Below are 144,179 nucleotides of genomic sequence, written 5' to 3'. Positions count from 1 at the left end.
TATAGACAGAAAGGTATTTTTCTCTTGTGAGACTCTTGGGATTAACTCTCTTATTCACATTCGCATGAAGCGTACAGCTGTGTTAATTGTACTCTTCATGTACATTACATTCCTAGAAGACTTACTTATTCTGTGACTAAAACTTTGTACCTGTGGATCATCTTCATCCAAGTCCCCCTCAACTATTCCTCGCCTTCAGTCCTACAAATCTCATGTCTTTTTCTATGAGTTTGCTTTTTTGTTATTTGAAGGAAAATTGACCTGTAACAATACGTTAGTGCTGGGTGGACAATAGAGGGAGACCTTCTTGGAAATTTTACTCACAGGCATGATAAAGATTGAGAAGTGAAACATAAGATAAACTTTCCAGAGAGATAATGAAGGAGAAGTGAAGTGAAGTGAAGTCGCTCAGTCGTGTCCGACTCTTTGCGACCCCATGGACTCTAGCCCACCAGGCTCCTCCGTCCGTGGGATTCTCCAGGCAAGAGTACTGGAGTGGGTTGCCATTTCCTTCTCCAAGGGATGTGATAAAAAACAGCAATATTTGAAGAGATTTTACCAAAAATGTTCCAAATGGAACAAAGACTTAATTTCCAAACTGATAAAAATGCATTCTGAAAGGTAAATGCATCCATAAGGACTTGAAGAACTTCTAATAATTAAAGATAAAATAAATCTTTAGATCAAAAGTTTGAGATTAAGATTGGTTAAAAATAAATTCTCAATAGACATCAACTAACAAATGCTTGCCTATCATTTTCCTTTTTACAAAAAATAGTTGCCTAGGGCTGACTGTGGCTCAGATCATGAACTCCTTATTGCGAAGTTCAGACTTAAATTGAAGAAAGTAGGGAAAACCACTAGACCATTCAGATATGACCTCAATCAAATCCCTTATGATTATGCAGTGGAAGTGAGGAATAGATTTAAGGGACTAGATCTGATTGATAGAGTGCCTGATGAACTCTGGACGGAGGTTCGTGACATTGTACAGGAGACAGGGACCAAGACCATCCCCATGGAAAAGAAATGCAAAAGAGCGAAATGGCTGTCTGAGGAGGCCTTACAAATAGCTGTAAAAAGAAGAGACGCGAAAAGCAAAGGAGAAAAGGAAAGATATAAGCATCTGAATGCAGAGTTCCAAAGAATAGCAAGGAGAGATAAGAAAGCCTTCCTCAGTGATCAATGCAAAGAAATAGAGGAAAACAACAGAATAGGAAAAACAAGAGACCTCTTCAAGAAAATTAGAGATTCCAAGGGAACTTTTCATGCAAAGATGGGCTCGATAAAGGACAGAAATGGTATGGACCTAACAGAAGCAGAAGATATTAAGAAGAGGTGGCAGGAATACACAGAAGAACTGTACAAAAAAGATCTTCACGACCAAGATAGTCACGATAATGTGATCACTGACCTAGAGCCAGACATCTTGGAATGTGAAGTCAAGTGGGCCTTAGAAAGCATTACTACGAACAAAGCTAGTGGTGGTGATGGAATTCCAGTGGAGCTATTTCAAGTCTTGAAAGATGATGCTGTGAAAGTGCTGCACTCAATATGCCAGCAGATTTGGAAAACTCAGCAGTGGCCACAGGACTGGAAGAGGTCAGTCTTCATTCCAATCCCAAAGAAAGGCAATGCCAAAGAATGCTCAAACTACCGCACAATTGCACTCATCTCACACGCTAGTAAAGTCATGCTCAAAATTCTCCAAGCCAGGCTTCAGCAGTATGTAAACCGTGAACTCCCAGATGTTCAAGCAGGTTTTAGAAAAGGCAGAGGCACCAGAGATCAAATTGCCAACATCCGCTGGATCATGGAGAAAGCAAGAGAGTTTCAGAAAAACATCTATTTCTGCTTCATTGACTATGCCAAAGCCTTTGACTGTGTGGATCACAATAAACTGTGGAACATTCTGAAAGAGATGGGAATCCCAGACCACCTGACCTGCCTCTTGAGAAACCTGTATGCAGGTCAGGAAGCAACAGTTAGAACCGGTCATGGAACAACAGACTGGTTCCAAATAGGAAAAGGAGTGCGTCAAGGTTGTATATTGTCACCTTGCTTATTTAACTTATATGCAGAGTGCATCATGAGGAACGCTGGGCTGGAAGAAGCACAAGCTGGAATCAAGATTGCTGGGAGAAATATCAATAACCTCAGATATGCAGATGACACTACCCTTATGGCAGAAAGTGAAGAGGAACTCAAAAGCCTCTTGATGAAAGTGAAAGAGGAGAGTGAAAAGCTTGGCTTGAAGCTCAACATTCAGAAAACAAAGATCATGGCATCTGGTCCCATCACTTCATGGGAAATAGATGGAAAAACAGTGGAAACAGTGTCAGACTTTGTTTTTTTGGGCTCCAAAATCACTGCAGATGCTGATTGCAGCCATGAAATTAAAAGACGCTTGCTCCTTGGAAGGAAAGTTATGACCAACCTTGATAGTATATTAAAAAGCAGAGACATTACTTTGCCGACCAAGGTCCGTCTAGTCAAGGCAATGGTTTTTCCCGTGGTCATGTATGGATGTGAGAGTTGGACTGTGAAGAAAGCTGATCGCCGAAGAATCGATGCTTTTGAACTGTGGTGTTGGAGAAGACTCTTGAGAGTCCCTTATACTGCAAGGAGATCCAACCAGTCCATTCTAAAGGAGATCAATCCTGGATGTTCATTGGAGGGACTGATGCTAAAGCTGAAACTCCAATACTTTGGCCACCTCATGAGACGAGTTGACTCACTGGAAAAGACTGATGCTGGGAAAGGTTGGGGGCGGGAGGAGAAGGGGACGACGGAGAATGAGATGGCTGGATGGCATCACCGACTCTGTGGACATGAGTTTGAGTGTACTCCGGGAGTTGGTGATGGACAGGGAGGCCTGGCGTGCTGTGATTCATGGGGTCGCGGAGAGTCGGACACGACTGAGCGACTGAACTGAACTGAACTGAACTGAGGGCTGCCATAACAAATTAAAATCTTAGTTTTGTTTCATAAGTTTTGCAATTTTTAATAAAAGCAATAGTTTCATTTGTCTCTTAAAATATTTTGCTGCACGATTGTCCCAAGATCAAAAGGAAATGTTTAAAACATTAAAGATAAAAGTGTCTATATAGGATCAACAATTTGACTAACAGTAAATTTTTTATCAGCAAGATCTGAAGACAATAAGGTATTATCTTTAATGTCTCAAGAGGCAGAGAAGCTCTCAGTTAAGAATTTTATAACTGCAAGAACTCTCTTGAATGAATGAGAACAAAACGAAATTTTTTCACATGTAAATTATAAATGTTTAGAGCCTATAGCTATTTAGCATACCAATAAAGAAAATTCCCCATTATGGTAGAAATGAATTCAGAATGAAGCAATACATACAAATAATATCGAACAAAGTAATAAAATATAGTCTTGTATTTAATAACTTATGGGCTATGAAATAATTATTTTGATATTTAAAAAGCATAAAAGTAAAATTTGAAAAACATAAATGAAAGAAAAGAGACTATTTGAAAATAAAGAGTGCTAAATTCTTGAAGAGACTCAAAATACTGAATGATACTAAATTTATTATCGTATATCATGCATTTTTATGTTAGCACTTCAAGAAACCATCAATCAAAAAATGATAGAATCTATGATTTTAAAAATTATGCTGCCAAAGTATTAAAGCATTATCAATCAAAAAAGAAGGCAGAACACAAGAAAAAAACAGAAAAAGAGAAAAAAACGGTTGATATTCAGAAAAATAAAAATAAGTCTATCTGTTAGTGCATTAAATGTAAATGAATAAAATTTCCATCAAGATAGAGATGGTCATATCAGATTAAAAACAGAAAATTCACATACAGACCTTTACAACAGTCATATTTAAACATAAATGCACAGAGATGTACACATACATTCAAACTAAAAATGATGATTGATGGTAAAATGATGAGAAAACATATTTCATGCCGACAGTGACTAGTAATAGCGATACTGATATCAGACCAAAGGATAGAAGGATATAAATAAGATACTGTGCTGTGCTTAGTCACTCAGTCATGTCCAACTCTTCACAACCCCATGGACTGTAGCCCGCCAGGCTCCTCTATCCATGAGGATTCTCTAGCGAAGAATATGGGGGTGAGTTGCCATACCCTCCTCCAGGGGATCTTCCCAACCCAAGGACTGAACCCAGGTCTCCTGCAATGCAGGAGGATTCTTTACTGTCTGAGCCACCAGGGAGGCCCATATAAGATAATACAAAATTGTAATAAAATGAACAATTTGCCAAAAGAAGAAAATTCACTACAAATTCACTGTAAAATAATTTAGCAAATTTTATATAGAAGACAAATTTTTTCATCTATTCAAACAAAAACATTACTTTTTCATTATTAACAGTAAAACTTTAAAAATTTTCCTTTAGAGTTAGGATATGATTTTAACATGCTCCCCTAAAACCACTTCTTTTAACATTGACCTAAGAACTAGCTGTCAATAAGGCAACAGCAAGAAAAAGAAGGGCTAGATTTAAAATGGAAAATAAAATATAATTGTTGATAAAACTTGTGTATGTTAAAAGCAGAATCTCTATGGATAATCTATTATTAGAGGTGTATACACAAAAAAATCTGCATTCAAGAATGATGTACAAAGTGGGAGGACTTACATAACTTGTTTACAGAATGAGCATTTTGTAAAGATGGCAAAACTCTTCAAACTGTTCTTTTGGTTCAGTAAAGTCAAAGTCAGAATCCAAGAAGATTTTTCGTGTATAGAAACTGAGAATCTCATTATAAATTTGATGTGAAATTACAAAAGTTCAAAAAGAGACAAAGCAATCTTGAAGAAGAATGAAGTATCAATAAAATGACCCACTCTATGGAATATTGAGACCTACAAGGTTACAGTGAGTTCATGCAGTCATTCAATATTGTGTCAGAACAAGAATAAACAAACACAAGAAATAGCATGGTTAACTCAGAAATTCAGAAATGTGTATACACACATGCATGCACACATATATACTTGAACCAAGATAAAGGCACCAGTGTTTTTAATAAATAATCAGTCGGCTAGCTATGTGGATAAAAACGAACCATGTCTTCTACCAACGCACTAAAAAAATCAGATGGGTTTTAGAGCTAGGCATAAAATATTAAAAAAGCTTTGTAGAACACTAGTGACATAGTGAAAACCTCAGAGGGAGAAGAAATTTCTGAAACAGAATTAAAACAGTATTAAAGAATAGATTGATAAAATTAAGAACCTAACTTGTGTTTATCAAGAGCCATCATTGAGAGAGTAAAAATGAAATCCACAGAGTGGAAAGAAATATTTACAATGTGTATAACCAATATGGGCTTTCCAGGTTGCGCTAGTGGTAAAGAACCTACCTGCCAAGAGACACAGGTTCATTCCCTGGTGTTAGGAAGATCCCCTGGAGACAGGAATGGCAACCTCCTCCAATATTCTTGCCTCAAGAATTCCATGGACAGAGATGCCCAGCAGGCTACAGTTCAAGGGTTTGCAAAGAGTTGGACAAGCCTGAGCAACTAACACATAACCAATACAGGGCTCATATTCAGAATACTTAAAGAGTTTCTGCACATTTTTAATGAAAAGATAGATAACCCAATTTAAACTGAGCAAAATACTTGAGCAAACATCTCACATGAAAGTATATCCAAATAACCCCTGAGCACATTGAAAGATTAAGAGGTACGAACCTTCCTAGGTCTCCAAAGAGAAAGAAATTAAAATGCAAAACACACTGATGGACAAAATTCAAAAGTTTGAAATTACAGGGACTTGGCAAGGATATGAAACAGGGATACATTACTACTGAGAACATAATACAGTGCCCCTGTTTTGGAAAAGCCAAGAAGAACTGACTGTATTTGAACATACGCAGAACGATGGCTCATGGGTTCTATCTTCAGATATGCACCCATGGGTGCCTAAAGAAATATGCCATACAGATATTCAGATTTATATATAAAGTTTACATATGAATATTCTTAAAATAATTACAATAACCTTTTTTCATACCTTCCAAAGGAAACATGTATCACTACTTATAAGATTGAAGCAAGGACTTATCTCTGCTTGACAATGTGACATGTGACATGTGACTTTACAATCCATGTGACCACATGATAATCCATGTGACTTTAAAATCCATGTGACCACACAAATATTTATTTCAGAACTCCTATAATTAGTTTTAGAAATAAATGATTTAATTTAATTATTCCTAACAGAATATATGTGTTGGAAAACTACCCAGTGAGAATAATTGGTCTATTTCTATATGCAAAATTTTTCTCTAGAAATAAAAAAATTGAGTCAAAGGCACAGTCCCGAAATTATATACTCAATAAGGATTTCTATAAAAGGTGCTCTGATTTCAAAATTTATGACCATCAATTAACACTGTTTAGTCTGTCCTTTTAATATAAGTGAAATGGTATAAATGAGGAATTTGAACTTGTAGTGCACTATATTCTGACAACAAAGCATTTCGTTGCTAAATAACCAGTCTTCTATAAATATCTTTAATATTTGTAAACATAAAATTCACCATGCCAGTTTTCTATCCATGTTCAAAATTACCAGTGTTTGTAAATATCTTTTCCTACTATGAATTAAATAAATATAAATATTGGTCCAGTTAAGAGAAACAGTATTTCGAATCCTCCGAGGCCAACCCCTGAGACAGTTATTCAACTATAAGTAGTTCTTCGGAAGGAAGCCCAGGAAACACAGAAGATTAGCAAAGGGGGACAATTGAGAAAAGGTGGTCACTGAAGGTTGGATGACCAAGTAAATCAAAATTGTTGTAACTGAAGTTAGATCCCAATTGGGAAAATCTTGGAGCCAGGGTAGAATATGTTTCTCAGTGTTAACCTACCTTGAGTTGGAAGGGAGCTCGGGTGTTTATATACCTACTAGTATCTGTTACTGGATAAGTGCCTTGAGGTGGGTGGACCAAGTATTGATATTAGGGCTCCTTTTCCCTGTTTAAGAAGCTAGTAAAGTGTCTCTGGTTTTCAGGAACCTGTCCAGGCAAACAAGTAGAGGGGCTGGCATTGGGAAGTCAGGCCAGTGTGCACGAAGTGGGAGGGCACGGTGTGATGGACAGGGCACCCACAGCATCAGCTTTAAAGTCTCTGTTCATCACTCTGAAACCCAAAATTAGACTGAACATACTTAGGCAGATGAACAGATGTGATTTTCTGGTTCTAAATGAAGAGGGCAATTGCCAAACTTTTTGAAAAAATATTTTCTAATGATTTTTAAATGTTAGAACAACACGGATATTTATCCATAGCTAAGTAAAAAGAAAGTTTAAATTTTTAATTTCAAAAGTTGACTTTACTTACACCCAACCTACTAGCATACTTTATCTATCTTGCACCTGAAGGAATTTGATGAAACTTCTATATTTGGATAAAATATAATCTAGGGGATATTATCGAATATTAGCTCTGTTGTTCACCATAAATAAAAATAGAAAAATATTTAAGTGAATCACTATGTTTTGAGAACTGTGTGGTAAGTCTATGTAAATGAATGAAAGTTTCTGGCACATTTCCACATGAAAAGTGCTCAGCACATTTTCAACGACAGGAAGGCACATTTAGGATGAGTTGTAGGCTATATAATCTGTACAAAGTCATTTCAGGGACACTCACCAAGGAATACAGTCATCCTTCAAAGCCTGAAACTGCAGAAAAGTCTTATTTTTAATCATTGCTGTTAGAGTAAAACAAATAGATAACCAGACACTGCTTTTAAAAATGAACCCTAAGTTAAAAATCAAATGGGCACCCGTGGCTGATTCATGTTGATGGATGGCAGAATCCACCACAATATTGTAGTGTAATCATCCTTCAATTAACATAAATAAATTAATTAAAAAATGGGCAAATATAGCATATTTCAGGCATTGATTTACTAACTTCTTAGAGTGACAAGTCTCTGTATTGTGTACCAGGCAGAATTAACCAGAGATTTTTCTACTGAATCACTGTTTATGAGGCTCTCAAGCAGGTTGTCAGCCAGCTAGTAAAAATGACATCAGGGCCTACATCCATTTTCAGTGCGTGTCTCTAACACCCAAGTTTTGAGTCCTAATGTTACAACTAACCTTAGCATGAACATCAAATGTTATAAATGTCAGCAAAAGCATTAAAAGCTTCCATGGTGGCTGCTGGTTTAACTGCTAGTTCTGGTCTGTTCTCCTGTCCTGAGTTGTCCGCTGAGGGACTGAGTAACTGAGTTTATGAAGAATCTGCCTCCTAAACAAATTCATGGATTTGCAGATAAATCTAATCTCCATTAGCCATTGTAATTTTACAAGTAGTCTTACCCTGGTAACACTGCCTGATTCTTTGGCTTCCAGACTCGTGCTCTCGAGTGTCTGTCTTTTTTCATCATCTCTCTAAGAAGTTCACAGTTATCTGCTATTATCTTCTAAGTCCAGCTTCCAAGAGATTCAATATATCTAAATTTCATTCTACAGTCCAGGCATGTTGTTATTATAAGTTAGAAGAAAATATTTGTCGCATTCTCCATCATAAAGTAATATGCCATTAAGGAGAGTCAAGTTAATACATTTAAATTTCTATACAATTTTATATATGCTTAGAAAGGTTTATTTAGTAAGAAAATAATAAACAACATTAATAAACATATTGCAAAATGATTATCAGAGGGCTATATCCTTATCTTCATTAATCTTAGAACATTTTCCACCCTCCCTGGTGTATACAGAGGGAGATCACTGCTTGCTCTGACCTGCTGCAGAAGTGAAACCCTTTGCTCCAATACCTCACACCTCAGTGGACTCTGACCACTTACAAACTCAAGTCAGGGGTACCTAGAATGCCCTTCCAGTAACATCCTGTTAGCAAACCATCAGTTCTCCACTTTTACGTAGCAGAAGCCAGATTAGTATGAATATGAAGACTCTGTTAGCCTCAGTAATATTAACTTGAATCCTAAGATTAGAATGCTGAAATATGGATGAAAATAACCAAATTACTGCAGTTTAGAGAAAGTCTGTGGGAGTCCTAAGTTTTATTGCAACATTATAAACACCGATGGGATTATCCTGACTTTCTTTTTGCATTCAATACAATTTAAAACATATATTTTCATTGTGTTTTAAAAAATTGACTTAAATAAATGTGAAGAGAATAAAAGCAAAAACATTAGAAAATCTGCCAGATACAAACAGCTTTCAAACTAAGAAATTGGTTTTATAGTAGGGATATTTTGCCATATTTTCAACACCTAGAACTTTCCCGCCACATTTGATAAGTGACAATGGTAGTCATGTTAAACTCCTCCAGGAGATGCTGCAGGATTTTCCTCAGATGAGGACAAGCATCCCTGGAGAGAAATTCTGGAAAAGAAATCAGGGTGAGCTAAATGGGCTCCTGTACCCGCTTTCCTGCTGCAAAGGAAATAACGATGAGATCTTTATCAAGTAGCTATAGGATTCGTCCTGCCACTTACCGACATCTCCCTTGTGGGCAGAGGAAAGGGGTGCTAGCTTTCCTCACTTCCCTGGCAGGAGGACATTTCCAAGGTGTAGTGTGAGAAGCTGGTCAGCAGAGGAAGAAATGAAAAGTAGTAAATGGCACACCCCCAGCTTCAGCAGGCAACAGGGTCAGAGGTCTCTTACGTCCCTTTCAGCTTGATACCACGACTCAGGGACATTGAGTTTCACCAGCCTCCTCCCATATGTGTGACCAAGGAAGGGGTCCGATTAAGAAGAAAAAGAAACTTATTTTTACACAGTGTGGGTATCGGATGTGACTCTGAGACCTTAGCACTATTCAAGAAAAGGGTCTCCACAAAGGTGGCTTTTCCTTCTTCATAAACCTGATGATTTCTGCCAGCCTTCTGCCCTGCTCCTCTGTCAAGCATTAACCAGTATAAAAGTAATGATTTCTATATAAAGAGGAGTCGAGGTACTACTTCTGGTATTTTACCCAAACTGGGCTGGAAAACTCACAGGGATGGGGAGTGGCTGGAGTTAAGTCACCTGCTCCTGGAAGCAAGTGCAGTAGATGATGAGTCCCGGATCCCTTTTCTGCCCTGACAGAGGGGGCAGGACTCAGGGGTGCCCAGGATCTTCTGTATATGTGAGGGCTTTATAGTCTGATTAAATGAAAGCAACCCATTCCCCAGAGACGTACCTGTGGAGTCCGGGGAACAAATTACAAACCATTTTCTCACCATTCTGTGTCTTTCCTACTCATCCTCTCTTGGGTCTCTTGCATTGTTATCTGTGAGTGTGTGTGGGCACGTACATGTGTGTGCACACGTGTGAACCTGCTTTTGCAGAGAAGCAAGAACTGAGGAAGAATGGCAAAGATGTCTGTACTCAAGAGACTCTTGAAAGAAAAATCTAAGTGATAAATTTCATTGCATTGATTATGTCCCACAGTAGAATTCCCAAGGATATACATGTATTATGTCTTTGATCTTGAAATTGATCCTGTCTCTATATCCTACTTTTGGAAAGATTGATTCATGATGCAATAAATGTGACCTCCCATGGAGACTATTAAGGTAGCCCCTCTAAGGACTGGATCTTTCTTAGGGAGTGAATTATCTTTATCTGCTGAAAAGTGTTAATAAGCAATAATTATCAAAAATTTCCATTGCAAATATTACTATTTGGAAAATCACATAGACTGAATCTTATTGCCTAAATGCTTTCTTGCTCTACCTTATTCCTTCAGTATTTGTCCCATTTTGAAAACATTTCCCCCTAAATATGCATCTTACATTTAGAGAGGCCATTGTCCCCTCTCTGTTTTAAGCGCAGCGTTGTAAGCATTGAATTTAGATGATGCAAGACTTTGCCTGTACCCACAGATCCACAGAAAAACGCAGATACATGATGACTCAGATCCCTTAAATTCGTGAGAATTCACATCGATTTGGCCTTTGATGTTCCCAGAAATCCTACTGTATTTCCTAGTCTCATCTCTAAGGTGTTTCTCTTTTCTCTTTCATTAAATCTCCCATAAATCCTTCCATCCACAGTCTTAGCTACTGAGTGAGAGTAACTGAGAAAATGGATGCCTTCATGACAGTTCATTCAATCCTAACACGCACACGGACAAAATTACTGCATTTGTGCATTTATCTTAAGATATCTGCTCTTTCTATGGAGTTATTAGTTTTTTTCCAGGAAAGGCTAGTCTACAATTTAATACTATAAATGTCCCTCTTGCCAACTCAAGAACTTCTCTCCAGCAATTTTTGTCTCAAATATCTTACCCCAATGTTTTCTTGAACAAACCTGGTCAGAAAGTAAAACTCTTCAGGGAGAACAGGGCAGCCTACAGGGGCAGCAGATTCTGCTTCTCTGTAGCTCAGTAGCCAGGGGTGGAGAAGACAACACAGCAGAAGCCTTAAGTCAGCCCCTGCTTCCCTGTCCAATGTTTGATATCTTCCCACTTGACACTGAGAAGCCCCAGGCCTGTACTCATCAGGCTGGATGTTCAAGAGAACCAGTGTTGTAGTTCAGTCTGAATCCAAAAGTCTGGTTACCAGGATAGCTGATAGTGTAAGCTGTAGTCTGAGGGCAGCAGCAAAAGACCAGTGTCCTAGCTTAAAAAGTTGGAAAATTTTGTGGACTATAAAGGTCCATAAGCAACTATATGCCCAAAAAAACATACAACTTAGAAGAAATGGACAAATTCTTAGGAAGGTACAATCTCTCAAGACTGAACAGGTAGAATTGAAAAAAATATGAACAGATCAGCTATAAAACAAGCACTGTTATGGAATCTGTGCTTTAAAAATTCCCAATAAACAAAAGTCCAGCAGAAGTTGCCTTCACAGGTGAAGTCCATCCAAAATGTAGAAAAGAATTAACACCTAATCTTCCAAATTTGTTCCAAAAAATTTCAGAGGAAGAAATACTTCTAAACTGATTCTATGAGACCGCAATCATCCTGATACCTAAACTGGACAACGATACAATGAGAAAAGAAAAGTACAGCCCATATTACTGATGAACATAGAAAATCCTCAACAAAACACCAGCAAATGAATCTAACAGTACATTAGAAGGATCATACACCATTATCAAGAGGGATTTATCACAAGGATGCAAAGGTATTTTCAATATTTGCAAATTAACCTATGTGATATACCACATTCAGTTCAGTTCAGTTCAGTAGCTCAGTCGTGTCCGACTCTCTGCGACCCCATGAATCACAGCACGCCAGGCCTCCCTGTCCATCACCAGCTCCCAGAGTTCACTCAAACTCATGTCCACAGAGTCGGTGATGCCATCCAGCCATCTCATTCTGTCGTCCCCTTCTCCTTCTGCCCCCAATCCCTCCCAGCATCAGAGTCTTTTCCAGTGAGTCAACTCATCGCATGAGGTGGCCAAAGTATTGCAGTTTCAGCTTTAGCATCAGTCCTTCCAATGAACATCCAGGATTGATCTCCTTTAGAATGGACTGGTTGGATCTCCTTGCAGTCCAAGGGACTCTCAAGAGTCTTCTCCAGCAGCACAGTTCAAAAGCATCAATTCTTCGGCGATCAGCTTTCTTCACAGTCCAACTCTCACATCCATACATGACCCCGGGAAAAACCATTGCCTTGACTAGATGGACCTTGGTTGGCAAAGTAATGTCTCTGCTTTTTAATATACTATCTAGGTTGGTCATAACTTTCCTTCCAAGGAGTAAGCGTCTTTTAATTTCATGGCTGCAATCAGCATCTGCAGTGATTTTGGAGCCCCAAAAATAAAGTCTGACACTGTTTCCACTGTTTTTCCATCTATTTCCCATGAAGTGATGGGACCAGATGCCATGATCTTCGTTTTCTGAATGTTGAGCGTCAAGCCAAGCTTTTCACTCTCCTCTTTCACTTTCATCAGGAGGCTTTTGAGTTCCTCTTCACTTTCTGCCATAAGGGTCGTGTCATCTGCATATCTGAGGTTATTGATATTTCTCCCAGCAATCTTGATTCCAGCTTGTGCTTCTTCCAGCCCAGCGTTCCTCATGATGTACTCTGCATATAAGTTAAATAAGCAAGGTGACAATATACAGCCTTGACGTACTCCTTTTCCTATTTAATGAACTAAATAATCGAAACCATACAATTATCTCAATAGATGAAGAAAAAGTTTCTGATAAAAGTCAATATTCATTTATGATAAAAATATTTCCATAAAGTGGGCACAGAGGGAACACACTTTGACATAACATAGGTCTTATATGACAAACTCTAACATCATACTCTGGAGAAGGAAATGGCAACCCACTCCAGTATTCTTGCCTAGAGAATCCTGTGGACAGAGGAGCCTGGTGGGCTGCTGTCTATGGGGTCACACTGAGTCGGACACAACTGAAGCGACAGCAGCAGCCACAGCAGCAACATCATACTCAACAGTGAAAAGCTGAAAGCACTTTCTCTAAGATCAGGAACAAGACAAGGATTCCTCTCTTGCAACTTTTATTCAATATAGTTTTGGAAGTCCTAGACATGGAAACCAGTGAAGAAAAAGAAATAAAGTGAATTCAAGTTGAAAAAGAAGTAAAAAAATGCCACTGTTTGCAGATGACATTACAGTATACACAGACAATCCTAAAGATGCTGCCAGAAAACTATTAGAGCTCATCAATGAATTTGGTAAAGTTGCAGGATACAAAATTAATACACAGAAATCTGTTGCATTTGTATGTACTAACAATAAAAGGTCAAAAATAGAAATTCAGAAAATAATTCTATCGATCACTGCATTAAAAAGAATAAAATACTGAGAAATAAATCTAGTTAAGGAGACAGAAGACTTGTATGCAAAAAAACTATAAGACAACTAATGAAAGAAATAAAGACAACACAAACAGATGGAGAGATATATCATGTTTTTGGAAGAATTAATATTGTCAAAATGACTATACTACACAAAATAATCTAGATTCAATGAAATCCCTGTCAAATTACCAACAGCATTTTCCATAGAACTGGAACAAGAAATTTTACAATTTGTATGGAAACACTAAAGACTCTGAATAGCTGAAGCAATCTTGAGAAAGAAAAATGGAGCTGGAGGAATCAACCTTCCTGATTTTAAACTGTACTACAAGGCTACAGTAATCTAGACAGTATGGTACTGACACACAAAACAGAAATATAGACCAATGGAATAAGAAAGAGGGCCCAGAGATAAACCTACACACCTCTGGGCACCTTATCTTTGACTAAGGAGATAGGAATATACAATGGAGAAAAGACAGTCTCTTTAATAAGTGGTGTTGGGAAAACTGGACAGCTCATATAAAAGAATGAAATTAGAACACTCCTTAACGCCATACACAAAACTAAAGTCAGAATGGGTTAAAGACCTAAATGAAAGGCCAAACTATAAAACTCTTCGAGGAAAATGTAGGTAGAACACTCTTTGACATTAACTGCAGTAAGATATTCTTTGACCCACCTCCTGAAGTAACGGAAACAAAAGCAAAATAAACAAATGGAACACAATTAAAGGTAAAAGCTTCTGCATAGCAAAGGAAACTGTGAACAAGATTAAAAGATAACTCTCAGAATGGGAGAAAATAATTGCAAATGAAGCAACTGATGAAGGATTTATCTCCAAAATATACAAGCAGCTCATGCAGCTCAATATCAGAAAAACAAAAAACCCAATCAAAAAATGAGCAGAAGACCTACACAAGCATTTCTCCAAAGAAGACATACCAATGACCATTAAGCACATGAAAACATGCTCAACATCACTCATTATTAGAGAAATGCAAGTCAAAACTACAATGAGGTATCACCTCACCCTGGTCAGAAAGGCTATCATCAAAAATTGTACAAGCAAAAAATGCTGGAGAGAATGTGGCGAAAAGGGACCCCTCTTGCACTATTGGTGGAAATGTAAATTGATACAGCCACTAGGAAGAACAGTACTGAGATTCCTTAAAAAACTAGGAGTAAAACCACATGACCCAGCAATCCTACTACTGGTCATATACTCTAAGAACACCATAATTCAAAAATACACTGGTACCCCAATGTTGCAACACTATTACAAACTTGCAACACTATTTACACTATTGCAACACTATTTACAAACGCCAGGACATGGAAGAAATATAGATGTCCATTGACAGATAAATGGATAAAGAAGATAGACTGCTTATGTACAATGGAATACTACTCAGCCATGTAAAAGAATGAATCTGAGTCAGCCAAACTGAGGTGGATAAACCTAGAATCTGTTACACAAGTGAAGTAAGTCAGAAAGAGAAAAAAATATACTGTATATTAACATATATATACGGAATTTAGAAAAATGGTCCTGATGAACCTATTTGCAGGGCAGGAATAGAGAAGCAGACATAGAGAACAGGGCTGTGGGCACGGCGGGGAAAGGAGAGGGTGGGATGAAATGAGGAAGTGGCACTGAAGCTACGTATGACCACGCTCACACAGACAGGCAGTGGAAAGCTGTGTGTAACCCATGGACTCAGCCTGCCCTGCAACAACCTAGAGGGATGGGATGGGGCAGCGGCGGGGAACTGAGGTTCAGGAAGGAGGGCGTTTATGTATACTTAAGGCTGATTCATGTTGTATGGCAGCGTGTTTACAATGTTTATTCAACACCGTAAAGCAATTTTACTCCAACCCTAAAATTTAAAAAAATACAATTTTTATTTTAATTTAAAAATACATTTAGAAAATGAAAAATCAGTTACTGAAGAAAGAAACAAATAATACAGACAGATTGCAAACGAGCACATGAAAAGATGCTCCATATTTCTATCATGAGGGAAATAAGTGAAGACAGCAATGAATTATCACTATACACCTAGTTCAGTTCAGTTCAGTTCAGTCGCTCAGTCGTGTCCGACTCTCCGCGACCCCATGAATCACAGCACGCCAGGCCTCCCTGTAGAATGGCTAAAATCCAGAACACCGAAAACACCACTGATAATGATGTGGATCAATAAGAACCTTCACATACTTCTGAAGTGGAATTCATTTTCATTCATGTAAAATGATACAGTCACATTGAAAGGCAATTTCATAGTTTTTTAAAAAACTAAACCTACTCTTACTATGCAGTCTACCAACTGCACTACTTGGTATGTATCCAAAGGATTTGAAAACACGTGTCTACACAAAAACCTGCACAGAGATGTTTAAAGCAACTTTATTCATAATTGCCTAAACTTGGAAGCCATCAAAGTGTGCTTCAGTTGGTAAATGGATAAACTGTGGTGCAGCCAGACAGTGGAAGAGAGTCCAGAAATGAACTATCAAGCAAAGAAAAAAAAAAGGGGAAACTTGAAGGCATTCAACTGAGTGAAAAGAGCCAATGTGAAAAACTACTTTATATATACATACTCTATAATTCCTCCCCAAATATTTAGAAAAGCCAAAACTATGGAAGCAGTTAAGAGATCAGTGGTTTCAGGGATTATAACTGGGGAAGGAAGGAAGAGGTGATTTTTAAGGCACTGAAAATACTGTATATGATAATATAATGTTCAGTTGAGTGGCTCAGGCATGTCTGACTCTTTGAGACCCCATGAACTACAGCACGCCAGGCCTCCCTTTCCCACACCAACTCCCAAAGCCTACTCAAACTCATGTCCATTGAGTCAGTGATGTCATCCAACATCCTCTGTTGTCCCCTTCTCCTCCTGCCCTCAATCATTCCCAGCATCAGGGTCTTTTCAAATGAGTTAGTTCTTTGCATCAGGTGGCCAAAGTATTGGAGTTTCAGCTTCAGCATCAGTCCTTCCAGTGAACACCCAGGGCTGATCTCCTTTAGGATACAATGGTTGGATCTCCTTGCAGTCCAAGGGACTCTCAAGAGTCTTCTCCAACATCACAGTTCAAAAGCATCAATTCTTCGGCACTCAGCTTCTTTATAGTCCAACTCTCACATCCATACATGACTACTGGAAAAGATAATATAATGTGGATACACATAATTAAACACTTGTCCAAAACACAGGATATAAAACATCATGAGTGAATTCGAATGTACACTGTAGACTTTGAATGATGATGACTTGTTAAAATAGGTGCATGAAAAATAACAAACATGCCATTCTAAAGAGGGTCCTTGGTAATGGGGGAGCTTATACATGTGGGGAGGTAGGGGTTATACAGGGCATTTCTGTCCTTTCCACTGAATTTTGCTGTGATAAAAAATTTCTTTAAATATAAAATTAATTACATAAAAATGGGCAAAAGATGTAAAAAGTTGTTGTTGCTTAGTTCATTTGCTAAGTCACGTACAAATCTGCAACCCCATGGAATGAGAATGCCAGGTTCCTCTGACTTTCACTACGTCCAGGAATTTGCTCAAATTCATGTTCACTGAGTCAGTAAAGCTATCTAACCGCCATCACATCCTCTGCTGCCCTAAACAGACAGCTCATCAAAGAAGATATACAGATGGCCAGGAAGCAACTGCAAGGAAACTCAGTATCACACATTAACAAGGAATTTTATGTTAAGACAAGAATGAGATAGCAATGCAGATCTCTGAGAATTTTGACAATCCAAAGAATCTCTATATATTTAAAAAGTTTTATTCCTTGCAGGTTTTCCCAGGGGTCCTAACCAGGAGTCCAAACTGCACACTTCCATCAGTGCTTCAGAGGCAAGACAACTAACAAACTCTCAGGTCACTGAAAAGCTAAAAGTAGTCCAGATGATGCATTCTTCTTTTTCCTATTAAGGGAGAGCTGGGAGGTGGAGATTTTCTCCTATTCCTACACACTGCCACGGAAAGGAAGTAGATATGGAGGATACAATACCATACATTTGCCTGAACACTTATTGTATCTCTTCTTGGCGTTGTGCTTTTCTGGGGTGCAGCACTCTATCATCCAACTTCTGGTATTTTCACAAAGGAAATTAGGTCTGTATGTTCTTGTCTCCCTGGAGGAATGGAGGCTTACGGATTCCTATTTTTTCATCATGCTGATGTTACTCTGGAGTAATGTTCATCATTAAATCATGTCACTTTCTGGGGAATTTTAAGTTTTCTTGCAACAGCAATCACATCTCTGAAGGGAAAAGGATACACTGTACCAAAACTGGACACTCCTTCACGTTGTCCTGTTTTTCTGCAATACTCTGTGGAAGGCAGCCTTCACTTGAGCATTCCTTACACTGTAGACAAGAGGGTTCAGCAATGGGTTGAAAAGAGTATAAAACAGGAAAAGGATCTTCAGGGGTTCTTCTCGTCGACTATTGTCAGGGACCATGTAAACAATGATGGCTATGCCAAAGTAGAACCCGACCACGCAGAGGTGTGAGGAGCAGGTGGAGAAGGCTTTCTTGCGGCCGTCCTTTGACTGGATCTTCAGGATGGCCCAGAGGATACGCACGTAGGAGACCAGCATCAGGGCAAGGGGCCCAACTAAGATAAACACGCCATCAGCAAAGAGGAACATTTCATTGATCCAGATGTCAGCACAGGCCAGTTTGAGAACAGAGCGAATGTCACAGAGGAAGTGGTTCACCTTCTGGGGCCCACAGAAGGGTAATCTTAACAAGAGAATTACTTGGACCAGGGCCAGGGCAAATCCACACGCCCAGCAAGTGATGGCCAGGATGGAGCACACTCTCCAGTTCATGATGACTGTGTACTGGAGGGGATGGCAGATCGCCACATACCTGTCGTAGGACATCGCCAACAGAATGAGGCACTCTATAGATCCAAAAGTCAAATTGAAGAGCATCTGCACAGTGCAAGGGTCAAAGGAGATGTTTCTTGTGTGTTTCACTAGGTTTTCCAGCAAGGTGGGCAAATTGCTGGAAGGAAAGGATATGTCGATGATGGACAGGTGGGAAAGGAAAAAGTACATGGGGGAGTGCAGTCTGGGGTCAAGGCAAACAAGTCCCAAGATCATGCCATTTGCCAGCAGGTTGCAGATATATAACAGGGAGAAGATACCAAAGAGGAGCAATTCCATGTTTTTGCTGAGCTGGAATCCCACCAGGATGAATTCTGAGATCTGTGATTGGTTGCCCTCCATTGCCAATGACAGTCTGCGAAGGACTGAAGTGTGATAGGAAAGTCAGGATTGGATAGCAATGAAAAAAGGAGCTATTTATGTGAAGTGAATTCAGAGGAAGCTTGTGTTGTCCCTACCTCCCTGAGGTTTTTTTCTTCAAAATTTCTTTGCCTTTTTGTTTTCTTACTTTTTATTGTGAAAGTGAAAGTGAAGTTGCTCAGTCATGTCCGACTCTTTGGGACCCGATGGACTGTAGCCCCGCAGGCTCCTTGGTCCATGGGATTTTCCAGGCATGAATACTGGAGTGGGTTGCTATTACAGATAAGTATTGGGGATTATAAACCATACTAGTATATAGTATACAGGTTTCACTAATTTCTATTCATTTTTGGCTTATCACTTATTTTCTCTAAATGGACAGTGTATTAACTTTCTATAAAACATTTAAGACTAAAGTGAAGCCATATTCACATATTGACAATTTAGTCCTAAACTCTTGGAGGGGGTCCTTCTCCCTGCAACATTATTATATTACATATATTATATGTTTATATAATATATATAAACAAAGCTAGTGTGGTAGTGGAAATATAGCTGAGCTATTAAAAATCCTAAAAGATGATGCTGTTAAAGTGCTGCACTCCACATGCCAGCATATTTGCAAAACTCAGCAGTGGCCACAGGAGTAGAAACAATCAGTTTTCATTACAATCCCAAAGAAAGACAGCACGGAAGAATGTTCAAACTATTATACAGTTGCACACATTTCAAATGCTAACAAAGTAATGCTCAAACTCTTTCAAACTAAGCTTCAAAAGTACATGAGCCAAAATCTTCCAGATCTATAAGCTGGATTTCCAAAAGGCACAGTAGCCAGAGGTCAAATTAACAATATCCATTGGATCATTAAAAAGCAAGAGAATTCCAGAAAAAATCTACTCCTGCTTCATTGATTTTGCTAAAGTCTTTGGCTGTGTGGATCACAACAAACTGTGGAAAAGTCTTCATAAGATGGGAATACCAGACTATCTTACCTGCCTCCTGAGGAACCTGTTTTCAGGTCAAGAAGCAACAGTTAAAACTGGACATGGAACAACAGACTGGTTCAAAATTGGGAAAGGAGTTGGTCAAGGCTGTATATTGTCACCCAGCTTATTTAACTTATATGCAGAGTACATCTGTGAAATGCCAGGCTGGATGAATTGTAACCTGAAATCAAGATTGCCGGGAGAAATATCAATAACCTCGAATATGCAGATGATACTACCCTAATGACAGAAAGTGAAGAGGAATATAGAGCCTTTTGATGAAAGTGAAAGAGGAGAGTGAAAAAGCTTGCTTAAAATTCAGCATTCAAAAAACGAAGATCATGGCACCTGTCCCATGGTGATAGATAGGGAAAAAATGGAAACAGTGACAGATTTGATTTTCTTGGGCTCCAAAATCACTGTGCATAGGCTTCAAAAGTACATGAACCAAAATCTTCCAGATCTTGGTTGGACAGTGCCTGCAGCCATGAAATTAATAGTTTTCCTCCTTGGAAGGAAAACTATGACAAACCTAGACAGCATATTAAAAAGCAGAGACATCACTTTGCTGACAAATGTCCATATTGTAAAAATTATGGTTTTTACAGTAGTCATGTATGGATGTGAGAGTTGGATCATAAGGAAGGCTGAGCACTGAAAAACTGATGCTTTTGAACCATGGTGTTGGAGAAGACTCTTGAGAGTCCCTTGGATAGCAAGATCAAATTAGTCAATCCTAAAGGAAATCAACCCTGAATGTTCATTGGAAGGACTGATGATGAAGCTGAAACTCCAATATTTTGGCCACCTGATGTGAAGAGCTGACTCTTTGGAAAAGACCCTGCTGGGAAAGATTGAGGGCAGGAGGAGACAGGGGTGATAGAGGATGAAATGGTTGGATGGAATCATGAGTCAATGGATATGCGTTTGAACAACCCAGAGACAGGGAAGAAGGGGAGACTGCCATGCTGTAGTCCATGGGGTTGCAAATAGTTGGATAGGACTATGCGACTGAACAAGAACAACAGCAACACATTTACATGTATCATTGTGTGTGTGCGTATGTGTGTGTGTTAAGTCGCTTCAGTCGTGTCTGAGTCTTTGTGACCCTATGGACTGTAGCTCACCAGGCTCCTCTGTCCATCGGATTCTCCAGGCAAGAATACTAGGTTACCAGGACCTCCTCCGGGTGATCTGTCTTCCCAACTCAAGGATGAAACCTGCAATTTTTGCGTCTCCTGCATTGGCAGGTGGGTTCTTTACTACTAGTGCCCTCCTGGGAAGCCCCATATATATTATGTGTAATATATAAAATTACTATTAATATATTTTTACAGTAAAACATAGTCACTATATATACATTCAGAGATACACATACATATATGCAATTTTGATGAATGTATAAACTCATAAAATATGACCCTTACATATATTTTGGAAAAAAATCTTTTTTGTATATTGCAGATACATGCATGAATTATGATTAGAGAACTATCATGCAGCATTAAACTCATTTTAGTAGGGGAAAAATGGTCAAAATCGTGGTAAGGATAATGACTAAACACAATGTAAACAGTACAAATCTTGACCTTGTAAAATGAATATTACAAAAGCCAACAAAAATCAGCTGTTATGGGAGGTGATTTACGAGAAATTATAAGAAAACCATTTTTTCCCAATTGTGAAAAGGGAAGTTGAAAATCAAGTGTTCAAATTTGAAGGATACAGTTTACAAACATTGAGATTTAGACTTCAGTTTCTGGTGAGATGGGAGACTACATACCCTACACCACACTCTTCTTTAAAAACAGCTAAGAGTCAGAAACAACTGAAGTGACTTAGCATGCACACAAAACTAGTCTTGAGCTGAGATAGTCTGGATTCAACTATTCTTACTGAAGGAAATTCCAAGATTTCGTTTCAAGCAGGGAAGAAGTGATCCTAGAAAGAAAATTTACACTGTAAAAACACAGATCAAGGAAAGTAGCAATACATTTACAAAAATAAGCAGACACACTGTACAAAGAATTCTGGCAGTGTCCTCTGGGACCTAGATCAAGACTGAAACTAAATCTGTAACAGTGTATATATTGGGAAGAGGCTAATGGGAATTAAAAACTTCTAATTTCCATGCATTTTGACAGATAATATAGCTACTGACTTTCATTAGCCTTTTTCCACCCAACATTAATCACTCAGCTGAAAAACTGGAGCCATGAGCAGTACATATTCCTATATATAAATGTAAAGATTCAGCTTTAAGAAAAAAATAAGGGATTGACACCTGTCATAAACTGAAAAATTGAATATCTTTACAGACCACTTGCTAAAATGTCTGAGGAAGATCAGGAAATTATTAACTCCATGGAGAGACATGGGTTAAAAGATGGAATAGAAAAATCAAAAAAGTACTTCTCTCTAGAAAAGCAACATATAAAATGGAAAGCCCTGTCACAATGAGCCTCTTTGGACTTCTGGAGTCTAAGCAAAATGTATAGCAGCAGCACACATGTTTAATATGGAAAACAAACACCAACCTGAAAATCAATGGGAGAGATCTGTAGCATTTTAACTTGCCCTGACTCCATCCCCTACTCCCCAGGCTCAGGAGCAGTTCTAAACAAGATAGTCTGCACTTCTGATGTACACTCACTACCCAAGGAGCAGAATATACTTTACACTCACAGAATTCTGGATGTTGGATTTGACCTGTCTGGTGACTGGACAGGGAGGCCTGGCATGCTGCAGTCCATGGGGTTGCAAAGAGTCAGACACGACTGAGTGACTGAACTGAACTGAACTGAAAAAGCAGTATTAGAAGAGGTTTCACCAAAAATATTCCAGGTTGAAAAAAGACCTTACTTAATCTCCAAAATGATAAAAATGTATTCTGAAAGAGTACAGTAAAGGTAAATGTACCCATAAGGACACTGAAGAAATAAAGTTAGTCTTTATATCAAAAATTTGAGATTAAGATAGATTAAATATAAATTCTTAATAAATATAAACAAACAGAAATATTTGACTGCTATTTTCCTGTTTAAAAAAAGTAGTTTCCTAGGGCTACCTACAAGTTAGTCTTAGTTTTTAAAATAAGTTTTAATATTTAATAAAAGCTATAATTTTACTTGCCTCTTTAAAAATTTTCTTAACAGTATTTCAGTATTGTTCAAAGATCAAAAGGAAATGTTAAAAAAATTAAAGGTAAAAGAAAAGTACACAGGAACAACAATTTCACTGACAGCAGATTTCTTATCAACAGCACAAGATCTAAAGACAGAAGGTATTAAATATACACCCAGAGGCAGAGAAGCTCTCAGTCAAGAATGTGAGAACTGCAGGAACTCTCTTGAAGGAATGAAAACAAAAGGAGATTTATCATATGTAAATTATAAAAGTTTGGGCGTATATCTCTTTAGTATTCTAATAAAAATCATTCCTTAATAAGCACAGAAGTGAATTCAGAGTTAATCAAACACATACAAACAATATTGATCAAACATGATTACAAAATATGACCTTATATTTAATAACTTATGAGCTATGAAATGATTTTGATGCTTAAAATTATAAAAGTAAAATTAAAAAATAAATGAAAAGATGTATTTGAATATGAAGAATACTACCTTTTTGAAGAGGTTCATAATACTGAAAGATTTTAAATTCATTACAATAAATTATTAATGTTGATACTAGCATTTATAGATTACCATCAATAGAAAATGACATAGAATCTATGATTTTCAAATTACAGTGCCAACAAATGAAACATTAAAGCATTATCAATCAAAAGGAAGGTAGAAGGCAAGAAAATAGAAAAAGAGAAGCAAAAAAATTGCTGATATTCAGAAACACAAAATATGCTGATATAAATAAGCCTATGACAGGGAGGCCTGGCGTGCTGTGATTCATGGGGTTGTGGAGAGTCGGACACGACTGAGCGACTGAACTGAACTGAACTGAACTGATGTATATCCATTAATGTATCAAATGTAAATGAATTATATTCATCCAGCAAAAGACAGAGATGACCATATCAGATTAAAAACAGAAAATCTTATGAACGTCTTAGAACACTCACACCTAAACATAAATGCACACAAGCATACATGAACACCCAAAACCAAAAACGACTGATAATAAAATAATGAAAAAAAAAGGGTTTATGCCAACAGTGGCTGTAGTAGCAATACTGACATAAGACCTAAGCATGCTAAGTCACTTCAGTCGTGTCTGACTCTGTGTGACCCCACAGACGGAAGCCAACCCGGCTACCCCGTCCCTGGGATTCTCCAGGCAAGAACACTGGAGTGGATTGCCATTTAAGCATAGGTGGGCATATAAAGGAGATTACAAAATCATGATAAAATGAACAATCTGCTAAAAGATGAAAGCACAGGGTGTGCTTATTCCCTATGAAATAAGTAAACTTTATACAGCAGGAAGCTTGTTTATCCCAGAAAAACAAACAAAAACATTATTAATGATAGTAAAACTTTAAAAGCTTTCCCTTTGAGTTAGGAAATGATTTTAACATGCTTTATTAAAACCACTTCTTTTTAAGGTTGATTCAGGAACCATCTGACATTAAGACAGAAAGAAGAAATAGCAGGGCTAGGATTTAAAATGGAAAATAAAATATAATTATTGAAAACACACTTGCATATATTAAAAATAATAGATGTGCTACTATTACAAGCAAGTAAATATCCAGAAATTTGGGCTCAAGGATGATGTACAAATGGGGAGACTTACATACTTCGTTTATGGAATGATCATTTTTGTAAAGATTGCAAATCTCTCCAAATTGTTCTATTGGTTCAATAAAATCAAAATCAGAATCCAAGGTTAGTTCAGGTATAGAAATTGAGAATCTAACTATAAATTTCATATGAAATTATAAAAGATGAAAAAGAATAAGACAGTTTTAAAGAATGAAGTAAAAGTACTTACTCTGTGGAATACTGAGACCCACAAGGTTACAGAGCCTTTATACAGTCAGTCAATATTGTATTGGAGCAAGGATAAATAAAGAGACCCATCAAACAGCAAGGTTTACTCAGAAATTCAGAAATGTATGTACACAAACATGCTTACACATACATATTTGAACCAAGACAAAGGCACTGGTGTTTTTAATAAATAATTATGGAACAATTGACTATCAAAGTGGATAAAACCTAAAGCATGACTTCTACCAGTACACTACAAAAAATCAGGTAGGTTTTAGAATTAATCATAAAAGATGAAAACAAGCTTTGTAGAACATTAATTAATGCTTTATAGTGAAAGCCTCAGAGAGAAGAAAAGTTTCTGCAACAAAATAAAAAACAGTATTAAAGAAAAGATTGATAAAATTAAGAACCTAACTCCTGTCTACCTAGAGGCATCATTAAGAAAATAAAAATGAAATCTGCAGAGTGGAAGGAAGTATTTATGACATAAGCAATCAATAGTGTTCATATTCAGAATAGGTAAAGAATTTCTGTATATTGATACTGAAAAGATAGATAAACCAATTTAAATTGGGCAAAATATGTGAACATACATTATGCATACATGAAATCATACATACTCTCAAGCAGGTTGAGTCAGCTGGCTAATAAAAGTGACTCCAAAGCCTTCATCCTATATCAATGCATGCCTGTAACGTTCAAGTTTTAGGTACTATTGTTACAATAAATGAGCATGCCCATCACAGCATTTAAGTTCTCTCCACTGGCTGTTGGTTTAACTGCCAGTTCTGGACTATCTTCCTGTCTTGAGTTGTCTGCTTAGGGACTTAGCAACTTAGTTTACTGTAGAATTTGCCTTCTATACAAATTCATATATTTGCAGATAAATCTAACCTGCAGTAGCTTGAGTTATCTTACAAGTAGTAGCTCCCTGATAACACTGCCTGATTCTTTGGCTCCCACACTTGTGCTCTCAAACAACTGTCTTTCTTTGTAGTCTCTATTGGTATCTCCCAGTTATTTGACATAGTTTCTAAGTCCAGCTCCCGATACTAAATATCTCTAAAATTCGTTCTGTATTTCAGGTAGGTTGTCATTATAAGTTAAAAGAATGTACTTGTCACATAGTAATAATCTCCTTAGAGGAGATTCCATTAATATACTTAAATTACTACATTATATTATATATACCAAGAAAAGTTTATTTAGTAAGAAAATTATAAGCAGTATTAATAAACATTATAAATAATTTTACATTGCAAGATGACTATCAGAGGGTTGTATCTTTAGATATGCATTAGTCCTAGAACATCTCCTCAGCTCAGTTCAGTCCATTCGCTCAGTTTGGTCGAACTCTGCGACCCCATGGACTGCTGCACGCCAGGCTTCCCTGTCCATCACCAACTCCCGGAACTTGCTCAAACTCATGTCCATCGAGTTGGTGATGCTATCCAACCATCTCATCCTCTGTCATCCCCTTCTCCTCCTGCCTTCAATCTTGCCCAGCAACAGGGTCTTTTCCAATGATCTTACCTCACATCTACAGGAAATAATCACTGCTTTCCTTGACTTGCTGCAGAAGAGAAACCCTTTGGTCCAACACCTCAACTAGCTGAGGGGACTCTGATAGCTTATAAACTCAGGTCAGGTCTATGGAGAATGCCTTTTCAGTAACTTCATGTTAGCGGACCATCAACTCTTATCTTATATACAACAGAAGTCAGACAATATGAACATGAAACCTCTGTTAGCCTCCTAAATATTGACTAGAATTATATTATTAAAATGCTGAAATAGGGGTGAGAATAATGAAATTACTATAGTGTAAAGGAAGTTATTAGAAATACTATGCCTTACTGTAACATTACAAATGTAGGATTACTCTGATTTTCCTTAAGCAAATTTGGTAAAAATTTAAGAATGATTTAATTATTAAAAAATAGAGAAATATCTTTTGCAGTAGTGACATTTTACCATACTTTTTCCAGCTAGAATTTTCCCCTCAAATTGGTAAGTGACAATGGCAGTCACAGTTGTGTGAGGATGACAAAGAGTTATCCTTAGATGAGGACAACCATCCCTGGAGAGTAACACTGGACAACAAATCACAATAAGCTAAACTGGTACTGACACCAGCTTCCCTGCTGCAAAAGAAATACTAACGGGATCTTTATCAGACAGCTAGAGGATTTCTCCCTGTTACTTACTAACACCTCCCCCTGGGCAGCAAAGAAAGGAGCCCCAGTGTTCTCACTTCCTGGCAGGAGGACATTTCCAGGAGCAGATGGTCCTTAGCAGAGGAAGAAATGAAAGACAGTGGAAGACAAGTCACACAACACCTCTGGCTTCATCATTTGTTAGGAAAGGCATCAACTCTAGGTGGCTCTTCTGCCCCTTTTTGTTTGATACCAAGACTCAGGGACATTGAGTTTCACCAGCCCCTTCCTATAAGTAGGACCAGAGAGGGACTCTGATTAGGAAGAGTAAGGAACCTACATATAGACAGCATGAGTATCAGAGGTTATTCTGAGACCCCTGGCACAATGCAAGTAAAGGGTCTTCATGAAGGTGGCTTTTTCTTCTTCCTAAACCTGATAATTGTTTCCAGTCTTCTGTCCTGCTCTTCCGTAAACTGTTACCATTGTAAAAATAATAATTTGTACAAAGGGGTTGTGGTACTATTTTCAATATTTTAATCAGATTGGGATTGAATGTACAGGAAACTCACAGAGATGGAGATGGTGGGAGCTGAGTTGTGTGCTCCCTGAAGCGAGAACAGAGAATGAGTCCCAGACACTTCGTCTGTACTGACAGAAAGGACAGGACTCAGGAGCCTCTAGGTGTGAGTGCTTTAGAACCTGACTGCCTAAAACCACCCCATTCCCCAGAGACATTCCTCAGGGAACAAGTACTGTGTGTCTTTTCACCAGTCTCCATTTTTCCAACAAAGTAGTGCAAACTCTCTCCCGTCCCACTTGTGTCTCCTGATTTGTTAGTTATTAGAGTATGTGTCTTTGAGTGTGCACCTGCTTATGCAGGAAGAGAACTCTAGAAAAATGGCAAAGATCTCTGTATTCAAGAGAATCTTGTTATGAAATTTTTTAACAGATAAGTCATACTCTATTGATTATGTCCCATAGTACAGTCCCCAAGGATAAGAAGGCAGTATGTAATTGCTATTGACTCTGCTTCTAAATTCTACTTTTAGAAAGATTCATAATATAGTAAATATGACTCCCATGGAGTTGATTAAAGTAGCCCCTCAAAGAACTGTATCTCTCACAGGGAGTGAAAAATCTCTGTCTGCTGAAAAGTGCTAATGTGCAATAATTATAAAAATTTCCCATTGCAAATATGAATCATTGCTTGGGAAGCTTTGGGGATGGAATCCTATGGCCTCAGAGCTTTCATACTTAATCTACTTCTTTAAAATTGATTTATTTTTTATTGAAGAATAAATTGCTTTACAGATTTTTGCTGTTTTCTCTCAAACGTCAACATGAATCAGCCACAGATATACATATATCCCCTCCCTTTTGAAACTCTCTCCCATCTCCCTCCCCATCCCACCCCTCTAGGTCGATTCCCAGCCCCTGTTTGAGTTTCCTGAGCCATACAGCAAATTCCTGTTGGCTATTTATTTTACATATGGTAAAATGATGTAAGTTTCTAAGTTACTCTTTCCACACATCTCACCCTCTCCTCCCCTCTCCCCATTTCCATAGGTCTATTCTCTATGTCTGTTTCTCCATTGTTGTCCTGTAAATAAATTCTTCATATCATTTTTCTAGATCCTGTATATATGTATTAGAATATGGTGTTTATCTTTCTCTTTCTGATTCACTTGACACTGTATAATGGATTCTAGGTTCATCCACCTCATCAGAAATGACTCAATGTGTTCCATTTTATGGCTGAGTAATATTCCATTGTGTATATATACTACACACTGGTCATACCACACACTGGCCATAGCAAACACCCTATTCCAACAACACAAGACTCCACACATGGACGTCACCAGATGGTCAGTACTGAAATCAGATTTATTACATCCTTTGCAGCCAAAGATGGAGAAGTTCTATACAGTCAGCAAAAACAAGATCAGGAGCTGACTGTGGCTCAGATCATGAACTCCTTATTGCCAAATTCATACTTAAATTGAAGAAAGTAGGGAAAAACCAGTAGACCATTCAGGTATGACTTAAATAAAATCTCTTACGATTATACAGTGGAAGTGGCAAATAGATTCAAGGGATTAGATCTGAAAGACAGAGTGGCTGAAGAACTGTGGACAGAGGTTCGTGACATTTTACAGGAGACAGGGGTCAAGATCATCCCCAAGAAAAAGGAATGCAAAAAGTCAAAATGGTTGTCTGAGAAGGTCTTACAAATAGCTATGAATAGACAAGAAGTGAAAAGCAAAGGAGAAAAGGAAAGATATACCCACTTAAATGTAGAGTTCCAAAGAACCATAAGGAGAGATAATAAAACCTTCTTCAGCAATCAGTGCAAAGAAATACAGGAAAACAATAGAATGGGAAGTCTAGAGATCTCCTCAAGAAAATTAGAGATACCAAGGGAACATTTCATGCAAAAACAGGCACAATAAAGGGCAGAAATAGTATGGACCTAACATAAGCAGAAGATATTAAGAAGAGGTGGCAAGAATACACAGAAGAACTATACAAAAAATATCTTCAAAATCCAGATAATCACGATGGTGTGATCACCAACCTAGAGTCAGACATACTGGAATGTGAAATCAGTGGGGCCTTGGGAAGCATCATTGTGAACAAAGCTAGTGGAGATGATGGAATTTCAGTTGAGCTATTTCAAATCCTGAAAGATGATGCTGTGAAAGTGCTGCACTCAATATGCCAGCAAATTTGGAACACTCAGCAGTGGCCACAGGCCTGGAAAAGGTCAGTTTTAATTCCAATCCCAAAGAAAGGCAATGCCAAAGAATACTCAAACTACTGCACAATTGCACTCATCTCACATGCTAGCAAAGTAATGCTCAAAATTCTCCAAGCCAGGCTTCAACAGTACATAAACCGTGAAATTTCAGATGTTCAAGCTGGATTTAGAAAAAGCAGAGGAGCCAGAGATCAAATTGCCAACATGTGTTGGATCATTGAAAAAGCAACAGAGTTCCAGAAAAACATCTATTTTTGCCTTATTGACTATGCCAAAGCCTTTGACTGTATGAACCACAACAAACTGTGGAAAATTCATCAAGAGATGGGAATACCAGACCACCTGACTTGCCTCTTGAGAAATCTGTATGCATGTCAGGAAGCACAGTTAGAACTGGACATGGAACAACAGACTGGTTCAAAATAGGGAAAGCAATACGTCAAGACTGTATATTGTCACCCTGCTTATTTAACTTATATGCAGGGTACATCATGAGAAACACTGGACTGGATGAAGCACAAGCTGGAATCAAGATTGCCAGGAGAAATATGAATAACCTCAGATATGCAAACAATACCACCCTTATGGCAGAAAGCAAAGAAAAACTAAGGTGCCTCTTGATGAAAGTGAAAGAGGAGACTGAAAAATTTAGCTTACAGTTCAACATTCAGAAAACTAGAATCATGGCATCTGGTCCCATCACTTCATGGCAAATAGATGTGGAAACAATGGAAACAGTGGCTGACTTTATTTTGTGGGGCTCCAAAATCACTGTAAATGGTGATTGCAGCCATGAAATTAAAAGATGCTTACTCCTTGGGAGGAAAGTTATGACTAACCTAGACAGCATATTAAAAAGCAGAGACATTACTTTGTCAACAAAGGTCCGTCTAGTCAAGGCTATGGTTTTTCCAGTAGTCATGTTTGGATGTGAGAGTTGGACTATGAAGAAAGCTGATCGCTGAAGAATTGATGCTTTTGAACTGTGGTGTTGGAGAAGACTCTCGAGAGTCGCTTGGACTGCAAGGAGATCCAACCAGTTCATCCTAAAAGAGATCACTCCTGAGTGTTCATTGGAAGGACTGATGCTGAAGCTGAAACTCCAATACTTTGGCCACCTGATAGGAAGAGCTGACTCATTTGTAAAGACCCTGATGCTGGGAAAGATTGAAGGTGGGAGGAGAAGGGGACGACAGAGAATGAGATGGTTGGATGGCATCACCGACTCAACAGACACGAGTTTGGGTAAACTCCAGGAATTGGTGACAGACAGGGAGGCCTGGCACGCTGCGGTTCATGAGGTCAGAAAAAGTCCAACACGACTGAGCGACTGAACTGAACTGAACTGAATTCTGACCGGTGTGAGATGATATCTCATTGTAGTTTTGATTTGCATTTCTCCAATAATGAGTGATGTTGAGCATCTTTTCATGTGTTTGTTAGCCATCTGTATGTCTTCTTTGGAGAAATGTTTGTTTAGAGCTTTTTCCCACTTTTGATTGGGTTGTTTGTTTTTCTGGTATCCAGTTATATGAGCTGCTTGTACATTTTGAACATTAATCCTTTGTCAGTTATTTCATTTGTTATAATTTTCTCCCATTCTGAGGGTTTTCTTCTAACCTTGCTTACATAGTTTCCTTTGCTGTGCAAATGCTTTTAAGTTTAATCAGGTCCCACTTGTTTGCTCTTGTTTTTATTTTAGTTATACCCATTATCATAATGAAACATTTCTTTTGGATGGAAAAAATGTTTGTTTTGCTTAGTGTTTCTTACAAGGCAGTGAACAATTAATTTTCTTTGGTTTTACTTTTTTGCCCATTCTGGAGCCTTGAAATTTGGCCTATCTAGTAATTCTCACTTGAATTTATTTCCCAGTAAATATATGGCATCCCAATACAATAATGTAAAGTAATTAGCTCCAATTAAAATAAATAAATTTAAAAAATGATAAAAAAATATATGGCTTCCCAAGTGGAGCTAGTAGTAAAGGGACTGCTTGCCAATGCAGGAGGCTTAAGAGACCCAGGTTCAATCCCTAGGTCGGGAAGATCCCATGGAGGATGGCACAGCAACCCACTTCAGTATTCTTGTCAAGAGAATCCCATGGACAGAGGAGCCTGGTGGGCTATGGTCCATGGGGTTGCAGAGTTGGATGCGAATGAAGTGACTTAGCATGCACATATGCATAGGAAAATTTAGACTCAGAAATTTCCTTTCAGTAAACATCAATTCAACTTTTCTTTGTTTCCAGATATCGATTTAACTACTAAATATCGTGTAAGCATCCTTCAATCTACCATGATTCTGCACTTTACAGTAGAAGAGTTATTTGTGGGATGCTCTTGGGATTATTGTTTTAAATATTCACTGTTAAGCCTGCTTCAGGCTTCACTACAGAGACTCACAGCTATCCACTCCTCTTTTCTCCAAAACACAAAATGACCCCCCTAACTTGAAAGTCAAAACCTCTTCATCATAAAAAATTGATATGATGCATTTAATTAAATTTAAAACTATTGCAATGTGTAGAGATATGGAATGGAAGAAAATATTTGTAAGTGATATGACTATAAGGGTTTCATATCCAAAATATAAAAACAACTCATATGATTCGATATAAATTTTTAAAAGCACAATGAAGAAATGGGAAGAAGACCTAAATACACATTTCTCTAAAGAACACATGCAGATGGCCAACAGACACACATAAATAAGCTCAACACTGCTAATTACTGGAGAAATGCAAATCAAACCACAGTGAAGAACCACCTCACACCAGACGGAAGGGCTATCATTGAAAAGTCTACAAATAACAAATGATCGAGAGGGTATGGAGAAAAGAGAATGCTGCTGCAGTGTTGGTGAGAAGGTAAGTTGGTACGGCCAGTGTGGAAAACAGTATGGATGTTTCTCAGAAAACTAACAGTAGAAGTGTCATCTGATCCAGCAATTCCACTCCTGGGAATGTATCAGGACAAAACAATAATTTAAAAAATCCATGCACCCCTGTTTTCACAATAGCACTACTCAAAATAGCCAGGACATGGAAACAACATAAATCCAACAGATAAATGGATAAAGAAGATGTGGCTCATATATACAATGGTATAGTATGTAGCAATAAATAGAATGAAATAATGCCATTTGCAGCAACACGGACAGACTTGGAGATTATTATACTAGGTGAAGTAAGTCAGAAAGAGAAAAACAAATACAACACAGTCTGCTTTTATGTGGAATCTAGAATAGGGCACAAATGAAACAAACCACAAAGCAGAAACAGACTCTCAGATACAGAGGAAAGGTTCACGGTTGCCAAGGGGAAGAAGGAGGGGGCAGGGTGAAGTGGGACTGCGGGGTTAGCAGTTGAAAACTGTTATATATAGAATGGATGAACAAGGTTCTACTGTATAGCGCAGGGAACTATATTCAATACTGCATGATAAACCATAACGGAAAAGAATAGAAAAAAGAATGTACATATGTATGTACAATGTACATACATACGTGTAACGGAATCACTTTGCTGTATAGCAGAAACACATCATAAATAAATTATACATCAATTAAAAATTGATAGAAAAATAATGATCAAAAGACAAAAAATTCTTGCTCTGTGAAAGACACTGGTAAGAATATAAAAACTCAAGCTGTAGAATGGAGGAAAATCTTTGCATATAAAGAACAATAATTTGATTCTGAAATATACAAAGAACTCTTAAAAGAGTAAGAAACAAGCCACTCTATTTAAAAATGGGCCAAAAACCCTAACAGGCATCTATTCAAAGACAGACAGATAGATGGTAAATAACAGATGAAATCTGTGTCACGCGAGTGTATGTTTCTCGGTTTTCATCTCATCACAATGATTTGGGGCGACGGACATTAAAGCCCTCCGCGCGTCACAGCTCTCGAGTCTTGAACAAACCGTGTCATCACTCTTAGACAAATCAGTGTTACAACTCTATTTTATTTAGAAGATAGTAGGAGAATCCATCCTCGAAGAAGAGAAGAGAGTGGAGGAGCGCGCCAGCACGCGGTGGGGGTGTGTAGAGAGAGAGAAGGAGCGTAGGCAGGCAGGAGAGAAAGCCAAAGAGCGCTTGGCTCCTCCTTTTACATGTTTTCTCCGCCCTGGGCCTGCCCTGTGCAAATTGGGCTCAGCCAGGAGTGCTGTTCTACCTGAAGTCCTCACTCTGGTCCTCAGAACTTTCTTTGACCTTCCTTTGTTCTATTTTCACGGGCTGTTCCCTTCCTTGTCTTTTAGCCACTGCCATTTTGGACTCCTTTTCCCTATTCTAACTACCTAACATCTGTCATCAGGAAAATGCAAACTGAAACAACAATGAAGTATCATTATACACTTAGTAGAATGGCTGAAATCCAGAAAACTGACAGCACCAAAGAACAATTAGTGCGTGAACCAACAGGAACTTTCACATATTGTTGAAGAAAATCTATTTTAATTCAAGAAAATGATATAGTCACTCTGAGAGTTTCACAGTTTCTCAAAAAACTAAGCATCCTCTTAATAGCAAGATCTACCAATTGCACTGCCTGGTATTTATCCAAAGGATTTGAAAAGTTATGCCCACGCAAAAACCTGAACAGAAATGTTTAAAGTAACTTTATTCAAAATTGCTTAAATATGGAAGCAATCAAGATGTCATTTGGTAGGTAAATGGATAAATAAATTATGGTGCATTCAGACAATGGAAATACATTCTGCATGAAAAGCAAATGAACTATCAAGCAAAAAGAAAAAGAGGAAACACATGTATACAGCTAAGTGAAGGGAACCAATTTTTAAAAAGCTACATATTTTTTCTACCACGTGACATTTGGAAAAGTCAAAACTATGGAGGGAACTGGGCTTCTCTGGTGTCTCAGACGGTAAAGAATCTGCCTGAGATGAAAGAGATCCAGGTTCGATACTAGGGTTGGGAAGATCCCCCGGAGAAGGGAAAGGCTACCAACTTCAGTATTCTTGCCTGGAGATTCCATGGACAGAGGAGCCTGGTGGGCTACAGTTCATGAGGTTACTAGGCATAGGACATGACTGAGTGACGTTTTTTTAATGGAGGGAATTAAGAGATGAGCAGTTGCAGAGATTTGCAATGAGGGAGGAAGGAAGAGGTAATTGTTTAGGGCAGTGAAAATACTGCATGTGATAATATAATGGTGGATGTACATACTTATACACCCATGCAAACTCACAGAATACACAACACCAAGAGTGAGTCCAAATGTACGTTATGGGCTTTGAGTGATGATGATGTGTTAATATCAGTTCAGTTCAGTTCAGTCATTCAGTACAGTCATTCAGCCATGTCTGACCCTTTGCAACCCCATGGACTGCAGCATGCCAGGCTTCCCTGTCCTTCATCAGCTCCCAGAGCTTGCTCAAACTCATGTCCATTAAGTCAGAGATGCCATCCAACCATCTCATCCTCTATCGTCCCCTTCTTCTCTTGCTTTCAATCTTTCCCAGAATCAGGGTCTTTTCCAATGAGTCAGTTCTTCACATCAGGTGGCCAAAGTATCATAATTTCAGCTTGAGAATCAGTCCTCCCTATGAATAACCAGAGCTGATTTCCTTTAGGATTGACTGTTTGATCTCCTTGCAGTCCAAGGGACCCTCAAGAGTCTTCCTCAACACCACAGTTCAAAAACATCAATTCTCCGGTCTGTGAATAATAACAAATGTGTCACTGTGAAGGGAGATATTGATAATGGGGGAGGTTATACACGTGTGGAGGAAGAGCATTATATGGGCTATCTGCAACTTCCACTTAGTTTTGCAGTGACTCTGAAACTGCTCTAAAAAATAAGCATAACAGGGGGGAAAAGATGTAAAGAGACATCTCACCAAGGAAGATATACAGATGGCAAGGAAGCAACTGGTAAAAAACTCAACATCACATGTCATCAGGGAATTTCATTTGAAAACAAGAATGAGATGCCAGTGCAGATTTATGAGAACTGTGAAAATCCAAAATATCTCTATACAGCTGTTGAAAGTTGGGTGCTTGTCATCTTTCTCAGTGATCCCAACCAGGAGTCCAAATTGGCATTCCCATAAGTGCTCTGAGTCAGGCAAGACAACTAACAAATCCTCAAGCCATTCACTGAAAACCCAAAAGTAGTGTGCATGAATCATTCTTATTTTCCCCCTTGAGGGAGTGTTCAGAGATGGAGATGTTCTCCTGATATTGACAAACTTCCAGGAAAGGGAAGTAGGTATAGAGGATAAAATAGCATAAACTTGCCCAAATGCTTACTGTATTTCTTCTTGGCGTTGTGCTTCTCTGGAATGCTGCCACTATTATTTGACTTCCAGTGTTTTCACAAAGGAAACTATGTCTATATGTTCTTGTCTCTATGGAGAAATGAGGGCTTAGGGATTCTTATTTTTCCATCATGCAGATGTTACTCTTGAGTAATGCTCTTCATTAAATCATGTCTCTTCCTTGCACTAGCAATCACATCTCTGAAGGGGAAAAAACGCACTGAACCAAAACTGTGAAACAACAGTCACATTGTTCTCTTCTTCTGCAATACTCTGTGGAAGGCAGCCTTCACTTGAGCATTCCGTACACTGTAGACAAGAGGGTTTAGCAACGGGTTGAAAAGAGTATAAAACAGGAAAAGGATCTTCAGGTGTTCTTCTCGTTGACTGTTGTCAGGGACCATGTAAATGATCATGGCTATGCCAAAGTAGAACCCGACCACACAGAGGTGCGAGGAGCAGGTGGAGAAGGCTTTCTTGCGGCCGTCCTTTGACCGGATCTTCAGGATGGCCCAGAGGATACGCACGTAGGAGACCAGCATCAGGGCAAGGGGCCCAACTAAGATAAACACACTTTCGGCAAAGAGGAAGATTTCATTGATCCAGATGTCACCACAGGCCAATGTGAGGACAGAGCGGATGTCACAGTAGAAGTGGTTCACCTTCTGGGAGCCACAGAAATGTAATCTTAGCAAGAGAATTACATGGACGAGGGCCATGGAAAATACACCCGCCCAGCAAGCAGTGGCCAGGATGGAGCACACTCTCCAGTTCATGATGACCGTGTACTGGAGGGGATGGCAGATTGCAACATATCTGTCATAGGACATCACCAACAAAATCAGACACTCTATACATCCAAAAATCAAATTAAAAAGCGTCTGTATAATGCAACGGACAAAAGAGATGTTTTTTTTGTGCTTCACTAAGTTTTCCAGCAAGGTGGGCAAATTGCTGGAAGGAAAGGATATGTCGATGATGGCCAGGTGGGAAAGGAAGAAATACATGGGGGAGTGCAGTCTGGGGTCAAGGCAAATGAGTCTCAAGATCATGCCATTTGCCAGCAGGTTGCAGATATATAACAGGGAGAAGATACCGAAGAGGAGCAATTCCATGTTTTTGCTGAGCTGGAATCCCACCAGGATGAATTCTGAGATCTGTGATTGGTTGCCCTCCATTGAAAATTACAGTCTGCAAAGGACGGAAGTGTGATGGGAAAGTCAGAGCTGGATAGCAATGAAAGTAGGAGTTAATGTGAAGTGAATTAAGAGGAAATTTGGTTTGTCCCTACCTCACTGAGGCTTATTATTCAAAGTGTTTCTTGCCTTTTTATTTTTTATTGTGAACTAATTTAAATTTTCAGATAAGTATCAGGGATTATAAACTATACTAGTATACAGAATATAGGTTTCACTAATTTTATTTTTCATTTTTGGCTTATCATTTATTTTCTCTGAATATACATAATATTAATTTATTATAGGCTACTTAAGACTAAAGTGAAACCATATTCACACATTGAAAATTTATTCCTAAATTCTTGAAGGGGTCCTTCTTTCTACATTATTATATTACATATATTACATGTTTATATAAAACATACAAACAAAGCTAATGGTGGTGATGGAAATATAAGTGACCTATTAAAAATCAAAAATAAAATGATGCTGTGAAAGGGATGCACTCAATATGCCAGCAAATTTGGAAAACTCCGCAGTGGCCATAGACCTCGAAAAAGTCAGTTTTCATTCCATTCCCAAGAAAGATAATGTGGAAGAATGTTCAAACCACCATAACTACATTCATTTCACATGCTAGCAAGGTAATGCTGAAAATTTTTCAAACTAGGCTTCAACAGTATGTGAACCAAAAACTTCCAGATGTACAAGCTGGTTATATTAGGGCAGAGTATCCAGAGATCAAATTGACAACATCCTTTGTATCATAGAAAAAGCAAGAGAGTTCTACTTCTGCTTCATTGACTATGCTAAACCTTTGTGTGGATCACAACAAACTGTGGAAAATTCTTAAAGAGACCACCTTACCTGCCTTCTGAGGAACCTGTACTCAGGTCAAGAAGCAACAGTTAAAACTGGGCATGGAACAACGGACTGGTTCAAGATTGGGAAAGAAGTATTTTGAGACTGTATATTGTCACGCAGCTTATTTAACTTATATGCAGAGAACATTGTGTGAAATGCCAGGCTGGAGGAATCACAAGCTGGAACGAAGATTTCCAGGAGAGATATCAATAACTTTGAATATGTAGATGATACTTCTCTAATGGTAGAAAGTGAAGAGGAATAAAGAGCCTTTTGAAGAAAGTGAAAGGGGAGCATGAGAAAGCTTGCTTAAAACAACATTCAAAAAATTAAGGCATGGCATTTGGTCGCAACACTTCATGGCAAATAGATGGGGAGAAAATGGAAACAGTGACAGACTTCATTTTCTTGGGCTCCAAAATCACTGTGGACAGTACCTGCAGCCATGAAATTAAAAGACAACTGCTCCTTGGAAGAAAAACTATGACAAACCTAGATAGCATATTCAAAAGCAGAGACATCACTTTGCTGACAAATGTCCGTATAACTAAAGCTATTGTTTTTCCAGTAGTTATGTGTGGATGTGAGAGTGGCACCATAAAGAAGGCTGAGCACTGAAAAAGTGATCCTTTGGAACTCTGGTGTTGAAGAAGACTCTCGGGAGTCCCTTGGACTGCAAGGACATCAAATCAGTCAGTCCTAAAGGAAATCAACCCTGAATATTCATTGGAAGAACTGATGCTGAAGCTGAAGCTCCAATACTTTGGCTACCTGATGTGAAGAGATGACTCACTGGTAAATACCCTGCTGGGAAAGACTGAGGGAAGGAGGAGAAGGGGGCAACAGAGGATGAGATAGTTGGATGGAATCATCACTCAATAGATATGAGATTGAACAAACTCCAAGAGACAGTGAAGGAGGGGAGACTGGCATGCTAGGGTCACAAATAGTTGGACAGGACTATGCAACTGAACAGGAACAATAAAAACACATTTACATGTATCATTGTGTGTGTGTGCATTAAGTCACTTCAGTTGTGTCTGACTCTTTGTGACCCTATGGACTATAGCCCACGAGGCTCCTCTGTCCATGGGATTCTCCAGACAAGAATACTAGGTTACAAGGCCCTCCTGCAGGCAATCTGTCTTCCCAACTCAGGGACCAAACCTGCATCTTTTACGTTTCCTGCCTTGGCAAGTAGGTTCTTATCACTAACACCACCTGGGAAGCTCCATATATATCATTATATATAATATATATAATTACTATCAGTATATTATTACAGTAAAATATAGTCACTATACATATATTCATAAATATACATACATATATGCAATTTTGATGACTGTATAAACTCATAAAATATGGCCCTAAGATACAGTTTGAAAAAAAATATTTTTCAGTCAATTGTATATTGAAGACATATGCATGAATTGTGATAAGAGAACTAACATGCAACATTAAATTCATTTTAATAGAGGAAGAATGGTCAAAATTGTGATAATAATAATGACTAAACAATGTAAACAGCACAAATCTTAACAATGTAAAAAGAATATTAAAAACATCAACAAAAATCAGCTGTTATGGGAGGTGAATTATGAGAAACCATAAGAAAACCATTTTCCCCAAGTGTGAAATGGGAAGTTAAAAATCAAGTGTCCAATAAAACCACCATATGACCCAGCAGTCCCACTCCTAGGCATATACCCTGAGAAAACCAAAATTGAAAAAGACACATGTATTGCATTGTTCATTGCAGCAGTATTTACAATAGCTAGAACATGGAAGCCACCTAGATGTCCATTGAGAGATGAATGGATAAAGAAGTTGTAGTACATACACATAATGGAATATTACTCAGCCATAAGAAGGAACACATTTGAGTCAGTTCTGTTCAGGTGGATGAACCTAGAACCTATTATACAGAGTGAAGTGAGTTAGAAAGAGAAAGATAAATATCGTATTCTAACACATAATCTAGAAGAATGGTACTGAAGAATTTATGTACAGGGCAGCAATGGAGAAACACATAAAAGAATAGACTTATGGACACGGGGAGAGGGGAGGAGGTGAGATGTATGGAAAGAATAACATGGAAACTTACACTACCATATGTAAAACAGATAGCCAATGGGAATTTGCTGTATGACTAAGGAAACTCAAATAGGGACTCTGACTCAATCTAGAGGGGTGGGATGGGGTGGGAGATGGGAAGGAGGTTCAAAAAGGAGGTGATATATGTATACCTATGGCTGATTCATGTTGAGGTTTGACAGAAAACAACAAAATTCTGTAAAGCAATTATCCTTCAATTAAAAAAAAATAAAGGAAAGAAAACCTTTTTAAAAAAATCAAGTGTCCAAATTTGAAGGATGTAGTTTACAAACATTGAAATTTAGACTTCAGATTCTGGTGAGCTGAGAGACTACATACCTTATACCACACTCTTTTATAAAAACAGCTATGAGTCAGAAACAACTGAAGTGACTTAGCATGCACACAAAACTAGTCTTGAGCTGAGATAGTCTGGATGCAACTATTATTCCTGGAGGAAATTTCAAGATTTCATTTCAAGCAGGAAAGAAGTGATCCTAGAAAGAAAATTCACACTGTAAAAATACAGATCAAGGAAAGTAGCAATACATTTACAGAAATAAACAGACACTCACGGTACAAAGAATACTGGCAGTGTCCTCTGGGACTTAGAACAAGACTGAACTAAATACATAACAGTGTGTGTATATATTGGGAAGAGGCTGCTGCGATTCATGGGCTAGCAAAGAGTCAGACATGACTGAGTGACTGAACTGAACTACTGAATGGGAATTAAAAGTTCTAATTTCCAAGCATTTTGATAGATAATATGGCTACTGACTTTCATTAGCCATTTTCCACCCAACAGTAATCACTCAACTGTACTGAAAAATTTGAGTCATGAGCAGTACATAGTCCTATATATAAATGTAAAGATTCTGCTTTAAGAAAAAATAAGGGATTGACACTTGTCATTAACTGAAAAATTGAATATCTTTACAGACCACTTGCTAAAATGTCTGAGGAAGATCAGGAAATTAACTCCATGGAGGTACGTAGGTTAAAAGATGGAATAGAAAAATAAAAAAAGTACTTCTCTCTAGAAAAGCAACATATAAAATGGAAAACCCTGTCATAATGAGCCTCTTTGGACTTCTGGAGTCTAATCAAAGTGTATAGCAGCAGCACACATGCTTAATACGGAAAACAAACACCAACCTGAAAATCAATGGGAGAGATCTGTAGCATTTTAACTTGCCCTGACTCCATCCCCTACTCCCCAGGCTCAGGAGCAGTTCTAAACAAGATAGTCTGCACTTCTGATGTACACTCACTACCAAAGGAGCAGAATATACTTTACATTCACAGAATTCTGGATGTTGGATTTGAGCTGTCTGGTGACTCTTCAAAGGATCATCTCAAAGGACTTGCCTTTGTTTTGACTAACTCAAAACTTTCCCACAGCTAAGGCAGTTCCCCAGAAGGCAACTGTTGAAAGCATTTCAAGGCAAAACTATCAGTTGCCCCTACATGAGATAAGGAAAAAGAGCTGGAGTAAACTATGTTAACTTAAAACCCAGAGTGGAAAGACTGGAAATAAAATGATTCAGTAAACAGATTTGAATAGTTCCAAGATATTGCTGGGAAACTAGAAGTCCACACACTTCACCATGGCTGGGGAAATGCTCGGAAGGGATCTGAAAAGGTCCTGATGCCTTCTCTCTGTCTAAACTCCAGACTCTGAACAGGCAAGAAATTGTCAGGGTTGTAAACGGCCTGGATGAGTGGTGAAGGCATGTCCCCAGCACATAAAGAGAGCCATTTGTAAAAATATGAAAGGAGGTTGAAAACACCTATAGGGCTACCGGATACAGGACATATATAACAGTCAATATGCTTGCTGGCTCTTTGGATTACCAGAACCAGAAATGTCCTTAGAAGACTTGGTTCTCTATCAGGGGATCATGAAAGAGGGTGGAGGAAAACAAAAATTAAAGAAAGATGGCCAAATCAAATTAATTTCAAATATTATTAATAAAACTCTTCCACACAAAATGTGCTTAAAAATGCAAATTTTTAACACAAACCAGTTTAGATCTAAATGTGTACAAGTTAAACAATGGAATCCTATATTTACTCAAGATGAAACAGAATGTATAGAACCATCTTACAAAGAATCTAATACAATATGATTAAATGTTTCAAAGGTTAAAAAAAAGCATTATATTTACTAAAATTTCCAATAAATTATAAGTAACAAAGAAAGTGGAAATGAAAAAGTAGTCACTACACATTACAAAATAATCTACAAAACACCCTGGAAATAAGGAGTCACTCACTTGCTCAAACTGAATAAAGAAGATAAAGTATCGATTGGAAATTTAGAGAGGGAAAGAATTCATTGCAAGATCGTACTTAAGAATCTACATAGATCTCAGCATATACAGACAAAGGATAAATTCTTTTTTAGAATATTTTATTCATTCATTTTTCTTCTAGCTGTATCGAGTTATCATTGACAAACAATACTTGATAAGTTTATGGTGCACAGCATAATTATCTGACTTATACACATTGTGAAATGATTATCCCAATAAGTATAATAATCATCCATCACCTCATACAGATACAAAATAAAAGAAAAATACTTTTACTATGAAAACTTTGGGATTTACTCTCTTAAAAATTTTCACATATAACAGACAGCAGTATTAATTACTGATACATTCTTCGTGTTGTACATTACACCCTCAGAACTTCTTCATTCTATATCCGAAAGTTTGTACCTTTGGGTCATTTTCATCCAAGTCCCCCTCAACCACTTCTCACCTTTGGTTCAGATCAGATTTCTTTGTTTTCTTTGTTATTTGTTATATCCTTCTTTCTTTGTTTGTTATTTGAAGTAGAATTGATCTGTGACAATATTTTAGTGCCAGGTGTACAAGAGAAGGATAAACTCCTGAAAATTCATGTTATAGGAGATAGGTTGAGAGGCCAGATTATAAATGTGATTGTATTTCCAGAGAAAGATGATTAAAGATATGGTTAAGAAGCAGTATTAGAAGAGGTTTCACCAAAAATATTCTGGATTGAAGAAAGACCTTACCTAATCTCCAAAATGATAAAAATGTATTCTGAAAGAGTGCAGTAAAGGTAAATGTACCCATAGGGACATCAAAGAAATTCTGATAATTGAAGATAAAATTAATCTTTACATCAAAAATTTGAGATTAAGATAGATTAAATATAAATTCTTAATAAATAGAAACGAACACAAATATTTGACTGTTATTTTCCTGTTTACAAAAGATAGTTTCCTGGGGCTAGCTATAAATTAGTCTTAGTTTTGAAAATAAGCTTTGTAATATTTAATAAAAGCTATACTTTTATTTACCTCCTTAAAAGTTTCCTTACATTATTTTAATATTTAATTGTTTCAAGATAAAAAGGAAATATTTAAAAAAGTCAATGGTAAAAGAAAAGTGTCTACACAGGAACAACAATTTCACTGACAGCAGATTTCTTATCAGCAGCACAAGATCTGAAGACAAAAGGTATTAAATACACACCCAGAGGCAGAGAAGCTCTCAGTCAAGAATGTGAGAACCGCAGGGACTCTCCTGAAGGAATGAGAACGAAAGGAGAGATTTTTCATATGTAAATTATAAAAGTTTAGGGCATATGCCTCTTCAGTATTCTAATAAAAATTATTCCTTAATAAGCACAGAAGTGAATTCAGAATTAACAAAACACATACAAACAATATTGAACAAACATTATAATAAAATATGACATTATATTCAATAACTTATGAGCTTTAAAATGATTATTTTGATATTTAAAAATTATAAAAGTAAAATTAAAAAAAATAGATGAAGAGATGTACTTGAAAGGAGAGAATGCTAAATTTCTGAAGAGGTTCAAAATACTGAAAGATTTTAAATTTATTAGAATAAATTATTCATTTTGATATTACCACTTGTAGAAAAGCGTCAATCAAAAACTGACACAGAATCAATGGTTTACACACCACAGTGCCAGCAAATGAAACATAAAATTATTATCAATCAAAAAAGAAGGTAGAAGCCAAGAGAATAGAAAAAGAAAAGCAAAAAATGTGTTGCTAATCAGAAACACAAAATACACCTATATAAATAAGTCTGTGTATATCCATTAATGTATTAAATGTAAATGAATTATATTCACCCAGCAAAACATAGAGATCATATTAGATTAAAAACAGAAAATCTACTCATAAACTTGTTACAACAATCACACCTAAACATAAATGCACACGAATATACATGACCACCCCAAACCAAAAAAGACTGATAATAAAATAATGTAAAAAAGGAACACACAGTGACTGTAGTAGCAATACTGATATAAGACCTAAGCATAGGTGAGCATAGGAAAGATACTACAAAGTCATGATAAAATGAACAATCTGCTAAAAGATGAAAACGCATGGTGTGCTTATTCCCTATGAAACAATTCGGTAAATTTTATACAGCAGGAAACTTGTTTATCCTAGAAAAGCATACAAAAACATTATTAATGATAGTAAAACTTCAAAAGCTTTCCCTTTGAGTTAGGAAATGATTTTAACATGCTCTACTAAAACCACTTTTTAATGTTGACTCAGGAACCACCTGGCAATAAGACAAAAAGAAGAAACAGAAGAGCTGGGATTTAAAATGGAAAATAAAATATAATTATCAAAAACACATATATATTAAAAATAAAATCTTTATAGATGGCTTATGACTACAAATAAGTAGACATACAAAAATCTGGGTTCAAAGATGATGTGCAAATGGGGAGACTTAACCTACTTTGTTTATGGAATGATTTTGTAAAGATTGCAAATCTCTCCAAATCGTTCTATTGGTTCAATAAAATCAAAATCAGAATCCAAAGTTAGTTCCTGTGCAGAAACTGAGACCCTTACCACACATTTCATATGGAATTATGAAAGAGGAAGAGTACAACAATTTGAAAGAATGAAGTAAAATTCTCTGGAATTTTCTCTGGAAAACTGAGACTAAGGCTTACAGTGCCTTTGTACAGTTAGTCAATGTTGTATCGGAACAAAGATAAACGAACAGATCCAAGAAACAGTACGGTTTACTCATAAATTAAAAAATGTATACACACAAACACGCACACACACACACACTTGAACCAAGACAAAGGCACTGGTGTTTTTAACAAATAATTCTGAATCAATTGACTATCTATGTGGATAAAAACTAAAACATGACTTCTACCAGTGTACTACAAAAAAATCAGGTAGGTCTTAGAACTAATCACAAAAGATGAAAACAAGTTTTGTAAAACATTAGTGACTTATAGTGAAAACCTCAGAGACAGAAAAAATTTCTGAAAGAAAAGAAAACAATATTAAAGAAAAGATTGATAAAATTAAGAACCTAACTCCTGCTTACCTAGAGGCATCATTATAAGAATAAAAATGAAATTCACAGAGTGGAAGGAAATATTTATAACGTGTGCAATCAATAGTGTTCAGAAGAATATGTAAATAAATCCTGTACACTGATACTGAAAAGATAATCAAGGTTAAATTGGGAAAATATGTGAACATCCATCACATATATACATAAAATCAGACTCTCAAGCAGGTTTGGCAGCCAGCTAATAAAAGTAACTCCAAGGACTTCATCCTATTTCAGGGCATGTCTCTAACATTCAAGTTTTAGGTACTGATGTTACAATCAATATATGTGAGCCTAAACATTAAATGTTATTAAAGTCAGCACAAGCATTAAAGGTCCCTACACAGGTTGCTAGACTTCCCTGGTGGCTCAGATGGTAAAGTGTCTGCCTATAATGTGGGAGACCTGGGTTTGATCCCTGGGTCAGGAAGATCCTCTGGAGAAGGCAATGGCAACCCACTCCAGGACTCCTGCCTGGAAAATCCCATGGATGGAAGAGCCTGATAGGCTACAGTCTGTGGGGTCGCAAAGAGTCGGACACAACCGAGTGACTTCACCTTACCTTACCTTACACAGGTTGCTGGTTTAACTGCTAGTTCTGGTCTATATTCCTATCTTGAATTGTCTGTTTAGGAACTTAGCAACTCAGTTTAATGTAGAATTTGCCTTCTACACAAACTCATATATTTGCAGATAAGTCTGATCTGCAGTAGCTTCATTTATCTTACAAGTAGTAGCTCCCTGGTAAAAGTGCCTGACTCTGTGGGTCCCAGACTTGTGCTCTCAAACAACTTTCTTTGTTGTCTCTCCTGGGAACTCCCAGTTATTTGACATTAGTTTCTAAGTCCAGCTTCCAATATTCAATATCTCTAAAATTCATTCTATATTTCAGGTGTGTTTTCATTATAGGTTAAAAGAATATACTTGTCACATTATATAAGAATGTACCTTAGAGGAGATTCAGTTAATATATTTAAATTACTTCATCATTTTATATATCCTGAGAAAAGTTTATTTAGTAAGAAAATTATAAACAGCAATAGTAAGCATTATATATAATGTTTATATTGCAAGATGACTATCAGAGGGTTGTATCTTTATTTATGCATTAGTCCTAGAACATCTCAGTTCAGTTCAGTCCATTCGCTCAGTTTGGTCCAACTCTGCGACCCCATGGACTGCTGCACGCCAGGCTTCCCTGTCCATCACCAACTCCCGGAACTTGCTCAAACTCATGTCCATCGAGTTGGTGATGCCATCCAACCATCTCATCCTCTGTCATCCCCTTCTCCTCCTGCCTTCAATCTTGCTCAGCAACAGGGTCTTTTCCAATGATCTTACCTCACATCTACAGGAAATAATCACTGCTTTCCTTGACTTGCTGCAGAAGTGAAACCCTTTGGTCCAACACCTCAACTAGCTTAGTGGACTCTGATAGCTTATAAACTCAGGTCAGAAATATGTAGAATGCCTCTCCAGTAACTTGGTGTTATGGACCATCAACTCTCATCTTACACACAACAGAAGTCAGACTATATGAACATGAAAATTCTATTAGCCTCCTAAATATTAACTAGAATTCTACTATTAAAATGCTGAAATAGGGGTGAGAATAATGAAATTACTGTAGTGTAGAGGAAGTTATTAGAAATATTATGCCTTACTGTAACATTGTAAAGATAGGATTACCCTGATTTTCCTTATGCATTTGGTAAAATTTAACAGTGATTTATTTTAATTTCAACCATTACAAAATAGAGAAATATCTTTTGCAGTAGTGACATTTTACCATATTTTTACCAGCTAGAACTTTCCCCCCAAATTGGTAAGTGACAATGGCAGTCACAGTTGTGTGAGGATGACAAAGAGTTATCCTTAGATGAGGACAACCATCCCTGGAGAGTAACACTGGACAACAAATCACGATGAGCTAAACTGGTACTGACACCAGCTTCCCTGCTGCAAAAGAAATACTAACGGGATCTTTATCAGACAGCTAGAGGATTTCTCCCTGTTCTTTACTAACACCTCCCCCTGGGCAGCAAAGAAAGGAGCCCCAGTGTTCTCACTTCCTGGCAGGAGGACATTTCCAGGAGCAGATGGTCCTTAGCAGAGGAAGAAATGAAAGACAGTGGAAGACAAGTCACACAACACCTCTGGCTTCATCATTTGTAAGGAGAGGCTTCAGCTCTAGATGGCTCTTCCGCCCCTTTTTGTTTGATACCAAGACTCAGGGATATTGAGTTTCACCGGCCCTTTCCTACAAGCAGGACTAGGGAGGGACTCTGATCAGGAAGAGTAAGAAGACTGCATTTAGACAGCATGAACATCAGAGGTTATTCTGAGACCCCTGGCACAATGTAAGAAAAGGGTCTTCATGAAGGTGGCTTTTTCTTCTTCCTAAATCTGATAATTGTTTCCAGTCTTCTGTCCTACTCTTCTGTACCTGGTAACCATTGTAAAAATAATAATTTGTACAAAGGGGTTGTGGTACTATTGCTGGAATTAATTAAATTGGGATTGAATGTACAGGAAACTCACAGAGATGGAAATGGTTGGAGCTGAGTTGTGTGCTCCCTGAAGCAAGTACAGAGGATGAAAAATCCCAGACACATTTTCTGTACTGATGGAGGGAACAGAATTCAGGAGTCTTTAGGTGTGCGTGCTTTAGAGTCTCATCACCTAAAACCAACCTATTCCCCAGACACAGTCCTGTAGAGCTCAGGGAACAATTACTATGTCTCTTTTTACCTTTCTCCATTTTTTCCTACAAAGTAGTGCAAACACTCTCCCTTCCCTCTGGGTCTCCTGATTTTTTATCTAAAAGAGTGTATGTCTCTCTGTGTGTGCGCACCTGCTTATACAGGAGAAAATCTCAAGAAAAATGGCAAAGATCTCCGTATTCAAGAGAATCTTGCTATAAACATTTTTAACAGAGAAGTCATACTCTATTGATTATGTTCCTTAGTACAGTCTGCAAAGATATGAATGCAGTATGTACTTGATATTGATTCTGCTTCTATATCCTAATTTTAGAAAGATTCATAACATAATAAATATGACTCCCATGGACCTTATTAAAGTAGGCCCTCAGAGAACTCTTTCTCTCTCAAGGAGTGAACAATCTTTGTCTGCTGAAAAGTGTTAATGTGTAATAATTATAAAAATTTTCCATTACAAATAGTAATCATTACTTGGAAAGCTTTGGAGATGGAATCCTATGGCCTCAGTGCTTTCCTGCTTTAATCAACTTTTTAAGTATGTGTCCCATTTTGAAAACACTTTTTCCATAAATATATGTTCTATATTTAGAGAGGCCCTTTCTGTTGTAAACACAGTGTTGTAAGCACTGAATTTAGATGAGGCATGGCTTTGCCTGCACCCATGAATCCAGAGACAACACAAAACATGGTGACTCAGATCCCTTAAATTCATGAGTATTCATATTGATTTGGCCTTTGATGTTCCCAGAAAGTGTACTGTATTTCGCTGGTCTTCTCTCAGATGACTTTTTCTCTTATTTTCTTTCTTTAAGCTTCTATAAGTCCTTCCACCCATAGTCTCAGCTAGTAAGTGAGAGTAACTGAGAACACAGAAAAAATAAGATGAGTTTGTACACTACTAATACATTAATTAATTAATCTTTGCATTTATCCCAACTTGCCTTATCTTACTAAGGAGTCACAAGTATTCTCCCTAGTGAAAGCCAGCCTCCAACTTATGCTATGAATTCAAACCCTCTCTCAAGAACTTCTCTCTAGCAATAAAATCGCTGTTCCTATCTGACTTGCACACAGTGGATTAGAATGCGGAACTCTTAATTTTAAAGACACTAATTATCTGTTTACCCCACCTCCAAGGTCAGGAGCAGTGGCTGTGTTTCACTGGATTGGCCTTGAGGAGCTACCCCACGTCCAAGGTCAGAGAAACCCCAGTAGGTAGGCACTGGAGTGACTGTGAAGAGATACCGGGGATCCAAGGGCAAAGGAGAAGCCTCAGCAAGACGGTAGGAGGGGCGATTTTGCATTTAGAATCAAACCCCATTCCCGCCAGAGACGCTAAGAAGGCTCAAACAAACCTTGTGGGTGCCAGGACCCAGGGATTCCACAGAAACTGAGACAGAACTGTGTTTGAGTGTCTTCTGTGGAGGTATGGGTCAGCAGTGGACTGCCACAGGGACAGGGGCTCTAGGTGCAGCAGACTTGGGTATGGCATAAGCCCTCTTGGAGAAGGTCACCACTAAACCCAACATAAAGCTACCAGAACTTAGACAGGACTGGGAAAAAGACTCTCAGAGGGCACAAACAGAAACTTGTGCACCAGGACCCGGGAGAAAGGAGCAGTCACCCCATAAAAGACTGACCCAGACTTGCCTGTGAGTGTCCAGGAGTCTCTAGAGGAGATGCAGGTTCATGGTGGCCTGCTGCAGGGTTGGGGGCACTGAGTACAGCAGTACATGCATGGGATCTTTTGAGGGAGGTCACCATTATCTTCATTACCTCCACCATAGTTTGGCCCCAGGTAAATGCCAAAGAATGCTGAAACTACTGCACAATTGCACTCATCTCACACGTTAGTAGCAATGGCAAGCCACTCCAGTACTCTTGCCTAGAAAATCCCATGGATGGAGGAGCCTGGTAGGCTGCAGTCCGTGGGGTCGCTAAGGGTCGGACATGACTGAGTGACTTCACTTTCACTTTTCACTTTCCACTTTCACACATTGGAGAAGGAAATGGCAACCCACTCCAGTGTTCTTGCCTGGAGAATCCCAGGGAAGGGGGAGCCTGGTGGGCTTCCGTCTATGGGGTCACACAGAGTCGGACACGACTGAAGTGACTTAGCAGCAGCAGCAGTAGCAGCAGCACACGCTAGTAAAGTCATGCTCAAAATTCTCCAAGCCAGGCTTCAGCAATACATGAACTGTGAACTTCCAGATGTTCAAGAAGGTTTTACAAAAGGCAGAGGAACCAGAGATCAAATTGCCAACATCCACTGGATCATGGAAAAAGCAAGAAATTTCCAGAAAAACATCTATTTCTGCTTTATTGACTATGCCAAAGCCTTTGACTGTGTGGATCACAATAAACTGTGGAAAATTCTGAAAGAGATGGGAATACCAGACCACCTGACCTGCCTCTTGAGAAACCTATAGGCAGGTCAGGAAGCAACAATTAGAACTGGACATGGAACAACAGACTAGTTCCAAATAGGAAAAGGAGTACGTCAAGGTTGTATATTGTCACCCTGCTTATTTAACTTCTATGCAGAGTACATCATGAGGAATGCTGGGCTGGAAGAAGCACAAGCTGGAATCAAGATTGCTGGGAGAAATATTAATAACCTCAGATATGCAAATGACACCACCCTTATGGCAGAAAGTGAAGAGGAACTAAAAAGCCTCTTGATGAAAGTGAAAGAGGAGAGTGAAAAGTTTGGCTTGAAGCTCAACATTCAGAAAACAAAGATCATGGCATCTGGTCCCATCACTTCATGGGAAACAGATGGGGAAACAGTGGAAACAGTGTGAGACTTTATTTTTTGGGGCTCCAAAATCACTGCGGATGCTGATTGCAGCCATGAAATTAAAAGATGGTTACTCCTTGGAAGGAAATTTATGACCAACCTAGAAAGCATCTTAAAAAGCAGAGACATTACTTTGCCAACCAAGGTCCGTCTAGTCAAGGCAATGGTTTTTCCCGTGGTCATGTATGGATGTGAGAGTTGGACTGTGAAGAAAGCTGATCGCCAAAGAATTGATGCTTTTGAACTGTGGTACTGGAGAAGACTCTTGAGAGTCCCTTGGACTGCAAGGAGATCCAACCAGTCCATCCTGAAGGAGCTCAATCCTGGGTGTTCATTGGAAGGACGGATGCTAAAGTTGAAACTGCAATACTTTGGCCACCTCATGCGAAGAGTTGACTCACTGGAAAAGACTCTGATGTTGGGAGGGTTTGGGGTTGGGGGCAGGAGGAGAAGGGGACGACAGAGAATGAGATGGCTGGATGGCATCACCGACTCGATGGACATGAGTTTGAGTGAACTCCGGGAGTTGGTGATGGACAGGGAGGCCTGGCGTGCTGCCGTCCATGGAGTGTCAAAGAGTCGGATACAACTGAGCTACTGAACTGAGATGAATTATCTGTTTGCTAGATCCAAGGTCAGTTCTTAGTCGTCATCTGACTTGACCTGCCTGTGGCATTTACCTTATTCATTGGTGCGCTCTCTCTCTCTCTGAAACATTTCTTCACTTGACTTTCATAAAATTATACTCCTCCAGTGGTCTTTATACCTTTATTGTTGCTCCTTCTCAGACTCCTTTCCTGGATCTTAATGCCCCTCCTCGATCTAGAAACACTGGCATTGTTCAGGGTTTATGCTTTGCAGCTATTTTCTACTCACTTTCTATAGCACCTCATGAATCCCAGGCATTTCTACACATCTCATGTGCTGATAACACATAAATTTATATCACAAGATTTCTTCTCAAATTCAGTTGTCCAAAATCAACGTTTATCTACTATGCATCAGTGAATCAGCAGATCCATGACCTCCCATTTCCTAGAGTAATTCCAATGCGCAAAAGCCACCTACAAGGAGGTGATTATAAGATTTTCTCTCATGTATTACTCTCTCCTTTGTCAAGTGAGTGTCTGGTTTAAAATGTACACCATTATTTATATATACATACATATATGTATGTGTGTGTGTATATACAAAAACTTAACTTTTATAAGCTTAATGTTTCTTTTTATTTCTTACTTTCTTTATCTTTGGTGATTGCACTTTACATAAATTTTTGTTTAGCTAATAATATCTAAAAAATTTCATTTTCTTTTCCAATGTTGGTTGTAAAATTCAGACTCAATTCCACAATTTGTAGTTGAATTTATGAGTACAGGATCTATGCTCTTCTTAAGTTCTAATCGAAACATCAAAGTTTATACCGTAACTGTAACTTTCTTTCTATACGTCATATGTATTTTGTTCCTGTAATCCTGTCTACTCCTCCCAGATGCTTTAAGGATGCTAGTTTTCACTGTGGGTGCAGGTTGTTATTTTCTATGTCACCACACATAGCTAGAATGATGATCAAGGGAGCAAGTTAAAACTCCACAGGGCTCATGTCTTATCAAGGGAGAAGCTTTTGCTTGGATGAACACCCATAAGATTTTTGCAAGCCTTTACTTTCTGGGTTTAGAAAAACATGACTTTAACAAATTTTGTCAGTGCTTCTTTTGCTCTTCTGTAGTCGAGAATGTTTGGAAATGTTTACTCTGATATTCCTATTGACTAGCAGTGCTTTTTGAAATGAAAGTATATATTCTCTCTATTCAGAGACAGCATAAACTATTTTTACACCATATAAGCTTAGATAAATTTTAAGGCTCTTTTCTAGACTTTCACCTAACAAACTCCTTTTAGGAGCCGGGAAAGTAGGTTCTGTGGTTCAGAAGACTTCTTACATTTCAGGTCAAATGCCCCTTCACGATGATTATGTCACAAATGTTGGAAAGATTTAGCAAAGAGGAGTTGAATTCAATCTGCTTATCATTAGCTTGGTTTGTGGATTGAAGAACATACACACATACACACATGCACAGTCTTTGTCCACAAAATGGTATTTATTTCCCCATGGTTTTAATTAATTTTTCAGGTGAATTTTGCTTATCTGCTCCTTTTAGAGTATCTCAGAGATATGTAGGCTTGGGGGATTGGACTTCTGATAAGGACTTATAATAAGGACTTCTGACATGATTTATTGTGACATCTTAAAATACTAGTGGTATTGGAAATATAGTAAGATATTTTTGTGTAATTACTGAAATCTGATCTTATTTTCTGGAAGATCTCATTTTTAAGATTTACAATTATGAAAAGGAAATCTCTTCCCTAACTTGAATAAAATGTACTAGCTGTCATTTTTTATTTCATGGTAGAAATTTTCCAATACTATATATGATAAATGACTTCCATATATCATTTCTTGGCACACTTTAAACTGACAATTATTTCTTAAAGCTCTTACAGAAAGTTTCAGTTTTCTAGTGATGCCATAGCAAAGTACTACCCTGGTGATCAGAGGCAAGTGTGTTGCTTGGACATAGAGAACACCTTCTAGAAAAGCCACATGTCCAAAGCTGTGAAACATTATCAACCTACCAAATACATGGTAATAAAAACAGCAAATTGTGGAGGCAAAATGTGGAGACAGAAAATATGTTCCAAACAAAGGAACAAGATAAAGTTCCATAACTAAGTGAAGTGGAAATAAGCAATCTACCCAAGAAATAATTCAAGGTGATGATTGTAAGATGTTCAAAGAATTTAGGGAATGATTGGATGTTTAAAGTTCTTAACAAAGAGTTTAAGAAAAGGTATAAAAATACCAATTAGAAGACAAAAAAAGAACTGAGATATAAATACTTTAGAAACAACCAAGATTAGGTGATACAGAGTAATGGATCAGCAAGCTGAAAGACAGATTAGTGGAAACTGCTGAAGCTGTACAGAGAAGAGAGGAACAAAAATAAATGGGAACAGAATAAGAGGCCACTGGGACAACATTAAGAGTACTAACATTTGCATTATAGAGGGTCCCAGAAGGAGACAGGAGAAGGGTGAAGAAAAAGTATTTGCCAGTATAATAGCTGAAAACTTTACGAACCTGGGTAAGGAAATACAGATTCCAGTCCAGGAAGCACAGAGAGTGCCAAGGAGAATTAACCCAGAGTGGGCTACAGTGAGACTGGTGAAACTGTAAGATGCTGACGAGAAAGTGAAGATGGCACAAGCAGGTGGAAAGGTATACTGTATCGTGGACTGGAAGAAATAATATTGATAAAATGTCCATACTAGTTAGACAACCCACAGAGTCAGTGTAATAACTATCAAAATACCAATGGAATTTTTCATGGAACTAGAAGAAATAACCCTAAAATTAGTATGGAAATACAAAAGATTCCAATAACTAAGACAATCTTAAGAAAGAAGAACAAAGCTCCTGATTTCAAACTCTACTACAAAGCTACAGTAATGAAAACAGCATAGCCATGGCACAAAAAGAGACACATACATCCATGGAAGAGAACTGGAAGTTCAGAAATAAACCCACAGTTATACGGGCCATTAATTATGTCAAAGAAGGCAAGATTACACATGGGGAAAAGACAGTTTCATCTATAAGTGGTGTTGGGAAAGCTGGAAAGCTACATGCAAAAGAATCAAATCTGACTATTCTTTAGAACCATATAGAAAAATAGATTAAAAATGACTTAAATAATTAAATGGGAGACCTAAAAATACAAAGCTCCTAGAAGAGAGTAGAGGCAGAATACACTCTGGCATAAATCATAGCAATAGTTTTCTTTAAGAACTGTCTCCTAATATAAAGGAAATATAAGCAAAAATAACGCGACCAAATTAAACTTAAAAGCTTTTGCACAGAAAAGGAAATCATGGACAAAACAAAAAAACCTATGGAGTGGAATAAAAAGTTTGTAAATAACATGACCAGTAAGAAACTAATATCCGAACCTCTATTCATGGGATTTTTCAAGAAAGAATACTGGAGTATTGGAGTCATTTGTCATTTCCTCCTTCAGGGGATCTCCTCAACATAGGGATTGAACCCACATCTCCTGTGTCTCTTGCACTGCAGGCAGATTCTTTACCTGCTGAGGCATCAGGGAAGTCCCATATATCAGCTCACTTAAGTCAATATGATAAAAATGAACAATCAAATGAAAAAAATGGTGAGAAGACCTGAACAGATATTTTAAAAATGAAAATATACAAATGGCTAATAGGCACATGAAAAAGGGCTCATTATCACACTGATTACTGGAGAAATGCAAATAAAAATCATAAAGTGATATCACTTTACATCTGTTGACATGACATTATCAGAGACAAGAAATAATAAATGTTGATGAGGATCTAGAGAAAAGGGAACATGTGTTCACTGTGGTTGGAATGTAAATTGTTACAGCCCCTATGGAAACTATACAAAAATTTCTCAAAAAGTTGAAAAGAGAACTATCATATCGACCAGCAATTCTACCCTGGGTATTCACCCCACCAAAAAAACCCCACTAATTAGAAAAGATACATCCACCTCTATATTCACTGAAGCATTATTTACAATAGGCACGATACTTAAGCAACCTAGTTTCCATCAATAGATGAATGCATAAGGAGGATGTTGTAGCAGTGATTGTGTATTTACATGTATGAATGAGGGAATATTACTTAGCCATGTAAAAGAATAAAATCTTCTGATGTCAGCATCATGGATGGACCCAGTGTTATTAAGCTTAGTGAAGAAAGTCAGACAGAGAAGGACAAAGAGTCATGATTTTAATTATATGTGGAATCAAAAATGAACAAACACATAACAAAACAGAAATAGAGATACAGGGAACAAACAGGAGGTTGTTAGAGGGGGAAAGGGGGAAAAGCAGAAAAGAAATAGGTGAAGGAAATTAGGAAGTGCAGACTTCCAATTACAAAACAAGTGAGCTGGAGTATGAAACGAACAGTGTGGGATTTATAGTTAATAGCTACATAATATAGTTTTATAGTGATAAATTTTAACTGGACTTATCATGGTAATCAATTTAAGATGCATAGAAATATCAATGTTGTGTAGCAGGAACTAACATAGTGTTATTGGTCAATTATATAAAAAAGCAAACAGACTCAACCAGGGATGTGACGGTCAACAGAATAAATATTATCAACATTGTTATATATGAAAGTTTTAAAGGGAGAAAATGCTAGGAGTTTCCATCACTAGAAAAAAACTCTCTATATAATTTTGTGTCTATATGAAATGTTAAATGTTTACTAAACTTGTGATAAAATTACATGTGTGAAAGTCAAATCATTATGTTCTATACCTTAAATTTAAACACTGCTATATGTCAATTGTATCACAATAAAACTGGAGAAAATAAAGTTAAAAAATACAATGCAACAAAAGCAAAATTTGAGGAAATTATTTCAGAGTATTTCCCAGCACAATAAAAGTTATTTTTCATGAATAGAAAAAGCTCTCCAAATCACAGGCAGGGTAAGTGGAACTAAAGTGTCATTTGGACATATTATAGTCACACTTTGAAAAACCAAAAATAAAATATTCTAAAAAATGAGAAAAAATATTTATACCCATTATCAATAGTAAGCATTTATTTTGGATGGAAAAAATGTTTGTTTTATTTAGTGTTTTTTACCAGGCAATAAACACTTAATTTTGTTTCGTTTTATTTTTTGCCTGCTCTGGATCCTTGAAATTTGGCCTGTCTAATAATTCTCAGTTGGATTTATTTCCCAGCAAATATATGGCTTCCCGGGTGGAGACGGTAGTAAAGAGCCTGCCTGCCAATGCAGGAAACTTAAGAGACCCAGGTTCGATCCCTAGGTCAGGAAGATCCCATGGAGGATAGCACAGCAACCCACTCCAGTATTCTTGTCAAGAGAATCCCATGGACAGAGGAGTCTGGTGGGCTATGATCCATGGGGTTGCAAAGAGTCGGACACGGCTGAAGTGACTTAGCATGCACATACACATAGGTAAATTGAGACTAGTTTCTTTTAAGTAAACATCAATTCACCTTTTCTTTGTTTCCAGATATAGATTTAACTACTAATATCGTGTAAGTTAATAATAAGTGATGTAAGAGTATCCTTCAGTCTACCATGATTCTGCACTTTTCAGTAGAAGAGTTATTTGTGGGATGCTCTTGGGATTACTGTTTTAAACATTCAATGTTAAGCCTTGCTTCAGGGTGAACCACAGAGATACACAGCTATCCACTCTTCTTTCCTCCAAAACACAAAATGACAACCCTAAATTGAAAGTCAAAAGTTCTTCATCATAAAAAATTTATATGATGCATTTAATTAAATTTGAAAACTGTTGCAATATGTAGAGATATGGAATGGAAGAAAATATTTATAATTGATATGACTATAAGGGTTTCATATCCAAAATGGAAAAATAACTCATACAATTCAATATGAATTTTTTAAAAAAGCAATGAAGAAATGGGAAGAAGACCTAAATACACATTTCTCTAAAGAACACATGCAGATGGCCAACAGACATACAAATAACATGCTCAGTATTGCTAATTACTGGAGAAATGCAAATCAAACCACAGTGAGGAAACACCTCACACCAGATGGAAGGGCTATCACTGAAAATCCTACACATAACAAATGCTCGAGAGGGTATGGAGAAAAGGGAACGCTGCTGCAGTGTTGGTGAGAAGGTAAGTTGGTACGGCCAGTGTGGAAAACAGTACGGAAGTTCCTCAGAAAACTAACAGTAGAAGTGTCAGCTGATCCAGCAATTCTACTCCTGGGGATGTATCTGGACAAAACAATAATTTAGAAAAAAATAGATGCACCCCTATTTTCACAATAGCACTACTCAAAATAGCCAGGACATGGAAACAGCCTAAATCCATCAACAGACAAATGGATAAAGAGGATGTGGCTCATACATACAATGGTATAGTATGCAGCAATAAATAGAATGAAGTAATGCCATTTGCAGCAACACGGACGGACTTGGAGATTATCAACTAAGTGAAGTAAGTCAGAAAGAGAAAAACAAATACAACACAGTCTCCTTTTATGTGGAATCTACAATGGGGCACAAATGAAACAAACCACAAAGCAGAAACAGACTCTCAGATACAGAGGAAAGGTTCACGGTTGCCAAGGGGAAGGAGGAGGGGGCAGGGTGAAGTGGGACTGGGGGTTAGCAGTTGAAAACTGTTATATATAGAATGGATGGACAACAAGGTCCTACTGTATAGCGCAGGGAACTATATTCAATACTGCATGATAAACCACAACGGAAAAGAATAGAAAAAAGAATGTACATATGTATACATACGTGTAACGGAATCACTTTGCTGTACAGCAGAAACACATCGTAAATAAATTATACATCAATTAAAATTGATAATAGAAAAAGTAGTGATCAAAAGACAAAAAATTCTTGCTCTGTGAAAGACACTGGTAAGAATATAAAAACTCAAGCTGTAGAATGGAGGAAAATCTTTGTGCATAGAGGAACAATAATTTGATGGCGAAATATTCAAAGAACTCTTAAAACAAAATAGTAAGAAAGCAAGCAACTCTATTTAAAAATGAGCCAAAAACCCTAACAGGCATCTATTCAAAGACAGACAGACAGATGGTAAATAACAGATGAAAAGACACTCCATATCTGTGTCATCAGGAAAGTACAAATTGAAGCAATGAAATATCATTATACACTTAGTAGAATGGCTAAAATCCAGAAAATTGACAGCACCAAATAATGACTAGTGTGCGAATCAACAGGAACTTTCACATATTGCTGAAGAAAATTCATTTTCATTCAAGAAAATCATATAGTCACTTTGAAATTTTCACATTTTCTCAAAAAACTAAGCATCCTGTTAACAACAGAATCTACCAATTGCACTGCCTGGTATTTATCCAAAGGATTTGAAATTTATGTCAACACAAAAACCTGCACAGAGATGTTTAAAGTAACTTTATTCATAGTTGCTTAAATCTGGAAGCAATCAAGATGTTGTTTGGTAGATAAATGGATAAATAAACTATGGTGCATTCAGACAGTGGAAATATATTCTGCATGAAAACGAAATGAACTATCAAGCAAAAATAAAGACAGAGGAAACAGATGCATACAGCTGAGTGAAGGGAACCAATGTGAAAAAAAATTACATATTTTTCCTACCATAGGGATATTTGGGATATTTGGGAAAGCCAAACTATGGAGGGAATTGGGCTTCTCTGATGTCTCAGACGGTAAAGAATCTGCTTGCAATGCAGGAGACCCAGGTTTGATACTTGGAATGGGAAGATCCCCTAGAGAAGGGAATGGCTACCTACTCTAGCGTTCTTGCCTGGAGAATTCCATGCACAGAGGAACCTGGTGGACTACAGTCCATGGGGTCACAAAGAGTAGAACATGATTGAGTGACTACCTTTCTTCTTTTTTTCTGGAAGGAATTAAGAGATGAGTAGTTGCCAGAGATTTGCAATAAGGGAGGAAGGAAGAGGTAATCATTTAGGGCAGTGAAAATACTGTGTAAAGGTGGATGTACATACTTAACACTTCAGTTAAGTCGCTCAGTCGTGTCCGACTCTGCGACCACATGAATCACAGCATGCCAGATCTCCATGCAAATACACAGAATATACAACACCATGAATGAGTCCAAATGTACATTATGGGCTTTGGGTGTTGATGATGTGCTAATATAGGTGTGTGAATAACAAATGTGTTATTTGAAGGGGGATATTGGTAACGGGGGAGGTTATACATGTTTGGAAGCAGAGTGCTATACAGGGTGTCTACCACTTCCACTCCATTTTGCAGTGACTCTGAAACTGCTCTAAAAAGTAAAGTTTATTACATAGCAATGGGGAAAAGATGTAAAGAGACATCTCACCAAGGAAGATATACAGACAGCAAGGAAACAACTGCTAAAAAACTCAACATTACATGTCATCAAGGGATTTCATTTGAAATCAAGAAGGAGATACCAGTGCAGATTTATAAGAACTGTGAAGCTGTAGAAAGCTTGGTGCTTGTCATCTTTCTCAGAGATCCCAACCAGGAGTCCACACTGACATTTCCATTGGTGCTCTGAGTCAGGCAAGATAACTAACAAATCCTCAAACCATTCCCTGAAAACTCAAAAATAGTCTGCATGATCCATTCTACTTTTTCTTCTTTGAGGGAGTGTTGGGAGTTGGAAATGGTCTCCTGATATTGACACACTGCTAGGGAAGAGCAGTAGGTATAGAGGGTAAAATAGCATAAACTTGCCTGAATGCTTACTGGATTTCTTCTTGGCACTGTGCTTTTCTGGGGGTGCTGCCACCTATTACCTGACTTCCAGTGTTTCCACAAAGGAAATTAGGTCTATACGTTCTTGTCTCCATGGTGGAATGGAGGCTTAAGGATTCATATTCTTCCATCATGCTGATGTTAATGGTCTTCATTAAATCATGTCTCTTTCTGGGGAATTTTAAATTTTCTTGCACCAGCAATCACATCTCTTCAGGGGGAAAAATGCACTGTACCAAAACTGGACACTCCTTCACGTTGTCCTCTTTTTCTGCAATACTCTGTGGAAGGCAGCCTTCACTTGAGCATTCCTTACACTGTAGACAAGAGGGTTCAGCAATGGATTGAAAAGACTGTAAAACAAGAAAAGGATCTTCAGGTGTTCTTCTCGTTGACTGTTGTCAGGAACCATGTAAATGATCATGGCTAAGCCAAAGTAGAACCCGACCACACAGAGGTGCGAGGAGCAGGTGGAGAAGGCTTTCTTGCGCCCCTCCTTTGACTGGATCTTCAGGATGGCCCAGAGTATGTACATGTAGGAGACCAGCATCAGGGCAAGGGGCCCAACTAAGATAAGAATGCCATCAGCAAAGAGGAACATTTCATTGATCCAGACGTCACCACAGGCCAATTTGAGGACAGAACGAATTTCACAGAGGAAGTGGTTCACCTTCTGGGGCCCACAGAAGGGTAATCTTAACAAGAGAATTACTTGGATGAGGGCCAGGGAAAATCCACACGCCCAGCAAGTGACGGCCAGGATGGAGCACACTCTCCAGTTCATGATGACCGTGTACTGGAGGGGATGGCAGATCGCCACATACCTGTCGTAGGACATCACCAACAAAATCAGACACTCTACAGAACCAAAACTCAATGTGAGAAGCATCTGCAAATTGCATGGGACAAAGGAGATGGTTTTCTTGTGTTTTGCTAGATTGGCCAGCAGATTGGGCAAATTGCTGGAAGCATAGAATATGTCAATGAGGGCCAACTGGGAAAGGAAGAAGTACATGGGGGAGTGCAGCCTGGGGTCAAAGCAAATGAGTCCCAAGATCATGCCATTTGCCAGTACGTTGAATGTATATAACAGGGAGAAGATACCAAAGAGGAGCAACTCCATATCTTCACTGAGCTGGAATCCCACCAGGATGAATTCTGTGATCTGTGATTGGTTGCCTTCCATTGCCAGTGACAGTCTGTAAAGGACTGAATTGTGATGGGTAGGTCAGGGCAGGATAGCAAAGAAGATAGGAATTATTTATGTGAAGCGAATTCAGAAGAAGCTCATATTGTCCCTACTGAGTTTTTTTCCTCCAACGTTTCCTTGCCTTTTTTATCTATTTATTTATTTTTTACTATTTAATGTGAAGTAATTCAAATTTTTAGACAAGTATCAGGGATTATAAACAATACTCATACATACATTTCACCAATTCTTCATGTTTGCTTTATGATATCTTTTGTCTGTATATCTATAATATTAATTCTTTGTAGACCACATATGACTAAAATGCTACCATAATCACATATTGACAATTTATTCCCAAACTTTTGAACTTTTTCTCCATAGCATAGTCACTCGTCTGTTTTCAGTATGATTAGCAAAAATCTGGAGACATAACTTTAACATGAGTCACTATTCTAAGTACAGCATTTTCTCCCTCTTAGTCTAAGGTTCAAATCCAATATCACGTATCATACTCATTTTCTGCAATCTTAAGTAATTTAGTCTTTCTTGCCTTGACTGTCATACTTCCGAGCTCTTATTTTGTATAATGTTTCTCAACTGTGGTTTTCCATTGATTCTCAATATTTTGTTGAAATGAAAATTTTTGAAAGAAAAAACTGTCATTTTAATGCTTTCCGTTAATACACAGATAATGTTAATTTGCACATTGGTGATTTTCATGTGGATTACTAGGTCAGGATGCTCTCTCCAAGTTATTTCCATTATAAAGTTATTAATCCATAATTCTGAAGTTCCTTCTTCCTTCAGCCTTAACAAATTTTGACTTCAAGTTTTCTTAAGTCTCATAGAAAAACATGAAATTGGATAAGATGCTAAGAAATAATACCTAAATGAAACACACAGATAAAAGTAGTCATTGCTAATAATTTGTATATACCATTTTCCATTATTAGCTATACATAAATTTTACATGTGTAATTAAAATTATATGAGCAGTATTCCTTATCTATTTCTTTCACTGATAATAACATTATGTCTGTTTTCCATGACAAATATTTCTCTGCAATATACTCTAAACAGTCATACACTATTTTGTTACATATTATTTAATTTAGTATATTACCTTCTGACTGGGTTGTATGCGAGGTAATGCTAGTGTCTAAATTTTATACATTTTTTGTGTAAACTTGTTTTCTTATACACAATTCTAGGACATGGAAGTTCTTGGTGAAATCTGTTCTTTCCTTTCTGCCTTCCCTTTCCTTCGTCTCTTCCTTCCTCCCTCCCTTCCTTTTGTCCTTCCATGCTTTCTTTCATTCTTCAGCTACATACCTATCCTTCTGTCTACCTATCTATTTTCAGATAGTCTAAATAAAATGTCTCCTTTCCAACTGTCATTACAATAATAGCAGCTCAGGAAAAATACGGTATGATATGCTATTCCCAATGGGGCCAGTCTAGTAACTGAGCTAGGGAGTTTTAAACTATTTCTCCAACACTAGTCAGTGAAATCGGCACTCATCCTATCCTATTTTGTAGTAGGATGATTGCTTTGATCAAAAACGATAATCCTGAGTCTAATAATTATCCATATTGGGTGACAGCATAGAAAAGTTTCGGTAAGAAATAACTATATTGCAAAACTCTTACCTATTTCAAAGCAAAAAGTTTACTGTAACTATTACCAGAGTTTTGTTTCCTAGTCTCTGAGGTTACTCTACGAATATATTCATCTGTTACGTACTGTAAGGTCGTTCTGTTCTTTCACTACGTAAGTACCTTGTCCAGAAGAAATGTCTACATGAAGACTACAACCAGAGTACTCCCAAACAATACAGTTAGGCTGACATGAAGGACTACCACTCAGTCACATTAGGAAGCCATGTTGAGAAAGCTGCTGAGGGATGGAAGGCCTTGAAGGATCATCTCTAAGAACTTGCCTTTACTTTGACTAACTCAAAAACTCTCCCAGGGCTGATGCAGCTATGCAGAAGGCACTTGTTAAAAGCCTTTAAAGGCAAAAATATCAGCTGCTGCCACTGAAAAAAAGTGAAGGGTTAGTGGCTAAGTCATGTTTGACTCTTTTGTGACCCCATGGACTGTAGCCCTTCAGGCTCCTCTGTCCATGGGATTCTCCAGGCAAGAGTACTGGAGTAGGTTGCCATTCCCTACTCCAGGGGATCTTCCTGATCCAGGGACCCAACTCGAGTCTCCTGCATTGCTGGCTACATGAGACAAGGAATAAAAATTGGAGTAAACTATAGACTAACTTCGGAGAAGGAAATGGCAACCCACTCCAGTGTTCTTGCCTGGAGAATCCCAGGGACCGGGGAGCCTGGTGGGCTTCTGTCTATGGGGTCACACAAAGTCGGACACGACTGAAGTGACTTAGCAGCAGCAGCAGCATAAACTTCAACTCTGAGTAGAAAAACAGGAAATAAGATGATTTGGAAATAGAAGTAATTTGAATAGCTCCAAGATATTGCTGGGAGACTAAAAGGCTGCACATTTGACCAGGACAGGGAAAATGCTTACAAGGAAACTAAAAACTGATGACTCATGTCTATCTAAGCTTCAGATTGTAGAAGCAGGAAATTGTCCAAGTTGTAAATGACCCGAATGAGGGATGAAGGCATGTCCCAAACACATAAAGAGAGTCATTTACAAAAATAGGTAAGGAGGCTGAAAATATATACAGAGCTGCTGGATATATATATATATATATATATATATATATATATATGTATGTATATTTGTGTATGTCAGTCAATATGCTTACTTGTTCATTGGATTACCAGAGCCTAAAATACCCTTATAAGATCTGATTCTTTATCAAGAAATCATGGAGTAGGGTGAAGAAAAATAAAAACTCAAAAACACAATATGGCAAAAGAACGGATAAAAAAAGCCAAATTAAAATCAAATAATGTTAATAAAACTCTTCTACTCAAAATGTGCTTAAAAAACAATTTTCAAACACACATCATTTTAGTGCTAAAGATATGCAAGTTAAACCCTATATTTACTTAAGATGAAATTGAATGTAAGAACAGACTTACAAATAATCTAATGTAAGCAGATCAAACCCAGGGAAGAGGATAAAACACTGAACATTAAAAGAGGGAAAGTAGTGCAGTGAAAGATTACATTTAATAATCTACCTAGATCTCAGCATATATAGACAAGGGATAAATTATTTGGGGGGAATGTTTTGTTATATTTATTCTACCCATTATTTCCTAGTTGCACTGAGTTATAACTGACATAACACTTCAAAAGTTTAAGGCCTACAGTATAATCATTTGACTTGCATACATCATGAAGTGATTACCGCAGTAAGTTTACTGAGCATCCATAACTTCATACAGATGCAGACTGAAAGAAAAAAATATTTTTCCTTGTGAGCACTTTTGGATTTTCTCTGTTAATTTTCAGATATGACATACAGCAGTATTAATTATATTCATATAATAAATTACATCCCTAGATTTATAACTGAAAATTTATACTTTTGGATCACCTTCATCTCATTTCTCTTTTCTCATTGCCACTTCTAGTCCTACAAATCTGATCTCCTTTCCTATGTGTTTAGTTTTTTGCTTGTTTTTAAGTTGAGGTATAGTTGACCTTCAACACTATGTTAGTTCTAGGTGCTCAACAGGTGGAAAAATCCTTTAAATCTTAGTTTATAGGCAAGAATGATAGATTGAGAAGCTAAATATAAACATGATAAAATTTCCAGAGAAAGATAAGGATGGTAAAGCATTAGTATTAGAAGAGATTTCATCAAAAATGTTCCAAATTGAAGGAATTTGGTCTCCAAACCGATAAAAGTATATTTTGAAATAGTACAATAAAGATAATGCATTCATAAGGACACTGAAGAACTTCTGATAACTGAAGATAAAATGAATATTTAGATAAAAAATTTGAGATTATGATAAATTAAATTATCAGTAAATATAAATTAACAATCACACATATTTGAATCAAGACAATGGTACTGGTGTTTTCAATAAATAATGCTGGATCACTTGGCTATCTATGTGGAGAAAAGCTAAAACATGACTTTTACCAGTATACTAAAAAAATTAGGTAGGTTTTAGACTGTAATGATTAAAAACAAGTTTTGTATAACATTCCCTTCCGTTCCGTTCAGTCGCTCAGTCGTGTCCGACTCTTTGCGACCCCGTGGATTGTAGCCTACCAGGCTTCTCCGTCCATGGGATTCTCCAGGCAAGAATACTGGAGTGGGTACCATTTCCTTCTCCAGGGGATCTTCCCGACCCAGGGATCGAACCCGGGTCTCCCACATTGGAGGCAGATGCTTTAACCTCTGAGCCACTAGGGAAGCCCAGTTTAACTTCAAAAGTTGGTTTTACTTATATTCGACATACAGGTCTTCTTTATATCACCTATCTTGTACCTGAAAGACTTTTATAAAACTCTATTTCAATAAAATACAATCTAAAGGGTATCATCTAATATTAGCTCTGCTACTTACCACTAACAATATCAGAAATATGTTCAAGTGCATTAGTATGTGTTGAGAATAATGAGGCAAATTTATGTAAATGAATTGGAGTTTCTGGTCTGTTTACTACATGAAAGGTGTTCAGCAGATTTTCAACAATAAGAAGGCATATGTAGGATGGGATGGAGAATACATATTGTGCATAAAGTCTACTTTCAGGGCACTCACCAAAGAAGATAGTCTTCATTCAAAGCCTTAAACTTCAGAAAAGTCTAATTTTTAATCACTACCATTGAGGTAAAACAAATAGATAACCAGACACTGGCTTCAAATATGAACCCTAAATTTAAGAAAGAGCAAATACAGCGTACAACAGATATTTATTGACTAACTTCTTAGAGTGACACATCTCTGTGTTATATGCCAGGGAGAATAGACCACAGGATTTACCATTTGATAGTTTATGAGCAGGATGAGTCAGCCAGCATGTAAAATTATTCTAAGGCCCTCATTCTATTACAGAGCATCTCTCTAAATTCAAATTTTAGTTACTAATGTTACAATTAATGTTAACATATATAGCAAATGTTATTAACATCAGCACAAACATTAAAAGCCTATATGGCTGCAGCTGGTTTAATTGCTAGCTCTTGTCTGCCCTCCTGTTCCGAGTTGTCTGTTTAGGGATTTAGTAACTACGTTACTAATGCAAAGAAGTAGAGAAAAACAATAGAATGGGAAAGACTAGAGATCTCTTCAAGAAAACTAGAGATACCAAGGGAACATTTCATGCAAAGATGGGCTCAATAAAGGACGGAAATGGTAGGGACCTAGAGGAAGGAGAAGATATTAAGAAAAGGTGGCAAGAATACACAGAAGAACTGTACAAAAAAGATCTTCATGACCAAGATAATCATGATGGTGTGATCACTCACCTAGAGACAGACATCCGGGAATGTGAAGTCAAGTGGGCCTTAGGAAGCATCACTACGAACAAAGCTAGTGGAGGTGATAGAATTCCAGTTGACCTATTTCAAATCCTAAAAGATGATGCTGTGAAAGTGCTGCACTCAATATGCCAGCAAATCTGGAAAACTCAGCAGTGGCCACAGGATTGGAAAAGGTCAGTTCTCATTCCACTCCCGAAGAAAGGCAATGCCAAAGAATGCTCAAACTACTGCACTGTTGCACTCATCTCACATGCTAGCAAAGTAATGCTCAAAATTCTCCAAGCCAGGCTTCAATAGTACATGAACCGTGAACTTCCAGAGTTCAAGCTAGATTTAGAAAAGGCAGAGGAACCAGAGATCAAATTGCCAATGTCCGCTGGATCATCAAAAAAGCAAGAGAGTTCCAGAAAAACATCCATTTCTGCTTTATTGACTATGCCAAAACTTCTGAGTGTGTGGATTACAACAAACTGTGGAAAATTTTGAAAGAGATGGGAACACAAGAACCACCTGGTCTGCCTCCTGAGAAATCTGTATGCAGGTCAAGAAGCACCAGTTAGAACTGGGCACGAAACAACAGACTGGTTCCAAAGTGGGAAAAGAGTGTGCCAAGGCTGTATATTGTCACCCTGCTTGTTTAACTTATATGCAATGTACATCATGCAAAATGCCAGGCTGGAGGAAGCACAAGCTGGAATCAAGATTTCTGGGAGAAATATCAGTAACCTCAGATACACAGATGACAACACCCTTATGGGAGAAAGTGAAAAGAACTAAAAAGTCTCTTGATGAAAGTGAAAGAGGAGAGTGGAAAAGTTGGCTTACAACTCAATATTAAAAAAACTAAGATCGTAGCATCCGGTTCCATCACTTCATGGCTAATAGATGGGGAAACAATGGAAACAGTGAGAGACTATGATTTTGGGCTCCAAAATCACTGCAGATGGTGAGAGCAGCCATGAAATTAAAAGACGCTTGCTCCTTGGTAGAAAAGTTATGACCAACCTAGACAGCATATTAAAAAGGAGAGACATTGCTTTACCAACAAAGGTCTGTTATAGTCAAAGCTTTGGTTTTTCCAGTATTCATGTATGGATGTGAGAGTTGGACTGTAAAGAAAGCTGAGTGCCAAAGAATTGATGCTTTTGAACTGTGGTGTTGGAGAAGACTCTTGAAAGTCCCTTGGACTGCAAGGAGATCCAACCAGTCCATCCTAAAGGAAATCAGTCCTGAATATTCATTGGAAGGACTGATGCTGAAGCTGAAACTCCAATGCTTTGGCCACCTGATGAGAAGAACCGACTCATTGGAAAAGACCCTGATGTTGAGGAAGACTGAAGGTGGGAGAAGGGGACGACAGGATGAGATGGTTGGATCCCATCACCAACACGATGGACATGAGTTTGAGTAGGCTCTGGGAGTTGGTGATGGACAGGGATGCCTGGCGTGCTGTAGTCCATGAGGTCACAATGAGTTGGACATGACTGAGCAACTGAACTGAACTAAGTTTAACGTAGAATTGGCCTTCTATACAATTCACAAGTTGACATATAAATGAAATCTCCAGCAGTTTTTCCTGTCACCAATAATACCCAGACAACACTGCCTGACTCTTTGACTTTCAGACTTGTGCTCTCAAACGCCTGTCTTTCTTCATCATATCTGCAGAAAGCTCCTCGTTATCTCATATTATCTTTAGATATACCTCTCAAAGAGTCTATCTTTCTAACCTTTATTCTATAATCCAGGCATACGAAATGCCAGGCTAGATGAATCACAAGCTGGAACCAAGGTTTCCAGGAGAAACATCAACAACCTCAGATATGCAGATGTGTGTTTGCTAAGCTGCATCAGTTATATCCATTTCTGTGACCCTATGCACTGTAGCCTGCCAGACTCTTCTGTCCATGGGATTCTCAGACAGGAATACTGGAGTGGGTTGCCACTTCCTCTCCAGGGGATCTTTCCGACCCAGGGGTCAAATCTGCATCTCTTAGGTCTCCTGCACTGGCAGGCAGATTCTTCACCACTAGTGCCACCATGCCACCCTAATGGCAGAAAATGAAGAGAAACTAAAGAGTTTCTTGATAAAGGTGAAAAAAGAAAGTAAAAAAGCTGGCTTAAGAATCAATATTCAAAAAACCAAGATCATGGCATCCTGTCCCATCACTTTATGGCAAATAGATGGGGAAAAAATGGAAACCATGGCAGATTTCATTTCTTAGGCTCTAAAATCACTATGGATGGTGACTGCAGCCATGAAATTAAAAGACACTTGTTCCTTGAAAGAAAAGCTATGACAAACACAGCTGCTTCTGCTGCTAAGTCACTTCAGTCATGTCCGACTCTGTGCAACCCCATAGACGGCAGCCCACCAGGCTCCCCTGTCCCTGGGATTCTCCAGGCAAGAACACTGGAGTGGGTCGCCATTTCCTTCTCCAATGCACGAAAGTGAAAAGTGAAAGTGAAGTCGCTCAGACGCGTCCGACTCTTAGCGAGACCATGGACTGAAGCCTGCCAGGCTCCTCCATCCATGGGATTTTCCAGGCAAAAGAGTACTGGAGTGGAGTGCCATTGCCTTCTCCGACAAACCCAGGCAGCATATTAAAAAGCAGACACATAACTTTGTTAACAAAGGTCTGTATAGTCAAAGCTATGGTTTTTCCAGCAGTCATGTATGAATGTGAGAGTTGGACCATAAAGAACGCTGAGCACCGAAGAACTGATGCTTTCAAACTGGTGCCGGAGAAGACTCTTGAGAGTTCCTTGGACAGCAAGGAGATCCAACCAGTTCATCCTAAAGGAAGTCAGTCCTGAATATTCACTGGAAGGACTGATGCTAAAGCTGAAACTCCAATACTTTGGCCACCTGATGTGAAGAGCCAACTTATTGGAAAAGACCCTAATACTGGGAAAGATGGAGGGCAGGAGGAGAAGAGGGCAACAGAGGATGAGATGGTTGGATAGGATTACCATGTCAATGGACATGAGTTTGAGAAAATTCTGGAAGTTAGTGAAGAACAGAAAAGCCTGGTGTGATGCAGTCCATAGGTTTGCAAAGCATCAGACATTACTGAGCAACTGAATGACAACAACATGTCTTACAGAAGGGCTTCCCTGGTGGCTAGATGGGAAAGAATCCACCTGGAATGTAGGACACCCAGGTTCGAGCCCTGAGTCAGGAAGATCCCCTGGAGAAGGGAATAGCTACCCACTCCAGTATTCTTGACTGGATAATTCCACAGACTGAGGAGCCTGGCAGGCTATGGTCCACGGTGTCACAAAGAGTTGGACATGACTGGGTGATAAGCACTCACCCACTAATGCCATAAAGGAAACTCAGTAAATATATTTTAAAATTCGAATTAATTTTAATATATACGTATAAATATTTATTTAGTAAGAAAATGATAAGGAACATTAATAAATATATTACATGATGAAAATTATGGGGCTGTATCTTTATATTCATTAGTCTTAAAACTTTTCCCATCCTACCTGGTGTCTACAGAGACCAATCACTGCTTTCCCTAACCTGTTGCATGCATGGCTGAGTTCCTTTGCTGTCCATCTGAAAGTAACACTACATTGTTAACCGGGTATACTCCAATATAAAATAAAATTTTTTTTAAAAGAAGTGAAATCCTTTGCTCTCACACCTCATACTCACTCGGTAGACTCTGACAGCTTATAAACTTAGGTCAGGGCCACTGAGAATCCCTCTCCAGTAGCTTCCTGTTAGCAAACCATCCATTCGCTGCTTTTAAACAGCAGAAGACAGATGAATATGAATAAAGCTCTGTTAGCCTCATGAATTGTAACTTGAATTCTAAGATTAAAATGCTGAAATATGTGTGAAAATAACCAAATTGCTGCAGTGTAGAGGAAGGTAGTAGGAATCCTATGCCTCACTGTAACATTACAACAGGGACAAGATTCTCTTTTATTTTTGCATTTGGTAAAATTCAAGAATGATGTATTTTCATTTATTGTACTGTTTTTAAAGATTGACTTAAATAAATGTAAAGAGAATAAAAGAGACAGTATTCACTGAAAAATTGCCATTGACAAACACGTCAAATAGAGAAGTTGCTTTTATAGTAGGGGCATTTTACATTTTTACCAGCTAGAACTTTTCCCCCAGATTTGATCAGTGACAATGGTAGTCATGTTATCCCACTCCAGGAGATGACAAAGGTCTATCCCCAGATGAGGACAATAATCCCTGGAGAGTAAACCTGGACAGCAAACCAAGACACACTAAATTGGTACGTGTACTGGATTCCTTGCTCTAAAATAAATAATAAAGGGATCTTTATCAAGTATCTAGAGAATTTCCCCCAGCCACTTATTAACACCTCCCTGCTGCTGCTGCTGCTGCTGCGTCACTTCAGTCGTGTCCGACTCTGTGCCACCCCATAGGCGGTAGCCCACCAGGTTCCCCGGTCCCTGGGATTCTCCAGGCAAGAACACTGGAGTGGGTTGCCATTTCCTTCTCCAATGCATGAAAGTGAAAAGTGAAAGTGAAGTTGCTCAGTCGTGTCTGACTCTTTGCTACCCCATGGACTGCAGCCCACCAGGTTCCTCCATCCATGGGATTTTCCAGGCAAGAGTACTGGAATAGGGTGTCATCGCCTTCTCCGAACACCTCCCTGCTGCTACTGCTAAGTCGCTTCAGTCCTGTCCGACTCTGTGCGACCCCACAGATGGAAGCCCACCAGGCTCCCCCGTCCCTGGGATTCTCCAGGCAAGAACACTGGAGTGGGTTGCCATTTCCTTCTCCACCCTACTGGGCAGCAAAGAAAATGACGTTAATGTTCCTCATTTCCCAGGCAGGAGGACATCTCCTGGGTGCAGGAGAAGAGGATGGTCCTCAGCTGAGGAAGAAACGAAAGTCAGTGAAGGACAAATTGGACAGTACCTCGGCTTCATCAGTTGTAGGGCGAGGCATCAGCTTTAGATGCTCTTTCAGTTTAATACCACGACTCAGGGACACTGAGTTTCACCAGACTCTTCCCATAAATGGGGCTGGGGCAGGAGGGTTCTGACTAGGAACAAGAAACCTATGTTTAGATAGAATGAGTATCAGATGTTACTCAGAGAAAGGGTCTTCACAAAGGTGGCTTTTTCTTCTTCCTAAACCTGATGATTTCTGCCAGCCTTCTGTGTTGCTCTTCTGTTAAAAAAAAAAAATTGACCAGTATAAAAATAACAGTTGGTTCCAAGAGGGGGTTTGGTACACTTCTGGTATTTTTCTCAAATTGGGCTTGAATGTAGAGGAAAACTCACAGAGATGGGGAATAGCTGGAGCTGAGTCACCTGCTCCCTGGAGCCAGTGCAGTGGATGATGAGTCCCAGACACCTTTTCCGTCCCGACAGAAGGACAGGATTCAGGAGTCTCTATATGTGAGGATTTTAGGGTCTGATCACTTAAAACAAGTCTGTTCCCCAGAGACATTCCTGTGAGGCCCAGGGAACAAATTATTAGGTGTCTTTTCACCATTCTCCATCTTTCCTACAAAGCAGTGCAAAACTTTTCCCTCCCCTCTTGGCCTCCAGCTTTATTATCCGTGTGTGTGTCTGTGTGTGTGTGTGTGTCTGTGTGCATGTACACACACGGTATAGGTTCCTGCTTATGCCTAGAAGAAAGAACTCAGAAAGACTGGCAAAGATGTCTTTACTCAAGAGGGTCTGGTATAAAAATTTTACATGTAAGTCATAATTTATTGATTAAGTCCCAGAGCACAATCCCCAAGGATATGAAAGTATCATGTACTTAATCTTGAAATTGCTCCTGTCTTCATATCCTACTTTTGAAAAATTTCATGATTTAATAAATGCATTCCCCATGGAGCTTGTTAGTGCAGCCCCTCAAAGGGCTGTATCCTTCTAATGGAATGAATGATCTCTGCCTGCTGAAAAGTGCTAATGTGTACTAATAACCAAATTTTTCATTGCAGAGGTTAATCATTACTTGGAAGCTCATGTAGACTGAATCCTATTGCCTAAATGCTTTCCTGATTTAAGTTACTTCTTCAGTATTTGTCTCATTTAAAAAAAAATTCCCTTAAAGGTATATCCTATATTTAGAGAGATCATTGTGATCTCCGTATTGTAAGCACTGAATTTAGACAATGGACGGCTTTGCCTGCACCCACAGATCCACAGGAAAACACCCAAACTTGATGTCTCAGGTAGCTTACAATCACGACTGTACAGGTCACTTTAGCCCGTGTTGTCATTCAGTAGCTCAGTCACGTCCGGATCTTTGTGACCCCACGGACTGCAGCACACCAGGCTTCCCTGTCCTTCACCATCTCCCAGAATTTGCTCAGACTCATGATTGAGTCAATGATGCCATCCAACCATCTCATCCTCTGTCATCTCCTTCTCCTCATGCCCTCAATCCTTCCTAGTATCAGGGTCTGAATTTCCAGGAAGTCGGCTCTTCACATTAGGTGGACAAAACATTTTGAGGTTCCCAGAAATCATACTATATTTCCCTAGCCGTCTCTCAAGTGATTTTTTAATTTTCTCTTTCTTTAAACCTTCCATAAACCCTTCCACACATTGTCTCAGCTATTGACATGGAAGCAATCAGATGGCAATTTGTACAGTACTGACACACTAATTGAGTTACTGAATTTGTCCATTTATCTCAATTTATCTGCTCTTCCTATGAAGTTAAAGAGTTTCCCCACTAACCATTGCCAGTCTGCAACTCATGCCCTGAATCCCACCTCTCTTGCCTACTGAAGAGTTTCTCTCCAGGAATTTCTGTCTCTAAAGTTTTCCCTATCTTGTCTACTCAGAAAGAATACTGGATTTATTTCAAATATACCAACGATGTATTTTCTAGATCCACTGATCAGTTCTCAGTTGTCATCTGACTCGTCCTGCCAGGCTTTTGACACTGTTGATTCCTCTCTCTCCTTGAAAGTTTTCTTCGCCCTACTAACATGACACTGTGCTCCTCAGTGGTCTTTCTATTTTCCTTATTGCTCCTTCTCAGTGTCCTTGCTCAGTCCTCATTTCCTTCCTCAGATCTAATAATGCTGGTGTTCTTCAGAGTTTATTCTTTGTATCTATTCATTTTGTATAGGACCTTGTGACCCCCAGGGATTTCAACACATTTCTTTTGCCGATAGCACATAAATTAATAGTGAAAGCCAATCCTCTTCCCAAAATGCAGTGGTCCAGAATAAATGCTTTCTGCACGTTACAGTGAATCAGCAGGTCCTTTGACTTCCTGTCTTGTAGAGGAATCCCAATGCCCTAAAGCCACTATCAGCTTTTCTCTCATGCATTATTCTCTCTTATATATATATATATATAAGATCTATATATATAGAATGATCATTCTAGTCTCAGATGGTGACAATAAAATTTAGTCATGATTACAAAAATTTTATTAGCATTTGAGTACCAGATCTGTGGTCTGCTCAGGATCAAATCTTAATGTTTTTTGATGCTTCAATCTTGGCTACCCCTTCCAGAGGCTGTAAGGATGCTGGTTCTCACCCTGGTTGCAGGGCTGTTTGCTTTCCAGGGTACCACAGAGCTGGAATGATGGTGATAACAGCAGGATAAGTTAAAATCCTGCAGACCTCACTGTTCTTAACAACATCAGTGGTTTTTCCTGGATGAACACTGAGATTTTTGCAAGCTTTCAACTCTGTGTTTTGAAAAAGATAATTTTGAAAAATTTTGTCAGTGTCCAGTGGGCTTTTCTGGAGTAGAGAATTTTTAGAAGTCTTTACTCATTTATTCCTACTGACCAGTACCTTTTTTTTTTTTAAACAAAATGTATATTTTCTGTCTATGCAGAGATAACATAACTGGTCTTCAAAATACATGAACTTAGATTAATTTCAAGAGCCTTTTATAGATTTTCATATGACCAACTCCTGCCTGTCTAGGAGCCTGAGAAGTAGGTTATGTGGTCTCATGACTTCTTCCATTTCAGGCCAAATTGCACAGCACTGTTCCACGGTCAGTGTTTATGACAAACTGAGGAAGATTAGCACACAGGAGATGCCTTTTTGCTTTTCTGAATCAGTCTCTCATTCCTATCTTGGCTTGTGGATTGAAGAATACACACACACACACACATACACACACTTTGTCCACAAAATGGTATTTATTTCCCTGTGATTTTAATTAATTTTCAGTAAAATTTGATTATGCGCTCCTTTGAGACGATCTCAGAGAAATGCAGGCATGGGCAACTTAATAAGGAATTTAGATATTATTATTGTGACTTAGAGCTAAACTGGAATTGTTTGTGTCTTATGCAAATGATGATCTAATTTTCTAGAAGACCTCATTTTGAAGACTTATAATTAAGAAAAAGAAGTCTGTTTTCAAACTTAAAAAAATTATAGTTCATGGTGGAGACTCTTCCAATATATTTGTAAACAATTTATTTGATAACTGACTTCCATATGGCATTGCTTGGCACTTCGTTGACTGACATTTATTTGATTATTTCTCATAACTCTAAATTAAAGTGTCAGTTTTCTTGGGGATATATATCAAACTACCACAGACTCCATGGCTTCAACAAATGAAATATACTTTCTTACTGTCCTAGTAGCTAGACATCCAGGATAAAGGATTTAATGCATTGGTTCCTTCTAAAGCCTCTCTTGGGCTTGTAGATGGCAGTCTTTTCATTGTGCCTTTACCTGGTTTTCCTTCTGTATGTGTCTGTGTCCTGATCACCTCTTCTACGAGGAGTTCAGTCAAATCATATTGTGCCTAATCTAATGACCTTATTTTAACTTACTGACCTTTTAAATGTGCAATCTTAAATACAGCCACATTCTGAGGTACTGATGGTTAAAGATTCAACATCATTTTCAGGAGACAGGATTTTCCAACAACTCTTAATGATTTGTTGAGAAAGGTCAAGTTGTTAACGGAATCAGAAGAGTTTAGGCTTTGAATGAGTGTATGTTACAAGTAGATAGGTAGGACAAGGCTATAAAACTTGTTTAAAGGGAAGTACAAGTAAACCTCACTTTCACATAGACTTATCTTCCAACAGGTATTTTCCAAACAGTGCTCAAGAAAATGAACCGAAATTTCCAATAGAGATTGGAGTTATTGGCAAATAAAAAAGAGAGGATTTAGGGGATGAGATTATAGAAAGAAAGTATAGTAGAAGAGGATTTCCCAAAAATATGTGTGAGATGTTTTCTTGGGCATTACCCAAGTCCCAACTTACAAAAATGTAACTGAAATACACAGACCCGGGTTCGATCAGTGGGTTGGGAAGATCCCCTGGAGAAGGAAATGGTAACCCACTCCAGTATTCTTGCCTGGAGAATCCCATGGACGGAGAAGCCTGGTAGGCTACAGTCCACGGGGTCATATAGAGTCGGACACGACTGAGCGACAGAATGGAATGGAACAAATCTAAAACCAAGACCTAAAAGAACAATATGATCTTCAACAAGTTTAATTGCCTTTAAAGGGGAAAAGCAAAGCCTCATTAACCTTCAGTTCAGTTCAGTTCAGTCACTCAGTCGTGTCCGACTCTTTGCGACCCCATGAATCACAGCACGCCAGGCCTCCCTGTCTATCACCAACTCCCGGAGTTCACTCAAACTCATGTCCATCGAGTCGGTGATGACATCCAGCCATCTCATTCTCTGTCATCCCCTTCTCCTCCCACCCCCAATTCTTCCTAGCATCAGACTCTTTTCCAGTGAGTCAACTTGACGCATGAGGTGGCCAAAGTATTGGAGTTTAAGCTTCAGCATCAGTCCTTCCAAGGAACACCCAGGATTGATCTCCTTTAGAATGGACTGGTTGGATCTCCTTGCAGTCCAAGGGACTCTCAAGAGTCTTCTTCAGCACCACAGCTCAAAAGCATCAATTCTTCGGCGATCAGCTTTTTCACAGTCCAACTCTCACATCCATACATGGCCACAGGAAAAACCATAGCCTTGACTAGACGGACCTTGGTTGGCAAAGTAATGTCTCTGCTTTTTAATATGCTATCTAGGTTGGTCATAACGTTCCTTCCAAGGAGTAAGCGTCTTTTAATTTCATGGCTGCAATCAGCATCTGCAGTGATTTTGGAGCCCCCAAAAATAAAGTCTGACACTGTTTCCACTGTTTTTCCATCTATTTCCCATGAAGTGATGGGACCAGATGCCATGATCTTTGTTTTCTGAATGTTGAGCTTCAAGCCAACCTTTTCACTCTCCTCTTTCACTTTCATCAAGAGGCTTTTGAGTTCCCCTTCACTTTCTGCCATAAGGGTGGTGTCATCTGCATATCTGAGGTTATTGATATTTCTCCCAGCAATCTTGATTCCAGCTTGTGCTTCTTCCAGTCCAGCGTTTCTTATGATGTACTCTGCATAGAAGTTAAATAAGCAGGGTGACAATATACAACCTTGACGTACACCTTTTCCTATTTGGAACCAGTCTGTTGTTCCATGTCCAGTTCTAACTGTTGCTTCCTGACCTGCATACAGGTTTCTCAAGAGGCAGGTCAGGTGGTCTGGGATTCCCATCTCTTTCAGAATGTTCCACAGTTTATTGTGATCGACACAGTCAAAGGCTTTGGCATAGTCAATGAAGCAGAAATAGATGTTTTTCTGAAACTCTCTTGCTTTCTCCATGGTCCAGCGGATGTTGGCAATTTGATCTCTGGTGCCTCTGCCTTTTCTAAAACCTGCTTGAAAATCTGGAAGTTTATGGTTCACATACTGCTGAAGCTTGGCTTGGAGAATTTTGAGCATGACTTTACTAGCGTGTGAGATGAGTGCAATTGGGTGGTAGTTTGAGCATTCTTTGGCATTGCCTTTCTTTGGGATTGGAATGAAGACTGACCTTTTCCAGTCCTGTGACCACTGTTGAGTTTTCCAAATTTGCTGGCATATTGAGTGCAGCACTTTCACAACATCATTTCTCAGGATTTGAAATAGCTCAGTTGGAATTCCATCACCTCCACTAGCTTTGTTCGTAGTGATGCTCTCTAAGGCCCACTTGACTTCACATTCCAAGAGGTCTGGTTCCAGGTGAGTGATCACGCCATTGTGATTATCTTGGTTGTGAAGATCTTTTTTGTACAGTTCTTCTGTGTATTCTTGCCACCTCTTCTTAATATCTTCTGCTTCTGTTAGGTCCATACCATTTCTGTCCTTTATCGAGCCCATCTTTGCATGAAATGTTCCCTTGATATCTCTAATTTTCTTGAAAAGATCTCTTGTTTTTCCTATTCTGTTGTTTTCCTCTATTTCTTTGCATTGATCGCTGAGGAAGGCTTTCTTATCTCTCCTTGCTATTCTTTGGAACTCTGCATTCAGATGCTTATATCTTTCCTTTTCTCCTTTGCTTTTTGCCTCTCTTCTTTTCACAGCTATTTGTAAGGCCTCCTCAGACAGCCATTTTGCTTTTTGCATTTCTTTTCCATGGGGATGGTCTTGGTCCCTGTCTCCTGTGCAATGTCACGAACCTCCGTCCAGAGTTCATCAGGCACTCTATCTATCAGATCTAGTCCCTAAATCTATTTCTCACTTCCACTGTATAATCATAAGGGATTTGATTTAGGTCATATCTGAATGGTCTAGTGGTTTTCCCTACTTTCTTCAATTTAAGTCTGAATTTGGCAATAAGGAGTTCATGATCTGAGCCACAGTCAGCTCCTGGTCTTGTTTTTGCTGACTGTATAGAGCTTCTCCATCATTGGCTGCAAAGAATATAATCAATCTGAGTTCGGTGTTGACCATCTGGTGATGTCCATGTGTAGAGTCTTCTCTTGTGTTGTTGGAAGAGGGTGTTTGCTATGACCAGTGCATTCTCTTTACAGAACTCTATTAGCCTTTGCCCTGTTTCATTTCGTGCTCCAAGGCCAAATTTGCCTGTTACTCCAGGTGTTTCTTGACTTCCTACTTTTGCATTCCAGTCCCCTATAATGAAAAGGACATCTTTCTTGGGTGTTAGTTCTAAAAGGTCTTGTAGGTCTTCATAAAACCGTTCAACTTTGGCTTCTTTAGCATTACTGGTTGGAGTATAGGCTTGGATTACTGTAATATTGAATGGTTTGCCTTGGAAACGAACAGAAACCATTCTGTCGTTTTTAAGATTGCATCCAAGTACTGCATTTCGGACTCTTGTTGACCATGATGGCTACTCCATTTCTTCTAAGGGATTCCTGCCCACAGTTCAGTTCAGTTCAGTTCAGTCGCTCAGTCGTGTCCGACTCTCCGCGACCCCATGAATCACAGCACGCCAGGCCTCCCTGTCCATCACCAACTCCTGGAGTTCACTCAAACTCATGTCCAGAGAGTCGGTGATGCCATCCAGCCATCTCATTCTCCGTCGTCCCCTTCTCCTCCCGCCCCCAACCTTTCCCAGCATCAGTCTTTTCCAGTGAGTCAACTCGTCGCATGAGGTGGCCAAAGTATTGCAGTTTCAGCTTTAGCATCAGTCCCTCCAATGAACATCCAGGATTGATCTCCTTTAGAATGGACTGGTTGAATCTCCTTGCAGTATAAGGGACTCTCAAGAGTCTTCTCCAACACCACAGTTCAAAAGCACCGATTCTTCGGCGATCAGCTTTCTTCACAGTCCAACTCTCACATCCATACATGACCACGGGAGAAACCATTGCCTTGACTAGACGGACCTTGGTTGGCAAAGTAATGTCTCTGCTTTTTAATATACTATCAAGGTTGGTCATAACTTTCCTTCCAAGGAGCAAGCGTCTTTTAATTTCATGGCTGCAATCAGCATCTGCAGTGATTTTGGAGCCCAAAAAAACAAAGTCTGACACTGTTTCCACTGTTTTTCCATCTATTTCCCATGAAGTGATGGGACCAGATGCCATGATCTTTGTTTTCTGAATGTTGAGCTTCAAGCCAAGCTTTTCACTCTCCTCTTTCACTTTCATCAAGAGGCTTTTGAGTTCCTCTTCACTTTCTGCCATAAGGGTTGTGTCATCTGCATATCTGAGGTTATTGATATTTCTCCCAGCAATCTTGATTCCAGCTTGTGCTTCTTCCAGCCCAGCGTTCCTCATGATGTACTCTGCAAATCCTGCCCACAGTAGTAGATATAATGGTCATCTGAGTTAAATTCACCCATTCCAGTCCATTTTAGTTCACTAATTCCTAGAATGTCTACGTTCACTCTTGTCATCTCCTGTTTGACCTCTTCCAATTTGCCTTGATTCCTGGACCTAACATTCCAGGTTCCTATGCAATATTGCTCTTTACTGCATCAGACCTTGCTTCTATCACCAGTCACATCCACAACTGGGTATTTTTTTCGCTTTGGCTCCATCCCTTCATTCTTTCTGGAGTTATTTCTCCTGATCTCCAGTAGCATACTGGGCACCTACCGACCTGGGGAATTCCTCATTCAGTATCCTATCATTTTGCCTTTTGATATTGTTCATGGGGTTCTCAAGGCAAGTATACTGAAGTGGTTTGCCATTCCCTTCTCCAGTGGACCACATTCTGTCAGACCTTAATATATGATAAAATATCTATGATCTTTGTAATTTATTATTCCAAATATAAAAAAGCAGGAAAAATTTATCAATAACTGAGAGATAAAAGAGCCAATAGAAGAGGTCTCAGACATACAACAGACACTGAAGCTACAAGGCTTCAAAATAACTGTCATTTATATCAAAGAGAATAGGAACACAGTTACATAAAATTTAAAAGCTAATATTTAAATGAAGAATCAGAATCCTCAAAAATAATCAGATATGAGCAAATAATAATAGGTGAAATTAAGAAAACATAGTTTAGATTTCTTTTTTTTTTCTTTTTTTTTATTGGAGTCTAATATTTTATAGCAGATTAGACACTGTCAAGAATAGGATCAATGAATCTAAATGAAGATCAACAAAAAACATTCAAGTCAAAGGACTAAAAGAAAAATAACTTAAAAAGTGGAGTTGAGTCTAAAAGATCCATGGGGACATACTTAAAAAAAGTTAGCCATATTCAGAGAAGAATCAGATAAAAAGAGAAAAAAGTAGTCAAGAAGGTGGAGGAGAAAGACTCAGTTCATCTCTTCCCATAGGCACACCAAAATTTTTAAGTATTTACAGAGGGATTATTGATGAGAAAGATCAGAAGAATGGCAGGAATTATCTTGTAAAACTAAAGTTAAAAAGAAGGAACCACAACAAGATAGGTAGGAGGATCTGAGCCACAGTAGAATCAAGACTTATACCCCTGGGTGTGTAACCCACAAGTGGGATGACATTGACAATTGCAGAATTTCTCTCTAAGAAGCAAGGAGTCTGAGCCCTCCATCAAGCTGGACAGCTACACGCAGAAGAATCACACTGGACTACTCTCTCACACCATGTACAGAAATAATTTAAAATGTCTCAAGTAATTAAATGCAAGACATGAAAATATAAAACTGCTAGAAGAGAATACAGGCAGAATTATCTCTGACATAAATCATAGCAATATTTTTTTGCATCTGTCTCCTGATACAAAGGAAATAAAAGCAAAAATAAATGAATGAGATTTAAACTTAAAAGCTTCTGCACAGAAAAGGGATAATGGATAAAATGGAAAAAAAACATATAAAATGGAAAAAAAAGTAGGAGAAAAATTTTGCAGACATCATGACTGACATGGGTTAATAACCAAACTATGAACAGCTCACATAAGTCAATATGAATAAAACAAACAATCCAATCAAGAAAAGGGCAGTGGGAATTCCCCAGGCTTAGGACACTGTGCTTCCACTGCAGGTGGCCTGGGTTTGATTCCTGGTTGGGGAACTAAGGCCCTGCAAGCTGCAGCCAAAAAGAAAAGAGAAATGGGCAGAAGACCTCAAAGGCATTTCTCCGAAGAAGATGTACAGATGGCTAACAGGTATATGAAAACATGCTCAACATCATGAAGATCAAGAAGGTATTTTATATATACAGTTGCTAAATTAAGTATTCACTAAAGTCTTTCTGGGCCTTCTAGGCAAAACAGTGAGGAAGTGGTGAAAATAATAACAAAGTCTTGAAAACTTTTGTTATTGGTGAAAATAGTAACAAAACAAATAACAATAACACAACTATTTGTGACCCCATGGACCGTAGCCCACCAGGCTTCTCTGTCCATGGGATTTTCCAGGCAAGAATACTGGACTGGGCTGCCATTTCCTTTTACAGGGGATCTTTCCAACGCAGGATTCAAACCCACATCTCATGCATTGGCAAACAGATTCTTTACCACTGAGCCACCTAGGAAGCCTATATATATATATATATATATATACACACACACACATACACACATACATATATGGTGATGGTGAAAGCCTCTCAGTCGTGTCCGACTCTTTGTGACCCCATGGAATATTTGGAATTCTCCAGGCCAGAATACGGGAGTGGGTAGCCTTTCCCTTCTCCAGGGGCTCTTCCCAACATGGGAATCGAACCTGGGTCTCCCACATTGCAGGCAGATTCTTTACCAGCTGAGCCACAAGCAAAGCCTGAGAATACTAGAGTGGGTAGTCTATCCCTTCTCCAGTGGATCTTGCCAACCCAGGAATCGAACCAGGGTCTCCTGCATTGCAGGTGGATTCGTTACCAGCTGAGCTATCAGGGAAGCCCTATATATGTGTGTACACACACACACACACACACACACATATATACAATGGAATATGACACAAAGAATGAAATGCTGCCAGTTATAGCATCATGGATGGACCTAGAGAATATGATGCTTAGTTAAATAAATTAGACAAAGACAATACTTTATATTATCACTCATATGTGAAATATAAACTAATACAAAAAATATATATGTACAAAAGAAACACCTATACAGAAAAACTACTCATTAATGGGAAGAATGGAGAGGGGAGGGGCAAAGCATGAGGAAGGGATTAAGAGATATAAACTACTTTATATAAAATATATAAGCAACAAGGATATATTGTTTAGCATGGGTAATTAGAGCCATTATCTTGTAATAACTGTTAATGGGATATAATCTGAATACTAAATCATTAAGCTGTTCACCTGAAACCAATATTGTAATCAACTATACTTCAGTTAAAAAAAAAAAATTCTAGAATGAAATATACCCAGTATTTTCTTTGACACTGATCCTAGTGTTCTTTTTTGTGTATATCCCCTCAGACAATGGAAGCAAAAACAAACTAGATAAATGGGAATACATAAAAGTATGGAAAAGAATGGGGAGACTTCTCAAAACATTGAAAATAGAACTATCAGATGGTCCAGCAATTCAAACCCTGGGTATTTACCCAAAGAAAACAAAAAACACTAGTAAAAAACACATGCACCCTAATGCAGCATTATTTACAATAGCCAAGATATGGAAGTAACCAAAGTGCCTATCAATAGATGAATAAATAGTGACACTGTGGTATATGCAATTGAATATTACTCAGCTATAAGAAAGGCTGAAAACTTGCTGAATTTGATAACATGGATGGAACTAGAGCCATTACGCTAAGTGAAATAAGTCAGACAAAGAAGGATGAATATTGTATGCTTTTATTTATATGTGGAATTTAAAAACCAAAACAAATGAACAAATATTATAAAACAGAAACAGAGACATAGATAAAGAGAACAACCAGGTGAGTGCCAGAGAGGAGGGAAGAGAAAGGAACAGGTAATGGAGGGAATTAAGGGACACAGACTTGCAGCTGCAAAATAAATGAATCCGGCATGAAAGGTCCAGTATGGAGAATATAGTCAATTACAGGTAGCAACTCTGAATAGTGATAAATTACAAGTAGACTTATCCTGGTGAACATTTTGAAATGTATAGAAATAGCAAATCACTATGTTCTGCAGCATGAAATAACATAGGGTTACAAATCAATCAGGGCTTCCCAGGTAGTGCCCTGGGATTCTGGGAGTGGAAAGGAATCTGCCTGCCAATGAAGGAGACATAAGAGATGTGGGTTTGAACCCTGGGTTGGGAAGATCCCCTGGAGTAGGAAATGGCAACTCACTTCAGCATTCTTGCCTGAAAAATTTCATGGGCAGAGCAGCCTGGCAGCTACAGTCCATGGGGTGGCAAAGGGTCGGACACAATTGAGTACATAGGTCAGCTATACTTCAGTAAGTATAACCAACCAACCAAACTCATAGGATAAGAGATCAAGTTCAGTTCAGTTCAGTTCAGTTCAGTCGCTCAGTCGTGTCCGACTCTTTGCGACCCCATGAATCACAGCACGCCAGGACTCCCTGTCCATCACCAACTCCCGGAGTTCACTCAAACCCATGTCCATTGAGTCGGTGATGCCATCCAGCCATCTCATTCTCTGTCGTCCCCTTCTCCTCCCGCCCCCACCCTTTCCCAGCATCAGAGTCTTTTCCAGTGAGTCAACTTGTCGCATGAGGTGGCCAAAGTATTGCAGTTTCAGCTTTAGCATCAGTCCTTCCAATGAACACCCAGGATTGATTTCCTTTAGGATGGACTGGTTGGATCTCCTTGCAGTACAAGGGACTCTCAAGAGTCTTCTCCAACACCACAGTTCAAAAGCATCAATTCTTCGGCGATCAGCTTTCTTCACAGTCCAACTCTCACATCCATACATGACCACGGGAAAAACAGAACTGTACATGGAACAACAGACTGTCCAAATAGGAAAAGGAGTACGTCAAGTCTGTATATTGTCACCTTGCTTATTTAACTTATATTCAGAGTACATCATGAGGAACGCTGGGCTGGAAGAAGCACAAGCTGGAATCAAGATTGCTGGGAGAAATATCAATAACCTCAGATATGCAGATGACACTACCCTTATGGCAGAAAGTGAAGAGGAACTCAAAAGCCTCTTGATGAAAGTGAAAGAGGAGAGTGAAAAGGTTGGCTTGAAGCTCAACATTCAGAAAACAAAGATCATGGCATCTGGTCCCATCACTTCATGGGAAATAGATGGAAAAACAGTGGAAACAGTGTCAGACTTTATTTTTTTGGGCTCCAAAATCACTGCAGATGCTGATTGCAGCCAGGAAATTAAGACGCTTACTCCTTGGAAGGAAAGTTATGACCAACCTAGATAGTATATTGAAAAGCAGAGAGATCAAGTTACTGGCTCCTATATATGGGGGAGGGGACTGGGGCAATTGGATGAGGCAGACAAAAGCCACAAACTTCGGTCATAAGATAAGTATACATTAAGAAAGTGATGTACAATGCAATAAATATAGTTAACACTGATGTATATTATATATGAAAGTTGTCTGAAGAGTTAATTCTAACAGTTCCCATCAAAAGGAAAAATTTTTTCTGTTCCTTTAATTTTTTTATATATATGAGATGATGGATGTTTACTAAATTTGTGATAAAAAATTACTTTGTATGTAAATCAAATTATCATGCTCTATATTTTATACAGTCCTGTGTCAACTATGTCTCAATAAAGCTAAAACAAAAATTAAAATTAAAAAATGGCACAAATGCACATTTTGAGGGAAATATTTTGAAGTATTTCCCAGCATGATAAAAGTTATGTTTCCATGAATGCAGACAGTCCAGCAAATAAAAGGCAGGATAAGTACAAATAAAGCATATTATAGTCACACTCAGAAGACCAAAGAGAAAACATCCTCAAATCTCAGAGAAAATAACTATACCCATTACCATCAGGGAGCATTTCTTTCAAAGGGAAAAAATATTTTGTGTAGTTTCTTGCAGTGCACCCACTGGCAATGAAAGCTTGTTTGTTTTTTTGTTTTCTTTTTTTGGTCCATACTGGATCCTTGGAATTTAGTCCTATCTATTATTTCTCACTTGAATTTATTTCCCAGTAAATATAGGCAAATCTAGGCTCTTAGAAATTTCCTGTAATTGACTGCTTATTCACTTTTTCTTTGCTCCCAGATATGGATTCAAGTACTAATTTCATGTAAGCTAATAAGTGATGTAAAAGCATAATTCAGTGTGCCAAGATGCACTGTTACAGAATAGGAGACTTATTTATAAGCCTTGCCCTTATGATTACTGCTTTCAATAATCACTGTTAAGTCTTGCTTCAGGGTAAACCACAAGAGATTTAGAAACACTATCCACTCTTCCTCCCTCCAAAATACAAAATGACAACCCTTAATTGAAAATCAAAAATATTCATCGGTAAAGAAAGAAGTCGAAAAATTATGTTTAATTGAATTTAAAAGCTCTCGCTCTGTGAAAGACACTAGCAACAATAAAAAAAAGTGAAGACACAGGCCAGAGATGTTTGCTCACACAGGATAAATAACTGGATTCCAATATATATACATTTACAAAGAGCTCTCAAAACATAATAGCAATAAAACAACCTCATTTAAAAATATGTGAAAACCATAATAGGCACCTATTCAAAAAAGATATACAGGTTGAAAATAAGCATATGAAAAACACGTATCTGTCACTGGGGAAATGCAAATTATAAAAAACAATGAAATATCACTATACTCAGTAGAACGGCTAAAATCCAGAATAGAAACAACACCACACACTGACCACGATGTGAATCAACAGGAACTTTCATACACTGCTGAGGAGAATTCATTTTCATTCGTTGCGAAATGGTACAATCACTTTGAAAGGCAGTTTGACAATTTCTTAAACACACTGCTTGGTATTTACCCAAAGGATATGAAAAGTTATGTCGACACAAAAACCTGCACAGAAACAGTTAAATTCATAATTCCCTAAATGTGGAAGCAAGCAAGATGTCTTTCAGTTGGTAAATAGATAAACCGTGGTGCATCCAGACAACAGAATCATACTTTGTGCTAAAATGAAGGATCAAGCAAAAGAAAACAAACAACAACAAAAAAAAAAACAGAGGAAACTTAAATCCATACAACTGAGTGAAGGGAACCAACGTGAGAAAAAATTGCATACTTTATAATTCCAACCATATGACATTCTGAAAAGCCAAAACCACAGAAGCAACTAAGAGGTGAGTGGTTGGCAGGGATTAGCAACAAGGGAGGAAGGAAGAGGTGATTTTTAGGGGGTAAAACTACTCTTTACGATAATATAATGGTGGATACACATAATTATACACTTGTGCTAACACAGAGAGTATGCAACGCCATGATTGAAACCTTATGTAAGTGATGGACTTCGGATGATAATATCGTGTCAATGCAAGTTGATGAATGATATTAAAGGTACCATTCTGTGGAGAGATAGCAATATGGGGGACATTATGTGTGTGCAGAGGCAGGGGGTAAATTGGCTATATCTGTATCTTCCACAATTCTGCTGTGACTCTGAAACTGCTCTAAAAAGTAAGGTTTATTACAGTACATAATAACGGGCAAAGATATAAAGAGATACCTCATTAGAAAAGACGTACAGATGGTAAGGAAGCACGTGCAAACACATTCAATATCATATGTCATCAGGGAATCTCCCATTACAACAATGAGATAACACTACACATTTACCTGAATTGTGAATATTTAAAAATCTCTGTATAAGTGTAAGAAGTTGGCACTTGCTATGTTTCTTTGTGGTCCCAACAAGGAGTCCAAATGCCATTCCCACAAGTGCTCTAAGTCAGGAATGACAGAAAACAAGCCTGCAGGCTTCCTGCCCCACCTGAAAAGCGAGAAAGGATAGGCATGGGCCATTCTTTTTCTCTCTCTTCTGCAGGAGAGCTGGGAGTTGGGAATTTTTTCCAGATCCTATGACTGGAACAGGGAGGAGAAGGAGGTCTGGTGGGTCAAATGCCATCAGTTCAGTTCAGTTCAGTTCAGTCACTCAGTCGTGTCTGACCCTTTGCGACCCCATGAATCACAGCACGCCAGGCATACATTTGCCTAAAAGCTTCACTGTATCTCTTGTTGGCCTTGGGGTGTTTATCTCTTATCTCTTTGGGGTGCTGCAAACTCCAACGTGTTTTCTGGTGTCCCACGATGGCAATTTAATCTATGTTGTCGTCTCCATGGAGGAAGAGGGGCTTCGGGTTCCTATTCTGCCATATTGCTGATGTTACTCTTCAAGAATTCTCATCCTTAAGTCATGCATTTTGTTGGGAAATTTTCTAAACCATAAATCTGCCCTGCGTCACACTGTCCTTTTCTTCAGTACTCTGTGGAAGGCAGCCTTCACTTGAGCATTCCTTAGACTATAGACGAGGGGGGTCGGTAATGGGTTGAAGAAAGTGTAAAACAGGAAAAGGATTTTCTGCAGCTCCTCTGGATTATTGTCATCAGGGATCATGTAAACGATCATGGCTATGCCAAAGTAGAAGCCGACCACGCAGAGGTGCGAGGAGCAGGTGGAGAAGGCTTTCTTGCGGCCGTCCTTTGACTGGATCTTCAGGATGGCCCTGAGGATGCACAAGTAGGAGACAGCATCAGGGAAATGGGAGCAATTAAGATAAACACACCATCTGCAAGGAGGAAAATGTCGTTGATCCAGGTTTCACCACAGGTCACTTTGAGGACAGAGCTAATTTCGCAGAAGTGGTTCACCTTCTGGGGCCCACAGAAGGGCAGCCGTAGAAATAGACTTACTTGGACTATGGCCAGGGAAAATCCACATACCCAGCAAGCAATGGCCAGGAATGTGCACACCCTCCAGTTCATGATGACCGTGTACTGCAGTGGGTGGCAGATCGCCACAAACCTGTCATAGGACATCACCACCAAAGTCATTTTCTGTGGCCCACATAAGTGAAACTATAATGCCAACAAATCCCTAAGCTGTTTATTATTCCCAGAAAAGAATATTCACTAATTTATTTTCATTATCTTTACCAAAGTCAGGAGATATGATATCAATGATTCCCTGTTCTAGGTACAGATTTCAGACTCTCTAGTCTAAGATTCAAATCCAGTATCACATAAAATATTTTATCTCCTATAATCTGAAATAGTTACTCTTTCTGGCCTTGACAGTGATATTTTTGAAGAGTATGAGCTCTTCTTTTGTATGTTTCTCAACTATGATTTTTCCATTTATTGCCCATAATTTAAGTTCAAACTTTCATTAGAAAAGAAATGTCCCCAATCTTAAAACCTTTAAGAAATACACATACAGATGGTGATAATTAATCTCAATATAGGTGATACTAATGTGGATTAATTGACTGAGATGGTGTTTCCAAATTATCTTTATTATAAGGTTCAGTTCAGTTCAGTTCAGTCGCTCAGAATTATAAGGTTATTAGTCCATAATTTTTAACTTCTTTCTTCCTTCTGGCTTAACAAATTATCCTATACTCATCTCTGTAGTCTCTCTGTGAGCATTATCTATCACTACTTTCTGTCTGTTGACCTGGACGTGAGTTCAACGGTATCAGAAAAAGTTCACAATTAGAAAATTTAAGAATTTGAAAATTGGTCTCTTACAAAAACTACTATGAGTAATCCATGTAATTTAAACAAAGTGTTTCATCTGGGTGTTCTTGCATATGCATAAAGACAGGGACCATAAAATATATGTTGAGAAAATGGCAACACCTAAATAAACGGATATCTTACACCTGCTTTGAAGTGATGTCTACTTGAAAGTTCCAGCGAAATTTTCTATGGAAAAGTTAAATTTACCAGAAAGTAAATAAACTAAGAAGGAATTCTGAAGAAATATTTGGTAGCATATTCAACTTTGCAAAGTATCAACGAAAGGGAAGCAGCAATTCAGAGGGCCGTTGCCCTTTAGGAACAATGGCTTGACCAAAGTTGAAGGACAGTCCTAGATTCCTGTTTCTATAATGTGATTTCATTTGGAAGGGTTTGTATAAATAATAAGTTGCTGATATTATGAAATTTTGCTGTAACCACGTGTGCTCAGTCATTCAGTCGTGTCTGACATTTTGCGACCCTATGGACCACAGCCCACCAGGTTCCTCTATCCACGGGATTTTCCAGGTAAGAGTAGGTTGCCATTGCCCTCTTCAGGGAATCTTCCCAACCCAGGGATCACCTCTCTTGAGTCTCCTGCATTGGCAGGCAGACTTTACCAGTGGGTCACATTAAATGGTGAAAAATGAATATGGTAACACCTTAAATATTTAGGGTGAATTTTGTCTGAATAAACTATTTATTATATTTATTGTATCCTCATCTCTATTATCATAACTTTCAATTCAACTAAAAGTTTTCAAAAAATAATAGTGAAGGTAGATTAAATTTCTTAAACAGCACTGAAATGGAAGAAAATTTTGATACCAAAAATAGAATTTCTCCTTCCTAATAGAGCTAATAAAATAACAGCCCCTCAAAATATGAAGGTTTCATTGGTCAGTATGTACAATTTTCTACCCAGGCCATCCTGTAACTGAGCTAGAGAGATTTATGCTATTTCCTCAACACTAATCAGTGGAATTGGTACTAATTCTAACATATTTTGTGTTAAAACAAATATTTCTATCAAATGTAATAATTTCTAATTCTAAAGATTATCCAGATTAAATGATAGCTTAGGGGAGACTAAGAAATAACTATAATTCAAGGTTGAAAATGTAAAAATGAGTTTACAAAATCAATTAATACAGGAGAAGAAATATGAGAAGGAATAATAAGAAAATTATTCCTCACATTTTTGAAGTAGGGAGTTAAAACAAAGGGTTGAAATTTGAAGTAGATGGCTTATAGACATGAAGACTGAAATTTCAGTTGAAAAATTTAAGGTGTAACCAATAAGTACTTTCTAGCCATATGCAAACTTTATTAAGATTATTCTAAATAAAAGATGGATGGGGGGCAATATAAGGATAGGAAATTAGAGGTCAAAACTACAATACATAGGATAAAGAAGATACACTGTAGAGCACAAGAATATAGTCAATATTTTATAACTTTAAATGAGGGATAATCTATTAATACAAAATACTGAATCACCAGGTTGCACACCTGAACTTAGCATAATTGTAAACAAACTATATGTTAATAAAATAATTCAGAAAATAAATTTCAGTTTTTATTGACAACACACTAATGAATGCTGAAAACATTAAAATCTCTGAAGATGACCTATTATAATAAGCAAATATCCAAACTCTGGAACATGCATAATATTTTATGGAATAAATGGACATTTTGTAAAGATTCTAGATCTCTTCATATTAATCTGTTCAGTTCAGTCGCTCAGTCATGTCCGACTCTCCGCGACCCCATGAATCACACCACGTCAGGCCTCCCTGTCCATCACCAACTCCCGGAGTTCACTCAAACTCATGTCCACAGAGTCGGTGATGCCATCCAGCCATCTCTTTCTCGGTTGTCCCCTTCTCCTCCTGCCCCCAACCTTTCCCAGCATCAGAGTCTTTTCCAGTGAGTAAACTCGTCACATGAGGTGGCCAAAGTATTGCAGTTTCAGCTTTAGCATCAGTCCTTCCAATGAACACCCAGGATCAATCTCCCTTAGAATGGACTGGTTGGATCTCCTTGTGGTACAAGGGTAGGTTCAATGAAATCCAAATCAGAATTTAAGGGAAGTTTTTAACGTGCATAAATTGATAATCTTACTTATAAGTTTCATGAGAAAATACAAAAGATCAAGAAAAGTGAAGGAAATGATAAAGAAGAATGAAGAAAAAGGATTTACTCTATGAAATATTGAGACCTATAAAGTTACAGTCAGGCAATGTTCTGCTGGGACAAAGATAATTAAGTAGACTCATGAAATAGCATGATTAAACCAGAAGTTCAAAAATGCACATTCCCATCACCCCACAAGCACATCTGAACCAAGACAAAGGCACAGGTGTTTTCGATAATAATGCTGGATCAGTTGTCTATTTACATGAAGAAATCAAATCAAACCAAAATAGAAATACAGATAGGTAATGATCTAAATATAAATGATAAAAACAAGCTTTGTAGCATAGTTATGACCTTGAATTGAATGGAATATTAAACAACATAAAAGAGTGATAAAACTAAGAAATTAACTGCTGTTTATCTAGAGGCATCATCAAGAAAGTATGAAATAATCATAACAGGTACACTAAATTCAGGGTTCATATTTGGAATATAAAAATTTTCTGCAAATCACTAATGAAAAATAGTTGATCAGATGGCAATTGTGCAAATATTTACTTGAACTTACTTCACATTAAAAATAACCTAAATGACCCACAAACCCACTAAAACTTAAAGGGGTAGTAAAATTTCTGTCACCAAAGATATCAAAATAAAAATTAATTTGCTTGTGGCTCAGCTGGTAAAGAATTCGCCTGCAATACAGGAGACCTGGGTTTGATCCCTGGGTTGGGAAGATCCCCTGGAGAAGAGAAAGGCTACTCACACCAATATTCTGGCCTGGAGAATTCCATGGACTGTATGGTTCATGGGGCTGCAATGAGTCAGGCACGACTGAGTGACTTTCACTTTCACGTAGATTTATAAGATTATATATATATACTAATTTTTTCTACCTTCCAAGTAAAATATCTATCTTAGCTTATTAAAAAAGGTGAAACATAGAGTTGTCTCTTTGCTTGAGCTTATAATTCATGTGAGCAAAGAGATATATGTTGCAGGGGTTTTTATAATTAGTTTTAGAAATGTACGATTTAATTTACTTATTCCAAGAAAAATTAAGTTTTCGGAACCTCACTTGATGAGAATTATCTGGCTGGTATCTCTTTATAATGTCATTTTTTAGAAAAGAAAGTGAGAGTCAAAGTCACATTTCAAAATAGTGTGATCAACACTGAATTCCATAGTAAGTTCTATGATTTCGAATCTATGAACATAAATTAACTGAGGAAAAGTGACACACCACATAAAGGCAGCTGCTTAAGTTTGGATGCTGCAGTAGGACAAAATAGGAGTAAGTGAAATTAGATCCTAATGGAAAAATGTTAGAGCCCGTGTAGAATATGCATCCCTAGAGTGTCTATGTACCAACTAGTATCCGTTACTGGGGGAGAGCCCTGAGGTTGGTGGACCACTCTGTGATGGGCTAGTAAATGGCTCTGGTTTCTGGGGAACCTGCAGGCAAGGAAATTCAGCTGCTGGCATTTGGAAATCAGGCCAGTGTGCTCTGAAGTGGGAGGGCAAGGTGTTAACATTTGGGACATTTGTAGCATTAGCTTCAAAGTCCCTTGTCTGTATATCCCCTATGAAATACAAAGTCGGATTGGACATAATTGGGCAGAGGGATGAGTGTGGTTTTCTGGTGTTAAATCAAAGAGGATCATTGATTATGAAAAAATGCAATAAATACTTTCTGATGATCTTATATTATAGTAGTATAGATATTAATCCACAGCTAAGTAAGAAAGAAAGTTTAATTTCTAATGTCAAAAACTGCCTTTAGTAGTGTTTTATAGTTTTCTATGTACAAGTCTTTTGTTTCCTTAGGTAGATATATTCCTAAGTATTTAATTCTTTTCGTTGCAACAGTGAATGGAATAGTTTCCTTAATTTCTCTTTCTATTTTCTCATTATTAGTGTATAGGAATGCAAGGGATTTCTGTGTGTTGATTTTATATCCTGCAACGTTACTGTAATCATTGATTAGCTCTAGTAGTTTTCTGGTAGAGTCTCTAGGGTTTTCTGTGTAGAGGATCATGTCATCAGCGAACAGTGAAAGTTTTACTTCTTCTTTTCCAATTTGTATTCCTTTTATGTCTTTTTCTGCTCTGATTGTCTTGTACATAGAAAACTATAAAACACTACTGAAAGCAATCAAAGAGGACACTAATAGATGGAGAAATATACCATGTTCATGGATTGGAAGAATAAATATTGTAAAAATGAGTATACTACCCAAAGTAATTTATACATTCAATGCAATCCCTATCAAGCTACCCACAATATTTTTCACAGAACTAGAACAAATAATCTCACAATTTGTATGGAAATACAAAAAACCTCGAATAGCCAAAGCAATATTGAGGAAGAAAAATGGAACTGGGGGAATTAACCTGCCGGACTTCAGGCTCTACTACAAAGCCACAGTCATCAAGACAGTATGGTACTGGCATAAAGACAGAAATATAGATCAATGGAACAAAATAGAAAGCCCAGAGATAAATCCACGCATCTATGGACACCTCATCTTTGACAAAGGAGGCAAGAATATCAAATGGAGAAAAGACAGTCTCTTTAACAAGTGGTACTGGGAAAACTGGTCAGCCACTTGTAAAAGAAGGAAACTAGAACACTTCCTAACACCATACACCAAAATAAACTCAAAATGGATTAGAGAGCTAAATGTAAGACCAGATTCTATAAAACTCCTAGAGGAGAACGTAGGCAAAACACTCTCCGACATAAATCACAGCAGGATCCTCCATGACCCACCTCCCAGAATATTGGAAATAAAAGCAAAAATAAACAAATGGGACCTAATTAAAATCAAAAGCTTCTGCACAGCAAAGGAAACTATAAGTAAGGTGAAAAGACAGCCTTCAGAATGGGAGAAAATAATAGCAAATGAAGCAACTGATAAAGGATTAATCTCCAAATTATACAAGCAGCTCCTGCAGCTCAATTCCAGAAAAATAAATGACCCAATCAAAAAATGGGCCAAAGAACTAAACAGACATTTCTCCAAAGAAGACATAAAGATGGCTAACAAACACATGAAAAAATGCTCAACATCCCTCATAATCAGAGAGATGCAAATCAAAACCACAATGAGATACCATTTCACACCAGTCAGAATGGCTGCTATCCAAAAGTCTACATGCAATAAATGCTGGAGAGGATGTGGAGAGAAAGGAACGCTCTTACACTGTTGGTGGGAATGCAAACTAGTACAGCCACTATGGAGAACAGTGTGGAGACTCCTCAAAAAATTGGAAATAGAACTGCCATATGATCCAGCAATCGCACTCCTGGGCATACACACCGAGGAAACCAGAATTGAAAGAGACACATGTACTCCAATGTTCATTGCAGCACTGTTTATAATAGCCAGGACATGGAAGCAACCTAGATGTCCATCTGCAGACGAATGGATAAGAAAGCTTTGGTACATATACACAATGGAGTATTATTCAGCCATTAAAAAGAATACATTTGAATCAGTTCTAATGAGGTGGATGAAACTGGAGCCTATTATACAGAGTGAAGTAAGCCAGAAAGAAAAACACCAATACAGTATACTAACACATATATATGGAATTTAGAAAGATGCAAATGATAACCCTGTATACGAGACAGCAAAAGAGACACAGATGTATAGAACAGTCTTTGGGACTCTATGGGAGAGGGTGAGGGTGGGATGATTTGGGAGAATGGCATTGAAACACGTATGTTGTCATATGTGAAACGAATCACTAGTTCAGGGTCAATGCATGTTATAGGATGCTCGGGGCTGGCATGCGGGGATGACCCAGAGGGAGGATAAAGGGAAGAGGGAGGTGGGAGGGGGGTTCAGGAGGGGGAACTTATGTAAACCCGGGGCAAATTCATATCAATGTATGGCAAAACCAACCAATATAATATTGTAAAATAATTTGCCTCCAATAAAAAATAATTACCTAAAAAAACAAACAAACAAAAAAAAAACTGCCTTTACTTATACTCAGTCTACTAGCCTCCTTTATATTATGTATCTTGTACCTGAGAAAATTTTATAAAACAGTTCTCTTTAGATATAATAGATTCTAAGCAATACTTGAGAAACCTGTATGCAGGTCAGGAAGCAACAGTCAGAACTGGACATGGAACAACAGACTGGTTCCACATAGGAAAAGGAGTACGTCAAGGCTCTATATTGTCACCCTGCTTATTTAACTTATATGCAGAGTACATCATGAGGAATGCTGGGCTGGAAAAAGCACAAGCTGGAATCAAAATTGCTGGGAGAAATATCAGTAACCTCAGATATGCAGATGACACCACCCTTATGGCAGAAAGTGAAGAGGAACTCAAAAGCCTCTTGATGAAAGTAAAGAGGAGAGTGAAAAGGTTGGCTTCAAGCTCAACATTCAGAAAACTAAGATCATGGCATCTGGTCTCATCATTTCATGGGAAATAGATGGGGAAACAGTGGAAACAGTCACAGACTTTATCTTTTTGGGCTCCAAAATCACTGCGGATACTGACTGCAGCCATGAAATTAAAAGATGCTTACTCCTTGGAAGGAAAGTTATGACCAACCTATCAATCCTGGGTGTTCATTGGAGGGACTGATGCTGAAGCTAAAGCTGAAACTCCAATACTCTGGCCACCTCATGCGACGAGTTGACTCACTGGAAAAGAGTCTGATGCTGGGAGGGATTGGGGGTGGGAGGAGACGGGGACTACAGAGAATGATGGCTGGATGGCATCACTGACTCGATGGACATGAGTTTGAGTGAGCTCCGGGAGTTGGTGATGGACAGGGAGGCCTGGTGTGCTGTGATTCATGGGGTTACAAAGAGTCGGACACGACTGAGCGACTGAACTGAACTGAGACAGCATATTAAAAAGCAGAGACATTACTTTGCCAACCAAGGTCCGTCTAGTCAAGGCTATGGTTTTCCAGTGGTCATGTATGAATGTGAGAGTTGGACTGTGAAGAAAGCTGAGAGCCGAAGAATTGATGCTTTTGAACTGTGGTGTTGGAGAAGACTCTTGAGAGTCCCTTAGACTGCAAGGAGATCCAACCAGTCTATTCTAAAGGAAACCAGTCCTGGGTGTTCACTGGAAGGACTGATGCTAAAGCTGAAACTCCAATACTTTGGCCACCTCATGCGAAGAGTTACCTCACTGGAAAAGACTCTGATGCTGGGAGGGATTGGGAGCAGGAGGAGAAGGGGATGACAGAGAATGAGATGGCTGGATGGCCTCACCGACTCTGTGGACATGGGTTTGAGTGAACTCCGGGAGTTGATGATGGACAGGGAGTCCTGGCGTGCTGTGATTCATGGGGTCGCAAAGTGTCGGATGCGACTGAGTGACTGAACTGAACTGCAGCAATACTATCCAATATTAGCTCTATTATTCACCATAAATAATATGATAAAAATAATTAAGTGCATCAGTATGTGTTAATAATGATGTGACAAATTTATGTAAATGAATTAAAGTCTCTTGTCTGTTTACCACATGAAATGTGTTCAGCAGATATTCAAAAATAGGAAGGCACGTTTAGGATGGAATAAGATTATACACTGAGTATAAAGTCCACTTTCAGGAGTACTTACCAAGGAACAGAATCACCATTCAAAGCTTGAAACTGAAGAAAAGTCTAATTTTTAGTCACTGTCATTGGGGTAAAACAAATAGATAATCAGACACTGATTTCAAATAAGAGCCATAAATAAAAAATCAAATGAGTAAATACAGCGTATTGGAGGAATTGAATTATCAACTTATTCAAGTGACACATATTTGTGTTTTTTGCCAGGGAGAGTAGACCAGAGGTGTTTCTCTTTAGTGATAGTATAGGACAGCATCAGGTTCTAAGGCAGGTTGAGTGAGACAGCTGGTAAAATGATTCTAAGGCTCTTATTCTATTTTGGTGCCTGTCTCTAAACTATTAGTTTTAGGTACTGATGTTACAATGAATGCTAGCAGAAACATCAAATGTTACTAACGTAGCACAAGCATTCAAAGCCTCCATGGTGGCTCCTGGTTTGACTGTTAGTTCTGATCTGCCTTCCTGACCTGACCTGTCTGCTGAGGGACCTAGTAATGTAGTTTAATGTAGAATTAGCCTTCTACACAAATTGAAAATTTACACATAAATCAAATCTCCAGCAGCTTTTTGCCTTTCACCATCAGGACCCTAATGACACTGCCTGATTCTCTGGCTCCCAGACTCTTGCCCTCTACTGCCTGTCTTTCTTCCTCATCTCTCCATGGAGCTCCTGTTTATCCGATATTAGCTTCTAAGTCCAGCTGTAAAAGCCTGAATATGTAGAAAATGTAATCTATATTTCAGACATGTTTCCACTACAAGTTAAAAGAATACATTTGTCACATTGTATATAAAATAAGAATATACCTAAAAGGACATTCACTTAATATATTTAAATTTCTGCTTAATTTTAACATGTACTTATTTTTTTTCTAGTTAAAAAATAATGAAGTGCATTAATAAATGATATCCTGCAGGATGATTATCAGAAGGCTTTCTTAATCCTAGGACATCTCCTATCCTGCTTCGTGTCCACAGAGTGATCACTGCTTTCTCTGACCTGTTGCTGAAGTGAAATCTTTTGTTCCAACACCTCATACCTCAGTGGACCCTGATGGTTTATAAGCTCAGGTCAAGGCTGCCTAGAATGCCTTTCCAGTAATTTCTTGTTAACAGATCATCAACTCTCATCTTTTATTAAACAGAAGTCAGATTATATGAACATGAAAACTGCTAGCTTCATAAATAGTAACTTAAATATTAAAAATTAGAATGCAGAAATATTTATGAAAATAACCAAATTGTTGCAGTTTAGAGGAAAGTTTTAGAAATCCTATGCCTTGTTACAACAATAGAAATGCTATGGGTTATCTTAATTTCCTTTTTCAATGGCAAAATTTAGAAATGACAGATTTTCATTTATTCCATTTTAAAAAACTGACTTAAATGTGAAGGGTCAGACAAAAATATTCCCTGAAAACTTGCCAGGTGCACAGACATGTAAATAGAGAAACTGTTATTGTAATCGGGACATTTCACTGTATTTTCACCAGCTAGAACTTGCCCCCAAAGCTGATGAGTGACAGTGGTACTCAGGTTATCACACTCTAGACGATGACCCAGGAGTTCCCTCAAATGAGGACACCCATCACTGGAGAATAATTCTGGACCAGAAGGAACCTTTACCAGCTTCCCTGCTGCAAAAGCAATACTAATGGGATCTTTATCAGGTAGCTAGAAGATTTCTCCCTGCTCTTTATTAAACACCTTCCTACTGGGCATCAAAGAAAGGAGCCCCAGTGTCCTCAGTTCCTGGCAGGAGAACATTTCCAGGATGCAGATGGTCCTCAGGAGAGGAAGAAATGAAAGACGGTGAAGGACACGTTACACAAGACTTCTGGATTCATCATTCGTAAGGAGAGACATCAGCTCTAGATGTTCTTATGCCCCTTTCAGTTTGCCATCGCGACTTAGGGACACTGAGTTTACCAGCTCCTTCCAGTAAACTGGGGCATCAGGGATGGGCTCTGATGAGGAGGAGTAAGAAACCTATGTTTAGACAGCGTGGGTATCAGATGTGACTCTGAGACCCCAGCACAGAGCAAGAAAGGGGTCTTCAAAAGGGTAGCTTTTTTCTTTTTCCTAAACCTGATGATTCTGCCAGCCTTCTCTCCTGCTCTTCTGAAACCATGAATCAATGTGTAATTAAGGATTTATATAACTGGGAGCTGCTACTATTTCTGATCTTTTCCTCAACTTGGACTTGAATGTAGAGGAAAACTCAGAGACGGGGAATGGCTGGAGCTGAGTAACCTGCTCCCTGGAGTGAGTGCAGTGGATGGTGAGTCCCAGACACCTTTTCTGTCCTGACGGAAGGACAGGATTCAGGGTGCTCAGGAGCCTCTAGGTGTGACGGCTTTACAGTCTGATCACCTAAAACCAGCCCATTCCCCAGAGGCATTCCTGGAGAGCCCAGGGAACAAATGAGAAACCATACCCTCACTGTTCTGTGTCTTTCCTACAAAGTAGTGCAAAGCCTGGCCTGCTCTCTTGGGCCTCCTGCCATGCTGTCTATGGGAGTGTGGGTGTGCATGTGCATGTCTGTGAACCTGTTTATGCAGAGAGATAAGAGCTCAAGAAGAATGCAAAGAGGCCTGCACTCAGGAGAATCTTGGTGTGAAACTTTTACAGATAAGTCACACTTCCGCGCTTGTCCCCAAAGTGAAATCCCCAAGGATGTGTGTTAGGTACTTGATCTCAATATTGTTCCTGCATCCGTATGCTACAGTTGGAAAGACTCATGAAGTAAAAAGTGCAGTCCCCAAGGAGCTTGTTACTGCAGCCCCTCCAAGGATTGGATCTTTCTCAGGGAGTGAAAAATCTCTGTCTGCTGGGAAGTGTTAATCTGCAATAATTATCAAAAATTTCCACTGCAAATATTAACAATTACTTGGAAACTTTTTGAGATTCAACCCTATTTCCCCAGGGCTTCCCTGATAGCTCAGTTGGCAAGGAATCCTCCTGTAATGCAGGAGACTCTGGTTTGATTCCTGGGTCAGAAAGATCCACTGGGGAAGGGATAGGCAAACCACTCCAGTATTCTTGGGCTTCCCTGGTGGTTCAGCTGGTCAATAATCCACCTGCACTGTGGGAAACCTGGGTTCGATCCCTGGGTTGGGAAGATCCCCTGGAAAAGGGAAAGGCTACCCACTCCAGTTCTGGCCTGAAGAATTCCATAGACTGTATGGTCCATGGGGTCAGAAAGAGTCAGACACGACTGAGTGACTTTCACTTCACTTCCCCACTTTAGGCTATTCCTTAAGTATTTGTCTCATTTTGATAACACCTTTTCCCTAAATACATGTTCTTCATTTAGAGATATCATCATCTCCTTTCCGTTTAGTATCATGAACGTTAAATTTAGATGATGGATGGGTTTGCCTGCACACACAGATCCACAGACAACACACAAACATGATGACTCAGACCCCTTAAATTCATGAGTATTCACATCAATTTGGTCCTTGATGCTCCCAGAAATCATTCTGTTTCCTTAGTCTTCTTCCAGATGGTTTTTTAAATTCTCTTTCTTTAAATCTCCCATAATTCCTTCCATCCATATTCTCAGCTAGTGAATAAGTAACTGAGAAAGCAACTAAGAAAATAACTATGAAAGCAATAAGATGACAGACAGCACTAACATAGCGAATGAGTTAGTGGATTTGTGCATTTATCTGAATTTGGAGCTAAGAGTTTTTTCCCAGAGAAGACCAGTCTAAAACTTACGCTATAAATTCTACCACTCTTGCCTACTCAAGAATTTTTCTTCAGCAATTTCTATCTGGAAAATTTCTACTATTTTGTTTTGAAAACACCTGGTCAGAATATGAAACTTCATTTCAATGATACCAATTATCTATTTGCTAGGTCCAATGATCAGATCATAGAAGTCATCTATTTTCTGTTCACTTTCTATAGGAACTCATGAATCCCAGGGATTTCAACACATTTCATATGCTGATAAAACATAAGTAAATATCACAAGCCAGGTCTCTCCCCAAAGTGCAGTGGTCCAGAATAAATGCTTATCTACTGCACATCAGAGTGCGTCAGCAAGTCCTCTGACTTCTATGTTGCAGGGTAATTCCAGTGCCCAAAAGCCACCTACAAGGAGCGGATTATAAGCTGCTTTCTCATGCATTACTCTCGCTTGTTGTCAAGAGAGTGCCTGGTTTATAATAGTAGATACTATTCTATTACATATATATATATATATAAGGATTAACTTGTATATGCTTAACGCTTCTCTTTATTTCTTACCTTCCTCTAGCTGTCTTTGGTGACAGAAGTATATATATGCTGCTGCTGCTAAGTCGCTTCAGTCGTGTCCGACTCTGTGCGACCCCACAGACGGAAGCCCACCAGCTCCCCCGTCCCTGGAATTCTTCAGGCAAGAACACTGGAGTGGGTTGCCATTTCCTTCTCCAATGCATGAAGGTGAAAAGCGAAAGTGAAGTCGCTCAGTCGTGTCCGACTCTTCGCGACCCCATGGACTGCAGCCTACCAGGCTCCTCCATCCATGGGATTTTCCAGGCAAGAGTGCTGAAGTGGGGTGCCATTGCCTTCATATATATATATATATATATATATATATATGCAGGATATATACACATATTTACATATATATTTTATATTGCAGTTATAAATAGAAATATTATTTGTATTTTCCAACACTGGTTATAAAATTCAGTCATGGTTCCACAATTCGTATTAAAGTTTAAGAGTTCAGAATCTCTGGTATGCTTAGGTTCTAATCCTAATCCCAAGTATTATACTCTAATGGTAAATTCTTTTCCACGTATCATAAGTTAGTTTGTTCCTTCTATCTTGGCTACACCTTCCAGAGGCTGTAAGGATGCTGGTTCTCACCATGGCTGCAGGGCTGTTTGTTTTCCAGGGTACCATGGAGCTGGAGTGATGATAATAGCTACAGAGTAAGTTAAAACCCTGCAGACGTCGCTGTTCTTAACAAGGTCAGCAATTTTTCTTGGATGAACACTGACATTTTTGCAAGTCTTTAACTTCTAGGTTTTGAAAAAGATGATTTTGACAGATTCTGTCAGTGTGCATTTTGATTTTCTGGAGCAGTTTCTGGAGGTCTTTACTCAATTTATTCCAAGCGACCAGTGCTTTTTTAAAAGTAAAAGTATATTTTCTGTCTATGTAGAGATAGCATACTGCTGCTGCTAAGTCGCTTTAGTCGTGTCCGACTCTGTGCGACCCCAGAGACGGCAGCTCTTTATACGATATAAGCTTAGATAAATTTGAGGAACTTTTCATATGACAAACTCTTGCCTGTCTAGGTGCCTGAGAAAGTAGGTATGTGGTCCTGATGACCTTTTGCATTTCAGGTCAAATTGAATAGCAATATCTCAGTGTCACATTTATGTCACAAATTTGGGGAAGATTTAACACAGAGGAGATTTGTTTTTGCTCTTTTAAATTCAATTTGCTCATCTTCATCTTGGTTTGATGATTGAAGAATACACACACACACACAGATATCTGCATGTACTTTTTGTCTACAAAATGGTTTCTATTTCCCCATAGTTTTAATTTTTAAGGTAAACTTTGATTATATGCTCCTTTTAGAGGGCCTCAGAGAAGTGTAGGCTTAATAAGGGCAACTTAATAAGAAATTCTGATATGATTACTGTGACTTCTTAAATTGAGAGTTCAACTGGAAATACCTAAGAGATTTTTGTGTTAGTATTCAAAGGAAGATATCATTCTCTTGAAGACCTCATATTTAGGACCTTTAAGTAAGGAAGAAAATTTTCCCAAACTTGAAAACAATGTACTTTTGCCATTTTTTCTTCAATTACTTCTTTAATAATACCTTTGATAACTGACTCCATACATATTGTTTGGCACTCTGTTACCTGACATTTATGTGATTATTTCTTATACCTCTGAGCTAAAGTGGTAGTTTTCTAGGAGTGCCATAACAAAGCACCATAAACTACATGGACTCAACAACAAAAATATGTTTTCTTATTGGCCCAGTGGCTAGATGTCCAAGAGCAAGGAATCAACAGGTTTAGTTTCTTCTGAAGCCTCTCCTTCGGCTTGTAATGCAATCTTTTCTCTATGACTTTACTCAATTTTCCTTTCATGTATGTCTGCAGCCTAATCATCTCCTCTAAAAGTCCACCAGTTGTATCATATTAGTGCCCAACCTAATGATCTCAGTTTAGCTTACTACATTTTAAATATGCAAGCTTAGTTATGGACACGTTCTGACAGTTAAGACCTCAATATTTACATTATGGGTGGGGGGGACACAATTTAGTGCATTATAACTACCTTTATGTTACCCTACTTTTTTCTAACAGCCACAAATCAACTTGCTTAATATTTACTTCTTAGGCCTATGACTTGATATTTCTTTTGCTTTTTGGTTGTGGCACATGACATGCAGGATCTTAGTTCCTCCATGGATCAAACCCATGTCCCCTGCAGTGAAAGTGTGGAGACTTGTCTTGACTGGACAACCAAGGAAGTCCTTGATTTGATATTTCAGATTAATTATATCTTTGAAGATAAAACTCAGCATTATATCGCCCCTGTAACTTACCCACTCAAACAGGTATACAGAAAACTGTTATCTAATATGGTTGTTGGGTTTATAACTATGTACATGTGCCCTTGCCAAACCCTCCTCAAACTGATGCAATCTACAATTTTCTTCCTGATTTAGTTATTAATGAGTTTTAAAAACATTTAAGTGCAAAACATCAATTTTCCAAAATATTATTTTCCAAAACACTTTGTTGAGAAATATAAAATTATTAACACAGTCAGAAGTGAATTGAATGAGTGTGCTTTTTAAGTCAGGGATTCCCTGGTAGCTCAGCTGGTAAAGAATCTGCCTGCAATTCAGGAGACCCCAGTTTGATTTCTGGGTCAGGAAGATCTGCTGGAGAAGGGATAGGCTACCCAATCCAGTATTCTTGGGTTCCCCTTGTGGCTCAGCTGGTAAAGAATCCACCTGCAATGCCGGAGACCTGGGTTCGATCACTGAGTTGGAAAGATTCCCTGGAGAAGGGAATGGCTATCTACTCCCATATTCTAGCCAGGAGAATTCCATGGACTGTGTAGTCCATGGGGTCACAAAGAGTTGAACATGACGGAGCAACATAGGACAAGGGAGTGCAAGTAAGCTTCATATTCATACAGGCTTTCACCCAAGGAGTATATAGCTGAAATTCCAACAGAGATTGGAGTTATGGGCAAATAAGAAAGCTAGGATTTTAGAGGACAAGATTATAGAGAGGAAATATATGTAGAAAAATATTCTAAAGATATCTGTGGAGGTTTTTGTAGGCATTGCCTAAGTCCTAACAAGAAAAAACATAACTGAAATTTGTCTTAAATCTATAAGGAAAAAGCCCTAAAAGGAGTAAGATGAACAACAAGTTTAATTGTCATTAGGGAGAAAAAACAAAGCTTCACTTCATTAATCTTAATATATGATAAAATAAGCTATACTCTATGATTTATTATTCCAAATATTAAAAAGCAGGAAGACTTGATCAATAACCAAGAGATAAAAGAGCCAATAGAAGAGGTCTCAGATATACAACAGAAACTGAAGTCTCAAGACTTCAAAATAACATATCAAAGAAAATAGGGGAAAAGATACACAAAATACAAAAACCAGTATTTCAATGAAAAATTAGAATCTACAAAAATAATGAGATATTCCTTCTTCTGTCTGCTCTCTGGGGGATGAGGCTACGTCAAAGAGGGTTGTGCAAGCTTCCTGATGGGATGGACTGCAGATATTCCATCTTAAGGAACAAATAATAATATGTGAAATTAAGAAAACAGCGTGTGGATTTAATAGCAGACTTGATCCAGTCTAGTGCAAGATCAATGAATTCAAACGAAGATCAACAGGAAACACTCAAATAAAAACATTAAAAGAAAAAAAAAGAGAAAATGGAGTAAAATATGGAAGACCTACGGGAGTGTGATTTTTAGAAGCTAAGCATCCTGAAGAAAATTGCCAAATAAAATGGGACAGGAGTGGCAAAAATGGTGGAGAAGGAAGACCTTGAGCTCACCTCCTCCCACAGTCACAAAAAATTATTAAGTATTTATAGAGCAACTATTAATATAAAAGATCAGAAGACTAGCAGAGATCTTCTATAAGTAAAGATGTAAAGAAGGAACCACAGTGAGATAGGCAGAAGGGGTAGTGACATGATATAGTCAAGACTTAGATCCTCAGGTAGATGACCCACGAATAGGAGGATAATTGCAATTTCAGAGTTTCTCCTTGAAAAGCGAGGGGTCTAAGCCAGACCTCAAGGTGCTCCTCAGCCTGGGATTCCTGTACCAGGAAGAAGAGCTCCAGAACATTTGGCTATGAAGGCCAGCAGTGCTGAATTTTGGGAAAGTCATAGGGCTGTGGGGTTAAAAAAAAAAAAAAGACTCCACTCTTAAAAGGCATACATGAAATATCATCAAAGATCTGTGGCTCAGAGTAAAAGCAGTCATTTAAATGGGACCTGGGTGAGACACACCTCCAATCTTGCGAAGCATCCTGGAGAGGTACGAGGCAAATAGAACTGACTTTGGGGACACAGACACTATAAACAGCCATTGTTTGGGGCTCATTCTTATGTAAGGATGCTGGTGCTGCCAAGTACCATTTTGGAATCATCCCTCTGGCTTTTAGTCCAGGGAATTGGATCCACTGCCTGACAATAGCACCAGTCCTTAGATGCTCTGGGCCAAGCAGCAAGCCAGGCAGCGACACTGGGCCACTCATGAACAAGACCCTCTGAACACACAGCCACCCTGGAACCCAGCCTTACCTGCCAGAGGACCCAGGACCTGATCCCACATCCCAGAAAGCTGCCACTAGCCCTGGGAACCACCTCATCCACCAGTGTGCAGGCAACATGCCCAGGATCCCCTGGGCCACAATCTTACACACCACCAGGCCAATGGAAGCTCTGTAACACATGTGACCCTACAGCCAGCTTAAATGTGCACCACAGTGACAGAAGGCAATGTGGAAATACTGTATACTGTATGATGCCAATATTCTGAAAAGCCAAAACTATGGAGGCAATCAAGATATCAGTGGTTACCAGGGACTAGTAGTGAGAGAGGGAGAGGGGACTCTCAGGACAGGGAATCTACTCTGTATGAAAATATAATTGTGGATGCACATAATTACACACTCATCCAGTACACAGAATATACAACAGCACAAATGAATCCTCATGGACGCTGTGAAAATTGGGTGATAATGATGTATCAGGACAGGTTTATGAATGATAACGAATGCACCACTCTGTAGGGGGATGTTTATAATGGGGGAGGTTATGTATGTATGGAGACAAGGGGGTACTGGGGGTATCTCTGTACCTTTCACACTTCCCTGGTGACTCAGATGGTAAAGTGTCTGCCTACAATGTGGGAGATCTGGGTTCAGTCCCTGGGTTGGGAAGATCCCCTGGAGAAGGAAATGGCAATCCACTCCAGTACTCCTGCCTGGAAAATCCCATGGACGGAGGAACCTGGTAGGCTATAGTCCATGGGGTTACAAAGAATCGGACACGACTGAGCGACTTCACTTTCACTTTCTGTACCTCTCACTCAATTTTGCTTTGATTCTAAAATTACTTTAAAAACAAAGTTTATTACATAAAAATGAGTAAAAGATGTAAAGAAATGCCTCATCAAAGAAGATATGCAGATGGTTAAGAAGCACTTGTAAAGAAACTCAACATTGAATGTCAACAGGAAATTTCATGTTAAAACAAGAATGAAATACCAGTGCAGACAGGTCAGAACTGTAAAAATCCAAAACATCTCAGTATATCCATAAAAAGCTGGGTGCTTGCTATGTTTCTCGGTGGTCCCAACAAGGAATCCAAACTGCCATTTGCATCAGCGCTCTGAGCCATAGGCAAGATAACTAACAAACCCTCACACTATTCCCTGAAAAGCCAAAGTGGTCTGCATGGTCCATTCTTCTTTTTCCCTCTTGAGGAAGGGCTGGGGGTGGGAATTTTCTCCTGATCCTGCTACCTTGGGACAGAGAAGAAAAGCAGTTATGGAAGGTCAAATGCCATAAGTTTGCCTAAAAGCTTCACTGCATATCTTCTTGACTTTGGGATAGTTTGGGGTGCTGCAAACTATGTGATGTGTGGTGTGATGTCTGGTGTTCCATGAAGGCAATTAGATCTTTATTATGTCATGTCCACGGAGGAAGGGAGTTGGGGGTTCCTACTGTGCCTTCCTGCTGATGTTACTTTGTAGAATCTTCATCCTTAAGTCATGGGTTTTGATGGGACATTTTCTTGACTGTTAGAAGAAAAATTCACTACACCACAATCCTGCCCTGTGTCACACTGATCTATTTTTCTGCAATACTCTGTGGAAGGCAGCCTTCACTTGAGCATTCCGTACACTGTAGACAAGGGGGTTCAGTAATGGGTTGAAGAAGGTGTAAAACAGGAAGAGAATTTTCTGCTGTTCTTCTAGATGACTACTGTCAGGGGCCAAGTACACCATCATGGCTATGCCAAAGTAGAACCCGACCACGCAGAGGTGCGAGGAGCAGGTGGAGAAGGCTTTCTTGCGGCCCTCCTTTGACCGGATCTTCAGGATGGCCCAGAGAATACGCACGTAGGAGACCAGCATCAGGGAAAGGGGCCCAACTAAGATAAACACACCATCAGCAAAGAGGAAGATTTCATTGATCCAGATGTCACCACAGGTCACTTTGAGGACAGAGCTAATTTCGCAGAAGAAGTGGTTTACCTTCTGGGGCCCACAGAAGGGCAGCCGTAGAAACAGACTTACTTGGACTATGGCCAGGGAAAATCCACATACCCAGCAAGCGATGGCCAGGAATGTGCACACCCTCCAGTTCATGATGACCGTGTACTGCAGTGGGTGGCAGATCGCCACAAACCGGTCATAGGACATCACCACCAAAGTCAGGCACTCTACAGAAGCAAAGGCCAAATAGGAAATCATCTGCATGGTGCATGAAAAATAGGAGATGGTTTTCTTGTGTTTCACTAAGTTTTCCAGCATATTTGGTAAATTGCTGGAAGCATAGCCTACATCAGTGATGGTCAGATGAGACAGGAAGTAATACATGGGGGTGTGCAGTCTGGGGTCAAGCAAGATGAGTCCCAAGATCATGCCATTTGCCAGCAGGTTGAAGGTATACAACAGGATGAAGATAACAAAGAGGAGCAATTCCATCTCTTCACTGAGCTGGAAGCCCAGCAGGATGAATTCTGCGATCCATGATTGGTTGCCCTCCATTTCCAAAGGCAGTCTCTAAGGGACTGAAGTATGATGGGAAGGTCAGAACTGGACAGCAATGAAAATCAGAGTTACCTATATGAAGTAAATTAAAAAGAAGTTTGTGTGCTTGTCCCTACTTCAATGAGAGTTCTATAAAATGTTTCTCAGGATGTTTGTTTTTCTTACTTTATTGTGAAGTTATCAAAATTTAGGATAAATATCAGAAATATAAACAATATTAGTATATACCCTTTACCAATTTTTAATGTTTATTTTATCATTTATCTCCCTCTTTCTCTCGTTAATATTCTCTGAACCATATAATAATTAAGTGCACCATAAGGCCAGCTTATCTCCAGACTGTTTGATTCTTTTAAGAGCAAGAATCATGAGATGATAACATGATTCACTGTTTTTGGTATAGCAAGCATTTCAGCCTCTCTGGTCCAACATTGAAGTCCAATGTCACATATAATATTTTACCTCATCTAATCTGAAAGTTAATCAGTTTTCTTTCCTTGACAAGCATATTTTTGAAGAGTATGAGTTCTTATTTTGTATAATATCTCTCACTTGGGGTTTTCTGTGGATTTCCCATGTTTTATTTAACATTATAAATTTTTGATAGGAAAAAATGTAACTCGTTAATCTTAAAACCTTTCATGAATACACAAATAATGTTAAGTATTCCCAATATAGGTGACCCCAATATAGATGCTGCTGCTGTGTATTACTTGGTTAAGGTGGTATCTCCAAGTTAATTCCATTATATTCTTAAAGAGATGAGAATACCAGACCACCTGACCTGCCTCTTGAGAAACCTGTACGCAGGTCAGAAAGCAATAGTTAGAACTGGACATGGAACAACAGACTGGTTCCAAATAGGAAAAGGAGTATGTCAAGGCTGTATATTGTCACCCTGCTTATTTAACTTATATGCAGAGTACATCATGAGGAACGCTGGGCTGGAAGAAGCACAAACTGGAATCAAGATAGCTGGAAGAAATATCAAAAACCTCAGACATGCAGACGACACCACCCTTATGGCAGAAAGCGAAGAACTTAAGAATCTCTTGATGAAAGTAAAAGAGGAGAGTGAAAAAATTGGCTTAAAACTAAACATTCAGAAAACTAAGATCATGCCATCTGGTCCCATCACTTCATGGCAAATAGATGGGGAAACAATGGAAACCGTGAGAGACTTTATTTTGGGGGGGCTCCAAAATCACTGCAGATGATGACTGCAGCCATGAAATTAAAAGACGCTTACTCCTTGGAAAGAAAGTTATGACAAACCTAGACAGCATATTAAAAAGGAGAGACATCACTTTGCCAACAAAGGTCTGTCTAGTCAAAGTTATGGTTTTTCCAGAAGTCATGTATGGATGTGAGAGTTGGACTATAAAAAAGAGCTGAGCACCGAAGAATTGATGCTTTTGAACTGTGGTGTTGGAGAAGACTCTTGAGAGTCCCTTGGCCTGCAAGGAGATCCAGCCAGTCTGTCCTAAAGGAAATCAGTCCTGAATATTCATTGGAAGGACTGATGCTGAAGCTGAAACTCCAATATTTTGGCCAGCCGAGGCAAAGAACTGCCTCATTTGAAAAGACCCTGATAGAGGGAAAGATTGAAGGCGGGAGAAGGGGACAACAGAGGATGAGATGGTTGGATGGCATCATTGACTCAATGCACATGGAGTTGGTGATAGATAGGGAGGCCTGGCGTGCTGCAGTCCGTGGGGTAGCAAAGAGTCGGACACGACTGAGCAACTAAACTGAGCTGAACTGAATTCATAATTTGAAGTTCTTTGCTCCTTCTGGCTTAAATTATTTTGTACTTATCTTGTAGATTTTTTACTTCAGCTTTGAATCAAGTTATTTCACTAAAAACATTTATTTTCTCCATAATTGAAAAAGACACATGTACCCAAGTGTTCACCACAGCTATTTACAATAGCTATTTACAATAGCTAGGACATGAAAACAACCGAGATGTCCATTAACAGATGAATGGATAGAGAAGCTGTGGTACATATACATACAATGGAACGTTATTCAGTCATAAAAAGGAATACACTGGAGTCAGTTCTAATGAGGTGGATGAACTTCTGAGTCTATTATCCAGACTGAAACAATTCAGAAAGAGAAAAATACTGTATATCAATGCATATATGTAGAACCTAGAAAAATGGTACTCATGAACTTATTTGCAGGACAGACAGCAAAAGAGATGCAGACATAAAGAACAGACTTGTGGACACAGTGCAGGGAAGGAGGGGGCAGGACAGTCTGCGAGAGGAGCACTGAGACATATACATTACCGTATATAAAATTTGCTGTATGACGCAGGGAGCTCAAATCCAGTTCTCTGTGACAACGTAGATGGGGGAGATGAAAGTTCTAGAGGGAAGGGACATATGTATACCTGTGGCTGATTCATGGTGATATGTGGCAGAAACCAAGAGTATTGTAAACTAATTATCCTCCAACTAAAACTTTTAAAAAGAGGGGAAAAAATAAAGTACATATATATGAGTAAAAAAGAAAGTTGGTTTCTTATTGAAGAGTCATGTTTTTAAATCTGGATTTATTGGATATAAAGTTATTAATATTTTATCAGGATTGTTGCCAAATTTCTAATATTCTCGTTCAACAGAAACCATATACAATATGGGAGAGTACCTAAGTTGTTAACTGAATGATGAATTCTCAGCTCACTTGTCTAATGACCCACTGGGAAAGACTCTGATGCTGGAGGGACTGGGGGCAGGAGGAGAAGGGGACGACAGAGAATGAGATGGCTGGATGGCGTCACCGACTTGATGGGCATGAGTTTGCTTGAACTCCGGGATTTGGTGATGGGCAGGAAGGCCTGGTGTGCTGTGATTCATGGGGTCGCAAAGAGTCAGACACGACTGAGTGACTGAACTGAACTGAACTGAACACATGTTTACTGACTTCCTTTGGAGAACATCACTAATTTCACACTACTGTTGAAGAAAATTATATAAATATTATATGGAAGTTTACTTTTTAGGCAATGGTATATTTAGAATTAAAATTACTTACACTTTTTGGGTTTCTTTGTATTTAGATAATGATAGGCTCTTAGAAATTTTAGAATTACAAATTAAAATTTCAATGGTCTCATTCATTCTGTGAACAAATTAGCATTTATCTCATAGGAAATTTTGATATCAAGTTTTCCTAAGTCTTAGTAAAACATGACATTCCATAAAATAATATATGTGTGAAACCTATGGCATAAAGTGATCATTGCTAATAATTTGTACATATAGTTTTCCATTATTCACTGTACCCATGTTTTTAATAATATAATTAAATTATATAAACAGTTTTATTTCTTTCATTTAAATCATGCCAGGTACATTTTCCATATCAAAACGTTTTGATGCAATGTACTTTAAATATTTGCATACTATTTTATTGCATACAAATATTTTAATTGATTTATTACATTACCTTCTAAGCAGGTTATATGTAATGTAATGCCATAGATTCAATTTTATACATATTTTTGCATATATATTTTATTATTTTCTTATTTCATATTCATAGACATGGGAGTTCTCAGACTTCTATAATCTTTCTGCCTATATCCATCAGCATCATCATCACTTATATAAAGCAAACAAGTCAAAAAAATCAAAACATCAGCACTGGAAGAAATCATTCAGTGAGAAAAGATCCTAATTTAACAATCAGAACTGTAACCTCAAGTTCACCTTTCCTGTGAAGTTGTTCCTCTTCAACTTTTCTACTTTTATCATGTTGATTCTCACATTTTAATACAATTTAGCCAAACCTGGTATTAAATACATTTCTTGAGATTCATTCTACAGGCATTTTCTCCTTAAGACATCTTTTTCCATATATGGTTTTAATTAACCCTAAGGTATGAATTTCTCACTTTGCTTCTAATCTATAGTTTCTTCTCAATTTCACTTTGGGGCTCAAAGAGGTATTCCTGTTTCCTAGATGAATGACAAGAAGGAATGGCTTGTTATTTGAGATCTACGCCATCCATCATACAGAGATGTCTTTCCCAACATAGTTATTACAGGGTAAACAACATTATTATATAATTAACATCATAACTTTCAATTACAAAATGTTGCAAACTATGATGTGACTTTTATCACTCATGGCCAAAGCCTCGTTTCTAAAAAACTAACATATTCCTCAATAATATGAGAAAAATATCTAAAGAGAGATGATACATATAGTTTTAATTCCTATGCTTGGACTTTATATCATGGAAGGAATTAATAATTAAGATATTCTGGAAATTATTATATATCCTTGTGAAGAATATCAGGTTTAGTTATCCTCAGATGAGGACAACCATCCCTGAAGAGAAATTCTGGAAGCAAACCAGGGTAAGCTAAATTGGTACAGGTACCAGCTTCCTTGCTACAAAAGGAAAAATAACAGGATCTTTATCAAATGGTTAGAGGGTTTCTCCCAGCCACTTACATAACACCTCCCTACTGAGCAGAAAGGAAAGGAGCTCCAGTGTTCTCAGTTCCCTGGCAGGAGGACATATCTAGGATGTAGAAGGAACAGATGGTTCTCAGCCAAGGAAGAAATGAGAGCGTGAAGGACAAGTCACATAACACCTCTGGCTTCATCACATGTAAGGAGAGGCGGACCCTCTAGATGATCTTATGTTCCTTTTAGTTTGATACTATGATTCAGGGACATTGAGTTTCACCAGCTTCTGCCCACACGTGGGGACACCAGGGAGAGGCTCTGACTAGGAGGAGTAAGAAACCTATGTTTAGACAGCGTGGATATCAGATGTGACTCTGAGACCCCAGCACAGAGCAAGAAAGGGGTCTTCAAAAGGATGTTTTATTCTTTTTCCTAAACCTGATGATTCTGCCAGCCTTCTCCCCTGCCAATGTGTAAGTAAGGATTTATATAACTGGGAAGTGCTACTGTTTCTGGTATTTTTCTCAATTTGGGCTGGAATGTAGAAGAAAACTCACAGAGATGGGGAATGGCTGGAGCTGAGTCACCTGCTCCCTGGAATGAATGCAGTGGATAGTTGAGTCCCAGACACCTTTTCTGTCCTGACGGAGAAGAACTCAGGGTGCTCAGGAGCTTCTAGAAGTGAGGGTTTTAGAGTCTGATCACTTAAAACCAGCCCATTCCCCAGAGGCATTCCTGTCAAGTCCAGGGAACAAATTACTAAGCATCTTCTCACCATTCTGTCTTCCCTACAGAGTAGAGCAAAACCTACCCCTCTCCTCTTTGCTCTTTAGCTTGCTGTCAATGTGCCTGTGTGTGTATGTATGAGTGATGAGTGTATGAGTGTGTGTGTGTGCGCGCCTGCTTATGCTGAGAAGTAAGAACCTCGTTAGAATTGTCCTTCATCAAGAGGATGTTGATATAGGAACTTAACAGATCTCAGCCAAACATTATGAATCATGTCCCACAATACAATCCCCAAGGATATGCAGATATTGTGTACTTTCTCTTGAAATTGTTCCTCTCCATATCCTACTTTTGGTAAGTTTCATGATGTAATAAATGTTACCCCCATGGAGCCTGTTAAGCCAACCCCTCCAAGGACTGTATTTTCCTTCGGGAGTACAGTTTTGCTAAAAAGTGTTAATATGAAAGTTTCTATTAATTCCCATTGCAAATACTACTTTTTAGTTGGAAAAAAAAAAGGAGATTGAATCCAGTCCCTCAGTGCTTTCCTGACTTCTTTTGGTTTCAAACTACTCCCCAAGTGTTTGTCCACTTTCTAAAACATTTTCCCGTAAATACATATCCTATATTTAGAGAATCCATTATAATCTCTCTGCTTTAAACATTTACATGTTAAACTTGGATAATGGATGCCTTTGTCAGATCTAGAGAAAGCATGCAGTCATAATGCCTGAGATCCCTTCAAATTCATGAGTATTCACATGTGATTTGGCTCTTACTGCTATAAATCTCTATGCCCCATTTTCTCACTCTTTAAATCTCCCACCTATTCTCTCACTCACAGTTTCAGCAACCGAATGACAGTAGCTGAGAACATGAAAGAAATCACATGACAGCGTTCACAGTCCCCGCCATCACATTCACACTTTGTTGCAACTCTCTGTGACCAGGGACTGAAGCATGCCGACTTCCCTGTCCTTCACTCTTTCTCAGAGTTTGCTCAAACTCATGTCCATTGAGTCAGAGATACTATCCAATCATCTCGTCTTCTGCCACCCACTTCTCCTTTTCCCTTCAATTTTCCCCAGCATCAGGGTCTTTTCCAATTAGCTGACTCTTCACATCAGGTGGCCAAAGCACTGGAACTTTCACAGTTAGTAAATCTATGCATTTATCCCAACTTCTCTGCTGTTATTATTGAGTCACTAGTTTGTGCTTAACAAAGGCCAGCCTTTCAGTTGTGTGAGGAATCCCATGCAATTGGTTATCATCAAGAAGATAAGAGATAACAAGTGCTAGAGAGGATGTCGGAGAAGGCAATGGCAAGCCACTCCAGTACTCTTGCCTAGAAAATCCCATGGATGGAGGAGCCTGGTAGGCTGCAGTCTGTGGGGTAGCTAAGGGTCGGACACGACTGAGCGACTTCACTTTCACTTTTCACTTTCACACATTGGAGAAGGAAATGGCAACCCACTCCAGTGTTCTTGCCTGGAGAATCCCAGGGATGGGGGAGCCTGGTGGGCTTCCGTCTATGGGGTCACACAGAGTCGGACACGACTGAAGTGACTTAGCAGCAGAGAGGATGTAGGGGGTAAAAAGGAAATCTTTGTATGCTCTTTGGAGAAGGAAATGGCAACCCACTCCACGACTCTTGCCTGGAGAATCCCATGGATGGAGAAGCCTGGTGGGCTGCAGTCCATGGGGTCACAAAGAGTCGGACATGACTGAGTGACTTCACTTCACTTCACTTCACTTTGTATGCTCTTGGTGGGAATGAAGGTTGGTTCAACCATTATGAAAAATCATATAGAGGCTCCTTAAGGAATTAAAAATAGAACTATGATATGATCCAGCAATTGCTTTTCTGGTTATAATCCCAAAGGAGATGAAAACAGGATTTCAAAAAGACACATGCACTCCCATGTTTACTGTAGCATTATTCTCCATAGCCAAGACAGGGAGACAACACAAGTGCTCATCAGTGGATAAATGGATAAAGAAGATGCTGTATATAAACATAACAGAATATTATTCAGCCATGAAAAAGGAGGATATTCTGCCATTTGCAACAACATGGGTGGACCATGAGCATATTATGCTAAGATAAACCAGACCAAGAAAGACAAGTATGGTATCACTTATATGAGGAATTGCGACAAGACAGACTTCAGAAAAAGAGAGCAAAATGGGGGTTACCTGGGGATTTTGGCAAGAGGATAGGATCAATGTTGATCAGGGTACAAATTTAACAGTGAGTAGTAAATCAGCCGGAGAAGGCAAAGGCACCCCACTCCAGTACTCTTGCTTGGAAAATCCCGTGATGGAGGAGCCTGGTAGGCTGTAGTCCATGGGGTCGCCAAGAGTTGGACACGACTGAGCGACTTCACTTTCACTTTTCACTTTCATGCATTGGAGAAGGAAATGGCAACCCACTCCAGTGTTCTTGCCTGGAGAATCCCAGGGACAGGGGAGCCTGGTGGGCTGCCGTCTATGGGGTTGCAAAGAGTCGGACATGACTGAAGCGACTTAGCAGCAGCAGCAGCAGTAAATCAGCCCTAGAGACCTAATGGACAAGTAGACAACAACATTGTGTTATAATCAAACTTGGTAAGCTACTAGAATTTACTTACTCCAACCACTATAAAAAAAAAAGGATAATTATGTATTGTGAAAGAGGTGCTAATTATTGTTACAATGACAATCACATTACAACATATAAATGTAACAAATGAACACTGTACACCTTAAATTTACAAAATGTTCTATGTCAAGTGTATTTCAATTTAAAATATAATGATTGTTGTTCGGCAGAGACCAGCACCCTGTAAAGCAATTATCCTCCAATTAAACAAATAAATATGATGAAAGGCAAATTATTTCAGAAAATTGTAGTAACACAACCTCAGACAAAGAAGCTTATGAAAATAAATCACTAATCAGAGTTGGAAGAGCTTTTAATCTCATTTACTCCACTCTTTATTTAAAATATAAATAAATTTAAAAAAAAAGAGGTACAATATGTATCAAATACATATGTGTAAAGTAAATAAGCTACAAGGATATACTGTACAACACAGGGAATATATAGTCAATATTTTATAATAACTATAAATGAAATAATAACATTTAAAATTTGTGAATCATTATGTACACCTGAAACAGAATATTGTGTATCAGCTGTTCCTCAGTAAAACCAAGAAAATAAAATACAGTTCAGCCATCAAAAAAAAAAATAAAAAGTTTCTGTTTCAGTACCTACTGCATGTATAATATTATGCAAAGTAATATCATGGGTTATAAACCTTTAGAAAATGTTTCTATTTTTGAAATTAATAATCCAGCTAGGGAATATTTTCTAGATATTATTATAATAACATTTTACATTAAAAATAAATTCTTGATATATGCATGTTCTCTTTTCTCTCCTCAGGATGCTTAGTAATTTCAATGAAAAAAGTTGCTTTCTATAGGACAGTAGTGAAGTGAAGTGAAGTGAAAGTCACTCAGTCGTGTCCGACTCTTGTGACCCCATGGACTGTAGCCCGCAAGGTTCCTCTGTCCATGGGATTCTCCAGGCAAGAATACTGAAGTGGGTTGCCATTTCCTTCTCCAATAGGACAGTAGATATGTTTTATTGTTTGAAGGACTATTGATAAGTAATATACATCAAGCTGCCTCCTTCGCAACTGACTGAGAAGCATTAACTATAATGTCCATCAAAACAGTGAATTAGAATTGCAGATATACAACACCATATTGGCCTTGACAGCTGTTCAAATTCTATTTTTATTCCTCCTCCCAAACTCCTAACACTTTCCTGTCAATAAGTCCTTTTCCTCATTTATAACATATATTATGATTACTTCTTCATTCATTCAGCCATTTTTTTCATACCTCTATTCGTTCAAAAATATTTAGTAAAACTTCACTATAGGTCAAGCACTTTGATTACTATTCAAACTAAAGATATAGATCAACTGATTAGGATAACAGACAGAAATATTGTTTTTTAAGAATATTTACAAATTTTTTAAGTTTTTAAAAAATGTAAGGCAATGGCAAGCCACTCCAGTACTCTTGCCTAGAAAATCCCATGGATGGAGGAGCCTGGTAGGCTGCAGTCCGTGGGATCGCTATGAGTTGGACATGACTGAGCGACTTCACTTTCACTTTTCACTTTCACACATTGGAGAAGGAAATGGCAACCCACTCCAGTGTTCTTGCCTGGAGAATCCCAGGGATGGGGAGCCTGGTAGGCTGCCGTCTATGGGGTCGCACAGAGTCGGACACAACTGAAGTGACTTAGCAGCAATATTATTTACATGAATATTTGAACTATTGATCCTAATAATGTATAAGGGATATTACACATTCTATATCATGACTAAATATTGCATATGAAAAACAACATGGTAATGTGGCTAGCTTTGTTCTCACTGCCCTTGAAGATGAGTATGATCATACTCAAGCACATTTATTGACAGGACATTGTGTGTTTATGCTTAGGTTCAGTTTATGGATGTTGTAAAAGAAAAAGGAAGTGGAGAGAAAAAACAAGGGAGGGAGGAAGAGAGCGATGGTAGAGAGGAAACACGGGGAGAAAAAACGAGAAGATACAGCACCCCTCCCTTCACTTCCTCACCATGACTTCACAGTTCCTGCAGAGGGAGCAGGGGTGTGTAAGTCTGGGGGTGGGGTGGGGTGAGGTATGAACACAGGGAAGGGGAAGCTGAGTGCTGGATAGCTACCGCGAGGTTGGAACCAAAAGGACTTCTGAAAAGTTGATAGAACGTAGATGTCAAAGGCAAAGGCAAAACGAAGTCTGAGACACAAGTTTTGGAAGTGTGAGCTTCCCTGGTGACTCAGACAGTAAAGAATCTGCCTGCCGTGCAAGAAACCTGGGGTTTTAACCGTAGACTTTTGGCTCAAATCCATATGCTGTTACCTTTATGTCAGTAGAGGAACAAGGAGAGTAAGTAGTAAGTTTCTTCAGTAAAAATAGGGAACGCTGAGACAAGTCTCTGAGCAGCAAACATTCTACCATGGCAGGAATTTTTTTTTTTTTTAAAGTAGAGAAGTCTTTCTAATTGGACTTTAAGGACATTTGGCAGTCCTTGGTTGGCTACAAGGGGGCAAGGGGGCATTTTAAAGACACTCAAAGGCAGAAGGGTTGCCAATTTTACAGAGAAGTATTTCTCTGTGTTCCATTTCTTGAAACAAGTGTGTGGTTTAGGCAGTTTGGGCGGGGGGAGCATTTAAACTGGCACAATGGTCCTCATGGGGCTGACGGCAGCTAAGGCAGGCAGCTGTCATTAGGAAAGATGTGGCGGCACCTGGCATGGAAAGCAACAGGAATGAGGGGATAATAAACAAACAAGAAGTCTTGCTGTTTAAACACTGAGGAGACCACCCTAGTGAAAAAGATCATGAGAAATGAAACTTGTGCCGCCAGAAGATGAAACGTGAATGCCTATAATTAGAATTTGGATTTGATGGACCAGAATTTTGGCCAGTCTATCATTTACAGGATTTTGAAAAGAAATGTGGATTTAGAAATACCCCGATTTAAAGATGATTATATGAGAGACTTATTAATAGAGACCAGCTGGCTTATAAATGAGTCACTGCTAGGCATAGGGATGTTACTTTGAAAATAATTCTGGTCTTGAGAATCGCATGTTCTTTGTGAAACTCGCTCAGCTGTGTCTGACTCTTTGCGACCCCAGGGACTATACAGTCCATGGAATTCTCCAGGCCAGAATACTGGAGTGGGTAGCATTTCCCTTCTCCTGCGGATCTTCCCAACCCAGGGACTGAGCCCAGGTCTCCCACACTGTAGCAGATTGTTTACCAGCTGAGCCACAAGGGAAGCCCAAGAATACCAAAGTGGGTAGCCAATTCCTTTTCCAGCAGATCTTCCTGACCCCAGAATCGAACTGGGGCCTCCTGCATTGCAGGCAGATTCTTTACCAACTGAACTATCAGGGAAGCCCACATGTTCTTTGTGGGAAGGGGGAGAAAAAAACTTCCAAGCATTTAAGTCTTTGAGGAAAACACACATGTACACACACACACAAAATTTCTGAATACCAGATATGGAGGGAAAATTCTGCCCATCATAATTAGTGGAAAATACAAAGCTACCTCCAGGAATGAAGAGTTTGTACAGATTAAGAAAAATACTTAAGCATTACATTTTATCCATGGAAGCCCATTTTTCAAGACATTTTATCCAGACTCTTTGAGTCAACTAGTCAAAAACAGCTACACAAGAGAAAAGCATTGAAAAGAAATAGCTTCTTCTACAGTTAAGGATGTGGAGTTTATTTGCAATGTGAATCAGTGAAATTTATTTCTTTAAATTCTTGAATAAGCAGAGACTTTAACCAAATATTTCAGATTTGTGTTCTATTCACCAGGTAAGAGGCACAAGTTACTGAAGTTATTATCATTGCATCCCATTTCCCTCCAAGACAAATTCAAACCACAACTCTTAGCAAAGCTTGAAAAAACACACACACACCTCATGTCACATGAAATAACCACTGTTCCCTTTTTCGGGCATCCTCCAAGCGCTGATGCCTTTAAGCGCCCCAAGAGCAGTCTGCCAGTTATAAAGAAGCCATAATTAGGGTAGCCCTTTGAATAATGGCAAACTATGCCCTTAAGTAAAGAACGACTGCAGGTTCAGAGCTGGAATGGAAACTCGGTGGACTTGGGAAAACTGAAGTTCTCTTTGTTGTGTTTCTCAAAGACCACAGTTGACTGAAGACTCTGGTGACTTTCAGCAGCAAATTTTAGTACAGTTCTGAATGTTTCTACCAAAGTTCCTTGGTCAGTAATGGTGGCTGCTTTTCAGAAGAGCTCTCCCACTTGCAGTCTTATTTCTTTTTCCCTAAGCTCAGCACCTCCTGCAGCTTTTCCTCTGCCTAAACCTCCGGGTGGTTAAAGCGTTTCTTCCCTACCCAGATTAAAGACTTCGGAGAGCAGTGACTAGCTACTGGGTTTTGGCATGGGGTGCGGGGCGGGGGGTGCAGGGGGGGGGTTGTTTGTTTGTTTGTTTTTGATCCTTAAAGGGCACATCAAAATCACCTGGGAACTTGAACTTTTAACAATTCAGATGCCAGACTACAGTGTCCTCATCCTGAGGACGAGGGTCTGGGGTAGAGTCCTGGCCGGCAAGTTTACTCCCCGTGTGATGCATGACAACGGTGATGCTGGGAACACTGGTTAAAATTATTCCAAAGATGTTACTAGATGTTGGGGGCGGGGGTGGGGAGCGACGTTTAAAACCAAATCTTATTCTGTTCCCCAAATAACCTTTAAATAGAATATTAGGGAGGACCGTTTTGATTAAGAGACCCTGGCCTTTTTTAGATCTATCCCACCTGCAGGAAATTAGAACGGGGAGAAGGAGTCCACATTACAATCAAGTTGCATTCGTTTTCCCCATTCCTTTGTCCTGTTGAACAAGACTTTTGGGGCTGGCAGAGGGGACTCTGGATATGAGGAACCAACAAAGATACTTTCCCCTGCAAGGAGATCCAACCAGTCTATCCTAAAGGAAATCAGTCCTGAATATTCACTGGAAGGACTGATGCTGAAGCTGAAGCTCCAATATTTTGGCCACCTGATGCAAAGAACTGCCTCATTTGAAAAGACCCTGATGCTGGGAACGATTGAAGGTGGGAGGAGAAGGGGACAACAGAGCATAAGATGGTTGGATGGCATCACCGATTCAATGGACATGAGTTTGAGTGAGCTCCAGGAGTTGGTGATGGACAAGGAAGCCTGGCGTGCTGCAGTCCACGGGGTTGCAGAGTCAGACACAACTGAGCAACTAAACTGAAGAGTGGATCTGTCTCCCCAACACTTCGCCTGTGAAGCTCAAAAGAGGAGAGTCTTGACCTTTTCCTAAGGCAGTTTCAAAATACCTTCAACCAGTTTTTTTCCCAGTTTCCACTGATACAATCCAGTCTTTACAAAGAGTGCCAGATGGTAGAGAATCAGAAGTGGTTTCTTAGGGTGAGAACCCGACATGGAACTACCCATCAAGGCCCTCCAGGAATCTTCCCGACACCCTCTCCCACCGCATCCTTTAACCCTCCATCTACTCAGCACCGTCCCCTCCAGTCCGAGAGTCTCCCAACATCATACCTTTGGATTATATATCTCTCTCAGTCCACCCCCTCTCTCAGGGATGATCAAAGAGGGATTTTCCTTTGAGGTAGCATATCTTATGGGCTATTCCTTGACTGACACCATCTTCATCACCTGGAAACTTGTTGAAAATGCAAAATCTTGGACCTCACTCTAAATTTACGGAATCAGAGGCCACAGAGTGGAGCCCAGCAATTAGAGTTTTAAAAATGCTCCAAGTGGTTCTGATGCAAACTCAGGTTTGAGAACCACTGCTATCTCATGTCTTCTCTTGTCTTATCCTTTGAAAGAGAGAGAGAGAAAGAAGAAGACTTACTTTTACTCTTGTCTGGACCTATATGGGAAAGGGAAAGACAATAAACAATAAATAAGTCCACTGAAAATAGAAAAAAAAGTTTGTCCATATAGAAGATAAAAATGGCTTATTCAAGATACTTACATTTGGTTAAAGATCTCTTTGAGTCTCCATGGCTGTAGTTGAGAAGATGCTTATGCTTTCAATGAAGAAATTTGGCCAAGTTGATCCTTAATATTTCTTCCAATTCAATGGATCCATGAGTTTTAGGATTAATAAGAAGCAGCAAGGAGTAAGAATCATTAAGAATATAGAAAGGAATGCTGTATTAAGTCAGGAAATACATATATATTTAAAGACAACTTCTCAGATAAAATAATTTTGTGCCCACATCACAGTTTCATTTCAAATATGCTGGTAAATGAGAAGTTGCTGGGCTTCCCTGATGGTTTAAACGGTAAAGAATCTTCTTGTCAATACAGGAGGCCTACGTCTGATTCCTGGTCGAGAAGATCCCCTGGAGAAGGAAATGACAACTTTCTCCAGTATTCTTGCCTGGAGAATCCCATGGACAGAGGAGCCTGGCGGGCTACAGCCCGTGGTGTTGCAGATTTGGACAGCACTGAGTGACTGACACTTGATAAGGCTCACTCAAAGATGCCCCCTGCTGGTAAAAGCATTTTGTGGGGAAAAAGGGAGGCAATAACCATACAGAAATGATTAGATTAGTCTCAAAATGGACTAAAATATAAGTTCCAAAACTGATAGTCAGCTGAGTGGGCAACCCTATATTCCCAGAAAGGATCTTGAAAGATTATCAAAGTGTCTTAGAAAACTGTTGACATTTTCTCAGAATTCTATTCACTCTCAGCAGGGGCTGTGAATCGCCTCTTCCACAAGGCCTGTCTCACCACAGGTTTAAGAAAACTGCTTCCTCAGTTTCCAGTTCTTCTCTTCTCATTGAGTTCTTTTTTACTTTTTTCACTTTTGATAAGTAATTTAAACTTCCTGAATATTCCTGATTGCTTCATCTATAAAGTGGGGGAAATAATTTCCTCCCCAAATGAAAGAATAAGGCTAGAAAAACACAACTATCTCTTTAGAGTCTTCCAAGGTCTGTGACTGACTAATCAAAACTCTGGGCTTCCTTGGTGGTTCAGAGGGTAAAGCGTATGCCCACAGTGTGGGAAATCTGGGTTTGATCCCTAGGTCAGGAAAGTACATTAAAGGGGAAAGTTTTCTATTCTTGGATTCTGATCCTACCACAATGCCAAGCTATGGTAGATTTATTTATTCTATGTGATTTACAGTGAAAAACACAGTTCCTGCTATGTTTACACATGCCCTAGGTAGTTACAAAAGTTAACTCAATCTGCATGATTACCCTATGAGGCAAGTGCAATTCTTCCCATTTTACAGATGATAGAACTGAGTCAGAGATTGAGACTGAGACACTGTTTAAATAACCAGCCCAGACACAGTGTCTGGTAAGTACCAGAGCTTGGATTTGAACTCAGGAATCTGCATCCAACAACTGTGCTCAATAAATGGTTACTAATTGATATCCTGTCCCACTGCTTGATTCACCACTAATCAGGTTGTGCCTTGTCAGGGATGAAGCAATGACAGATAATCGTAAATCAGTTAAACTTTAGAGAACCCCGGTAGAAGGGAATGAACCACCTGGGCCAGGTAATTAAAGCTGGTAATTTTCTTCTTTCTATAGAAGAAAATGACCTAGGTTGGACTGTAGCCTGGCAGGCTCTAGCCTCCCTGGGGCTCCAATCCCTTGGACTGTGGCCAGCCAGGCTTTTCTGTCCATGGAATTTCCCAGGCAAGAACACTGGAGTGGATTGCCATTTCCTTCTCCAGGGGATCTTCCCTACCCAGGGATCAAACCCATGTCTCCTGTGTCTCCTGCATTGGCAGACAGGTTCTTTACCTCTACAGCCATTGGGGCTTCTAATTAAAGCCTAGGTCATTTTCTTCTATTGAATTGTATTGCCCACTACCTGCTCTGATTCTTGTGTACTTATATTTGTCATCAGTCCCTGGATTGAACCTTCTATCACTAGGGGTCCCCAACCTCCAAGGTCTAATGCCTGGCGATTTGAGGTGAAGCTAATGTAGTAATAATTGAAATAAGAAAGTGAAAGTGAAAGTTGCTCAGTCGTGTCCAGCTCTTTGCAACCCCATGGCCTATACAGTCCATGGAATTCTCCAGGCCAGAATACCAGAGTGGGTAGCCTTTTCCTTCTCCAGGAGATCTTCCCAACCCCAAGGATCGAACCCAGGTCTCCTGCATTGCAGCTGGATTCTTTACCAGCTGAGCCACAAGGGAAGCCCTTGAAATAAAGTAGAATAAATGAAAGCAAAATAAATGTAACATGCTTGAATGATCCCCACCCTGTCTGTGGAAAAATCGTCTTCTGTGAAACCGATCCCTGGTGCCAAATAGCTTGGGGACTGCTGTTCTACACCATGGGTACTAAGATTAGTCTTTATTTGAGAAAATGGTAGAGAAAGTGAAAAAGAAGCACCTTTTTTGAGAAATGAGAGCCCCCTACCCATGTACAGTTAGCACTTGAACAGCATGGGGTTTGAACTGCATTGACCCACTTATATGCAAATTTGTTCAAAAGTAAATACTATGTATGGTGCTGCACAATCTGTTGTTGATTGAATCCACAGATACAGAAGATCCACCTGTATGGAGGGCCAGCTATAAGTTATACATGGATTTTCAAAAGTTCGTGTTGTTTAAGGATCAACTGTCAATGCTGCTGGTCACCTAGCAGGTTCTTTACATTATTCTTAAGGGGAAAAAAACGTACCACATCTGGATAGAAGATATTACTCCCTTGATTTTTCAGAGCCCCTGACATTGTCTTGTGGCCATAAAAGATATTGCTTTCTCAGATAGTAGAAGAATGAAGGGATCCTTGCTGGGGATAAGAAACCAGAGATATCTGAAGACTCTGAAGGCAAATGAACAATATTAATCTGGCATAATAGCGATTACTAGTAAGTAAGTATACAACTGCTGCCAACACAACTACTTCTTCAGCTGTGAGAGGCCCCAGAGCAGGGCCCCTGCTTTTGGAGGCAGAACTCAAGTGGAGAGAGCCTTACTTCTGGGCAGCTGCACACATGACTCTTCCTATCGTGTCCACAACTGGGGACAACCCTCAGGCTTCAGGCTTGACCACTGGCCTCTAGACATTATGTACTTGAGAACAGCATTTTCTCAGTGTATGTTACATGTTAAGCACTGTGCTGATGCAGTATATTATTGGCAGGCCTTAATTTTCTATGACATAAGATTGTTCCTATTTTACCACGAGGGTCCTATATTTTAAGTACTGTCTCCAGCCACACAATAAGTAGGGAAAAATGAGATTCATTCACTTGTCTCTCTGACTTCAACCTAGCAGTGTCTGCTCTTTTAACCTGATGTATCTCTGAATCCTTGACATTTGGGTCATTGTACTGTTTTGTATAATGCCAGTGTTGTGTCCAAATGTGTGTGTGTGTGTTCCCTCTTCCATGACCTTTTTTGTGAGAATGAGAGCTTTCAGTCAGGATACAGGGTAGAATTTGTCTCCACGATGACTCAGTAGAAACTTCCTAACTTCCAATTACCAGAAGGCTCCTATACTGGCCCTCTCCTATAATGAAAGGTTCTATAAGCTTTCCTGTAATGCAATGTACAATAAAGTATTCACAGCTACATCAGAACAACAAAAATATAGCTCTAACATCTTGACAGTATTACAGGAATGGAAGGGAAAATGTATAGCTAAGAACAAGTGTGAAAATAAAATTATGCTAAAAAATTATACTCTAAAAATAATTTTGAACTAGATAATAGTTTAGAGATGCTAATTTTTATTACCTTATTTTAAAAGCATTAAATTTTACTGTTTTTTTTCCATTCATTCTTTCCGTAAAAGAAATAACATAATGGAGAAATGCTTTATACTTTTACCTAAAAATGCATTATGTTCAATATTACAACCATATGATGATTTTTCCTATTTTCAATTATACAGAGAAAATAAACATTTGATTCACTGGAATAACTTTATAGTTGACAAGGATTGCTTATATTGCTGAATATACTTAAACATATTCAAAATATATAGACTGACATTTTAGAATCTGAGGTATTGACTTTGGGAAACAGTTAACCAAATTTTAAAATTCTCACTGGGAGCACTGAATTGAAAGACTTAGATCTTCTCCAGAACTATTTTATTTGAAGAACGTCTAACTCTAAAAATGGTAGCAGTTTATATTTTAAGGATTCCCTTTATTTTAAAATTATAATTACAATTACACATTGGCAGCATGTGAACAATTTAGGCATAAAATAATTACAGAAAAAACCTGCAACAAAGAAGTTTGTAAAAATAATTATCTTCTGCTAGGTTATGCAACTCTATCCATGTGTTTATTTATGTGTAATGTCTAGAGCAGTAATCTGGACTTCACCTTTTGACTGGTTGTCTTTTTTAACACCTATTATATCTACTTACAGTGTTGAATGTTATATTTCATGCTTTGGACACTATATATTTTTAAAATGTAAGTTAATTATGATCAATTTTGTGCTTAATCTAGAATTTAACTCTTGAGGTAAATAAAAGTTTCATGACCTGTCAGAAAATAGTGAATAATAAATGTCATTATGATGCATTTAATAATAAAACTGAAAAGAGCAAAGGAAACCATCAACAAAATGAAAAGACAACCTATCAGACGGGGGGAGATATTTGGAAGTCTTACAAGAGGTTAGTATCCAAAATATATAAAGAACTCATACAATTCAATACCAAAAAAAAAAAAAAAAGAGAGAGAGAGAAACCAATTTTTAAGTGGGCAGAGGATCTGAATACTTTTTCCAAAGAAGACATACAGATGGACAATAGGTACATTGAAAGGTGTTCAATATCACTAATCATTAGGGAAATCCAAACAAATCACAATAAGATACCATCTTACACCTATTAGGATATCTATTATCAAAAAAAAAAAAAAAGAAAACAAGAAATAACAAGTGTTGACAAGGATGGGGAGAAAAGAGAACCTTTGTGCACCATCGGTGGTAATGCAGATTGGTATAGCCACTATGAAAAACACTATGGAGGGCTCTCCCTCAAAAAATAGTATTACCACGTGATCCAGCAATTCCACTTTTGAGTATTTATCCAGAAGAACAAAAACATTAACTCAAAAAGATATATGTACCCCCATGTTCACTGCAGCATTACTTACAATAGCCAAGAAGTGGAAGCAATCTAAGCGTCCCTCAATGAATAAATTGTGTATATAATGGGGGAAGGAAATTTTGCCATTGGAAACAACATGCAAGGGCCTTGAGGGCATATGATAAGTAAAATAAGTCAGGGAGAAAGACAAATACCATATAATCTCACTTATATGTGTAACCTAAAACAACTATTAGAACAAAAACTGAGCTCGTTGATAGAGAATAGATTGGTGGTTCCCAGAGGCAGGGGAAGGGGGTGGAGGGTGGCAAAATGGGTTAAGGGGGTCAAGAGTGATAAACTTTCAGTTGTAAAATAAATAAGTCAAGGGGACATACTACAGAGTAGTGACTATGATTAATAATACTATATTATATACTGGAAAGTTGCTAAGATAGTAGATTTTAGAAGTTTTCATTACAAGAAAAACATTTTTGTAACTACCTATGGTGATGAATCAATGGACATGAGTTTGAGTGAACTGTGGGAGTTGGTGATGGACAGGGAGGCCTGGCGTGCTGTGATTCATGGGGTTGCAGAGTCAGATACGACTGAGTGACTGAACTGAACTGAACTGATGGTGATGAATGTACCTAGACTTATTTAGGTGATCATTTTGCAATATATGCAAACATCCAATTGTAAGAATTTCCATCAGCATCATGGAAACATTTGTTCAGTCTGTTTTCATAAATCCTTCAAACTTGCTGCCATGAATGAGCAATAATATTAGCTATATCATATTTGTCTCATTCTGCTTGGTGCCACCTAAACCATCTTCAGACAGGTTGGTTAAAATTACAAAAATATTGGTGATGAAAATTTCAGGAACTTCAACTGATTAAATCTTGTCTTATTTAGTCAGTTCAGTTCAGTTCAGTCGCTCAGTCGTGTCCGACTCTCCGCGACCCCATGAATCACAGCACGCCAGGCCTCCCTGTCCATCACCAACTCCCAGAGTTCACTCAAACTCATGTCCACAGAGTCGGTGATGCCATCCAGCCATCTCATTCTCTGTCGTCCCCTTTTCCTCCCGCCCCCAATCCTTCCCAGCATCAGTCTTTTCCAGTGAGTCAACTCGTCGCATGAGGTGGCCAAAGTATTGGAGTTTCACCTTGAGCATCAGTCCTTCCAATGAATACCCAGGATTGATCTCGTTTAGAATGGACTGGTTGGATCTCCTTGCAGTCCAAGGGACTCTCAAGAGTCTTCTCCAACACCACAGTTCAAAAGCATCAATACTTCGGTGATCAGCTTTCTTCACAGTCCAACTCTCACATCCATACATGGCCACGGGAAAAACCATAGCCTTGACTGCTGCTGCTAAGTCACTTCAGTCGTGTCTGACTCTGTGCGACCCCATAGACGGCAGCCCACCAGGCTCCCCCATCCCTGGGATTCTCCAGGCAAGAACACTGGAGTGGGTTGCCATTTCCTTCTCCAATGTGTGAAAGTGAAAAGGGAAAGTGAAGTCGCTCAGTCATGTCTGACTCGTAGCGACCCCATGGACTGCAGCCTACCAGGCTCCTCCGTCCATGGGATTTTCTAGGCAAGAGCACTGGAGTGGCTTGCCATTGCCTTCTCCATAGCCTTGACTAGATGGACCTTTGTTGGCAAAGTAATGTCTCTGCTTTTTAATATGCTATCTAGGTTAGTCATAACTTTCCTTCCAAGGAGTAAGTGTCTTTTAGACACTTATTAGAAATCATCATAATCTAAGAGTAAATGTAAAGTTTGAGCAGAACTCAAGACTCATACCTCCAGTATAATTTAAACATTACTAATGAATTTTCTTTATTTGATCAAACCCTAAACTTTTATATATTTGTTTACATAGTTTCTTGTTGAACTATACTTTCTCTAACTTTTTCTCTTTCCTTCTAAATTATTCCACAAGGAATTTAGAGTTTCTCTAAACTCTTGCTTCATCCACTGGCCTTAAAATTGGTGAGGTAGAATAATTTAACTACAGTATTTTCTGTATTGAAATTTCAACTCTACTTTGGAGGATTTCTCTTATGATATTAATTTTACTGTACCATGTCCAGCTACTAGAAGGTGATAAGAAGTAATGTATGTCTAAGTACATAAACCAGAAAAATATAAGAATGTAATTTTCTTATATTTTCTGTTCATTCATTAATATTCCTAGTTTTAAAAGATAGACTTCAGTATTTTTTAAGAAAGACTAAATAATCTGATAATTTAGCTGTCCCTAAAGACAAAGGGTGGTCTAACCAGTCCATCCTAAAGGAGATCGGTCCTGAGAGTTCATTGGAAGGACTGACGCTGAAGCTGAAACTCCAATACTCTGGGCACCTGATGTGAAGAACTGACTCATTGGAAAAGACCCTGATGCTGGGAGGGGTTGGGGGCAGGAGGAGAAGGGAACGACAGAGGTTGAGATGGCTGGATGGCATCACCGACTCGATGGACATGAGTTTGGGTGAATTCCGGGAGTTGGTGATGGACAGGGAGGCCTGGCGTGCTGTGATTCATGGGGTCGCGGAGAGTCGGACATGACTGAGCGACTGAACTGAAAGAAAGGGACAAAAGATGCTCATTTCCAAGAGTCTTTGCCTTGTATCCTGAGCTAGAATTTGGACAATTACCATATTTATATAAAATTTCTCATTGGGAAATTTTTCTGAGTTTTTCTTTCAGCAAACCACACATTTTAAAAGAAAATCCCCAATCAAACAACACTGTATATACCCCTCACACGGGCCTCTTCTGCAGAGCTCTGTACAAGGCACCCTTCACCTGAGCGTTCCTCAGGCTGTAAATGAGAGGGTTCAGCATTGGATTAAAGAGACTGTGAAACAGGGACAGTATTTTCTCCTCCTCTTCTCGTTGATTGGAGTCTGGCACCATATAAACCAACATGGCTATGCCAAAGAAGAGTCCAACCACGCAGAGGTGGGAGAAGCAGGTGGAGAAGGCCTTTCTGCGGCCCTCCTTAGACTGGATCTTCAGGATGGCCCACAGGATGCGTAGGTAAGAGACTAGCATTAAGCACAAGGGCCCAACTAAGACAAATACAGAGGCGGCAAAGAGGACCACTTGGTTGATCCATGCATCAACACAGGCCAGCTTGAGGACAGACAGAATTTCACAAAAGAGGTGGTTCACTTCCCAGGGCCTATAGAAGGGCAGTCTTAGGAGAAGAACTGCATGGACCAGAGCCAGAATAAATCCACATGCCCAGGAAGTGGCAGCCAGGACCCTGCATGCTCTCCAGCTCATGATGACAGTGTACTGGAGGGGATGACAGATCGCCACAAACCTATCGTAGGACATCACCATCAAAATCAGGCACTCAGTAGCAGCAAACCCCAAATACAGAAAAGTCTGCAGTATGCATGGGATGAAGGAGATGGTTCTATGCCGGTTCGCTAAGTTTGCCAACATCTTGGGGACATTGTTGGAAGCATAGGACATGTCGATGATGGCCAGATGTGAGAGGAAGAAGTACATGGGGGTGTGCAGTCTCAGGTCCAGACAGATGAGTCCCAAGATCGTGCCGTTTGCCAGCAGACTGAAGATGTAAAACAGGGAGAAGATCCAGAAGAGAAGCTTTTCCATCTTTGCACTGAGATGGAAGCCTACCAAGATGAATTCTGTGACCCATGACTGGTTGCTTCCCATTCTTTAATGATAGCTTGTCAAGGAATGAAATGTGATACAGGGAGTCAGAGGTGGAGAATCAAGGGAAATGGGAGTTACTCATCTCAAAATGAGCTCAGACAAAGGCTGTGCCCTTCTTCTACTTACTCCTCAAAATCGATGACCTCTTTAACTTTCAATATGAAACATATTTAAAGATAGGAAAGCATTAAGAATTGTACAAAGAACTCCCATATACAAAAACCCAGATTCAATGAATTTTAATAGTTCTTTTATATTTGCCTTTTTATTCTCTTTTTCTCTCCATATATAACATATTCTTTCTTTCTGAACCCCTTGAGTTTACGTTGGAGACATGATGCATATTTACCTTAAATTCCTCATTTATTTCTCCAAGAGCAAAGATATTTATTTAACCTAACCACAATACAATGATTAAAATCAAGCAATTTCAAATTAACCTGATCTTTTAATTTATAGTTTTCTCTCTCTAGTCCTCCCACTCTTTAGTTTTCATTCATTTGGAATATTCAACCTTTCTTTGGGTTTCATGACACTGATATTTTTGAAGGGAATAAGAGTACTTCTTTAGTAGAGTGTTCCTCAAATTGAATGATACAAAATTCCTCATTTTTGATTCAGATTATTCACTCTCTTCAGGAAAAACATATTATCCATGAGTAGGTGCATGATATTAATTTGTCCCATTGTTGGTGACAGTAACTTGGATCACTTGGTAAAGATGATTCATCCCAACCATCTCCATTATAAAATCATTCTTTTTTTTCCTAATGTAATTTAATGGAGCATCCATTAAAATTAATATGTAAATATTCTGTTCCTCATAAAGCTTTCAGCAATTAATTTGAGCATCTATCGATTACTTGCCTGATTCAATTATTAGTAATGATGTTCACAAAATGTGGCATTCCAACTCATTCATTGCTTTTGTATTTATGGGTTGTCAATTTTAGTGTATGGAAAAGTCCTACATCTCTCTATCTGTCTCTATGAGTCTCTTGTTCCTTGGAAGAAAAGCTATGATAAACCTAGACAGCATATTAAAAAGCAGAGGCATTGCTTTGCAAAAAAAGGTTCACATTGTCAAAGCTCTGGTTTTTCCAGTAGTCATGTATGGATGTGAGAGTTGGACCATAAAGAAGGCTGAGCACTGAAGAATTGATGATTTTGAATTGTGGTGTTGGAGAAGACTCTTGAGAGTCCCTTGGACTACAAGAAGATCAAACCAGTCACTCCTTTCTTTTTTAATTTATTTTATTGGAGGCAAATTACCTTACATTAATATATTGGTTGGTTTTGCCATACATTGACACGAATCCGCCCCAGGTGTACGTGTGTTCCCTTTCTTGAACCCCCCTCCCACCTCCCTCTTCCCCACATCCTCCCTCCAGGTCATCCCCGTGCACTAGCCCCAAGCATCCTGTATCATGTGTTGAACCTGGACTGGTGACTCATTTCACATATGATATAATACATGCTACAATGCCATTCTCCCAAATCATCCCACAGAGTCTCAAAGACTGTTCTATACACCTATGTCTCTTTTGCTGTCTCGTATACAGGGTTAAGGTTACCATCAGTCACTCCTAAAGGAAATAAGTCCTGAATATTCATTGGAAGGATTGATGTTGAAGCTGAAGCTCCAATACTTTGGCCTCCTGATGCGAAGAGCTAACTCATCACAGAGACCCTGAATGCTAGGAAAGATTGAAGGCAGGAGGAGAAGGGGATGACAGAGGATGAGATGGTTGGATGTCATCACTGACTCAATGGACATGAGTTTTAGCAAGCTCCAGGAGATGGTAAAGGACAGGGAAGCCTGGCGTGCTGCAGTTCATGCAGTCACAAAGAGTTGGACACGACTAAGCGACTGAACTGAACTGAATGAAGATATGGTAATCCCCAAGATAAAATCAAAGATCAAAAGGGGACTGTACAAAATGTCATTTATTTGAACTGAGATTCACTTTCACCAAATAATGGTTTATGGATAAGTAATATGCCTTGTACATAACAGAAGCAGAAGACATTAAGAAGAGGTGGCAAGAATACACAGAAGAACTGTACAAAAAAGATCTTCATGACCAAGATAGTCACAATAACGTGATCACTGACCTAGAGCCAGACATCTTGGAATGTGAAGTCAAGTGGGCCTTAGAAAGCATCACTATGAACAAAGCTAGTGGAGGTGATGGAATTCCAGTTGAGCTATTTCAAATCTTGAAAGATGATGCTGCGAAAGTGCTGCACTCGATATGCCAGCACATTTGGAAAACTCAGGGGTGGCCACAGGACTGGAAAAGGTCAGTCTTCATCCCAATCCCAAAGAAAGACAATGCCAAAGAATGCTCAAACTACTGCACAATTGCACCCATCTCCCACGCTAGTAAAGTCATGCTCAAAATTCTCCAAGCCAGGCTTCAGCAATATGTGAACCGTGAACTCCCAGATGTTCAAGCAGGTTTTAGAAAAGGCAGAGGCACCAGAGATCAAATTGCCAACATCCGCTGGATCATGGAGAAAGCAAGAGAGTTCCAGAAAAACATATACTTCTGCTTCATTGACTATGCCAAAGCCTTTGACTGTGTCTATCACAATAAACTGTGGAAAATCCTGAAAGAGATGGGAATACCAGACCACCTGACCTGCCTCTTGAGAAACCTGTATGCAGGTCAGGAAGCAACAGTCAGAACTGTACATGGAACAACAGACTGGTTCCAAATAGGAAAAGGAGTGCGTCAAGGCTGTATATTGTCACCTTGCTTGTTTAACTTATATGCAGAGTACATCATGAGGAACGCTGGGCTGGAAGAAGCACAAGCTGGAATCAAGATTTCCGGGAGAAATATCAATAACCTCAGATATGCAGATGACACTACCCTTATGGCAGAAAGTGAAGAGGAACTCAAAAGCCTCTTGATGAAAGTGAAAGAGGAAAGTGAAAAGGTTGGCTTGAAGCTCAACATTCAGAAAACAAAGATCATGGCATCTGGTCCCATCACTTCATGGGAAATAGATGGGAAAACAGTGGAAACAGTGTCAGACTTTATTTTTTGGGGCTCCAAAATCACTGCAGATGCTGATTGCAGCCATGAAATTAAAAGACACTTATTCCTTGGAAGGAAAGTTATGACCAACCTTGATAATATATTAAAAAGCAGAGACATTACTTTGCCAACCAAGGTCCATCTAGTCAAGGCTATGGTTTTTCCTGTGGTCATGTATGGATGTGAGAGTTAGACTGTGAAGAAAGCTGATCGCTGAAGAATTGATGCTTTTGAACTGTGGTGTTGGAGAAGACTCTTGAGAGTCCCTTGTACCGCAAGGAGATCCAACCAGTCCATTCTGAAAGAGATCGATCCTGGGTGTTCATTGGAAGGACTAATGCTAAAGCTGAAACTGCAATACTTTGGCCACCTCATGCGACGAGTTGACTCACTGGAAAAGACTCTGATGCTGGCAAAGGTTGGGGGCGGGAGGAGAAGGGGACGACCGAGAATGAGATGGCTGGATGGCATCACTCATCAGACATGAGTCTGAGTGAACTCCGGGAGTTGGTGATGGACAGAGAGGCCTGGCGTGCTGTGATTCATGGGGTCGCAGAGAGTCGGACACGACTGAGCGAGTGAACTGAACTGAACTGAACTGAATATGTCTTGTACATTTTGTACAGAGATATCTCAAGAAAATTAGAGATACCAAGGGAACATTTCATGCAAAGATGGGCACAGTAAAGGACAGAAATGGTATGGACCTAATAGAAGCAAAAGATATTAAGAACAGATGGCAAGAATACACAGAAGAACTATTCAAAAAACATCTTCATGACCCAGATAATCACGATGGTGTGATCACTCACCTAGAACCAGATATCCTGGAAAGTGAAGTCTAGTGTGCCTTAGGAAACATCAGTGTGAACAAAGCTAGTGGATGTGATGGAATTCCAGTTGAGCCATTTCAAATACTAAAAGATGATGCTGTGAAAGTGCTGTAATCAATATGCCAACAAAGTTGGAATATTCAGCAGTGGCCACAGGACTGGAAAAGGTTAGTTTTTATTCCAGTCAAGGAAAGGCAATGCCAAAGAATTCAAACAATTAGCACACAATTGCAGTCATCTCACACACTAACAAAGTAATGCTGACAATTCTTCAAGCTAGGCTCAACAGTTCGTGAACCGTGAACTTCCAGATGTTCAAGCTGGATTTAGAAAAGGCAGAGGAACCAGAGATCACATTGCCAACATCAGCTGGATCATTGAAAAAGCAAGAGAGCTCCAGAAAAACATCTATTTCTGCTTTATTGACTATGCCAAAGCTTTTGACTGTGTGGATCACAACAAACTGTGGAAAATTCTGAAAGAGATGGGGATACCAGACCACCTACCCTCCTGAGAAGTCTGTATGGAGGTCAGGAAGCAACAGTTAGAACTGGACATGGAAAAACAGACTGGTTGCAAATCGGAAAAGGAGTACATCAAGACTGTATATTGTTACACTGCTTATTTAACTGGTATGCAGAGTACTTCATGTGAAATTCCAGGCTGAATGAAGAAAAAGCTGGAATCAAGATTGCTGGGAGAAATATCAATAACCTCAGATGTGCAGATGATGTCACCTTTATATCAGAAAGCAAAGAAGAACTAAAGAGCTTCTTGATGAAAGTGGAAGAGGAAAGTGAAAATCTGGCTTAAAACTCAACATTCAAAAAAATTAGTTCATGGCATCTGTCCCATCACATCATAGCAAATAGATGGGGAAACAATGGAAACATTTTACTTTCTTGGGCTCCAAAATCACTGCAGATGGTGACTGCAGCCATGAAATTAAAAGACACTTGCTCCTTGGAAGAAAAGCTATGACCAACCTAGACATCATATTTAAAAGCAAAGACATTACTTTGCCAACAAATGTCCATCTAGCCAAAGCTATGGCTTTTTCAGTAGTCAAGTATGGATGTGAAAGTTGGACCATAAAGAAAACTGAGTGACAAAGAATTGATGCTTTTGAACTGCAGTGTTGGAGAAGACTCTTGAGAGCCCCTTGGACTGCAAGGAGAGCAAACCAGTCAATCCTAAAGGAAATCAGTCCTGAATGTTCATTAGAAGAACTGATGTTGGAGCTGAAGCTCCAATCCTTTGGCCACCTGATGCAAAGAACTGACTCATTGTAAAAGACCCTGATGCTGGGAAATATTGAAGGCAGGAGGAGAAGGGAATGACAGAGGCTGAGATGGTTGGATTGTACACTCAATAGATATGAGTTTGAGCAAGCTCTGGGGGTTTGTGATGGACAGGGAAGCCTGGCATGCTGTAGTCCATGGGATTGTAAAGAATCAGACGCAACTGAATATGTCTTGTACATCTTTATGTCTCATAATAACTAATATAATTCTAGATGAAATAAGCTCAGGAAATGTTTGTTAAATGGATGATTTTCATTTTAATTCAAAAAATGTATGTTTCTAATATCTTCTATTTGCCACCTTCAATTGACCAAGACATGGCTTCTATTTTGTTAGAAAAGTTCATAGTTAGGATCTGATTACTGGGAAATGAAACAGAGATAAAATTACAGTTTCTTCATTTCCATAAATGTGATTGCTTTTGGGGGATTCTGTGCAAATGGTATTAAGTTTGTGGCATTGATTTTTGCTACAATGAAAGACTATTCCTATATTACATAAAGTGCAGATAGCAACATCTCTACTGGGAAATTCTACTTAGACATAGCTGAAATTCCTATACTTTGGCTGCCTAATGTGAAGAGCTGACTCATTGAAAAAGACCTTGATGCTGGGAAAAACTGAGGGCAAAAGGAGAAGGGGGAAACAGGGGATGAGACGGTTGGATCGTATCCCTGATTCAATGGACACAAGTTTGAGGAAACTCTGGGAGATAGTGAAGGACAGAGAAGCCTGGCATGCTGCAATTCATGGGGTTCCAAAGAGTTGGACGTGACTTAGCAACTAAACAACAGCAACAGCACACATTTACTCTCTGAACATGAAAAACAATAATATTGAAGGTAACTCAGTCTATTACTATTCAGTAGGAATGTATGTTTATCACCTTTTGGTCTAGCTAATTTTGTGCCTGAATTATTTAAATTTTACTTTTCATTACCATTATTATTATTTTTTCTGTTAAAATTAAACAGCATTAAAAATAAAATTGAATAAAGATTAAAACTCTTAAGCAGATACTATACTGGAAGAAGGAAGAAAATGTCAGAAAAGTGATGCCAAAATCTTCGTCTTTCCAGTAGAGTAAATAAAACAATAACAGTTCAGATAGGGAAAGGTTTGCATGGTCAGTATGAGTAATTCTGTCTACTGGGCCAGTCCTATAACTCAGAAAGTTTCATAATCTACGGATTTTATTTATTTCTCCAGCTCTTGTTGGGAGTGTTGGAACTCATTCTATCCTATTTATGACAGGAAAGATATTTATATAAAATACTGTGACTTCAAATCTGATAATCATCACAACAGGGTGATATCCTAAGGATGGCTCCAAAAAGATTAGATATATGGCAAACATATCTCTTACGTTATTTCAGCAAAGAAAAGATTTGCTATAATCGTTACTAGGATTTTATTTTCTAAGTGAGGCTTCCCTGGACATCAATATCTTCGTTAGTTGCTTAGTCGTGTTTGACTCTTTGTGACCGCATGAACTGTAGCCTTCCAGGCTCCTCTGTCCATGGAGTTCTCCAGGCAAGAATACTGGAGTGGGTAGCCATTCCCTTCTCCAGGGGATCTTCCCGACCCAGGGATTGAACCTAGGTCTCCTGCATTGCAGGCAGAATCTTTACCATCTGAGCCACCAGGGAAGCCCAGCTAATACATAAAGTCATTTTATTAATTGGGCTGTTTCAGAGACAATGCCTGGATATAGAGCCTCTCATTGTCTGAGCCCCTTCTCATTGAGAGTGGGGCCAGCTTGGACCTCCACCACTCAGTTACACTGGGAGGTGATTTTGAGAAGGATGCCAAACACCGCCCCCACCCCCAACATACACACACAGCTCAGTAGGCAGAAATTCCCTAAGGTCAGGGAGGGAAACATGAGTGTCTATTTTCCTACCTACAATGCACAATATGAGTTGGAGGAAACATCACCCAGGGATGTCATTCTTATGCCCAGACCGTGGTGGTGTCTGCTGCTGACCTGTCCTATCTCACCTACCTGTACTGGAAATCATCTCCCAGCATAAATCAATCTCTTCTACTCAAGGAGATGCTAGCTCTGGATTTCTTATAAGAATCTTCTTTGACCTAGAATAAAACCCCACAAGGGTGAGCACAGTACCTCTGAAATGGTTCAGTGTCCTGCTCCCTCAGCAGCTGTCAGAGGATTGAATTCCAGACACAGGATGGATTGCTGTTGGACTTGTTAAAGTTCTTCAAAGAACCCCAAGAGGCATAGGTTTTATTTTAGAATCAGATGAATTAAAAACATTCTGGAGTTTTCCATTGAGAATTCAAATTCCCAGAAGAATCATAAGATTCAACCCATTTTTATCTTCTCTCTAAGGGGGAGTGTGTGGGGGGAATCCCTAAAATTTCCCTCTGGAGAAGAGCTAAGATTGTGTTGAATTGCCCACGGAGGAAAAATTCTAGAAAACAGTCAGAGAAGACACTAGCATCATACTGTCTCTACACACATTTTCAATATATCTAGGGTTATAAACCTGAGACAGATATCATAAATTACACTGCCCACTCCCTTCAAGTGATTGGTTTTAAGAACGTATGTTTCTCTACAATCCCCATGAAGATACACATTTAGATGGTTGAGATATGACTTTCCATGGAGTCTGTTATGACAGCCCTGAGACAGAACAGATCCTCCATGCCAAGGTGTGTTTCTGTCTGCAGTAATGGTGAATAGATATTAATGAGGACGGATTCTAACAGCCAGACAATAATTATGAAACCTTTCTTATGTTTTAATAAAATGTGCCAGATGCTTTATATCAGACTGTGTATTCTTTGCAGCCTCATGGGGTGTAGTCTGGCAGGCTCCTCTGTCCATGGGATTTTCCCGGCAAGAATACTGGAGGGGGTTACCATTCCCTCCTCCAGGGGATCTTCCTGATCCAGGGATTGAACCTGCCTCTCCTGCATCTCCTGCATTGGCAGACAGATTCTTTCCCTCTAGTGCCACCTGCGACTACATAGTTTAATATCATCATTATCTTTTTACTGATGTGGAGACTGAAGTTTAAATATAAATGTAAGTTAAATTATAATATATAAACATATAAATTATCAATATAATTGCATATATTAATATATAATAAATATACAGTATACTTAGATAAATAAATTATTTAAAAGATAAAGTTTTTGATTCTTTAAGTGGGAATCTCTGAGAACTTTTCCAAGGGTCTGTGGGGTCAAAAATATTTTTACAATAATATTTAGACACTTCTTGCCTTTTTCACTCTCAGTTAGTGGAGTTTCCCAGAAACATCATAACATATAATAGTGCAACACACAGAATGTAGAAGACGATATAACATCTAGCTGTCTTCTCTGTTAAGCCAAACATTTTTAGACATTTTTCAAAAATGTAAAACATAGCTACTTTTTTCACATCTTGTAAAAGATATTTTTCATAAAAATACAGTATATTAACATACAATGGAAACAGTTCTAAATGAATTAAAAGTAAATATTTAACAAATTCTCAGTTTCTATTATGACTTATATCAACAAAGATAGCCACATAAATGTTTTATCAGTAATTTTTAAGAGTTCAAAGGGGTCCCAACCAAAAAGTTTTATGCCCAAACTTTTTTGATGCCCAATCAAAAAGATTGAACTAAATGATAGATTACCAATCCAGCAATGGCCAGAGTTGGAAAATAAAGAATTTTATCTGATACCGAAATGTTTTTGTTTTCTATTCCTGCTGCAACAAATTAACACAAGTTTAATGGCTTAAAATAGCATACCTACTGTCTCACAGTTTCCATTGGTCAGCCTTCCTGGCCTTGGTCAGGTGGATTCTCTGCACAGGCTGAAATCGAGGGTGTGGCTGGATCTGGAATCCTCATGTGAGGTCCTTGCATGAGGTGAGATTCATCTTCACACCAGAGCTCCCTGACTTCCTCCACTGCTGCAACTTGTAGAAAACTCTCTGAGAAGTGAAGTGAAAGTTGCTCTGTCTTGTCTGTCTCTTTGCGACCCCATGGACTATATAGTCCATGGAATTCTTCAGGCCAGAATACTGGAGTGGGTAGCCTTTTCTTTTCCAGAGGATCTTCCCAACCCAGGGATTGAACCCGGGTCTCCTGCATAGCAGGTGGATTCTTAACCAACTGAGCTATGAGGGTTAGAAAGCTCACCTGATTGGGTCAGATCAGTTCAGTTCAGTTGAGTTCAGTTCAGTTGCTCAGTCATGTCCAACTCTTTGTGACCCCATGGCCTGCAGCATGCCAGGCTTCCCTGTCCATCACCAGCTCCCAGAGCCAACTCAAACTCATGCCCAATGAGTCAGTGATGCCATCCAATCATCTCATCTTCAGTCGTCCCCTTCTCCTCCTGCCTTCAAATGAGTCAGTTCTTTGCATCAGGTGGCCAAAGCATTGGAATTTCAGCTTCAACATCAATCCTGCCAATGAACATTCAAGACTTATTTCCTATAGGATGGACTGGTTGGATCTCCTTGCAGTCCAAAGGACTCTCAAGAGTCTTCTCCAACACCACAGTTCAAAAGCATCAATTCCTTGGCACTCAGCTTTCTTTATAGTCCAACTCTCATCCATACATGAACACTGGAAAAACCATAGCCTTGACTATATGGAGCTTTGTTGGCAAAGTAATGTCTCTGCTTTTTAATATGCTGTCTAGGTTGGTCATAACTTTCCTTCCAAGGAGGTCAGTTCAGTTCAGTCGCTCAGTCGTGTCCGACTCTCTGCAACCCCATGAATCACAGCACGCCAGGCCTCCCTGTCCATCACCAACTCCCGGAGTTCACTCAAACTCATGTCCACAGAGTCGGCGATGCCATCCAGCCATCTCATTCTCTGCCGTCCCCTTCTCCTCCCGCCCCCAACCTTTCCCAGCATCAGAGTCTTTTCCAGTGAGTCAACTCGTCGCATGAGGTGGCCAAAGTATTGCAGTTTCAGCTTCAGCATCAATCCTTCCAATGAACACCCAGGATTGATCTCCTTTAGAATGGACTGGTTGGATCTCCCTGCAGTACAAGAGACTCTCAAGAGTCTTTCTCCAGCACCACAGTTCAAAAGCATCAATTCTTCGGCGATCAGCTTTCTTCACAGTCCAACCCTCATATCCATACATGACCACGGGAAAAACCATAACCTTGACTAGACGGACCTTGGTTGGCAAAGTAATGTCTCTGCTTTTTAATATACTATCTAGGTTGGTCATAACTTTCCTTCCAAGGAGTAACCATCTTTTAATTTCATGGCTGCAATCAGCATCCACAGTGATGTTGGAGCCCAAAAAAATAAAGTCTGAGACTGTTTCCACTGTTTTTCCATCTATTTCCCATGAAGTGATGGGACCAGATGCCATGATCTTTGTTTTCTGAATGTTGAGCTTCAAGCCAACCTTTTCACTCTCCTCTTTCACTTTCATCAAGAGGCTTTTGAGTTCCTCTTCACTTTCTGCCATAAGGGTGGTGTCATCTGCATATCTGAGGTTATTGATATTTCTCCCGGAAATCTTGATTCCAGCTTTTGCTTCTTCCAGCCCAGTGTTCCTCATGATGTACTCTGCATATAAGTTAAATAAGCAAATGACAATATACAGCCTTGACGTACTCTTTTTCCTGTTTGGAACCAGTCTGTTGTTCCATGTACAGTTCTGACTGTTGCTTCCTGACCTGCATACAGGTTTCTTAAGAGGCAGGTCAGGTGGTCTTGTAGTCCCATCTCTTTCAGAATTTTCCACAGTTTATTGTGATCCACACAGTCAAAGGCTTTGGCATAGTCAATGAAGCAGAAATAGATATTTTTCTGGAACTCTCTTGCTTTCTCCATGATCCAGCGGATGTTGGCAATTTGATCTCTGGTGCCTCTGCCTTTTCTAAAACCTGCTTGAACATCTGGGATTTCATGGTTTACATACTGCTGAAGCCTGGCTTGGGGAATTTTGAGCATCACTTTACTAGCGTGTGAGATGAGTGCAATTGTGCGGTAGTTTGAGCATTCTTTGGCATTGTCTTTCTTTGGGATTGGAATGAAGACTGACCTTTTCCAGTCCTGTGGCCACCCCTGAGTTTTCCAAATTTGCTGGCATATTGAGTGCAGCACTTTCACAGCATCATCTTTCAAGATTTGAAATAGCTCAACTGGAATTCCATCACCTCCACTAGCTTTGTTCGTAGTGATGCTTTCTAAGGCCCACTTGACTTCACATTCCAAGATGTCTGGCTCTAGGTCAGTGATCACGTTATCGTGACTATCTTGGTCGTGAAGATCTTTTTTGTACAGTTCTTCTGTGTATTCTTGCCACCTCTTCTTAATATCTTCTGCTTCTGTTAGGTCCATACCATTTCTGTCCTTTATCGAGCCCATCTTTGCATGAAATGTTCCCTTGGAATTTCTAATTTTCTTGAAGAGATCTCTTGTTTTTCCTATTCTGTTGTTTTCCTCTATTTCTTTGCATTGATTGCTCAGGAAGACTTTCTTTATCTCTCCTTGCTATTCTTTGGAACTCTGCATTCAGATGCTTATAGCTTTCCTTTTCTCCTTTCCTTTTCGCTTCTCTTCTTTTCACAGCTATTTGTAAGGCCTCCTCAGACAGCCATTTTGCTTTTTTGCATTTCTTTTCCATGGGGATGGTCTTGGTCCCTGTCTCCTGTACAATGTCACGAACCTCCGTCCAGAGTGCATCAGGCACTCTATCAATCAGATCTAGTCCCTTCAATCTATTTCTCACTTCCACTGTATAATCATAAGGGATTTCATTTAGGTCATATCTGAATGGTCAAGTGGTTTTCCCTACTTTCTTCAATTTAAGTCTGAATTTGGCAATAAGGAGTTCACGATCTGAGCCACAGTCAGCTCCTGGTCTTGTTTTTGCTAACTGTATAGAGCTTCTCCATCTTTGGCTGAAAAGAATATAATCAATCTGATTTCAGTGTTGACCATCTGGTGATGTCCATGTGTAGAGTCTTCTCTTGTGTTGTTGGAAGAGGGTGTTTGGACCAGTGCGTTCTCTTGGCAAAACTCTATTAGCCTTTGCCCTGCTTCATTCCGTGTTCCAAGGCCAAATTTGCCTGTTACTCCAGGTGTTTCTTGACTTCCTACTTTGGCATTCCAGTCCCCTATGATGAAAAGGACATCTTTTTTGGGTGTTAGTTCTAAAAGGTCTTGTAGGTCTTCATAGAACCATTCAACTTCGGCTTCTTCAGCATTACTGGTTGGGGCATAGGCCTGGATTACTGTAATATTGAATGGTTTGCCTTGGAAACGAACAGAAATCATTCTGTTGTTTTTAAGACTGCATCCAAGCACTGCATTTCGGACTCTTGTTGACCATGATGGCTACTCCATTTCTTCTGAGGGATTCCTGCCCACAGTAGTAAATATAATGGTCATCTGAGTTAAATTCACCCATTCCAGTCCATTTTAATTCACTGATTCCTAGAATGTCTATGTTCACTCTTGCCATCTCCTGTTTGACCACTTCCAATTCGCCCTGATACATGGACCTAACATTCCAGGTTCCTATTCAATATTGCTCTTTACAGCATTGGACCTTGCTTCTATCACCAGTCACATCCACAACTGGGTATTGGTTTTGCTTTTGCTCCATCCCTTCATGCCTTCTAGAGTTATTTCTCCACTGATCTCCAGTAGCATACTGGGTACCTACCGACCTGGGGAATTCCTCATTCAGTATTCTATCATTTTTTCCTTTGATACTGTTCACGGGGTTCTCAAGGCAAGTATACTGAAGTGGTTTGCCATTCCCTTCTCCAGTGGACCACATTCGGCTGTGGTCCATGTGATCAGATCGACTAGTTTCCTGTGATTATGATTTCAGTGTGTCTGCCCTCTGATGCCG

General features: G+C 39.0%; 5 protein-coding genes and 1 pseudogene across 5 annotated transcripts; all 6 read right to left on the bottom strand.

Annotated features, from left to right (window-relative positions):
* Positions 1–18,101: 18,101 nt before the first annotated feature.
* LOC129552165 (olfactory receptor 2A2-like) lies at positions 18,102–19,040 on the bottom strand. Its single transcript, XM_055420326.2, has one exon. The coding sequence runs from the start codon at positions 19,032–19,034 to the stop codon at positions 18,102–18,104; it is 933 nt and encodes a 310-aa protein (XP_055276301.2). The 5' UTR covers positions 19,035–19,040.
* Positions 19,041–36,447: 17,407 nt separating this feature from the next.
* LOC129552164 (olfactory receptor 2A2-like) lies at positions 36,448–37,380 on the bottom strand. Its single transcript, XM_088832885.1, has one exon. The coding sequence runs from the start codon at positions 37,378–37,380 to the stop codon at positions 36,448–36,450; it is 933 nt and encodes a 310-aa protein (XP_088689011.1).
* A 23,488-nt stretch (positions 37,381–60,868) lies between these two features.
* LOC129552162 (olfactory receptor 2A2-like) lies at positions 60,869–61,801 on the bottom strand. The gene has a single exon (XM_055420324.2). The coding sequence runs from the start codon at positions 61,799–61,801 to the stop codon at positions 60,869–60,871; it is 933 nt and encodes a 310-aa protein (XP_055276299.2).
* A 26,470-nt stretch (positions 61,802–88,271) lies between these two features.
* On the bottom strand, positions 88,272–88,864 carry LOC129552161 (olfactory receptor 2A2-like; annotated as a pseudogene).
* Positions 88,865–107,663: 18,799 nt separating this feature from the next.
* LOC129552160 (olfactory receptor 2A12-like) lies at positions 107,664–108,596 on the bottom strand. The gene has a single exon (XM_088832871.1). It carries the CDS (start codon positions 108,594–108,596, stop codon positions 107,664–107,666), a length of 933 nt encoding a protein of 310 aa, XP_088688997.1.
* A 21,603-nt stretch (positions 108,597–130,199) lies between these two features.
* On the bottom strand, positions 130,200–134,647 carry LOC129552159 (olfactory receptor 2A2-like). The gene is made up of 3 exons (XM_055420322.2): positions 134,431–134,647; positions 133,241–133,244; positions 130,200–131,130 (listed from the first exon to the last, which is right to left on the bottom strand). Exons 1-3 carry the CDS (start codon positions 134,645–134,647, stop codon positions 130,200–130,202), a joined length of 1,152 nt encoding a protein of 383 aa, XP_055276297.2.
* Between the last annotated feature and the right edge of the window lie 9,532 nt (positions 134,648–144,179).

Source organism: Moschus berezovskii, chromosome 3 (assembly GCF_049115385.1).
Source record: "Moschus berezovskii isolate FMDL1 chromosome 3, NW_MosBer_1.0, whole genome shotgun sequence".
NCBI classification, from domain to species: Eukaryota; Metazoa; Chordata; class Mammalia; order Artiodactyla; family Moschidae; genus Moschus; species Moschus berezovskii.
Note: the sequence above shows the minus strand (reverse complement) of the source record. Positions and strands in the feature narration are given on the sequence as shown.

Coding starts and splice junctions, on each gene's coding strand:
- LOC129552162 (XM_055420324.2), bottom strand. CDS start 61,801: ATGGAAGGCAACCAATCACAGATCACAGAATTCATCCTGGTGGGATTC.
- LOC129552160 (XM_088832871.1), bottom strand. CDS start 108,596: ATGGAGGGCAACCAATCATGGATCGCAGAATTCATCCTGCTGGGCTTC.
- LOC129552164 (XM_088832885.1), bottom strand. CDS start 37,380: ATGGAGGGCAACCAATCACAGATCTCAGAATTCATCCTGGTGGGATTC.
- LOC129552165 (XM_055420326.2), bottom strand. CDS start 19,034: ATGGAGGGCAACCAATCACAGATCTCAGAATTCATCCTGGTGGGATTC.
- LOC129552159 (XM_055420322.2), bottom strand. CDS start 134,647: ATGCCATCCAGCCATCTCATTCTCGGTCGTCCCCTTCTCCTCCCGCCC.